This window comes from Lytechinus pictus, chromosome 1 (genome assembly GCF_037042905.1).
Source record: "Lytechinus pictus isolate F3 Inbred chromosome 1, Lp3.0, whole genome shotgun sequence".
NCBI classification, from domain to species: domain Eukaryota; kingdom Metazoa; phylum Echinodermata; class Echinoidea; order Temnopleuroida; family Toxopneustidae; genus Lytechinus; species Lytechinus pictus.
In genome coordinates this window covers 7,834,402-7,978,580 of record NC_087245.1, presented here as the reverse complement: position 1 = coordinate 7,978,580, position 144,179 = coordinate 7,834,402, and the positions used below count along the sequence as shown (strand labels likewise).

General features: G+C 35.6%; 4 protein-coding genes and 1 non-coding gene across 5 annotated transcripts in view; 2 read left to right on the top strand and 3 right to left on the bottom strand.

Moving 5' to 3' along the window:
* LOC129254719 (uncharacterized) overlaps nucleotides 1-8,675 on the top strand; it is a 14,675-nt gene extending 6,000 nt beyond the window's left edge. Inside the window, exons 2-8 of the mRNA XM_054893234.2 lie at nucleotides 79-351; nucleotides 946-1,073; nucleotides 3,581-3,803; nucleotides 4,385-4,457; nucleotides 5,238-5,284; nucleotides 7,550-7,738; nucleotides 8,479-8,675. Of these exons, the coding sequence (XP_054749209.2) occupies nucleotides 79-351; nucleotides 946-1,073; nucleotides 3,581-3,803; nucleotides 4,385-4,457; nucleotides 5,238-5,284; nucleotides 7,550-7,738; nucleotides 8,479-8,675 (1,130 nt within the window). The remainder of the gene's footprint in view (nucleotides 1-78; nucleotides 352-945; nucleotides 1,074-3,580; nucleotides 3,804-4,384; nucleotides 4,458-5,237; nucleotides 5,285-7,549; nucleotides 7,739-8,478) is intronic.
* A 37,070-nt stretch (nucleotides 8,676-45,745) lies between these two features.
* Nucleotides 45,746-57,524, top strand: LOC129256808 (splicing factor 3B subunit 6-like). Its single transcript, XM_054894998.2, has 4 exons — nucleotides 45,746-46,015; nucleotides 50,472-50,590; nucleotides 52,678-52,816; nucleotides 54,626-57,524. Exons 1-4 carry the CDS (start codon nucleotides 45,986-45,988, stop codon nucleotides 54,713-54,715), a joined length of 378 nt encoding a protein of 125 aa, XP_054750973.1. The 5' UTR covers nucleotides 45,746-45,985; the 3' UTR covers nucleotides 54,716-57,524.
* LOC129268057 (U6atac minor spliceosomal RNA) lies at nucleotides 51,804-51,927 on the bottom strand. The gene has a single exon (XR_008585228.1). It is a non-coding gene; the product is annotated as a U6atac minor spliceosomal RNA (small nuclear RNA).
* A 10,357-nt stretch (nucleotides 57,525-67,881) lies between the features above and the next one.
* Nucleotides 67,882-120,155, bottom strand: LOC129256797 (ATP-dependent 6-phosphofructokinase, muscle type-like). Its single transcript, XM_054894966.2, has 22 exons — nucleotides 119,665-120,155; nucleotides 112,580-112,653; nucleotides 110,380-110,457; nucleotides 109,685-109,874; nucleotides 109,170-109,225; nucleotides 104,932-105,041; nucleotides 104,280-104,433; nucleotides 101,456-101,551; nucleotides 100,678-100,770; nucleotides 98,558-98,683; nucleotides 97,972-98,036; nucleotides 97,440-97,530; nucleotides 91,708-91,854; nucleotides 86,872-86,942; nucleotides 83,856-83,943; nucleotides 82,004-82,156; nucleotides 80,149-80,313; nucleotides 79,627-79,688; nucleotides 79,055-79,166; nucleotides 73,141-73,240; nucleotides 72,465-72,570; nucleotides 67,882-71,825 (listed from the first exon to the last, which is right to left on the bottom strand). Exons 1-22 carry the CDS (start codon nucleotides 119,930-119,932, stop codon nucleotides 71,708-71,710), a joined length of 2,523 nt encoding a protein of 840 aa, XP_054750941.2. The 5' UTR covers nucleotides 119,933-120,155; the 3' UTR covers nucleotides 67,882-71,707.
* A 2,025-nt stretch (nucleotides 120,156-122,180) lies between these two features.
* Nucleotides 122,181-134,387, bottom strand: LOC129256787 (tRNA (guanine(10)-N2)-methyltransferase homolog). Its single transcript, XM_054894954.2, has 10 exons — nucleotides 133,709-134,387; nucleotides 133,073-133,321; nucleotides 132,538-132,675; nucleotides 131,723-131,879; nucleotides 130,842-130,961; nucleotides 130,131-130,262; nucleotides 129,249-129,318; nucleotides 127,309-127,440; nucleotides 125,720-125,834; nucleotides 122,181-124,299 (listed from the first exon to the last, which is right to left on the bottom strand). The coding sequence occupies exons 1-10, from the start codon at nucleotides 133,781-133,783 to the stop codon at nucleotides 124,111-124,113; spliced, it is 1,377 nt and encodes a 458-aa protein (XP_054750929.2). The 5' UTR covers nucleotides 133,784-134,387; the 3' UTR covers nucleotides 122,181-124,110.
* Nucleotides 134,388-144,179: the final 9,792 nt, after the last annotated feature.

Genomic DNA, 144,179 nt, shown 5'->3' with positions numbered 1-144,179 from the left:
ACATAACATTTAATTCTTACCAAAGTTCTAATTTTCTATTTTCCTTCTTTTTTACACTAACCTCTTTTTCTGAAAAAGTGACCGAATTGCCGGTCGATGTTATAGATGCAATAGCTGTTTCTACGGGAGGCACATCCTTTCTTTCTTTTAATTACCGCTTGAACGAAGACCTAACTGTCCACAATTTCTCATTCTATGGTGATGGAATAGATGAATCAATATTTGTAAATGGAGAAGGACCGCAATTAGGAGTTTTATCAAATGAAGTCAACAACATCGTGATAAATGCAACAGATGGAGTGCTGTCCAAGACATTTCAGTTTGTACTAACTGTTGAAAGCAATCAAACAGGTAATTCTAGTTTCCCGGATTCACAATCACTATCAATGGAGCAAGGGTGCTATGTTAATTAGGTTAATATTCGTCTATCCTTCCATTTGTACAAGCATATTGAAACAAACACAAAACCAATGATTTACATATTATAATCGGGTTATTTTCATTCAAATGTCATTTTTTGCTGGTTTGATATCACTCTCCATGCCTACCCTTTTGCTATTATTCAAATCAATAATTATGATTTCATACCTGCTGACAGATATCAGACATTATGTTTAGCTAAATGAATTTGTAATTTTACATGAACTGCAAAAGACAATAAATGGTCCATTAGTAATGACATTTTTCATTCCTAGGATTGCATTTCACACACTTTCACCGAGATTGACGTCTTCTTTGTTTTTGACAACATCAATAAGTTCCACTTCTATTTTCTTTTAGAACGTTTTCATATTTTTTCATATATTTTTCGTATTTTTTTAGAACTTTCCATCAAATTATATCTATGTAAGACTTTGTACATGTACTGATCATGCTGATATAATGTGATTTTTTTTGGTCCTTGATACTTTTTTTGCTTTCTATTACTTTTGTTTCTTGAAAAAGTAAGTCGGATCCTCTCTGGAAACGTTACTTTGGCAAGGATTGGTGACAATGTTGCTAGTTTTACAGACGATCTAATGGATAATTCGACCACAATCTATATTGACACCGCAAAGAAGGTTCAAGCACAGGTAAAATAAACAGAGATATAGAAATAACTATGTGAAGACTTTATTGAATGTCGCTCTACACTCGTTAAAATATGCGTTAGTTCTTTTTCTTGATATTTATGTTTCAAGTTTGAATCATAATCAGATGAAATGAATAAGAATAGAATAAAGAACGTGTTGTAAAGTGCCTTAAAAATTATTTACCAAACTACAACAATGGTGTTGTAGAATTCTAGAAGACTAATTCAGGGGTGGATCCATGACTTTTCAAGGAGGGGCACATTTTCCCGAGGAAAATTTTGACAAGCACAAAAATAAAATAGATAAAATTTAGATAAGATTTTAAACAAAAAATTAAATATAATAATATTTCGTCCACGAAATAAATTGACAAGCAAAAAAATTGGTGGTACACTTCTGCTTTAACGGCATTTTAAGATTACAAATGGTAATTGTGCCTCTCAAAAGGGGGAGGGCACTGGCCGACCCTTGCCCCCCCCCCCCCCAACTGGATCCGCCAGTGGACTAATTGTGATTCCATCAAAGTTAAAGTTACTCATCGAAAGGAATGTGTCCAAATACCATAAACAAAGCGGGGACCAGAGCTGGCAATGCTTGATTTGGATTGGATCAGTCCGATGAACAAATACGGTATAGCTGTCGAAAAACTATCGCTAGATGGCTAGAGTTCGGAGTGACGCATGATTCACGACTCTGATTTGATAACCGCGAAAATTAAGTTCAGATATTGCACAATCCCGGTGAAAACTATATAAGGTGCATGGAATCCTTCCGTAGAAATGATAATCCAAAATATTATAAGTAAAATACAGTGCGTATCAAAAAAAACGGGACAGATTTGAAAAGTCTAAAAAATTTTAGTTTCAAATAATAATGTCTATAATTTTGGTGTTAATAGATGCTCTAAGGTCTTATCTTTGAAATGCAATTTAAAAAAATAAATTTTATTCATGCTTGACCGAACACGGGACGTTTTTGTTTGGGGTTCAAAAAGAGGCTTGCGCCAGAATTGCAGAATATGTGTAATACAATGATCAGACTTCTTGCTAATCAGGAGACTCCCTCTTGACCTTTTCATTATCTGTGCCACAATTTTCGAATTATGTTGTCAAATTTCATTTACAAAGTTATTTATTTAATTGAATTATTTTGTTTTTTCATTTAAACTTCTCTTACCTTTTAATTTTCCTTCATAAGTAACTGAGAAAAGAAGATTTTTTTTGTTAACCCAAGCAAGAAGATTTGAATTATTAATTGGGAAAACTTGTGATTATTCAAATCGTTTTATTATGTGAAACAAATTATGTTATGTACCTTTAAAAGACATGAATCTATTTTTCAATGGGTCATTAATTCGTTGACCAAGTTTAATTGCTTGACAGGAAACACAGGAAGGGATTCATGTCTTTCAATGACAATGGTGTATTGAGTCAATTTTGAAGGAGCTAGATATGGCAGATCGGGTAAAATGTATTAAAAAGTTGTGAGCGAGCGAAGTGAGCACGCAAATATTCCCACTTTTTTTAATTACAATATCAAATTTTGTGATAGATTTTGACATAATATTCAGCAAATAATATCATATTTTACTTTCTATCTTTCCTTTTATTTCCTGTCCACTTTTTTTCGTGGTCATGATTTTTTTTAATTGAGGGGGGGGGGGAGCAACCCCCGAGCGCCCGCCCATCTGTGTGGCTTTGTTCAAAAGGCACCATAACCTTTGTAGCACATAATGAAAGGATTTGAATAAAAAATCCATGCTCTCCCATAATTCGGTTGAAAAAAATAATTTTAGCTTGAAGAAGGAATATTCAAAGCTATAACAGAAAGCATATTAAAAAGAAATAACAGAATAATTCAATCAAATAAATAGATCTGAAAATGAATTTTGACCGCATGATTTGAAAATTATGGCAAAGATAATGAAAAGGTTAAGAGGAAGTCTGCTAATTAGCAAGAAGTCCGATCATCATTTACTCATATTCTGCAATTCTGGCGCAAGCCTCTTTTTGAACCCCCAACAAAAACGTCCCGTGTTCGCTCAAGCATGAACAAAACTAATTTTTTTTTAATAGCATTTGAAAGACAAGACCTTAGAGCACCGATTAACACCAAAATATAGACATAATAATTTGAAACTAAAATTTTATAGACTTTTCAAATCTGTCCCGTTTTTTTTGATACGCACTGTATAGGTAAAGTCTAGATAAGTCCCAAAGTATGAATCCCAAGAGAAAATTAATGGATATTAAAGGAAAGTCACTGAACTCATGTAAACACGTATTGACCTGACAGTGTTATAAGAGCAAGTGGGGATTATTGATCATGATGAGAAAACGAAGTTAGCGAGATCGATGACTAAGTTCATATTGATGTTCATTGTTCATCTGAAAAATGGATCGACGCCCCTGCATGTAACAATCATATTATTGGTGATTTACTCTGATATGATTATTCTGATTGACTGCTGTTATTCGAGTTTCTTTCCCTTTTCATGTATTCTCAAGCTCGATATGGTATTTAGAAACACATCAGGTTTCATCGCTTCAAGAGTCACATCATTTAGGCCTGGAAGTGTTATTGCCGTTTTCATACTTATTTACGATTCATCATCGAGTGTAACTGCTGAAGAGGCTACTGACATATTTAGAAATGCAATAACGTCAAATGATGAGGTCAATCCCGGTTCAGGACTCTACCTTTCTTCAAGTTCAAGCTTCTTCATTTCTTGTGAGTCAATTCAAATTTTACATAATTATGCATGGTATATCAAATGATTCATGTTACCTTGGTTACCAAACACAATCTTAATTTGCCTTATGTTCTGGGAAATTGACCCCGTGAGTCAAGTTCAGGTTTATATATATGACACAACTAATGTACCATTGGTCAGTGATGTAACTCGTTAAGGAATGCTTAGACATGTTAGAGAACAATGGGATATTATAACAAGAGTGCTTATCCCCTAATTAAAATAATGTGAACAAATTATTAGAATATATGGAGTTATATCCCTTACTGAAAATTTGTTGCTATTTTGATTGGTCGAGAGCCCTTCACGTGACTAATCATAGTTTCAACAGAAAAATGAAATTCATCGGAGATCAAAATAGTTCGTGAGGTCAGAATAGAATATTTTTTTAATACTATTTTGCGTCAGACTAAAAACCATGCAATCACTCGGGCACAGCGCACGAAATTGCAACGGCGCAGACCCTCGGATAAAAATGTTTCCACTATACTTTCTCAAACCCAGCATAATTGATTGAAAATTTTAAATGAACAGTTAATTTGTCTCAAACTTTATTCAGTTCCCTGTGGACACATCATCTGTGAAAATGATGGAATATGTATAACAAATGATGGATCGGAGCCAATATGCAGGTAAGATGTTATTACTGTTACACTTCTAAATCAAAGTTTATAAATTAACATAGAAAACTCACTACAACTACTATTACCACAACCACATGAATTTAGCTCACGACTATGACTATATTATTACCACAACTACATGAATATTATCTCACGACTATGACTACTATTAGTATTATTACTACTACTACTACTACTACTACTACTACTGTTACTACTACTACTACTGTTACTACTACTACTGTTACTACTACTACTACTACTACTGTTACTACTACTACTACTACTACTGTTACTACTACTACTACTACTACTACTACTACTGTTACTACTACTAATAGTACTACTACTACTAATGTTACTACTACTACTACTACTACTACTACTACTACTACTACCACCACCACCATCACGACTACTGCTACAAATTATATTGCAGGAATCAAATTTAGCAAAAGGCGGGGATCTAGGGTTCATCTTGAATTCATCTTTGTAGGCCTGATATAAAGGAATACCTTTATCATCGAGCTTTGATGTAGGTTTCCAGCGAAACTTTTTATTTGATCATTCTAGAAATAAGTGGCATAATAAAATTTGTTTTTTAATTATATTAATTGGTTTAATGCATCTTCCATTAAGTTGAATATAGCAAATACTTTGTTTTTTATATTCCGATCTAAAAACTGGACATTTTAAGCATGTTTTTTTAGATAAAGAATAAACTATGTATGTCAATAAACAAAGCGAGTTAGTCATATTAATATCAGTTGTATCTTACTATGTACATAGGTGCACGGATGATTGGACGGGGGATCGATGTGAAATACCCAATGCACGTGAGTTTTTGCTTTGCTGTTTCAACTGTTATTGGTTGATAGAATGTTGATATTTTCGAGGAATATGATTTGTCATGTGTACATCCTTTCACTATTGTGTTAACGATGTCACGAAAGTCACTTGCATATGACAATAGGGATGTTTTGTGGAAGATTCGGATTTGTAATAGTTATCGGGTGACAGATAGCACTAATACTAAAAAAAATTATAAAAAATTGATTGAAAACTCATCAGGTCCTTGTGTTTTGAAACAGGACTGGAATTATACCTTATCTACACACACAGAATTGTTTTGTACAAGTAGTATAAAAAATTATACCACTGGTTATCCCGTGCCTCAGCTAATAATTGGTTAAAACTTAACCAACTGCAAGTTGTCTAAAGTTTATACAGCAATTGCTTAAATGTTTTAAGCAATAATAAGATAAAGGTGTAATACAATTGTGTTGCTTAAACTTTTAACTTAAGGAGTTGGTTAAAGGAGTTGCATAAATATTAGGCCATTATTGGTTAATTTGATTATTTTAACCCACACTAATTGCTTAAATTTGTAATATTGTTGTTTAAAGAGGTTGTTACTATTCCCCGAACCTGGGGACTTGATGTCCTGATTGGGCAGTTTAAAGGTGAGTAGTTTACCGTATATTTAAGCGTAGTGTTCACCGTAGTATATATCGGGCTGGAGCTCCCCTGGGTACCGGTACCCCGAAGGCTACTCGGTACGGCAGTTTAACGTCACGTTGGCCTCGCTCGTGGACGCCAGCCCATGCCAGAGCCATGACGCAAATATTATCGTCAAATTTCAGAAAATAAAATCACCAAAATTACAGTATTTTGTTCTTAATACTACGGTGAACACTACGCTCAAATATACGGTAAACTACTCACCTTTAAACTGCCCAATCAAGACATCAAGTCCCCAGGTTCGGAGAAGTTCCTCCACCGGGCACGCTATTTTCTTCTGATCGCCAATTTCCAATCGACGATCGATACAAAAAGTGACGTCAGAAGCCTTTGCGCGCGGCACGAAACAGCACGAAACCGCAATCATGACTCATTTTTATGCAATGTTGAATACTTTCATAATTCTTTGGCGCGAAAATATTGGTCACGTGACTCGTTTTATTCAATGTTGAATAATTTTTAATATATCGTTCGATTTTTTTTTTTATTCAACGCAAATTTATAAAGCAACTCTATGCTTTTAATACAACTTCCGCAATTTGTATACAATTCTATTTTAACTTATGCAATTTTATACCGCGTTTTGTGTGTGTAAGCAGGTGTTAAGGTCCACGTGTTACTTATCCAACTACCATTAGACATATCGGATATCCTCTGTAACATTTCACTATTACCCTATAGTCCTTATCCAAATGAGCAGTAAAAAAAAAGATATTTGAAAAAAGAAAAGCGATGAAATCAAGACTTGAGAAAATGAGTTTCCCTGTTTTAAGGAGGAAAATAAAAATGGTGTCTTTTTTAATATACAGCCAATGTTGGTTTCTTTGAAACATGCTGAGCTATAAACCCGTACACTTTAAAAATATTTGGTAAAATTTTAACCAGCACGATGGTAATTATGTGTCCAACTAATATAGGGTAGTATTTTATCCAATGCGGGAAGCATAATAATTGTCCAGTATAAGGTTAAACAATCAGCAGCAATTACTTAAGAATTTTCATCACACTGGATAAATATAAATGCCCAAAAGAAATGCCCAATGTTGGTTGGACAGATAATGTAATCACCCTCATGGAGCATTTTCACCCAAAATACAGTGTAGTCGAATTTTGACCGTCTGTGTCATACTATGGATCTACATGGGCATAGTTAATACTTTAACATTGAGGCTGTGTTGTTTTAGTTTGGAAGTAGTCTGAAAAAATTATCCGGGCCCCTTTATTATTATTGTTTTAAATAGACCCTGAACGAATAGTTGTAATAATATACTGTTTATGGGTTACAAAAGACTATCATTCAAAATATTATTGGACAACAGCAGATCGCATAACTGTTCCGAAAATTAAGTGAAACTTAAACTTCCTTTAACTTTCTTATTTCACATTCGATTTTGAAGAATTATCGTCAACCTTATATATTTGTTTGATTATCTCTTTCCCTTCAAATCATATTGTCGGGGGTTGGGATGGACTTGTCCGTTTAAGTAAACAAAAATAACATTCTATTTCACAGAGCCGTGATCAATGATATTTAGGTCATTATTTTCATTATTGATTTCTGTTTGCCACATCCCTATCAGAGCCAAACCTTGTTGGGATAATCGTCGGAACAACAACAAGTGCTCTTTTCTTGATCATTGTGACTATCTCCTTGGTTATGATTGCTGTGAGAAATAGAATGATTAGGATGTACCAGAGTAGCCAGGATCTGTCCGACTCGGCACCAACATATTTGACGTCTCACAGAGACTACAGTAATGAATCACGAGGTTGGTTTTAAACTAATCACCACTAACAGTGGAACACGTTTCAAGTATTGATTCATTAAGATTGATTCGGCTTTTTATCTAATGCCGATTTTTTTTTAGTATCATATTGAAAGAAAACTTATCAAATGATAAATTGAAATGAAAATAACATAATTATAGAGGTATATGATAAAGATTAATTAAAATGTACACATATTACATTGATATATAATGATTATGAATTATGATATTTACTGGCATTCAAAGCCACAAAGTAAATACCGTAAGTTAAAGAATCCATAATATGTACATTCTTAACCAACCCTGGGGAACGTACAGTCACAGTGGACAGTATGTTGCCTATCATTTTAAGTGTGTAGAAATTTAAAAACCAATCATTCATGCCTTTCTCAAATCAAGCATCTTATATTAAGATCACCCATTTTAGATTATTAAACTCTTTTAAAAAGTTTACCCGATATTGGGTAAAATGGGAACATGCATGTTGGTTGGGTAAATAATATTATGTAAATTTTACGCAATGTTGCGTAGAAATTTACCCTTAAAACATGCATTTTGCCCAATATGTGGTAAAAGAAATACCCAGCAAAAATGCATGTTCCCTTTTTACCCAATATTATGTAAAATTTTACTCGGTGTTTTTAGAGTGTATGTACTTTACATGTTACTATTGTCATTGTTATTGGGATGTTATCACCTCAAAACAATTATTATTCAAATTATTATTTTATTGTACATAGGAAAACCCATTGTACGTCACAATGAACAAGAAGAAACTAAGATGGACTATTCATATTGGAATTATGCGATGGATAAGGACTTAGTTCTGTTCAATAAATACAAGAGCAGACAGCAAAGGAGACCCAGTCAAAATTTTAGGACAAGGCCGTATTCCACTCGACGTTCGCCGGTAGGTGTGCTTATTTATCAGGAATAAATATATATAAAAGTGTTTATGCTCATATTAAAAAATTCCCCTTTCCTGTCACTGGATATGCTATTTCCGGCCCTCTGATTTTGTTTTGGGGGTGGGGGCTAGCTCGTTACGCCCCTACTCCCTGTAACAAAGCGCATAGGGTATGCCCCCTTTGTTTTACCTACATTTTGAATATCATCTAATTTTTGTTAGTATAGGCCTACTTTATTAAAGTTTATGATGTAAAAATAAATGGAGAAGAAAAAACCTCGATATACCATTGGATTTCTCTCTTTCCCTCAAATTCGCCGTACAACGGTGATCATTGTATTTAATAATAATAATAATAATATAGGGTATTTATATTGCGCACATATCCACCTTGTTAGGTGCTCAAGGCGCTCCTATATTATATCCTATATTATATTTACTATTTGTCTATGACTACTTAATACTATATACTTGTCAATACCTGTTCTGTTGTATACTGTAAGCTTTTTATTTGTATTTATGTATTTTTGTGGCGTAATGGGCCAAAATTTTGAGGGGGCTAGATGTGTCGCATCAGGTTGAATTTATAAGAAGTTGCGAGCAAAGCGAGCGAGCAAAAATTTTGACATTATAATGAAAATCCAATTTTGTGATAGGTATGGGTTATTCTTACAATTGTTTTTCCTTCATAAGTAGTAAAATGAAAATGTGAATACTGTTTCCTTGTTTCAAAGGGGCACTCGTTAACACATAAAACGGGTCCTTTACAGGTGAAAGGGACACAGAGCACGTTTATGAGGGGCACTTTTCTTAGGTAAAACGGGTCATTTATTTCAGAAAATGCACCCATAAGAAGGCAAAGGGGCACTTGCTAACGGCATAAAAACGGATCCTTATGTGAAAGGGTTACTGAACACGTTCGTGAGGGGAACTTTTCTTGTGTAAAAGGGGTAATGATTAAAAACGAGGGCACTTACTAAAAGGTAAGAGGGCACTTGCTCACACATAAAACGGGTCTTTCTCAGGTGAAAGGGCCACTGAACACGTTCGTGAGGGGGCATTTTTTTGTAAATATTGGCACCGATATACAAGAAATTTTACTTGCTAACACATAAAACAGGTCCTTCGCATGTGAAAGGGGCACATAATACGTTCGAGGGGGGTATTTTGGGGTAAAAAATAGCACTTATACGAGAAAGGGCACTTGGCAACATCTAAAACGGGTCCTCCTCATACGAGAAAGGGCACTGTCCTCAGGTGAAAGGGACATAATATACGTTCGTGAGGGGGTATGATGTCCAATCAAAAAATGGTATGGAACCTTCCAGGTAAGATAATTGACATTATACTAGATTTATTCAATGAAATATGGGATAAGATCTTATTGCCATATCAATGGTCAGGAGCTATACAAACTCCAATCTTAAAAAAAGGAAAGAAGGCTTCCAATCCATCATCTTATCGTCCAATTTCCCTTACATCATTATTATGTAAATTGATTGAATTGGTATATGGAGAAAAGTAATATCATCACCCCTATCTTATCTGGATCCAGGAAAGAAAGAAGTACAACAGATCAAATCATATAAGGTTGGAAACGAATATTAACAAGGCAATGATTAATAGAGAATATACAGTCGTTCTTTTCTTAGACCTACAGAAGGCATATGATTTAGAATGGAGACAGGGTATAGTAAGCAAAATATATGAATTGGAATTTGATGGTAGAATTTTGCGTTGGATAAATGCTTTGTTTATCCAAAAGAATATGTCAAGGATCCATGACCACCTATCTGTACAGCAACACGTTGAGATGGGAATAATGCAAGGGTAGATATAATCAAAATTATTGCATGACCGTCAAGTTGGGTATATATGCATTTTTTTTTTGCCGAAAGCTGTAGTGTAGGGTGTCTACTTCATTAATCCGACGGGTGCCACTTGGGCACCCTTGGGCATTTTTTTTAAATTGACGTCATAGGCCACGCCCACTTTTTTACACACCTTTGAAATATGACTTTCATATTTTACGAAATAAACATGTCATGTTTGTTATAAACTTAAAGCTAATGAAAAATCAAATGCAAATATATGGATCACTGGTAATTTAAATCACGCTTATGTCAGTTAAAGGTCATTTAGGGTTATAAAAGGTCAAATTGCATTACAAATGTAAGTAATACATATAAGGTGAAAAATATAATGTTTTAAATACAAATAAGTTAGGCATTATGTGCATTTTTTGCTTAAAGTTAAGTTGAGGGTGTGCAAATTAAGAATCCGATGGGTGCGACCTTGGCATCTTGAGGAATTGTTATTTTTCTGACGTCATACACCACACAATCTTTCTTACATTCCTCTGAATTATACTTTTCTATTGAGCGGAATAAACATATGTTTGATATCAAATTAGTACAAATGTAAAATCAAAATCAAATCTGAATAACAAGGCATTTAGAACGCATTCATGGTAATTAAAGGTCATTTAAGGTCATGAAAGGTCAAATTAGGTCACAAATAAGTATAAAGATAAGTATAATTATTACCGAACGGCAGCAAAAGAAACGCATCCTACAAAAGAATATCAACGTCATGTTGGCAGTACGAAATAATCACAGGGGAAAAAAGGAGGTATGTTTGTCAAAAGGATAAGAAATCAAATAAATGATGATATTGAAAAACAGGTAGACTGTGCTAGAAGAAGACCTTTTGGGCCTAAAAAACACCGAATGTTTCTGCGATTATCAAAGAATATATCAACAAGAAATTAACATCAACGATAGAGTCTAAATTATGCTAATGAAATCATTACTAAGAAATGTTCTCATGTCCTCAGAATCTGTATACAGATGCTTCTATAGGTTACAAGATGGAAGAACGGGTTCAGCTTTTTACATACCGAAGCTACAAGTAAGAAAAAAGTTCATATAATGCAAAATAAATATTATGAAAGCTGAATTGGCAGCGATTGTTTGGCCTTTGAATGGGTAGAGGAATATCTCCCTATAGCAGTAGTAATTTTATCTGACTCAAGTTCTGCATTAGAAGCCATCAAACATTTCCAGGAAAGTAGTATGATAGTTGAAATATATGAAAAAATAATGATAATAAACAGGTTTTGAATAGGAGTGAATTTCGAATGGGTACCAGCACACTGTGGCCTCGCAGGCAATGAGGAAGAAAACTCTTTAACCAAACAAGCGGCTTCAAAAAATAACATAAATTTTTACATCAACAAAGATAAACAAGAATACTTGAGTGAAAGGTCAGACTTCTATAAAAAATAAATGGCAGAGTTCATGGGAAAACACGGAGAAAGGCAGGCACCTTTTTAACATACAACCCGGCAGAGGTGAAATATAAATGTATCATAAAAGCTTTTTGCAGGAAAGATGAACGAATTTTGCATCAATTCCGCCTTGGTAAATGCAAATTAAAATGATTATATGATTAAAACATGATACAGGACTTTGTGATAATTGTCAAACTCATGAAACCATAAAGCATTTCATATTATTATGTCCTTAATATGCAAGACAAAGGAATCGACTTTATCGCAAATTGAAAGTAACGAATCCGAACCTAACTACGTTATTCGTTAAAGAAGAAAAATTTCCAGCCATTTTAGCCTTTATAAAAGGCAGTAGAAACTATGACCAACTGTATGGAATATATAGACATATATATGTGCATGTGATAATACAGGTGTATACCTGTATGAGGCTGGTTACTTTTTTTTTGGTAGTTGTGTGTATTTTCCATATTCTTAAAATGCACCCCTTAACAAGTATTGGCATGTGAAACCCTACCCTTAACATGACTTGGAAACAAAACGATACCCTTGGCAAGTATTCTCTGAATTGAACCCCTTAACAAGTACAGCGATATTTTAGTTTACATATGTCACGGACTTCGGTCATCGGTTTTCCTTTACCTACATCATTGTGTTTAGTACGGCCCCACCTCCCACACCTCGGACTTTAAACACGTATAGTGTTGACTGTTGGGGCAAAAATTACATCCTTTATTAATAAAATAATTTTAGTCTTTTTTTTTACCCTCGCAAATTTGACCCTAAACACGTAGCTTTCCTAGCGAAATTGATACCCTTTTTTCATTATTTTGGTGTTTCTGACACCCTTATTACGTTACGTACGTAACATGCCCTATCTTGAAAAAGATATAATTTTTACGTGTTTTTTTTTGGTCGCGCGTGGTATCCATTCGTCAATGCAAGAACCCCCCCCCTCCGGATTTATATTCAGGCTTATTTATTAGGCTGATTTTGTAGTTGTATGTCGCATGATAGACCTATGTATTATATGTAAACAGGGGAGAAAAAATTAAAACATTTATTTCTTGAGATTGTATTTATGATATTCATGTAAATACCATAATTTTCTTTCTTCTTCTGTTCTTTTTTTTTACTCGGGTTTTTAATAAACGGAAGATAATTATGGAGTAGGCCTGTAATAATGACAGGTGCGCTTAATGCTTTCGAAAGACACAACAATCACGTTCATAATTTATGAAAGGAAAAGACAAGCACGAGTACTAACTGTTAATTGAATAAAATAGTCAAAAGATTTTATCTGCACTACGCCATTCCTAGGTGGATCTATATTTCACACATTAATAGCACAATCGAATGACGAGAGCTGTACAGGGGAGGGTGGAATCCCTCTCACATATCCTTTCGGAAATCATCAGATATCGATGGGATAGCGCCATCACCACCAAACCCAACCAACGACCAACAACTTATAAAGTTATTGGTCTTGTAAATATATAGCTAACATATACTTAAAACTTTAATCGTTAGGACACCCCCCCCCCTTCTTATAAGAAGAAAGACAGCTTCTAGATCTTCGAGCAGTCACTTAAATCCCTAACAGAACAATTTTGTGTCCTTCACCCCCCACCCCCTGAATACCGATCTACATCCATTATTTCCTAATTCGCTAGCTCAACCGGAAATAAATATTTTCCTATTGAGCCTCTTTCTTTGCAAAAGAAACATATATATCATATAATTAATAAACTAGAATTATATTACCTTGAGAGGCACCGTACTTCAGCTGCAGGGACAAGACATTTTCTCTGCTCTCTCTAAGTCAAGACTAAAGAACGGGTATGTTGTATAAAGGATATCAATATTGCTAGTTATTCATTTTTAATTCATATAGATGAAATTAGACAAATATCAAGTTATCTAGCAATGATTACTGGGGTATCAATACTGGAATGATATGCTGTGATCAACTTTAAAACCATATTACAATGATTTGCATAAATTTCAAATACCCAAATTCAATGACACAAACATCTTATTTTTAAGAGATTATTTTATATATCTGTCTTTAGAAGAATCTGATGCCCATCTGCCGTGCCTTTTAAATAGGCGATCTGGTACTCCGATTTGGGCTGCTGCCGTAGCACCGCCCGCCCTCAGGCTATGTAATAATAATAATGATAATATACAGTTCTTGTATAGCGCATATCACAATTATGAATAATGTATCTATGCGCTTCCAAAGGACTTGGATATTATTACCCCAGCTGTAGCTTGGCAGCGGTAATTACTAAGATTACAGCGCACACGCATTTCAAGGAATAAATTCCTGCCAGGTACCCATTCACCTCACCTGGGTTGAGTGCAGCACAATGTGGATAAATTTCTTACCGAAGGAAATTACGCCATGGCTGGGATTCGAACCCACGACCCTCTGTTTCAAAGTCCAGAGACTAATCCACTGGGCCACAACGCTCAAACTGTTTCGAGTTCACCCCGATAGCTTCCAGAACTTCTTTGAAAATCTCCCTGCATCTCGAATAGGACATCTTTCCTTTTCTGAGTTTGTAACAATTCTGAGATTTACAAAAGGTGAGAGGCCTGAACACAAAATCATTTTCATCTCAGGATACAGATTGTGTACTCTCTAAATATCTGCGCATCATATTTACTGGACATGTCGCTTTTCCAGTGGTAGAAACGATTACCTAGGCTCCTTCTCGAAATTGGTCAGTTTTACTTTTCTCAAGGAAAACTTTCATATGAGAGTCAAATAATTCAATGTCACTAAGCTTAATGTTGGAAAGTTCATCGAATCTTTAAAAATCCTGCATATTCTAACTATAAAATAAAACAATTACGAAGATCTTTCATAGATCCCGAGAAAAAACTTATGAACGATACTCAAAAGCATGTCAGGGGTAATAGGTTCTTTCCTATTCACCGGTCTTGCTCGGATCCTCTTGATCCCTTCTAAAATCGATTTCAAGAACTTAGATTCGCAAGGGTTACTTCTGTTCCTTGTATTAAATGAACAATCAAATTACCATTTTAAAGCATAAAAAGCTGTCTCTATTTTGATATATGGTGATCCTCCATTGAACAAAAATATAAAGTACCTTGCAATGTTTTCTTGACATAAGTCTTGACATGATATGCCACTGTTACTACACCATGCATTCCATGCTTCTACTGCACGTTTGTATTTCTTGACCGTGCTCTCTGCCCGGGAAGCTTCTAAAACTCTCGTGAGTGTGTCTTTGAAGTCAATGTCCTGTATAGAATACAAAATGAAAGCAAAGAGGATACATCCTCCTCTGTGAAGATGAATTCTCCATGAAAAACTGTCAGTGCAATCACTAGTAAAATATATATATTCATTTTGCTACTGCCAGTGCAGATGCAAACAGACAACACTTCACAATTAGGGAAAACCAGTGTTTAATTTACACATTCTCCAGTGAGACAGTGTAATTCGTAATTATCTCCAGTGAGATACTGTCGCTCTACTGTCAATCTATCTACCGTCTAAACGTAGACAATAACCCCACTTTTGAATTTATCGGATCCGAAAACTGTATTTCTATTTCGGCCCTGAACGAAAATGTGAGTTGGATCAGAAAACTTGATAATCTGACGGATAATGCTTGAAAAAATGCTATTTCTGGAGAAAAGTAAAGGCCAAAAGGGTGCAGAAGGCCAACTAGGAACCACAAGAGTAGCTACTGTTCTGCTTGCTTTAGTGTGTCTGATAGCTTTTGGTACCAATTTGATTGGGGGAACTAACCAATTATTGTGATGTTCCCAGGACACTGAAAATGCATCTACTTGATTAGTCTTAGGGGATGCAAATTTGGAATTGAAATTCGGAATCTTAGCGTTGTGGTCGTCTGCAAATCTATCAACTGTGTGTGGTCCCCAAAGTTTATCCATAAAAGAGAAAAAGGTTTCTGAAACACCCCAATCATCAAAATCTATTTCTCTGCTCAAGGCATCTGCCTCTTGATTTTGATTTCTCGGTATCCACAGTACCTCCATTACTATATTCATTTGACTACAGTAATCTGCTAACTCAATACTCAGCTGATGGAGATCATTTTTCATACTGCCCTTCTTTATGATCTTCTCTACTCCAGTATTATCGGTGAATATCTTTACTGTTTGGTTTCTTATACTCTTTCCAAATGCATGTACTGCCAGTGCAACACCTTTAAGTTCTCTCCAAGTGGAACTTTTACCTTGCTCTTCTTCTGACCAGATGTGTTGGAATTTGAGTCCGCCACACTCTGCTGACCAAGCTCCACACCCGATGTGGCTGGCGTCTGAGAAGACAAGTATCTGTGGTATAGAATAATGCAAGATATTTTGTACATTTAAATACTTCACATTATCTCTCCAGAAGAACAGTTCTTTTATGATATCATTTCGTGTGGATAGATTAATTTCTTTGTCCCAGTGTTTGCATGAGGCAACAGCAATTGTCAACTGTACGATCTGCCCAGTTACAGGTAGCAAGGAAATGATTTTACCTATAAAAGCCGCTAATTTTCTAGCGGTAGTTTGTGGTAATTCTGTGATCATATCGTGTATGAAATCCAAAATATTAACAATTCTACGGTCTGATGCATGTGAAGTGCCACTTTTGGAATCCCACGTTAAACCAAGCCAATCAATTTTCTGAGTAGGTATCCATACTGACTTCTCTACGTTAGGCACTAAACCCGCATTCAACAAGTCATTTCTGACTGCTGTGGCAATTTTTTCACATTCTTGAAAAGAGGATGCTCTAATCCATCCATCATCTAGAAATACAACTACAAATACATGTTTATTCCTCCAGTGCTTGACAAGAGGTCTGATTGATATGGAGCAGAGGACAATCCAAAAGGAAGTACCTTAAAAGAGAAATATCTAATAATTCCGTTGAAGTTCCAGCTGAAGCATAAATACTTACAATGTTATTCAAATATATCAATATGTGATGATAACCCGACTTAAGGTCAAAGGAAACCATGTAGTCACCCTTTTGAAAGTATTCCAGTGCTATATTCCAATCTTCAAAGCATACCTTTTGTTTCCAAACGTATTGAGTAATATATCTTAAATCTAAGATAAGGCGCTTCTTGCCAGAATTTTGAACAGAAACTGTAAAAGGATTGACGTATTCTGGTACGGAACTCACTTCGGAAATCAAATCTTTATTCAATAGTTCAAGAACAGCTTCAGAAACGAAGTCTGTATGCTCAAGGGCTGATTTGTTATTTTGAAACACTTTTGGAGGGGGTGTCTCAAGAAAGGGTATCTTATAACCAAATTGAATCATTTTCACTACTTCTTCAGTGGCTCCTATTAATTTCCAGAAGTCAACGTTGGCTTTCATTCTTTCTCTAACAATGGGTTCAGCTCTACCTTGTTCGTATTCAAAATAGTTGATTCTGTAATCTTCTATTTCGTACCGATTCATCTCTCCCCTCTCCGATTCCAGATCTCTTTCGACTCTTTCGCTTAATTCAGGTAATGCTGAAAAACAAGAATCCAAGCAAACATACTGATATCCAATGAAAGCAAAGATATTGTGTTAATTGCATGCATGTGTTTGATTCTTATAAGAGTGACAATTTTTAGGATTTCTATAAGACCCGTACAACGTGACAGTATTTCTCAGTAGAATTTGACATCTTAAGGTCTATTCAATAAATCATTTTAAAGTGAAAGATATGTTTTACCATATGATTATCTGTCAGATTCCGACTCGACCCACGACATTCAAACAATTAACTTCACCCCATTGGTACCACGTACTCACACTAATGCTATAGCATTATATCCAGAGGAATGCTTCAAACATGTCTATAATTGTCAAAATTATGCTTACCGAATCCGGTATCTTTAGAGGCCTGTGCCTTCTTTGGTGGGTTTGCTATTCGGGCAATTCCTCCTCCAATGTCCCGACTTGCCGCAACCGAAACATAAGTCGAATGGTCTTGATGTATGAACCTGGTTAAATTGAGGTCGACCTTGTTGCATATAGCTACGAAAAGTAGCATCAGGATTAGGGAAAGTTTCCTGAGGCCGACGTTGGGATTTGTAGGGTGTAGCCTTGGACCTGTTAATCTTAGCCTTCGATTGAAGCTGCTCTGTTTTCAGCAGCTCTGATTTTCTTGTCGTCATCGGAATCACTTGCGAGTTCCTCTGATAAGTACTCATCAACCACCTTCCAACCATCTTCAGACTTGTCTGCAATCCTATTGAGCTTGTTGCGCTTGAGGATATCATCTTCTACTTTCTGAAGCTCTAAAATCGCGGAAGCAGTATCTCCCTTCTTGAATGCCTTCGTCGCGGTTTGGACACGCTCAAGTTGGGAATTGTTAAATTCAAATTGAAGCTTATTACCTTTGAATTTGACATTCACTTTTACTGATTCAATCACTTTAGAGGTAGCTTCTTTTTTAAAGCTATGGCTTGATCAACGTAATCCTTAAATCCACCCACAGCCTCTTTTATAATGGCCGATATATTATCGGCGCTGATGATTTGAAACTGTTGCCCTTGTCATGCTTGTGGGTTAGGATTTACCGAATTGTTAGTTCCTGGGACTGAGTCCACATTAGGCGATAAGTTATTATCAGGCTTTCTGACAGAGGATGGTAATGATCCCAAAACAAATTTGTCGGAGGATTCCGCCATAATATGGCTCTTACCTATTGTACAATTACAGCTATACAAGCTAGAAAAGGTTACAATAAAACATAGGTCCAACGAGGAGGATTTAGAAGCGTGACTTGTCCGCTGCGTGCTGAAAACGGTCAATGATTCAAACGACTCTTACATGACTGCACACAGTTTAACATTCCCGCCTCTCCCACTGATTTGCATACTTGGAATGCAAAGCACGTAACCAACAATAGGAAACATCATGACAGTTATGACAAAAAAAAAACAATTCAAAAAGTGTACAGGGAGGAATCCAACATTGACCAAGTTGTAAGAAAGAAATTGAAACACCTCGTATACTTGTGATCTTTGCTATGTTATTATCGTGGTCGTCGTCAGCAGCACCGGCAGCAGCAGCAACATGCCTATAAGGCTGGGTTCACATAGACGTATACTATTCGGGTATACGGTGCACGTTTTCGAGGGCACGCGAATAGCTTGAATCGAACAATAGGATTTCCTAATACCGGGTCACATGAGAGGGCACTATACGAAAATGCCGTATAGCTGCGTATAGCTGCGTGTAGTATAGTATAGTGGGAATCGTACTTGTTCGATTTTCGTGCAGCGTATACAGACGTGGCAGGTGGTGTTCTGAATTTCCCTATAATATTTACTGTGTGCGTTGGTTAAATGAGGTAAGTTCAAATGAAATGATTTCTTGGTACTCATTTTATTGGAATTTCTTAGAACATGCCGTCATATTCAAGTTATCAAGCACTTCAGAGTTTATCTCAAGCACATGCTGTATGATTTATGTGGGCTCTGCATTTTTCGTTCTGTCTTTTTTTACCTTGAAATGACTGAAGATACAAGGTCAAAAAGGTCCGCAGCGAAGGCTACTTGAGCTATGTTGTTGTGTATCGCTGAGTCATGTTTAATTAATTACTTAATTATTCTTAAAATAAGTCGATAATAATTTGGAAATAGATTTCATTCAAGAAAATATTGTTTATAAAATGATGTATTTATTATTTCACTTTTGCTATGATTTCACAGAGCTGGGATGGGGGAGTAGAATCAAGCTCCCCCCCCCCCTAAAAATGACGTCATCAAAGCAAAAATAGGAATGATTGATAAAATCAATTAGGCTGATACAGGTTTGAAATCTTAAAATATAAATTTGGAAACATAACTACAATATTTCCAAAGTTAAAAAACACCTTCTCATCAGGGTGATCTATCAGGTTTTGAAATGTTGTGTGGAACTCCCCCAACACAGGTCGCATTTGGAAGTGTTGTCGTACCCATACCGTTCTTCTTTTCTTTATATGTACCTCCTCGGCCAGTAGGAGAAGAGCCAAATCTTCTTCGTCTGAAGTACTAGTATCCATTTTGAATATTAAAGTAGGACACGCGTGCTACCTTTATGTGACCCGCCATGCCCGTATAGCGTATAGCGAATAGCGAATAGAGAATACCGTATACCGTATACTTCTATGTGAACCCAGCCTTGAACCCAGCCTAAGGCTGGGTTCACATAGAAGTATACGGTATACGGTATTCTCTATTCGCTATTCATTATTCGCTATATGCTATACAGGCATGGCGGGTCACATAAAGGTAGCACGCGTGTCCTACTTTAATATTCAAAATGGATACTTCAGACGAAGAAGATTTGGCTCTTCTCCTACTGGCCGAGGCTGAGGAGGTACATATGAAGTTAATTTCTGAAAAAAAAAAAAAAGAAATCATATTTTTTCTACATAACTTACTAAGATTCGAAAATAAGCTTGTTTTGGACTAACTTCAAGCAGAGAAGTCACCTCTGCAAATTATTAAACTTCTATTTAATACAAATTTTAATGATTTTTTTTAATGGGGTTAGTTCAGCCAGTCCGTCGAGATGGGCTTATTTGAGCCATATGATTTTACACACTAAAAACTAAAATTTTATTTTTGGGGGAGGGGGGGGGGGGGTTGAGGAATGTTATTGGAAATACTGTAATTATGTTTCCAAATTTATATTTTAAGATTTCAAACCTGTATCAGCCTAATTGATTTTATCAATCATTCCTATTTTTGCTTTGATGACGTCATTTTTAGGGGGGAGCTTGATTCTTCTCCCCCATCCCAGCTCTGTGAAATCATAGCAAAAGTGAAATAATAAATGCATCATTTTATAAACAATATTTTCTTGATTTAAATCTATTTCCACATTATTATCGACTTATTATAAGAATAATTAAGTAATTAATTAAACATGACTCAGCGATACACAACAACATAGCTCAAGTAGCCTTCGCTGCGGACCTTTTTGACCTTGTATCTTCAGTCATTTCAAGGTAAAAAAAGACAGAACGAAAAATGCAGAGCCCACATAAATCATACAGCATGTGCATGAGATAAACTCTGAAGTGCTGGATAACTTAAAAATGACGGCATGTGCTAAGAAATTCCAATAAAATGAGTACCAAAAAATCATTTCATTTGAACTTACCTCATTTAACCAACGCACACAGTATATATTATAGGGAAATTCAGAACACCACCTGCCACGTCTGTATACGCTGCACGAAAATCGAACAAGTACGATTCCCACTATACTATACTATACGCAGCTATACGCAGCTATACGGCATTTTCGTATAGTGCCCTCTCATGTGACCCGGTATTAGGAAATCCTATTGTTCGATTCAAGCTATTCGCGTGCCCTCGAAAACGTGCACCGTATACCCGAATAGTATACTTCTATGTGAACCCAGCCTAAGGGATCAAGTGCTCCCTCATATGCAATTGCTCTAAGAAATTTGCCACAAATTCAACATGTCATTACTGTTTTATTCTCTATTCCATTTTCATGAAGTCGCCTAACTTAAATGTATTTCATTGAATGATCAATATTTCATTCGAATGCCTTAATATTCCCTTTGTTACTGCAGAACCACGAGCCAATGCAGAATGGAAGTCGACCGACTAAGAATGGAATACCGCTTCGAGATACATATTATGTCGGACATCTCTAGTCCACCTGGGCTCCACCAATCTTGAACTGAAATGGTAAACAAGAAATTTAAAGCATATAAATTTTATTGTCAACCGTGTCAACGAGTTGTATGACATCTTTCTATTAACCCTATATATATATATAGAGAGAGAGAGAGAGAGAGAGAGAGGGAGAGAGAGAGGGTTTCATGAACCTGATATGACTGGTTCAGTGTTACATTGCCCACCAAAATGAACAGGAGGTGGGTTCGATCCCCTGTCGAGTCATACCCAAGACTGTCAAAAAATGAGACATTCTGCCTCCTATCAGGTGCTCGACGCATTGGAGTAAAAAAATTGTATTGTCAAGCCGGCTGTCATCACATGCAATCGTTGCTTAGTTGGCAACAAATAAAACAAAAAAGGAAAATTAGTCATTAAGACATACAAATAAGGTATACTGTGTCTTCGAATCCTGTTGAGATTAAATACTGAAATAGTGATAACGATATATTTTGTTCAGCAAGTTATAATCAGAGCAATGATGCTAATATGTTGTTTGTTTTGTTTTGTATTATATTATTGATTTGTATACTTCACATGAATTTGAAATCAATCTTTGTAATGTAAAAATAAAATTGTAGTGATGGTAATATATTGTTTCCTTGCATTTTCTATCATGGATTTCCAATTGTAATTTTGTTACATAAAATAGTTATTGCAATGTTGTTTATTTATATATAACTGATGATATCATTTTTATATTATTAAAAAAAAAACCTGTTGTATCAGGACCATGATGTAAAACAAATTCAATTAAATAATGAATAAAATAATACATGTATGAGGTAATTTTTATTTATCGTATATATTCATTGAAAATGTTGAACAGGGTACTCGTTGTACAAAATAGTTGCCCTTCATTTTCGTCCTCCAGAAAAAGAAACAAAATAAAATCACCATGATAATCAAATTAAAGCACATTTACTACTCATATTATGTGAAGTCAAATTAAAGATAAGGAATAAGATATGATAAAAAAAACATTAGGTATGAATAGCACCATGTACATTTTAAATTGAATATAACAATAGTTCGCTGTTATTAAATTGCAATGGATAAAGGCTGAATAGATACGAGGAGGACATTTGAAAATCAAGTATTGACGAAAGGGAGCAAGTCATTCTATGTATGATCGATATAATGGTTTCAAACCCTTCCAATAGCTGCTAGAAATTTTTTTTTTTAATTATCTTCTTCTGCATCATTTAAGTAAATTACATATAGGGGAAGGCGGGGTAAATTGTGACACTTTTTGCATTTTGCATGCTAGAATTGATATGACTAATAATATTGTAGTATTAAGTACCTTGCCTTTAAATTTGATTCTTGGGAAATATTTTTCACGTATATATAACTTTCTACCCCCACACTGAAAGTCACAGTGACCTTTGAAAAAAACGATGTCAAATGGCTCAACTTGCCCCCATCTATGGGGTAAGTTGTGCCACCTTCTGGGGTAAGTTGAGCCACAAAAACTATGTACAAAATGTATGCAGAAAGAACCAGCATGTCAATTTTTATTTAAAGTCTTTTCACTTGCTAATTCTCTATAAATACTAACATCCTCTAAAAGTAAAAGAACTGTCATGTGAATTTCTCCTTTCTGCCTGCATATCAATGGCTTTTTAAGGTTTGTTTTTTGTTTTTTATACATTACCATAAGAATTACCATGGCTCAACTTGCCCCATGTTGGCTGGCACAAATTACCCCAGTCCGAACTTAATGCGGTATTTTCACATCCACACATTTCTTATGCATCCATCATGTAAAAGACTATGACAAGAATGAGAATCCATACCTGGACTATCAATATTGTTCTTATTTCTTTATTATATTTAAAGACGTGTGCGGGTAAAAAGCACTGATCTATTTCACACCCTTTTTTACTTTTTTGGATGAAATTCATATTTTTCCCTCTAAAAAATTAATTTTTGTTTCAAAGTTGAAAACAATGTGGTGGGATTAAGGGTTATGTAATGGGTCATCCATGCATGACACCACCACAATGTCTGACTCATTCATTATTGGCCTGGGGGTGGTGGCTCAACTTGCCCCTATGCTCAACTTACCCCGCCTTTCCCTACGTATGAACTGATATATGTACTGAGGGTAGGTACAGGCTATAACAGTTTATTATTACCTTCCTTGTTGTTAATGTTGATGTTTCTGTTAGTTTTATAATCATGATTATCATTATTATTATTATTTGTTGTTGTTGTTACTGTTGTTGCTTATCTTTGTTCTAACTGTTATTGTTCATACTGTATTGGTTTTATTTTAGCGCCTGCACTTATATACTTATATATATCTGTACAGTTTTCATTCTGTCTCAGACGTAGAGATGTTTGAATTATCAAACTATATATATAAGAGTTGTCTTTATTTCCACGCACAAGATTATGGTATACAACCATGAATACGGGAATCATACCATCTTAAATTTATTACTGTAAAGTAATGTATAAAACAGCATGAAAATTTATTGTAAAGCAATTTGATAAGATAATGTTATACCTATGTATGTTAAAGACCCAACGAATCACAACATATATGTTTGTATTCCTAGGCTATCGGAAAATAGTATTTATTCTTTGGTGTACATATTTTCAAATGGGTGGAAAATTGACTAGAATGCGATGAGTCTAGTATAATCCTTATATTGTTATATGTTTTCTTTACTGTTCTACAACAACACGTGCATTTTGGCAATCTTTAACTTAGCTGCTGCCATGCCCCCGCCCCCCCCAAAAAAAAAAATCGACTATCATTCAATTGCTCTAGGGCCATGGGTTTGAGAGGTTATACAATAATTAATGACTTATATAAGATGTTGCTCTAGGGCCGTGGGTCTGAGAGGTTATACAATAATTAATGACTTATATAAGTTGTATTACTGTCACGCTCTTCTTGAAATCTAAATTTTCACCATGCCAAAGCCGTCACTGAATCCGAATACATGGAATACGCATATGGGTTCTGAGTATATACACAGTCATGATTAATTGTAATCATTTAAGTGTAATTATGCAGTATACCTTTAGTTTAGCTTTTGACGAAATTATACATCAGTGTTAATCAATTTTTGTTGACGTCTATATCATTGATAATACTTATACTAATAATGGTGACGACTGAGAAAATTAGTGATAATTCGGAATGGAGTTGCTACTGATGATACCAGAATATACACTCTAAAAATATTGGGTAAAAGTGCCCCATGTGGGTAATTATGTGTCCAACCAACATTGGTCATTTCTTTTGGGCATTTTTATCTATCCAGTGTGATGAAAATTTTGCCCATTCTAAAGCAATTGCTGCTTATGTTTATCTTGTTTAACCTTACTGGACAATATGCTTCCCGCATTAGGTAAAATACTGCCCCAAATTGGTTAGACACATAATTGCCCTCATGGTGGTAGAAAATTTACCCAATATATTTTTACAGTGTACGATATTAATGGTAATTGCAGTAGTTTAATATCAGTATAAGTAATAGTAATTAATAGTTACGAAAATTATGATGCTGATCATTTTATAATAGAAGGAACAATGATTGTAAATAACAAATGAAATAGTAATTTTTTAATTTATAGGTCATATATTTAACGCTTTATGAATTATTTTAATTTTCTTTCTATTCCTTTTCCTTTGTAATCTTTATTCCATTAATTTCGGGTGGCAGGAAGGGGTATGGAGACCCCAATTATTGAGAAGTTTACATTTCTTATACCCAGGTAGCTTGGCCGGTAAAGGGAGAATAGATAGACTGGAATTTCAATTTTAATACGACTATTCGGAACATTGATTGTTAAGATTTTATAAGCTGGAATGTTCATATCAAATTCTATTACAACTTAATTGAAATTGGATCGTATAACCTTAGGCTGAATTCACATAGAAGTATACGGTATTCGCTCTTCACTATACGCTATGGCGGGTCACATAAGATAGCACACATGTCCTATACTTTTATGTACTTTTGGCGCCGTCAAAATGGATACCTCAGACGGACAAGATTTGGCTCTTCTCCTCTCATTGAAGATAGGGAAAATAATTTATTTAACAGAATGCTATCATTAATTGTTTATGTGAAATCGTTTCTGTATTTTTTTTTTGGGGGGGGGTTATGCAAATGGACTTAAATGTATGACAAAACACTTTTTTCTACCTAAAGTTAATTTCCTGTTAAAAAAAAGAAGAAAATGAATTACCACATTTTTCTGCATAATTTATTGATATTCGAAAATAATTTGTTTCGGAAAAACTTCAAGCAGAGAAATTCTATCTGCAAAAACTGAACTTCTGTTTAATACAACTATTAATGACTTATTAATGTGGTTAGTTGATTGAGATTATTTGAGTAGTATGATTTTATACACAGAAGCATTATTATTATTGTTGTTTTTTTGGGGGGTGGGGGTGATTGGAAATACTGTAGTTCTGTTTTCAAATATTTTTAAAATTTCGAGCATGAATCAGCCTAATTGATATTATCAACTATTCCTATTTTTGCTTTGATGTATTTTTTTATGGTGGGGGTAGCCTAATTCTACTCCCCCATCCAAGCTCTGTGAACTCATATCAAAAGTGAATAATAAAGAAATTGTTTTAATAATATTAGTTTATTGATTTATCTTTTTATTGATTTTTCCTCATTATTTCGAACTTATAAGAGTAATCAAGTTATTAGATATGGCTCAACTATACACAACAACATTGCTGAACTAAATCGCGCGGTTGGTTAACCATTTTGATCTTGTGTCTTCAAACATTTCACGGTCAAAAAGAAAGAAAAATGAGGAGCCCACATAAAAGTGTATGAGATATTGTTGTTGTTGTTTTTTTTTAGTTAAAAAAATGCAGGGCATTTAACATTGTAATCGCGAAGTGCTGGATAACTTGAATATTAAGGCAAATGCTATGAAATTGCAATAAAATGAGAAACAAGAAATTATTTTATTTGTAATTTGCTTTATTTCAGCACAGCACACCATCTGCAACATCAGAATTGGATGGTATACGCTGCACGAAAATCGAACAAGTTCGATTCCCACTATTCTATAAATATACTGAGCTACACGGCATTTCCGAATAGTATCCTCTAATGTGAACAGCTTTTCGGTAATCCTATCTATAGTTCGATTCAAGCTATTCGCGTGACCTTCGAAAACGTCCATCGTATACCGAATAGTATACTTTTATGTGAACTCAGCATTATGTGCTTATAATGGTAGGCTAAATAATTTCTGCTTTGTGGCTATTTCATCAAAAATATTTTATACTATGCTCAAAACATACGGTCTGAACTAATATAGTCAGCTATTTTCTGATTGCATGGTATCATTTCAAAGTATCTATTATGTAGTATGAAATTGCTTATGTGTATTATAAAATTTCATAGATATATGGTTTTTTTTAACATTTCTTATTGTAATTATGAATATTATTAAAGTGCTTATTTTTTATACAGACCACAATGAAATTTGTCTGATTGTTTCTATTTTAAAGGTCGGGTCGATCTATCCAGAAAAGAAATTGAATTAGAGGGATACTTTGGGCTGAAAACAATAGCTGGCATAAATCCGGTCCGAGCAGTAAGGGGATGATAGCATTATATTGACCTGGAAATTCAAAATTTTGGGGACACCCCCACACCAAGGAGCTATGTATAGAGGTATATACCGTCTATATAATACTACCATCTTTCAGTAAAAGGCATATAATGATTTTTTTTTCGATGGCTATATTGTAATGGATTTGTTGAGATAAAGTAATGAATTACAGTTTATCAATATACGAGCGAGCGAAGCGACCGAGCGAATTTTCAGTCCTTCGAAGACAGAATGGTGTCCAAAACCTCTTTCCAGTGGTAAGTATTTATCACATCACTGGTAATGTATACGTAGGTATATACTTAAAATGTTTACATTATACTACCATCTTTCCGTTAAAGGCCTATCAAGATTTTTTCAGTGGTTATCATGGTAATGGATCTGTTGGGATTATAGATAATATGAATTATTGAATTACTGTAAATATCAAGATTTCATTGGTAGATAATTAATGGAGAAATGCAGCGAAGAGGTTGCTTTGCTTCATTAGTTGAATATGATATGCATAATTACAGAGGATGATAAGGGTAAATTATTGTTTATAAGGGGGTTGGAAATCACTAAAACGCTATAACGTAAGCTCGCACAGATCTCACTGAAATCACCAACTGTTCGTCAGGGGCGTCGATCCATTTTTCAGATTGGGGGGGGGGGAATCATAAATCAACGTTCCAAAGGCGCTCGATCACACAAAACAAACAAACTCGCCCACACACAAAAAAACACACACATAGGCATATGTATGTACATATATATATGACTCATGAGAAAGAGACACATATCTCACCAACAAATGGATGCGAGCGCGAAGCGCGAGCTCAAATTTTTTAGTATACTGACCTGAAAAACAGGAAAAAGGTACCGCCTGTTTGTACATATCTCACTACACAGATGATGCGAGTGCCGTGAGCGAGCTGAAATTTCTTTATATTCTGACCTGAGAGCTTGATATTCTAAGCATTTTTGGTACCAATGATTAAGATGGGTATCTAAAAGAACAATAGATGCGAGCGCAAAGCGCGAGCTGAAAATTTTGATATTTAGATCTGACAAAAAATGACAGTTTAATGAACGTTTTTAATTAAGAACAAGATATTTGTTGGATATAATATATCCAACAAAAGATTATTGCAAATCGGAGCGGGAGTTCTTTTGAAGTTCAGAACTGAAAACGGGACATTCTATTCACCTATTTAATCATGATAAGTATGGGTTTTTGCTACAGAAATGATGCGAGCGCGAGCTGAAAATTTTTATATTCCCATATATCTGAATAGCGAACATTTTGAGTACGATTTTAAATAAAGAACGAGTTGTGTATCTCAATCTCACTTGCTGATTTCTGTGTAACATTACAATCTTATTTTATTTTTGCACATGCGGAATTATTGGGGGGGCAAAGCGATATGTTTGCCCCCCCCCCCCAATATTTTCATGGGTGGGGCTACCATGGATGGACTGAGCACGGATTGTAGAGTCACGACCGCCGACAGGTCTCTTGAGCCTACTTGGCCAATTCAAATTTCGCGCCGATGACCATAACTTAATTGACAGCTGGAATTCCCCAGTCCGCCATCAATCACTGTCACTCCGCGATCAGGCTGCACCGGCGAGAGACATTCATTTTCGCAATAAAACAGTTTCGTCGCCCATGGACCTCACTAGTTAGTCCATGCTTCTACACACGTTCTACAAAGGGAAGACCGGACACGGACCGGACACTTCGGCGATTAATTGAAACGCTCAATTTCGTACATTAGTCCAGTCATTTCAAATTTTTTACTTGGAACAAATTGCAACAGAATTCATTCCAATGCAGAACATTTCTTTGGGGTCCATAGAAGACCATACAAAAAGTCCCCCAAAATCCGAATAGGGGAAAGTGTCCCAGTGTTCTCATTTGCATAAACATAATGGTTATAGTGTTGGTCATGTCGCTCATTTAGATTACGTAGCAGACGAGGCTAGTGTTATGTGGTAGTGTGACCATAATTCGCGCGTTACCTAATTTTGCGCACGGGCGAATACCTCAATATCTAATTAATATTATGAAAAACTGATATCACCAACATAAAGAGCGACTTAAAACTACCCAGTGAAGTAATTTTCTTGCAGGTGAGGTCTCTATTAATGAAAAGATTGGCAAAACATCGGCAAATTTTGCTACCATTTGCGTCCGCTCCGAAAGAATCCGACCTTCTCGACGACAAGCATCAAGAATTCGCCAGTTTGCAAGCGGAGGTCTCCGAGTCTCCGATTAAGTATTAGTAAAATGTGATACCAACCGAACTTATGGCATTTTGACCTCCATCTGATACAATTATCTTAACTTTGTCTGCTTGATTTCTTTTCTAAAGCCTTGCAAAACGATCGTGCGCACTTTTTTATGACACTTTTTCAGCCGAGCGCGCACTAGTAAATTCCAAGGCTTTAGGGAGTTTAACATAAAAGTGATTGTTGATAAATGCATAAATACCATCTAAGGCCGTTGCTATGGCAACAAAATAACTTCTAATTTGCAAAAAAAAATATGGTGAAAACGATAATGTTAGAAAATACAACAAAATTAACCTAATCTACAGTCATGTTTAACCCACTTATTTAATTTTAAAAACAAATTACAGAAAGTGTTCTGTGCAGGAGTTTATTAGAAAAATATTGATGTTGCCTTGGTAAAGCTAGAATTTAATAATAAAATTTTGCAAATGTCCTGTTGCCATGGTAACGGCTAATTATCCCTCAGAATGTACAGATTTTGATAAAAACATCAGTAGAATCAGATATTTCTTTCATTTCCCCTATATTTTAGGATGCAAAACAAAGTTATGTTTGTTGCTAAATGTATATAAATACCAAGGCCAACCAAATAACATGGTAAACAAGATATCCGTAAGGTCCCGCCCCCCCCCCCCCCACTCTGGGGTCGGAAGGACCGCATGCGTGTTCCCAAAATGTCCGGTAAAGGGGTACTTTTTCGCGGGACAGGTCCGGCCCGCGAATTGTAAAAAAGGGGGGTGTATTTGTAATTTCACCCGGAGATTTCTTTAAAAAGGGGGTGTTTTTTATATCTCTCTTTGGACTCCTGAGAAATTTTAAAAGGGGGTTATAAAATATCTTGAATAACATATAAAATTGATCAAATCCCGGCCGGGCCGGGATTTGATCAATTAATTCCTGAAATTCTAGTTTTGAAAGCTCATTCAGGATGATTTCATTTTGAAAAGTAAAGTACGGACCTTTTGTTGGAATGAGAGCTCACCTGAGAAAGGGGGTATAGCAGTGTTCCGGATTTAGGGGGGTCTCCAAGGCAGAAAAAGCCCGCGAAAAGCCCTCGAAAGGGGGGTTCAGAAATTTTAGCAGACCTTCGACAGGGGGTACTTTCAAAGGGAGGGAACGAGCATATAGGCGTACCCTAAATAACACTGAGTGGGGGGGGGGCGGGCGTAAGGTTTGACACGGTCGTTTCATTTGAAAACAAATTGTAGAAAGTGTTCTTCATGAATTCATTAAAATGATAAATATTGATGTTGTCTTGGTAAAGGCGCTATTATTTAATGATAAATAACAATGTTGCAAATGACCCGTTGAAATGCTGGCAAAGGCATATTTCCCCCCCAGAATAGTGCAAATTTTGATAAAAATATGTAAAATATGATGTTTCGTTTATTTGCTTTGGAGGGTTCTGAACATGAATAGGCATATATTTGTTGCTATACTTGTATTGCCATGGCAACCATATAAGACCCATTTGGCCCCCATCCTGTTCTTAATATGTATTAATGATATATCTAAATGTATTACTGAAGGTGCTTGCAGCATATTTGCTGATGAGGTAGTAGTAGTATTTGCCTCTGACAGTAAATTGGAAGATGTAACAAAAAAATTACAGAATGATTTAAACGCCTTTAATGACTGGTATAACCGAAATCGATTACGCATTAACACAAGTGAAACCAAAACAGATCATCCGAATATGATTTCCTATAAGTATTAATATTGATAGTAATTCTTTAAATTGAGGCCTATCCTGTTGATGATTTCATATCGATGTATAAAACCTCTTTCTTTTTCCTTCACTTCTTTATCCTACTATTTGTTCTTTTTTCTTTCTGATGTTTCACTTATTATTTGGATTTTAGTTTTGCTGTATACAATTATTCCTAATTATCTGTAATATTTCCTTTTAATGTGTGTACTTCTCTCTTTGAAGGACAAGTCCACCCCAACCATTAGTTCATTTAAATAAAAAGAGAAAAATCCAACAAGGATAACACTGAAAATTTCATCAAAATCAGATGTAAAATAAGAAAGTTATGACATTTTAAAGGTTCGCTTAATTTCACAAAACATTTATTATACACATCCTGGTCGGTATGCAAATGAGGAGACTGATGACGTCATCCATTGACTATTTCTTTTGTATTTCATTACTTGTATATGAAATATTCTAATTTTCTCCTCATTGTCAAGTGAAACAAAGCTTAATTCCTCTCTGAACATGTGGAATTAGCATTGTTTTAATACTATATCATAGGCGGATCCAGGGGGGCCCGCCCCCCCCCCCCTATTGGCGGAGCAAAAAAAAAAGAAAAAGAAGGGAAAAGAGAGGAGAAAAAAAGAAGAAGAAACATAAGAGGAGGAAGACGAGTGAATAAAATAAGATGGGGGAAGACTTGGAAAATAATTTAAAAAATTGCCTTTTAGGTGATTTACATATCTTGCTCAATATGGAGCTTAAAATATCAAATTTTGAAGTCAAAATACAAAACGTATTTCAGCTCGGAAATTGAACTTTCATTATTTTGTTTGCTTTACAAATTTATTTTTAAAAAGTGCTCTGTAAAAATTTATGTTTTATAGTCTGAATATTAACATTTTCTGCTTACGCTGCGCGCTCGCAAAATTTGATTTGTCAGGTACCTATTATTTTCATGTATTCCATTAAGTTATCAAATTATCCCTATTCAGGTCAGATTGTCAAAACGTATCAGCTAGCCCTGCACGCTCGCATTTTGATTGGTGAGTTATGTATATTTCAATATTAATTCTAAAACAAACTACTTAAAATCCCCATTGATGACAGTTTATCAAAAATTACGGCTCGCGATTACCGCTCGCATTGATTGTTGAAAGATATTATCTCATGCATCTTATTTATAATTACAAAAGTGTTTTTAAATAATGTCCAGTTTTCAGGCCATAATATTAACAGATTTCGCGCTCTCATGCTTAGGAAGAGAAATAGGAAGATTGTCATCATTTTCGTATGATGACATAATGTCCTCATAAAATGTCCCGGTCCTATATCAAATCTCAAAGTAATGATAATGAAACATATCAGCTCTTTTTAAACTGTGATCCATATCCACCTCACAATTTTCCCACAAAGTGCTTGAAATACAGAGCTTAAATTGTCCCTTTTTCAGATCAGAATATCACATATTTTTAGCTCGCGCTTTGCGCTCGCTTTATTGGTTTTCTTGATAAGAAAGGTATTTAGAATACCCAAATTCTAGTTCGAAATCTGAAACACGCGTTTAGATTGTTCTCTATCTAAATCATTATCCAGTTTCAGATCACATTATCAAAAATTGTCTGCTCGCGCTGTGCGCTCGCATTATTAATGTAGGAAACTGTTCAATTACTCGTCCTTTTCATGATTTACAAAACATGAATAGAGTGTCCGGAATTTTTCCGCTCACGCTTCGCGCTCGCATCAATTGTTTAGTTTTATACTTATCCTTTTCACGATTACAAAAAGTGCTTAGAATTTCCATTCTTAATGTAAAAATGTTTTTAAAAAATTCAGCTCGCGCTTCGCGCTCGCATTATTTGATAGTTAATATATGTAACGTCTTAATGGCTAACAAGCAGCCGTAAACAGATCCTTTTTTGATTAGATCAAAACGTATATTAAAAAGAAATTAAAAAAATTCTGCTCCCTCTTTGCGCTCGCATTATTAATATAGGAAAATTTACTCATCCTTTTCATGATTTACAAAACATGAATAGTGTCCCATATGTAGGTTTAAATCTCGAATTTTTCAGCTCGCACTTCGCGCTTGCATCAATTATTTAGTTATATATTTATCGTTTTCCATTCTTCAGGTAAAAATGTCAAAATTTTCAGCTCGCGCTTCGCGCTCGCATTATTTGATAGTTAAAATATGTAACGTCTTCATGGCTAACAAGTAGCTATTAACAGATCCTTTTTTTATCAGATCAAAATGTAAGAATAAAGAAAAAAAATCTGCTCGCGCTCGCATTATTAATATTGGAGGATTTCAAATTACTCATCTTTTTCATGATTTACAAAGTATGAATAGAGTGTCCCATTTTTAGGTTTAAATCTCAAAATTTTCAGCTCGCGCTTCGCGCTCGCATCAATTATTTAGTTATATACTTCTCGCATTATTAATATTGGAAGATTTCCAATTACTCATCCTTTTCATGATTTACAAAATATGAATAGAGTGTCCCATTTTAGGTTTAATTCTCGAATTTTTCAGATCGCACTTTGCGCTCGCATTATTTGATAGTTGAAACATGTAACGTCTTCATGGCTAACAAGCTGCTGTTAACAGATCATTTTTTTCATCAGATCAAAACGCATATTAAAAATTTCTGCTCGCGCTCGCAGCAATTATTTAGTTGGATACACATGTCGTTTAGGATCATAAACATTGCCCAAAATGTTTAGATTTTAAGACAAAATACAAAAATAAGCAAAAAGCTCGCACTTTTTAATTAGGACTACCCCTTTAAAGAAACAAACAAAATTATCTTCGAGCGGCCTATCGGGGAAAATGTGGCTGAAAAAAAATTCCGGGCCCCCCTATTGGCGAAGGCTGGATCCGCCCCTGCTATATGGTTCAGTCAAGTTGATCATTAATGTCAAAATCTGTAAAATGAAATATTATATAATTCAAACAACAAAAATCAAAAGAAATAGTGAGTGATGGACATCATCGACTGTCTGATTTGCATGTCACTGAGATGTGCATATAACTGTTTTGTGAAAAATAAGCGAAACTTTAAAATGTCATAACTTTCTTAGTTTACATCCGATTTTGATGATATGTTTAGCGTTTTACTAGTTAGATTTTCGCTATTTATTCAAATCATCTTTTTTTTGGGGGGGTGGACTTGACCTTTTAAAAGTGCAGGACCATTATTGCGAAACTGCCTGCGAGCTGATTAATGTTTACCCTGTTGAAAGATGTTTTATTGAATAAATAAATTTGCTAGAATAGCCCTTGGTGGGCTTTCCCCCCGTTTTGTATGCCGTGTTCAGGCAGTGGAGGATGATTTACCAAGGTTAGGGGATGGACACAGAGCACCGGTTTAAATATGTTAAGTCAATTAAGCCAAACCAAATTAAAACACCAAAACATGGCCCCCACCTTTAATACATCTATTCACCCAGTAATGACTTTTAAAAATACACATATTGCTATTGTATTATTTTTATGAAAGAGCCCGCCAGGCTTTTGGTATGTTGGGGGAAACTTGAAATCTCTTTATCCATTATACATTGCATCTACATATATTTTATCATTATACATTCTTTGTTAAAACCTCACTGTACACCTGCCTCATCTTACATTGTCCTCCATATATATTTGTATTATTTCCTCGCTTTACATAAGCCTATTTTCATTTATTTTCATTATAACATTTGTTTTCTTAAAGGTCAAGTCCACCCAAACAGAAAGTTGATTTGAATAAAAAGAGAAAAATTCAACTAGCATAACACTGAAAGTTTCATCAAAATCGGATGTAAAATATGAATTTATGACATTTTAAAGTTTCACTTAATTTCACAAATAACTGTTATATTCACATCCGTGTCGGTATGCAAATGAGGAGACTAATGACATCACTCACTATTTCTTTTGTATTTCATTATAAACAGTATGAAATATGAAATATTCCAATTTTCTCCATGTCCCAGAACATACATTTAGCATTGTTTAATACTATATGGTTCAATCAAGTTGGTCCTTAATTGTCAAATCTGTTAAAAATGAAATATTGTATAATTCAAACAATAAAAAACAAAAGAAATAGTGAGTGCGGGACATCATCGAATGTCTCATTTGCATGTCACTTTTACATATCACTGTTTTGTGAAAAACAAGCGAAACTTTATAATGTCATAACTTTCTTTTTTTACATCCGATTTTGATGAAATTTTCAATGTTATGCTTGTTGGATTTTTCTCTTTTTATTCAAATCAACATTTTGCTTGGGTGGACTTGACCTTTAAGAAAACAAACGTTATAATGAAAATAAATGAAAATAGGCTTATGTAAAGGGAGGTGAGGCAAGTGTACAAGGTTTTTTCAAAATGAAATTGTTTAGTGTAGAAATAGTGTACAAATGCATTTAAATGACAAAGAGGCTAATCATAATGTAAGGGGAGGTGAGGCAATTCAGGTTTTCCCAAATGAAAATATGCAAATGTTAAGAGTAGGACCAGGAGGTGATTGTAGGTTTTTCCAAGGAATATATATATTTCAGAAATAATTGTTATTATACCTCTTCATATGATGCCTTAAAGGGATGCTCCGGGCAGAAAATATTTATATCTAAATAAATAGAGTACAATTCACTAAGCAAAATGCTGAAAATTTCATCAAAATTGGATGACAAATAAAGAAGTTATTGAATTTTAAAGATCCGCAATATTTTGTGGAATTAGTTATATGCACATCATCATGAATATTCATTAGGTGGGCTGATGACGTCACATCTCCACTTTCCCTTTTTCTTATGTTATTACATGAATTCATAATTGTTCATGTGTGTCCTTTATAATGAAATAAGTTGCAGTTCTTTGTAGAAATAATTTGAATAAACCTAATTTCAAAATACAAAAGAACAAGTGGGGATACAACATCATCAATTTGCTCATTGAATATTCATGAAGACATGCCTATTACATTGGAATGATACAAATCATGAAAATGCCATAACTTTATTATTCCTTATCCGATTTTGATCAAATATTTAGTGTTTTGTCAGATTTTTCTGTATCTGTTTATATCATATTTTAAGTCCAGAGTATCCCTTTAAACATTCCAAGACCATTTTCATGTAATCGTCCCAATGACCCGCCTTACCCAGTTGTTTGTTATTTCTTTTGCAGTTATTATTTTGTGTATTATTATGTCAGATATTAATTTCCATGTTTTATTCCTATTCATTTATAATTATTTCACGATTATTACGGAACGTAATAAAGAAGTCTGTGTATTTTTTGTGTGTATTTTTTAAGTGGTAAATTTATTTCCATGTTTTATTCCTATTCATTTATGATTAATGATTATTAAGGAACGTAATAAAGAAATCTGTGTTATAACATACAAAATGTAAAAGGAGTCTATAGAATATAAAAAGGTGCGGGAGATCTGGAGTGAACAATTCTAAAAAAAAGTAGTTATAGGTGTGATATCTCTGAATGCAAAGGATCTATCTAGTCTCAAATCATATGGATTAATTGGGAGCCAATTTTTTTTTGGAGTGAACTTAAAATCTTGAGTGCTTTGAACCTCCTGCTTGCATGGATGAATTTTGAACCTTTCCACTCCCAAAATATATAAAATCCCCTCCCAAAAGATGCAAATCTCATTAAAAAAAATTATGCAAAACAATTGTTATAAAGTTTTTTTCTTGGTCATGTTTCACCCGACTCAGCAGGAAATCTGTGGTCCCAGAAAAAATAATACTATTTTTTTCTTAGTCATGTTTCACAGAGCAAAATGCTGAAAATTTCATTAAAATCGGATAACAAATAACGAAGTTTATCAATATTTTATGAAACTTATATGCACATCATCATGAATATTCATTAGGTGGGCTGATGATGTCACATCCCCACTTTCCCTTTACTTATGTTATTACATGAAATCATAAATGTTTCATTTTTTCATACATATGTAAATGATGTGTCTCCATTATGATTCAATAAGTTGCGGCAATATATAACTAATGCACTTAATCAGTTGTCGATCCAGTTGTTATAGTTCTTGGTAGAAAAAAATTGAATAAACCTAATTTCATATAATAAGATGCAAAAGATTAAGTGGGGACATGACATCATCGGTCCACCTAATCATAAAGACATGCATAGAACTGTTTCACCGGAATAATGCAAATCTAATAACTTTGTTATTTGTTATCAGATTTTGATCAAACTTTCAGCATAGTTGCAATGTGAATTTTACTCTTTTCATTGCTATATAAATATTTACAGCCTGGACCATCCCTTTAAACCTCACCGTACACTTGCCTCATCTCATCTTACATTGTCCTCCATATATATTTGTATTATTTCCTCTTTTGAAAAAAAACCTCACTGATACACTTGCCTCATCTCATCTTACATTGTCCTCTACATATATTTGTATCATTATACATTCTTTGTTAAAACCTCACTGTACACTTGCCTCTTCTCATCTTACATTGTCCTCCATATATATTTGTATTATTTCCTCTTGCGTAAAACCTCATTGTACACTTGCCTCATCTCATCTTACATTGTCCTCTACATATATTTTATCATTATACATTCTTTGTTAAAACCTCACTGTACACTTGCCTCATCTCATCTTACATTGTCCTCCATATATATTTGCATTATTTCCTCTTTTACATTTGCCTCATCTCATCTTACATTGTCCTCTACATATATTTTATCATTATACATTCTTTGTTAAAACCTCACTGTGCACTTGCCTCATCTCATCTTACATTGTCCTCCATATATATTTGTATTATTTCCTCTTGCGTAAAACCTCATTGTACACTTGCCTCATCTCATCTTCCTCTTTTACATTTGCCTCATCTCATCTTACATTGTCCTCTACATATATTTTATCATTATACATTCTTTGTTAAAACCTCACTGTACACTTGCCTCATCTCATCTTACATTGTCCTCCTATAACATATATATTTGTATTATTTCCTCTTTTGTAAAACCTCATTGTACACTTTTATTTTCTACAGTACCGTATAATACTAATCATTATCCGTTAAAATAACCCCCTACTTTGTTTTATACACACACACCATTTGTAAACTCTTTGGTTATGCACACTCGGTATTGGACACCACACAGTACGCACACGACCACGAACTCATGAATATTCATCGGCGAACCGTCCCGTTGGCGCGCGTCCCGTTGAGAGTGACGTAGGAGCTGGACATTTCATCGCCCCTCGTTAAGCGTAGTCTACAACTGTAGACCCACATCTGCAGTGTGTGTATCACAGCTGATTCAAGGAGTCTGCATAGCAGACTATAGGTCTACTAGAGCCTGCAGATCTGGGTCTACAACTTGTTTGACCAATGTACACGAAACGTGTACACAAGGCGGAGCTTGCTGAAACCCTCCGTTGCCAGTAGATACCATGATTGACAGCAGATTTGTGGAAGTAGGGGCAAGAGAGGGATTAGGATCCAGCTGTTCTGACCATTTCTTATCTTGTGGAATTTAAACAAATAGGGTATACTCCTCTTTCACTTTTGGGGCTTGCTACATACACATAGGATCCATATACATGCATAGATACATATATGAATGTACTTGAGTAGTCAGGAGATGGAATGGTTTGGATGATAGGTCCATGATGATACCAAGTCTGTAATAGCTCATGGTTATAAATAGCATAGGGCATATTTTGAAACATTTTTTGTTACAGCAAGGAACGTGTATGGAACTAATACAGTATATGAATGTGTAGAAGATGCCCTGATCACCCCCCCCCCCCCGGGTCTTTTATAAGTGACATGGAATATACCTTTTCTTTTTCTTTCTTTCTCTTCCTTTCTTTCCTTTTTTCTTTTTTCCTCTTTTCATTCTTCTTGATTTTTTTTTCTTTTCCTCTTTCTTCTCTTTTGTTTTCTTTCTTTTTTCTCTCTTCTTTTTCTCTTTATATCTTCCTTTCTTTCCTTTCCTTTCTTCCTTTTTCTTTCTTTCATTCATTCATTTTTCCTTCCTTTTTTTTCATTTTTATCTCTTTCTCTCTCTCTCTTTCTTTCTTTCATTCTTTCCCTTCCTCCTCCTTTCTTATTTTTTCTAATTTTATTTTCATCTATTTCATTTGCTCTCTCATTCTTCTTCCTTTCCTCCAATGTCCTGTTTTTTTTTAATGTTATTTATCATCCTACGTGTATCTTTATCATTTCTACAATATAATGGAACTGATTGATTAAAGGACAAGTCCACCCCAACAAAACTTGATTTGAATAAAAAGAGAAAAATTCAACAAGCATAACACTGAAAATTTCATCAAAATCGGATGTAAAATAAGAAAGTTATGACATTTAAAAGTTTCGCTTCATTTCACAAAACAGTTTGATATGCACATCTCGGTCGGTATGCAAATGAGGGAACTGATGACATCACTCACTCACTATTTCTTTTGTATTTTATTATATGAAATGTGAAATATTTTTATTTTCTTGTCATTGTCATGGTGAAATGAAGTTTCATTCCTCCCTGAACACGTTTAACATTTTATGCTTCAGGCAAAGAGGTCCTAATCATCAAATTCGTAAAAATTGAAATATTGTGTAATTCAAACAATAAAAAACAAAAGAAATATTGAGTGAGTGACATCATCGACTCTCTCATTTGGATGTAACTGGCTCGTTCATATAACTATTTTGTTAAAAATAAGCGAAACTTGGAAATGTCATAACTTTCTTATTTTACATCCGATTTTGATGAAATTTTCAGCATTGTGCTTGTCTGATCTTTCTCTATTGATTCAAATCAACATTTTTCTGAGGTAGACTTGACCTTTAATGAACCAAACTGTTTTCTAAAGTACAAAATAAGAAATTATATGAAATTTTAGCGTGCAACATTAACCCTATATATGTACTACTCACATAAGATATGACTTGTTCTCCTTTCTTATACCCTCTTTATTTCTTCCCCTTCCTTTCCTTATTGTTATCTTTTCTTTCTCTTTCTCTTTGTCTCTTTTCTTCTTTTCCGTTCCTTCTTCTTACATCTTAATAAATTAAGTTTTGTTTGCCCTGCCATTAGCATTTAGTTTCACATTTTCTTTATAATTCTATTATTTCGACTTCAATGTTTCCTTCTTCATTAAGCCTATTGTGAATGTTTTGATGTTTTGTTTTATGGCTAATATCAAATAAAGATAAATTATATATATTTCATTTACAGATGAGATTCAGACATCCCCATTGCACATGAAATACAGGGGCCGCGGAAGCGGGGGGGGGGGGGGTGACCCCACTTTCAAAGCCGTGTACATAATCGTAAAAATGACCATATGATTGTGATTTTTTGCGTCATCAGCCCCCCCCCCCCCTACTTTGAAAACCATTTCCACGGCCCCTGAAATATACACTGTTCATCATCACACCGGACACCTCGGGCCCACCCTGGATCCGCCTATGAAATGCATTTTTTTTTAGAAGAAGTAGCATACACTACAGCAGTGGCGTACCTAGGATTTTCCACAGGAGGGGAAAATTTGCCCGCCAAAAAATTTGACAAGCAAAAAAAAAAAGAAAGAAAAGGTCCTCAATCGAAAATAAAGGTTTTCGTACCAGAAAAAATATTGACATGCAAAAAAAAAGAAAAAGGCCTTCAAGTTTGTCAGGGGGGGGGGGGGCAATAAAGGTCTTTCAAGCTCGTCAGGGTCAGGGGGGCAGGGATATGTCTTTTGTATGGGTTGTGGCTCGTCAGGGGGGGGCAGATTGCCCCCCCCCCCCCGTAGGTACGCTAGTGCACTACAGCCAATATAACTGGTAAGCTCATATTTAACAGACAAAAAAAAAAAATTACCTACTTTCCACAATTCAAATCCAACAAATTAATATTTTGAAACAAAATAATTATCCTTCAAAGCAATGGGGCATAGTACATGTAAGCAGTTTGCACTAATGAGTAAAGCATCAAGGCATATAGCTCCCGGGCATACCAATATGCAACTTTCACATCTTTGGCATCGACATTGCATGTGTTGACAAAGCTAATTGTTTTCATATTCAGTTAATTCAGCAGGATTGGCTGATTTAAATCACGTTGATTTTAATCGCGATTTAAATCGCGATTTAAATCACTGTGATCATTTTTTTCAAATCATTGATTTAAAGGTCATATCCACCCCAGAAAAAAAGAGTTTAATTGAATAAACATAGAGAAAAATCAAACAAGAATAACGCTGGAAACTACATCAAAATCGGATGTAAAATAGTTTATGATAACATTTTAAAGTTTCGCTTATTTTTCACAAAACAGATGGGTGTTTTATAAAGCTGTTCGTAAGTTAAGAGCGACTTTAAGAACGATTTGAGATCCTTTCTTGTGGTAAATTGTATATACATTGGCGATGGTTTATCGCGTAAGAAGTGTTCACCAGTCGTTCTTTAAGTCGCTCTTAACTTGTGAACAGCTTTATGAAACGGCCCCCAGTTATAATGACAATTCAGTGATATGAAAATTAGAGAGTCGATGATGTCACTCACTCACTATTGCTTTTGCATTTTTACTGTTTGAATTATACAACATTTCAATTTTTACGAATTTAACAAATAGGACCCTCTTGTTTGAACTACAAAATGTTAAAACAATGTAATCCCACATGGTCAGGGAGGAATGATTTTTTTTCATAAAAATATTTCATATTTCACATAATAAAATACAAAAAAAAAATGAGTGATGTCATCGCCCTAATTTGCATACCGACAAGGATTTGCATATAACCACGGTTTTGTGAAATTAAGCAAACATTTTAAACGTCATTACTTTCTTCTTTTAGATCGGATTTTGATGAAATTTTCAGCGTTATGCTTGTCTGATTTTCTCTTACTATTCAAAGCAGCTTTTTGTTGGGGTGCATGACTTTTCCTTTAAATCACTTCCATTGAAACATGTACAAATTATTTGGGATTTTTTATTGTTTGTGGCAGTTTTACTTTTTGAATTAAAAAGAGAAAGATTTTACCAACTTTATATCATGAGAACAGGAATAAATCCTTCATATCTACTCAGAACAATTGAAATCAAATCAATGATATCAAGTCAATCTTGCAAAACCAAAGATGAACATGTAGCCTACATTATATGCGACCCCTACTCAACTTGTATGTATGAGTAGACTTTGTTAATAGTAAAACAAATTTCTTGTTTCTTTATGTCAAAATTCAAAAGTGTTTTAGAGGGCAGTTTTCAAGAAAGTAAAGGAACTCTGAACTTATTAGGCTGAATCTCAACATGATAGATTTTTGCCAGGATGGGTTATAACCATGGATCCTATACTAGAAAAAGCCTGTTCAGACATTCTGAGTAGGATTGTGCTTCATTCAGCCAGTTCACTGAAAAAGGTTCAGTAATTAAGTACATATGTACATTTATTTTAAAATATGTATGAATGTTCTTGGCAAAGGGCACTAACATGACTAAATCATAACAACTATACATTTTAGTGCCCTTTGCCAAAATGATTTATGTTTGTACATTTTTAAGTGAATATTTTGAATTGAGTACAATAAAAGTAAAAATCGGCAACGTCCCTGCTTACCCAATACACCGATATTTTAACATTTCTATTCCTTTACATGTTCCTGTATTCAAATAAATAGGCCGACACAGTATATAAGGGAACCCGTTTTCTTATTTTAGCAAAACTGCTGCTAAAATACTAGTTTTCCAGTTTATTGTAAACGAAATCATTTAAATCAACTTGCAAGTTTGTCAAAACTTTGCAAGCCAATGCTTTGAAACAGTCAAATAGTTCCAACTATGGCTCAAAGAAGAACTTAAAGGAATTGTCCAGGCTGGAGAAATTATGATACATGTATCAATAAATAAAGTAAAATTCACAGAGTAAAATACTGAAATTTGATCAAAATCGGATAACAAATAACAAAGTTATTGAATTTTAAAGATTTCTTTTCGATTATTCCGGTAAAACATTTCTAGGCATGTCTTCATGAATATCCGTTAGTTGGGCTTATGATGGCATATCTCCACTTGTTCTTTTGATTATGATTATGTGAAATTAGGTTTATTAAAAAGGAATTTACCAAGAACTAAAAACAATTGAATTGGCAACTAATTAAGTACATTAGTTATTTATTGCCGCAACTTATTTCATCATAATGGAGACACATTATTTACACATGTATAAAAAAAATGAAACAATTATGATTTCATGTTATAAGAAAAAGGAAAGAGGGGATGTGACATCATCAACCCACCAAATGAACATTCATGACGATGTAAATATAACTCTTTTCACAAAATATTGATAAACTTTAAAATACAATAACTTTGTTATTTGTCATCCAATTTTGGTGAAATTTTCATAATTTTACTCTATTTATTTAGATCTGAATATTTTCAGCCCGGTCCATTCCTTTAAGGTTGATACAAACAAAAATAAATGCAGTCGGTCAAAGCTTTGAAAGCCAATGCTTTGAAACAGTCGTTCCAACTGTGGCTCAAAGAACAACTTGGGGTTGAAACAAACAAAAGATAAATGCAGTTTTCTTTAACGTGTATGATCTTCAATCCTTGACCTGAAAATAAAATTTAAAAAATATATCTCTTTGGAGAACTTGAATCTCTGAGTCATGGAATTCTTCCAAATAAACTGATCCTCATTAAATACCAAGAGCTTTGAAAATGAGCACCAACTTTGCATGTTTGCAGCATTAGTTGTACCAAGACAGTTCCTTTGAACCAATAAGTAGAAGCTCTCTACATGTACTTTAGACACAGCAGAAAATGTCAGCTTCTTTATGGCTTTAATATTTTCTATAAATTATATTTTGACTGGATTTGATTATGAAATAGTTAAGAATAATTTTGGTGGTGAAATGCATAATTTTAAAATTGATGTCAGTGTGAAGGGTTATATTTTGGGTGTTTGCACTTTGTCAAAAAAAAATTGTTAGAAAAAATCAGATTGAAATTTAAAAAAATCTGATTTAAATCAAATAGATCCGATTTAGGTTTATATAAAAAAATTGCCAACATTTTCATTCAGCATACTTTTGAGTTTGAAAGTACCTGATTATCACATACATTATGGCTGGCATAAAAACACTTTTAATACAAAGGTGAACGAATGTTGCTGGGCATGACAACTTACACAAGGCTAATTAGGGCTAATTAATATCAAACTGAGCTAACATAACAGTAAAACAGGTTGAATACAGTAGCATGGAGAAGTGACTACAAATACAAGGTCCAATCAAGAAACTATGGTTAGAAGTTAATTCCAAACAGGAACAAAATAAAACATAGCTATCCTGTTTGATTAAAAGTATGATAGTTTACAAACTTACAATCGTGAAATTTAAGATTTTCATTTTGTAAACTATCATATTTAATATTTCAGTTCTGAATTTTATGAGAATGGTGTTTTTGAGTTTGATATTTTGGGTTTTAAGTACCATATGATAAATGTTTTAAGGAATACTGGTTTAATTTACAAACTTAAGCTTAGTTTGCTTCATAAAAATCTGATAACTTTATACCATTCCATGATTTTCTCTTATTTAAAATATTGCAATACCAATGTAACCTCATATGAATTGGACTCAATATTCAAAAGAAATGTTTAAGAATAATTACCTATTCTAATAGCACCATCCGCACCTTTATTTAATAAGCGAGAACTCACAATATTTATCTATAAGTTCAAGAAGAGGTAGTTGTTACCCATGTAGTTTTCAGATATTTTTCAATGCAATAATCAAGTTCATAACCATAATACCCGTTCTTCCAATAAATTTCATTTATGGTCTATTAGGTCTATAGTCACGAAGCTGAGTTATGTAGGTCCCAAACAATGGAATGAGATTCCCCAAATAATAACTAATTCACAATTTATATATTCTTTTAGAAAACAGTATTCAAATTTTCTAGTAAATTATTATTAATTCTCACACATGATATCAATGCATACTTGTAACGTATCTACCCCCCTCAACTCGTGTTTTTTTCTCCTTTTTATATTCACTATTAACTATAATGATATGATATTCTGTTTTGTATTAATGTTGTTTTGTTTTTACTATGTTTTGGCGAGCCTCACATGTTTCTTATTACCTTCATGGGAAGCCACGCAATTTATTTTTATTATCTAATCACATTATTTGATGTTTCCTTGTATTTTTATCCTATTTGCGAAATAAAGATTGAATTGAATTGAATATATATATAGAGCTATGATAAAACCATCCACTATTTTGGGCCATGGAGCAAGGTTTTGGCCATACATGCAGCTGCTCAGTGGAATGTCATATGTAAACACTGTCTGATGGCCTGAGCGAGGGTATTACATAATAACCCTGCTCATGGCTCTGTGGTTGAAGTAGGGGATTATCTATACTCCTCAGTGGTCATAAAATTTGGTTTACAGACAGATGAAGTTATCCAATGAAAGCTCTCTGAAATTTTGGGTGGGTGGGACTTATTTTGACCGTGGGAACAAGATTTCCAAAGAAGAAGCAGACTCTGAAATGGCTCGCTTCGCTCGCCCTTTCAAGCTGGTTTGCTTCGCAAACCAGCTGCAGATCCCACTTCACGAGCCATTCAGAGTCTGCATAGCAGACTACGTTAAGCGTACTTTGTCGTCAAAAGTCCCTACCTTTCATATTAATATTGCGTGCGTGCGCTGCAGCTGCATGCTCGATCTAGCTTCCGTACTGTATCTTTGCTATCATCAACGTCAACATGGCGATGCAAGCAGCCCGCCGTCAAAATGTGAGGAATAATTTTAATATCAGTTTTAAGTAATTTGTTTGAATTAAGATGGTCAATAGATAGGGTCTAATTCTGGAATATTAGAGAATGAGTTACGTTTGAGAAAGTGAACGTAATTACTGAGGAGAATCGAATGACGGTTTCAGACACGCTAGTTAGAATTGTGTGAGGCTAAGTAAGGTACTTATGTACCGCCTACCGGTACGGTACACTACCGTAGGCCGTATACCCAGTTGTTGTGTGTCCGGACAGGTTGTGTGTCCGGACGATCAATTTTAGAAAGTCATTTGGAAAAATTTTCAGTGAAGTTCCATCAATTTTTATTACAAAATGTTAGGAAATATAATAGAGAACAAAATAGAAGATGATTACGACTATCGAATTCATATTTTTAGTGCAATCCAAAGACAAAAAAGAAGGCCTCAAAAATATAAACTGTCCGGACACCCAACCCCCCATCCTACTCCGTAGTTAGTCATGTCTGAATAATGCGATATTTCTTGCACGCAACGTCAGTACCGGATTTCACGTCTCCGTGTGACAAGTTAGGCCTACCTCAAAGCGATAAGAACCGCAATCATAATGTATCATGGGATCGAAAAGGGGGCAAGTTAGCTAGCTCTGCACATACGCACGCGCACTGCGGTCTCTGCCCCCTTTTTTAATCCTATCATCATGCTTTGTGGTGCAGCTTCTGCACTGCTGATATTTGCCAACAACAACATGGGTCATGCCCAGTTCGCAATAAATAGGTATGGCAAGTCGGCGCAGTCTCCCTTGACTGCGCACACGCGTTTCTGCGCGATTCTAGTTAAAGAAGATACGGAACGAGCACGAACTTTACACATGCAATACATAGACAGGTATTCATGAAAATATCCGACTCAAAATGGTGGAAAAATAATGAATTTAGGGCATTTCATGTGACGGCCTCAAAATACAGCCTTTCTCATCAAAATCCCCAAATCGTGTGCAAAGTGAATGAGTGCGCAGACATGGGGTACCATTTTTTTCAATCTGAAAATGACTGCCCGAGCCGAGGTTTTTAAGAAAATCCTATATTTTCTTATATTTTCTTTCATTTTTTAATGAGAAATTTGGTGCACTTATGATAATATAAGGAACTTTATTAACTGAAAGATTTTGTGAAATAAGAAGAAATTCATGTTAAATCTTAACTCAAATTGTTAGGTTCGCAGACTTGGGACCCACCATTATACTCCCTAGGCCTAGTCTTGAGGACGCAATGATGATGACTTTAAAAATAATGAAATATACTTCTTCATCATTGACGTCTTGACACTTCCGGTCGCAGAAGAGAAGGACCAAAACAAAGATGGATTTCCCTCGGAAATCCATCTTTTGAAACAAAAATCACTTGAATTCTATGAATTTCATTAATTTTTACACCTTCCTTTTTTTTTAGCGTCGACCCTTGAACAGCTTATGTATGACGTACTTCCGGGTAGCGATGCCGTTCTGATGAATAATCTATAGATAAAAAAAATTATTTCGCAAATGTTAAAATATAATACTAATAATTATTTATAATCACGTAATAAATTTTAGTATTTGTGAAATAATCATTTTTGTCTCACCTGCATAGCAGAGTGAGACTATAGGCGCCGCTTTTCCGACGGCGGCGGCGACGGCGACGGCGGCGGCGGCGGCGACGGCGGCGGCGACGGCGGCGGCGGCGTCAACACCAAATCTTAACCTGAGGTTAAGTTTTTGAAATGACAGCATAACTTAGAAAGTATATGGACCTAGTTCATGAAACTTGGCCATAATGTTAATCAAGTATTACTGAACATCCTGCCTGAGTTTCATGTCACATGACCAAGGTCAAAGGTCATTTAGGGTCAATGAACTTAGACCATGTTGGGGGAATCAACATCAAAATCTTAACCTAAGGTTAAGTTTTTGAAATGTCATCATAACTTAGAAAATATATGGACCTAGTTCATGAAACTTATACATAAGGTTAATCAAGTATCACTGAACATCCTGCATGAGTTTCACGTCACATGACCAAGGTCAAAGGTCATTTAGGGTCAATGAACTTTGGCCGAATTGGGGGTATCTGTTGAATTACCATCATAACTTTGAAAGTTTATGGATCTGATTCATGAAACTTGGACATAATAGTAATCAAGTATTACTGAACATCCTGTGCAAGTTTCAGGTCACATGATCAAGGTCAAAGGTCATTCAGGGTCAATGAACTTTGGCCAAATTGGGGTATTTGTTGAATTACAGCCATAAATTTTAAAGTTTGTTGGTCTAGTTCATAAAACTTGGACATAATAGTAATCAAGTATCACTGAACATCCTGTGCGAGTTTCAGGTCACATGATCAAGGTCAAAGGTCATGTAAGGTCAAAGAACTTTGGCCACGTTGGGGGTATTTGTTGAATTGCCATCATATCTCTATAAACTGAAAACCAACCAGACACCAGTGTACCTATCAGATCTTCTGGAGTTGAAGAGATCGTGTAGACCCGGTCTTCGTTCAGGGAATGTTCACCAGCTCCAACAAGTTAGAGTGAAAAGGTCCTGGGGTGACAGATCTTTTTCCGTTGCTGGTCCCCGTTTGTGGAATTCAATCCCATCGGACATTAAGTCGTGCCAGTCAAGAGAGCTATTCCACAGCAAATTGAAGACTTACCTCATGAGGGAAGCATTTCCTTAACTGTTGTGTGATAAGGCCATTTTTTATTTTTTGACTACCAACTTAACTGATTGTGTATTTTTTCTTCTCAGTTTGTTCATTTTTATGTATTTATTGATTTCTGTTTTATATAAGTAGTTAATTGTGCGCCTTGAGTGTCATCGACAGATATGTGCGCTATACAAATCTTTAATTATTATTATTATTATTATTATTATTATTAAGTGTATTGGTCTAGTTCATAAAACGTGGAAATAAGAGTAACCAAGTATCACTGAACATCTTGTGCGAGTTATAGTAGTTTTCAAAATCAGCACTGCGGCTATATTGAATCGCGTGATGCAGGTGAGACGGCCAGAGGCATTCCACTTGTTATCTATAAATTGTTCGTCAAAACGGCATTGCTAGCGTCATACATAACTAAGCGGTTCAAGGGTCAACGCTATTGTACTTACGTTGTTTACATGTGGATCAAGGGGTCTACTCGGCATCAGTTGGGTAAGAAACCTTAATTTTTTCACATTTTTATATCATAATTTTAAAAACCTTCCTACGCATTAGGAGTAGGAAGGTGTAAAAATCAATGAAATTCATAAAATTCAAGTGATTTTTGTTTCAAAAGATGGATTTCTGAGGGAAATCCATCTTTGTTTTGGTCCTTCTCTTCTGCGACTACGGGAAGAGTGTCAAGACGTCAATGATGAAGAAGTATATTTCATTATTTTAAAAGTCATCATCGCGTCCTCAAGACTAGGTACTCCCTAGTCTTGAGGACTCCATGCCGTTTTGAAGAACAATTTATAGATAAAAATTATAATTCACAAATACTAAAATTTAATCCGTGATTATAAATAATTAGTATATACTACCTAGCTACAATAAACATCATTAATGACTGAGACTGAGTATGACGATGTGTATAAAGTTAGGCTTCACTCCACTTCACTACTAAGGCTATGCTACACCTACCCGAACATCAAGCCTTAAAACTCGCTTTGCTAGTCTGAGTGACAAAGGTGTCACTTGTGGGGGAAAATATACCCATGGCAATGAAATGACCTTACAACAGTAAAGGCGCGGGTCAGCAAATTGGGATCGTCCAGTTTACAGGGACTGTCTCAGACTCAGTTTTCAAAGATTCATCCACACAAGAAATCTAGGAAAGTTCATATACATGTCAAGTGCCAACATCAATTGAGTCAGTGTAAACATATCAGGTTTCAAAGCAAAATTATTGGAAGAAGAGGCAAGTCATGAAAAATAGATGGTGAACTGGGATGAATTGAGGTCACTGAATCTACATGTATTTTAGCACTCTCAATCCCCGACCCTGTAATTGCCATCCATGTCCCGCAGGGGTAAGTGAAGAAAAACTGTCCCCATTAACAAGGACAATCTCAATTTATTAAGACATATTTGTCTTGGTTTATGAGGATATCCTTGTTTTCTGGGACAATCCCAATTTTGGACCGGTGCCTCTACTGTATAATTCATTTATAACAAATCATCTTACATTTCACAATGTATCACTTCTTTTCCATGCTTCTATCAGTCTCAAAATTGGTGATTTAGAGCCAGTATCGGTTTCCTCACACGTATCAATTCACTGCTGATTCCAAAACATCGCTAACACAAATTGTGGATGCACGGAAATCGCTGCTCAATTCATGAATATTCATAAGTAGGACTATAGATCAAGAGCTGATGCAAATGCAAAAAATTCTCAATTCCATGATTATCTATCATAGATGAAAATGTTGTTGTTTTTTTCATTTCATTTTGAAGGTTCGCCTCCCTCCAGAGGTGAACAGAATTCTGTATGTTAGAAACCTGCCTTACAAGATCACTGCAGAGGAAATGTACGACATCTTTGGAAAGTATGGAGCCATCAGACAGATCAGAGTGTAAGTGATTAATCTCTCAATAAAAGCCAAATCCACCCCACCAACAAAAATCAGGACACTGAAAAATGTCATCAAATCAGATGCAATAAAAGAAACTTCATGGAATTTTTAGTTTGCTTTTTATCAGAGTATGCAAAGTGAGGGAGCTGATGATGCCACACATTATTTCTTTGTATGTATTTTATTATATGAAATATTTTTAAAATGCAAAGTTTTACAGATTTTTGTATCAGAGGATCTTTAACAAATTACAATGAATGATTATAATAATTATTTACTTTTTCTGTAATGAATCAAACCAAGTAGTAGTACATTATCAGAGGAAAAATTGAATATTATACAAATAGCGAATAGGCATGAGTGCGATGGTGCGAGATTTCGCATGAGGTGAAAGAAAGATGCTCTATTCAACGAGGTGTTAGCGGAGTTGAATAGAGCGTCTCTTTCTTTCACCAAATGCGAAATATTGCACAATTGCATAAATAAGAATATTTGCTATTTGTGTTGTACAATGCCTCGGAATCTAGCGAAAATATGAAACAACAAGAGTTTTTCCCTGCAGTAATCTATCAAAAGTGAGCAAAAATTTTGAAAGCAAAAAGTAAAATCCCACCAGCGCACATGACCTTGGGCAGCATTGCGCATTTAGCCATTTCATCTACAATGTACTTTAACCACTTGGTCTGATTGACATCCAGCCCAAAAACCATTTAATGTGGGGCTGTACCCATTTTGTCTTGTCTACTAGATTCTAGCACTACTTTAGGTATTAGATTTGAATATTTTTAGGGCAAGGTCACTTTTCAAAAGGGCACATATTTTTAGGGCAAGGTCACTTTTCAAAAGGGCACATTTTTTATAACACCATTAATGGGGTGAAATAAAATAGGACAAAAACACCCTAATACATGTTGCTTTGGAATCAAGCCCTGATAAGCAAACTTTTTTGTATCATCTGGGGGCCCGTTGCAGAAAGAGATGTTTAAACGCAAGCCAAAAAATCAATCGCATGTCCTAAATGCACGCTGTTGATTGGTTGAAAATCAAGTTGCGTGTGTTTTGCGATTGATTGCAACTCTTTCTGCAACGGGCACCAGGATGATGAGAAATGTATGCATAATACATGTTTTGCCCAGCCCAGAAAAGTCTTTGCAGATATAATTTCTCTTTTGGAATAACGTGGTTGGATGCCACAAAGTATTAAGTGGCAGTGACAAAAACGTGGTTAGATGCCACAAAGTAAGTGGCAATGCCTTAACCATTTATGTGTTGTCACCCGAAGGTGAATTCCGTCCTTATCAAGGGGAGTGCTAACCTTCTCTCCTTTCATACAACACATCAAGTGAATAGTTTTGTCACCCTTATATAGTGTGTATAGGATAAGATATTTTGGGTGCGGTTAGTATTTACTAATGCTTCTCAAAATATTTGTTCTTTTGCCATATAACTGGCAATATTCTGGTGCAAGTTGTAAAATACATTTTTCTAAATAAAGTGGTGAAATTTCTGAATTGAAAGCATGCTTCCTTCAAAAGTTAGAACAAAAAATGTATTAAAAGTGGGATATATGCAAATGATATGTAAATGAATCACCTGTGGTAATTTGCATACATGTTGTTTTAATGCACAACTCACAAAGGGGCCATGGTATTCATTTGACATTATCTTCAAGTATCACCATCATCCATATATGTCTTTTAGATATTCAAAAGGGCAGTATAGTTCACTCAGATGTGAAATATGCAAATGATATGCAAATGAGGAAGGTTTGTTCATTTGCATACTGGTGTGCATGTTGTGTATGAGCTCCTGGAATGATGAAATATGACAAAGTACTGACATTTCAACTTGGATGTTATGTACATGCTTAATTCCTGATAGACATGAACTACCTTGTGATATGCAAATTAACCTGAGGTCAAAGGTCATGGGTCAGTGCACTTTAACAAAGGATATATACTTCCGGTTGATTCTAAGGTTTGTCTGATCATTTGGTTTTATCAGTCTTTTACCCAAAGTTACAAAGTTCTTTGTTATGTTATTTATCATGACAAGCCTCATTATATTTGTTTGTTTTTTTAAACCAGAGGTGTTAATCCAGACACAAAGGGCACAGCATATGTGGTATATGAAGACATCTTTGATGCCAAGAATGCCTGTGATCATCTCTCAGGTTTCAATGTGTGTGGCAGGTATTTGGTTGTTCTCTACTACCAGTCAAATAGGGTAAGTTTTAACTAGATCTATGGTGGAGTATGTAGGGTTTTTTTCTTTTTAATATATAATTCAGCATACACGTTGAATAAAATATGAATATGATGCATGTTATCTTGAGATTATATATAAATGAAAAGTGTAAATAGAATTTTGCCTTCAGCCTTCGTAGGTATATGTAGTTGCCTGAGTATTTTTTTTTCAGGTTTTCCATCCCGTTTTCATTCATGTGATAACTACAGAACCATTTGATGGATCAACTTAACTAGGTCTATGTATGCATTTTGGAGTGACAATGATCTTTCAAGTTTGGGTGGTAATTAGGTTAAAGGACATAGAGGTCATATACATTGCATTATTTTTTTTAGCTCATCCGGCCCAGAGGGCCAGATGAGCCTATGCCATGGCGTGGCATTCGTCATCCGAATCACAGAAAATGCCTCTTCTTCTTTATTAGTTGACCGATTTGATTTTTCTTCATCCATCTGGTAGAGGAAGAGCTACATGAGGGTCACCAAACTTCCACACAGAATTTTGACTAGACATTTTTTTATCCTAACTTATATGTGAAATTTATATTATGCATATTTTTCAAAATTTTGATTAATCACAATAAATGCTTTATAAATCTTTTTCATTTGTTGTTCAATTTTGTTTGCTTTACATGATAGCTCTAGGTGGCGATACAAAGCTTCTACACAGAATTTTGAAACTCATTAAATATGCTAATATGTGCATATTTTTAAAACTCACCAAAAATGCTTCTTATTTATTTGTTGACCGATTTTGATTTTCTTTTTGTTCCATCCGAGAGCTACATGAGGTTCACCAAGGTTATTGAAAATTCTGACTAGAAAATTATTTATGCTAATGTATACAAAATTTATTCATAAATCACAAAATTGCTTCTTCTCTGTCATTTCTTCATCAATTTCAATTCTGTTTCCTCAATTTATGTCACCAATATAATTCACTACAGTGTCAACTGAGCTGAATTAGAAATTGTGTTATATTTCATTGCAAGATGCTGGATGAGTGCCACATCAGTGATGTGCTAGTTTCTTTTCTTAATAAGTTAAGAATGGTTTGAGGGTTCAACTACTAACTTGGCTTGTTTATGCATATGGGACTGAAAATTATCTGATCAGCTTTTTGGGTCATGAGGTCAAATGTCACAGAGCCTGAAAGAAGTCTTGTATATCTTGTTCTTGGGATAAATTAAGAACATTTTTTCAACATGCATAAATAAATTGGATTATGGGAGTGCCAATGATCTGATCAGATTTTGGATTTATAACATCAAAGGTTACAAGCTAAAAGGTGACAGGTCTTAATCATTATTCATAGTATTGATTATTTGAAATTTAATTGATTATGCATGTAGTTCTTGTTTAAGATCTAAATATGTGTGTTTCTTTATTTCGGATGTCCTATACATTTCTCTATCTCATTTTTTTTTCATTTACAATAGTTTTGAAAGAAAACTCTAAAGAAAAAGTCATGAAGTGTCTACATTTTTTTGTTTGGATAAAGTGTGCTTCATGGTTATGAAAATATCAAAGACTAGATGTATCAGTCCTCCAGCCTTTTTAGGATTACATATTGCCCTTTAAGTTTGGATCACTATCTTCATTGAATCTTCTGAATTCATTAACATTTTATTATGAGGCACTTGGAAAAGGAACAATATATCCAGCTTATTTTCCTTTTGTTCTAGTACTGTGAATACTTCTGTGTTTATTGCAGTGTGTTTGATGCACATGCGAATGATGGGTCTTATTGCCTTGTATTGTATTTTTCTTTAAACCTCTCCTTTCACAGGCCTTCAAGAAAATGGATGAAGCAAAGAAGCAAGCAGAACTAGACAAGATGAAAGCAAAATATGGACTCAGTACACCAGAGATCAAATAACACCCCTCAACTAAACTCATTCAATAACTTGCCATCTAACAATTAAATATATGTGCACTACGAACAGGCGACAACCGGTGGCATTTATCAAAGACTCTTATCAGATGGACCAAATAGAAATCATGGAGAGGCTTTGTGAATTGGATGTGTCTTTGTGAATTGGATGTGTCTTATAGTGCTAGTTGGATTGTTGAAGATGAGCCGTATGTTGTACGAAGAGAAGACAATGACTTTGGAAGTGAAAATGGTGCACATTAATGCTAATGCAGGCTGGAAATGCATACATCTTATGGTCAGCATGTGTACTTTGGGGATATTGAACACAGTATTACATTCATGAAATTTATATCTTGACCCTCTTTCCGCCCGCATCCCCATAAATCAATGACATATCATCAAGAGAACATGCAAACATACAATCAGTTAAAAGATTGTGATGGATGTTAACAAACTGGTCTTTATTTTCCAGTCAAAGCATTGTGATGAAGACTATCCATCTATGTTATTGTCCTTTGTCACAGAAACCATGTAAGGATGTAAACCTACAGAAAATTTAAGAAAAAATGGTTGAGACCATGAATTGGTAGGTTTTTCTAAGAATGACTCATGGCCATGAATGAGTCCACTATTGCAAACATTTCCACAAATATTATAGGTTGTACCTGAAAGTAGTCTAGAAATCAACATGTGGATTTACTCATCTAATTTGTGTCTAATCATCTAAATAAAATTCATTTTGGCTAAAGAATGAACTAATATGTGGGGGTATGTACAGTTAAGTACATGCTGAAAGTCACTTTGATCATCTCAGGCACCTTGAGACGCCTCAAACTGTGGTCAACTGTGACTAGATTTTAAACGAATTTGGATAAGATGCTTTGTTATATTTACATGGTTAATTCTTTCAAATGTAAGTCCCTTAATTGCTGTATGAATAGAAATATTTGTATTGTAGCCATTCCTATATTTGTATTTGGATGACCATTCTGGAACTCAAGAGAGAGAGGCAGATTACAATTTGAAATTCCATACCCAGTCCTATTGATTTTTTTAAAATAAAAATCTAGTTGAACTCAATTTCACAATATGAAGTAGGCTGTATGTAAATTCCAGTCATAATTTTAAAGGCCCAAATGTAAATTACCCAATGATAACTATTGTTTTAATCTGCATGTTATCTATACACTTTAAAGTCACTTTGTTTTTATGTGATGCCTTCATAGCCAAATGATTTGTTAACCCTCAACGATTTTTGCAATGCAAAATCTTTTTACCGTGCTGCTCCCTGACTTTTTATTTTCAAGTCATGCGCATCTTTTGAGATCAATTTTGCGACCACCCGAGTACTCGGTTCCGTAATTACACAACATTTTGTAAACTGTGTTACTGTATGCCAGACCGAAAATTGCTCAAAAACATGATTTTGTGTACAAAGTCAAATGTAAATTGTGTTTTCAACCAAAAATCAGAATTGTGTGATTATCTTTAGTTTTGCTGGCCTAATTGAATTTATTTTATGCTGTTTATTATCTCAATAGAGCCACCGACAAAGTTCATTATAAACAATGAAAAACAAGGGGTCAAAAAACAAAGAAATACATGAGAAATTACAAAAAACAATATAATACATAAGAAATTGATCTGACATTGCAATCTTTTTCACGTACATTTGCTAAGAACACCACTATGAGTTTCTGTACCAAAAATAGATAATTTGGAGCTTTATTCAGGGAGTTCAAGGAAGAAGTATGATTTTGCATACTAATTACGCATAAATAAGCATAATCACTAAATAGCAATTTTCATGAAATAAATTACTATACGATTTTGTAGATTATGTCCCAGACAACCTGCGTGTGAATTTTCGGTGTGATCGATGGCAGAGATCTCAAGGGGAGGCACTGCCCCCCCCCCCCCCCTGCCATATGATGTCCCAAAATACCTCGGCCTGGATAGGGTTAAACTTCATCCCATGACAATTTGAGAGGGTTCAAGTACTATTAAACTTTTTAAAGAATGCAGATGAGTTCAGAGTCTACTGTCACGTCATGGGGCTATCACATTTTTTTTTTGAAGGGCAAAATTCAAGTGTTGTTGTGGGGTGCATACACAGTGCTTTATCTGTACAGAGATGCTGCTCTTTTATGCTATTTCCGAATCATTCATTTATGGAATGTATATAGTTATAGTAACTACCAGTTCTTATCAACCACTTATAAAGAAATGATTTTGGAAGTAAGAATGGGGATTAAAATTAATAGACCTTAGGGACATGTCAGAAGCCAATTATTTATGCATAAGTTACACACAACTTGACTCTGAGTGGTTACCGTTTCTTGTGCTATGATTTGTGACTTAAAGATAATATGCTTAACCCCCCAATTTTGTTTCTCCATAATTGGAGTGCATTCCCTAAAACCCTACTAAATTTTGAAATCAGTAATTCATTTACATAAAGATGCTTCTACAAAAATTGTATTTCAAGTTTCTACTGGAGCTGATGAATCATAACAAGAGATTCTGATTTAGTAGCCAAGAAAGGGTCACCCTTGTGAGTGTAACTTGTAACAGCTTTATGAAATACTAACCTTGGACTTGGCCTCAATGAGAGGACGTTTATTTTTTGCATTCTCTATGTAATCTCTTATTTTTAGAAAAATAAATTCAGGTACATAATCCCCATCCTCCTCTCCCTAAATGAATATACTGCAGAGGTATTTATTCTGAAATTTATTTGTTCTCTGTTTAATCATGACCATGTTGACAGACAAAGATGTAAATATTTGTGAATAAATGTTTTAATATGAAACATTCATGATCTTTGAAGGTTTGCATTATGAAGATAATGTAGAAGCGATTGATGTTTAGTCATGACAAAAATTTATGGTTTGGAATAATTGAAATATAGTAAGGGACAAGGCAGGAGAGAGAGAGAGAGATGGTTATTTCATCATTTTGATTTTTTTCACAGTATTATTTCAAACTTAAAGGCATTGCATACCATGACCTGTTGAAAATGCATATTGGAATTGCATATTATTATGAGGTTCATTTTTACCCAACTTTGATATGTAAGAGGACCCGAGGCAGATATTTTGAAAAAGTCTTACTTTCACCTTCACATACAGTATTGACAAATTTCATGGGCATGATATGTTTGAAGTGTGTAGATTGCACCATGGACCAGCAAGTCAAAGGAGGGTATACACCAGTCTGATTCTGAATGCTGAAATTTAAAATTGTATGAATGATACAAGTAGAGAATTCTCAGAATATTGGTCAAGGGTTCTGTTACATATATTTGTCATTACCGTAACCACATGGAGACCTTGGATTCAATCGCAAAATTTGGTAGTTGTTATTCAACAGGTCCTTGAGGTAGGATGGGTTAAAGACGACAATGAAACAAGCAGACAGGTGTCTGTCACATCTGGGGAGCGTTTTATGAAAGGACTTGTCGAACATTTTATCTGACAGTTGCCATAGTAACAGTGCTTCTCAGTCAATAAGAAAGAGTCTAGGTAAATTGTAGACAGTGTCACATTTGACTTGTCAGATGATAAATGTTGATGAAATGCTCCCCAGAATGACAGTCTCAAGCTGATTGGATAGATCATAAAAGTACTCCATTATGAAATTATTAGACAAATGATCAAAAATGTACTTTTCTTTGGTGCTTGGTTTATTCAGGTTGAAAATCAACAATTTTAGTGGCAGGATAAACTTGTATCAGTTTGCAGACATCAACCCATGCAAGTCACATTCAGTCTCTAAGAAAAATTACTTGTGCTGTTGTCACTTTGATGACCATTTGACAAAAAAATAACAGTGTGAAAGCTATACACTGCAAATGCTTTTTCCTATTGTTTTCTGACTGCTGATGTCACATATATATACAAGCATTACATGCAATATATCGCCCTATACCGATCGCAATAAAGCACTCACAAAGTACAGTGTGTGTAAGGAACCATTTAAACTATCCAGTATTAACTCATTCAGAATAATACAGCACTTTTTAATACCTAACATTTCACAATGATGATTATTTTCTAAAAAGACTGCATTTTTTTGTATATATTCAAAGCTGAATGATGCAATACTCTATTCCCAAATCCATAAAACTTGGTCATTGCAGAAATCCATGTTCAAATATAAAAAGAAACTGAAATTTACCGAGTTCCACTTATGCAGGACCATGCATACATTTGACATATAATGCAATACAGGATGAAGCTTGAACTATACACTTTTACATATTTCAATTCAACTTTTGGCACATGATATACAACACAATATTCAAGAAATGACAATTCTCAACCCCATTCACATAATATTTTTACTCTACTAAGAAAACAAATAGGAATTACATGCACAAGGTACGTTTGGAACAATTATAACGTGCCCAATTCCTGAGAGAATTTATACTGTCTCAAAGGTAACAAATGTGGGTAATTATTTTAATGACTGAGCAAAATGTTTATTATATGGTCTATAAAATAGTAATGTGTATCATTTTAGTTGATAAACTTTATCTCAAAATCATAACCAGTCAATAAAACTAGTCATCTGTAGTAGTGATTGAAAATTTCTCATGTTGGCTAAAAATATATCTGGTCACCTGAAATTTTTTGGCAAATTATTGGATTATAATACATATCACCATTTCATGTCAACTATGCATGTGGTCAATGTATTCTCTCTTGAAATGTGTTGGTACAATAACTTACAGATGTAAAACTCGGTAAATAATGGCATAAAGTGTAACAATAGAATGCAGATTATCATTTGAATGAAGAGGGTTATCAAACGGAATTACTAATCCTGTAATTCTAGCATTGATGGAAAAGATTAACTTTGGTTAATCTTTGGTTATCGTTGATTGCATAAACACACACCATATAATCACAATTAAGGTTCTGATAAATCTAGCCTTTCAAATTCATAATATACTAGCAAAACATTACAAAATGAAAATCAACATATATTTTTTTTTTTTGAGGGGGGGGGGAATATTACATAAAATGAAATTCCACATATGAGGTATTTAATGGTAAACACAATGAACATGTGGTCAATCAATAAATTGGGCATACATTTATCACAATATAATGAGTACAAACATTGTGTACATAATACATGTATGCTAGATAATATTAGAATAGTAATATTTCATCATAAACAAGATCATTGGGAAGCTGGATAAACAGGAGTTACAAATGCAAACATAACATGAATGGAAGGTATGAAAAAATGTATGAAAATATAGATGGAAGGAAAGAATTCTCCTTTACAGAAACTCTAAATGTTTTGTGAAGGTTTTTAATAATGGGAACAATATTGAAGTATCATCAAATATTCCTATCTTGCATAAGTGTATTGAACATCAATTTAAAATAAATCTTACACAAGTGTAGCGAACATTAATTAAAAAAACATCTATTTGATTCTTTGTGATAATTCAAATTTGACTTTTCAGGATATTTAGCGCCCTTGGGAGGGAATCAACATGTGATTATATTTTCCTTTTTTGAGGTTTCGAACATCATTTTACAAAATTTATTATTGCATAATATTAATAAAGGTACGAACAAAGATATTCATTTTCAGCCCATTCCATGCTTGAAAATAGTAATAAAACAAAAAGTTCTTCTCATTCAGATCATTCTTGACCAAATTTTGTTTGTAGAATCACTGATGACATCCACTAAAACACCTTATTACCATAGAGGTTCAGAACATACAAAGTCATATAATGTTGTATTAAACTAGAATTGGGGATAAACCAAAACTCAGGAGAGGCATTCTCAACAGAAGATTAGTCTTCACATAAACATGTAACTATAAATTTGTGCAGTAAAAAATAATACATGGTAGGCTGTTTAAGTAGCTTGCTGTATTTTTTGGGTGTTTTTTTTCTACTAAACTGAACACCGCTCTGATATTACACAATTTATTACGTTTAAAATAAGTGAAATTATAAATATTTAATACAATTATGGACATTTGTTTTGATGAACTGAAAAAAAAAACCATATTGTCTAAATATACAAAATTCAATCTGACATATTGCTGTACACCTTTAAAAAAATGCAAAGAAAGACAAAACTGGACACAAAATAGGAAAATGAAAAGGATAAACAAGAACATACATATAGTAGAAGCTATGACATGAAAGTGTATGTGAAAGTGAAAATCTGACTTGAATTTATGATATCAAAAGAAATATAACTAGATTTTAATTTGTCATACAGACGAATTAGGTGGTCTGTCCTTATTCTCGCCATCATGATCACTATCACCATGTTCATGCAGATCAATATCATGACAACTGAATGTTCACTATGGATAGAATACTTGTGAAAGATGCTAGATAAAGCACTGTGAAAAAGGTCTCTTTGATGTATGACAATACATGTGATATGAAAAAAAAGTAATTATAATTTGTTTTATCTTGCCATATTTTAACTTTTATACGTTTTAATTGTCATAAAGGATCATGTACGAGGTGGTAAAAAGAAAAAAAAAAGAAAAAAAATCATCGTGTTCACCCCAAGACTCGAACCAGGGACCCCAAAGACGCAAGTCAAGTGCGTTATCCATTCATCCACGATATTCCCCATAGAGATTACACGTTCCCATAGAGATTACACGTAAGCAAATTTGAGAATTACAAATCCAATTTTGCAAGCGAAAAACGGGCATGATCCCGGCATCTGATCAAAAAATGGAGAGAACATTTGTGAAAGCTTAGAATCTCAGCTACAACATACTAAAAGCTCGGAGAAATCTGACATGAAAAAGTGGAGATATGGCTCACGAAATAGAGGAATGTAGAATCTATTTTTGAGAAAAAGTCATGTCCCATAGAGATTACACGCAAAATGACATGCCTTTATTATTTGCAATTTTTCAGGATGATCCGGTCATTAAAATGAAAAATAAAGGCAATAACTCAGAAAGAGTAAGACCTAAGCTACACCATACTAATCCAAAATTGGGCAAAAATTGACCAATATTCACGGAGTTAGAGCCAAATTTGCATAATTATTATAACGTCATAACAAGCAAAATGGATATTTTGACTTCTGACGCCATTTTGATGACGTCTTAATATAATTGAGGGTCAAATGAGACATGAAATTATATCTCTAATTCATACTCTATCAAAATATGAAAAAAAAATGGGGGGTCCCCATTCGTTCTGAAGAGCTACAGCGGATTTTCTATAGGCATGTTTTTGCCCATATATGGCCTATAGTGAGAGCTCGCGCGCACACGTGCTGCAAACTTAAACGGGTGTTAATTTCGTTATTAATGGTCGTAGGTTGACCAAGGTATCAAATTGCTCAGAATTATATTATCAATGCAATGATATTAAAAACAAGTGGAATGCCTCTGGCCGTCTCACCTGCATCACGCGATTCAATATAGCAGCAGTGCTGATTTTGAAAACTTGGTTACTCTTATTTCCACGTTTTATGAACTAGACCAATACACTTATAGAGATATGATGGCAATTCAACAAATACCCCCAACGTGGCCAAAGTTCTTTGACCTTACATGACCTTTGACCTTGATCATGTGACCTGAAACTCGCACAGGATGTTCAGTGATACTTGATTACTATTATGTCCAAGTTTTATGAACTAGACCAACACACTTTCAAATTTATGGCTGTAATTCAACAAATACCCCAATTTGGCCAAAGTTCATTGACCCTAAATGACCTTTGACCTTGATCATGTGACCTGAAACTTGCACAGGATGTTCAGTAATACTTGATTACTATTATGTCCAAGTTTCATGAATCAGATCCATAAACTTTCAAAGTTATGATGGTAATTCAACAGATACCCCCAATTCGGCCAAAGTTCATTGACCCTAAATGACCTTTGACCTTGGTCATGTGACGTGAAACTCATGCAGGATGTTCAGTGATACTTGATTAACCTTATGTATAAGTTTCATGAACTAGGTCCATATATTTTCTAAGTTATGATGACATTTCAAAAACTTAACCTTAGGTTAAGATTTTGATGTTGATTCCCCCAACATGGTCTAAGTTCATTGACCCTAAATGACCTTTGACCTTGGTCATGTGACATGAAACTCAGGCAGGATGTTCAGTAATACTTGATTAACCTTATGGCCAAGTTTCATGAACTAGGTCCATATACTTTCTAAGTTATGCTGTCATTTCAAAAACTTAACCTCAGGTTAAGATTTGGTGTTGACGCCGCCGCCGCCGTCGGAAAAGCGGCGCCTATAGTCTCATAGTCCAGGATAGAAGAGGCATAACCTTGTTTTTTTATATATACAATATTTTTTGATGGTTTCTTGTCAATTCGAGGGTGCTGATTACGAATCTGAATGATGCCACTCGTGTAACCTTGAGCATTTTCCGCAAATTGGCAAAATCCAATATGGCCGCCAAAATATGCAAATTACCCATGAAAATTATAAAATTGTCCGCACATTGGCTATGAAATGCATGAAATAGTGTGGCAGGAGTGAAATACTCTCAGTAAAAATAATTTTTGACAAAATATTTATTTTGCTGATATTCAAAATGGCCGCCATGGGCCCTTGTATACTCTATTATGTACAATATGAATAGGGAAAACTAATTTTCACAAAAATGAGCACTAAACTGCAAAAAAATCGCGATGTATGAACGAAGTAATACATGCAATTCATCATTACTAATGAGATATATCATTTATTATGTCATATATGGGAACATTGCTGTATTTTGATATCTAAAATAGCCGCCACTGGCCCAAACAGTATTGCGTACAATGGCAATGGGGGCCAAAAAATTCACACAAGAGTGATCACTAAAATGCTTATTATGAAGATTAAACGAGTGGAATACTGACTAAAAACATAGTTGTTAACGAAATATATTATTATTATGCCATGTTTGTGATGAATGTTGTATTTTGATATTCAAAATGGCTGCCAAAGGCCCTAAAAGTATTATGCACAATGAGAAAGAGGAGAAAAGAAATCACAAGAGTGAGCACTAAAATGCATATATATGTGATAGATTAATTGGATACTGTCTAAATACGTATTTTCTAACGAAATATATCATTTAGGTTTCAAGTTTGTGTTAAATACTGTATTTTGACTTTCAAAATGGCCGCCATAGACATTAACTGTATTATGTACATTGCAAAGTGGGAAACCAATATTCACAGGAGTGAGCACCATAAATGCATGTAATAGTGATCTATGAGTAAAATATTGTCTGAAAGCATAATTTCTATTAAGATATATCATTTATTCTGCCAGTTAGGTGATACATACTGTTATTTTAAAGTCAAAATGGCCGCTACAGGCCCTTACGGTATTACGCACAATTTGAATGGGAACAAATTATTTCAACCGAATTTGGCTTTGCTTGGCCAAATGGTGATGTATGAGTGAAATATTGTCTGAAAACATGATTTATAACAAAATATATCATATCTTATGTAATTTAGGTGATAAATACTGTATTTCAACATTCAAAATGGCTGCCATATGCCCTTTTTGTGAACATTATTTGTCTCCACTCAAATTGTATATTATACGATAAGTGCCTATGGTGGCCATTTTCAATTTAAAAATGCAGCATTTATCATCTTAATTACACAATATTATGATATATCTCGTTAGAAACCATGGCTTTAACCCTTACATCACAATTATATGAAATATTTAGAATCAAGCAAAGCCAAATTCTGTCAAAATTGTATGTCCCATGTTACGATGTACACAATACTTTAAGGACCTATGGCAGCCATTTTGGATTTCAAAGTATACAGCATTTATTACCTCCACGACCAATATGTGATGTATTTAGTTAGAAATAATGTTTAAGACAATATTTTTACTCGTACATCACAGTTATATGCATTTTATGATTCTCACTCTTGTGAAAATTAGTTTCCCTGTTCGTATGTTACATAATTTAGTTAGGGCTTGTAGAGGTTATTTTGAATGTCAAAATACAGTATTTATCCCCTATATGGCAGAAGAAATGCTATAATTTATTTTTTAAAATGTGTTTTCAAATAACGTTTTACTCATACAACAGGATTATGGATGTCCTAGTCAAGCAAATCCAAATTCTTACATAATTATATGTTCCCATCCACATTGTGGATAATACTGTTAGGGCCTATAGGGGCCATTTTGAATTTCATAATACAGCATTTATCTCATGCATGACAAAAGAAATGGTATGTCTTGCTATAAAACATGTTGTCAGACAATATTTTACTCGTAGATCACAATTACATGCATTTTATGTTTCTTACTCGTGTGAAAATTAGTTTCTCCATTCGCATTGTACATAATAAATATAGGGGCTATGGCGGCCATTTTAAATTTCAAAATACAGCATTTATCACATAAATGGCATATTAACAATTATGTTTTTAGTCAGTGTTCCACTCGTTTATCTTTAAAGGAGAATGAAACCCTTGAAACCAGCTGAATCCATATCAAAGAGAAAAATCAAAGAAACATATTGTTGAAAGTTTGAGGAAGATTGAATGAATAATAAGAAAGTTATGAGCATTTGAATATTGAGATCACTAATGCCATGTAGATCCTCCCATTGGCAATGCGACCAAGATCTGTGATGTCACAGACGTACAACTCCCTCATTACTTTAGTAGTTATTTCACTTATATTCTCACTTTTATAGAGTATTTCACAAGGTGAGGTGTTCTCTTTATGAGAGGACAAGTACAGAGGTTTCACAACATTATATCATTGATGAATCGTTTGTCATATGATTAGAATGAGCAAAAAGAGATGTTTTGGGGTATATTTTCAGTGTCCAAAAGGGGAGAGTTGTTCATCTGTGACATCATAGATCTTGGTCGCATTGCCGATGGGAGGAGCTCCATAGCATTAGTGATCTCGACATTCAAATGCTCATAACTCTTCTATTGCTAGTCCTATTTTGCTCAAACTTTTGTTGATCTTATTCTTTGATTTTTCTGCTTCCACAAAAGCTAACTTGCTCCAAGAGTTTCATTCTCCTTTAAAGGAGAATGAAACCCTTGAAACCAGCTGAATCCATATCAAAGAGAAAAATCAAAGAAACATATTGTTGAAAGTTTGAGGAAGATTGAATGAATAATAAGAAAGTTATGAGCATTTGAATATTGAGATCACTATGCCATGTAGATCCTCCCATTGGCAATGCGACCAAGATCTGTGATGTCACACACGTACAACTCCCTCATTGCTTTAGTACTTATTTCACTTATATTCTCACTTATATAGAATCTATCACAAGGTGAGGTGTTCTCTTTATGAGAGGACAAGTACAGAGGTTTCACAACATTATATCATTGACGAATCGTTTGTCATATGATTAGAATGAGCAAAAAGAGATGTTTTGGGGTATATTTTCAGTGTCCAAAAGGGGAGAGTTGTTCATCTGTGATATCATAGATCTTGGTTGCGTTGCCAATGGGAGGATCTCCATAGCATTAGTGATCTCTACATTAAAATGCTCATAACTCTTCTATTGCTAGTCCTATTTTACTCAAACTTTTGTTGATCTTATTCTTTGATTTTTCTGCTTTCACAAAAGCTAACTTGCTCCAAGAGTTTCATTCTCCTTTAATAATATGCATTTTAGTGCTCACTGTTGTCATTTTTTGGCCCCAGCCATTGCCATTGTACATAATACTCTTTGGGCCAGTGGCGGCTATTTTAGACATCAAAATATAGCAATGTTCCCATATATGACATAATAAATTATATATCTCGTTAGTAATGATGATTTGCATATATTACTTCGTTCATACATCGTGATTTTTTGCTGTTTAGTGCTCATTTTTGTGAAAATTAGTTTTCCCTATTCATATTGTACATAATAATGTATACAATGGCCTATGGCGGCCATTTTGAATATGAGGAAAATAAATATTTTGTCAAAAATTATTTTTTAAGATTGTATTTCACTCCTGCCACACAATGTCATGCATTTCATAGCCAATGTGCGAACAATTTTATGATTTTCTTGGGTAATTTGCATTTTTGGCGGCCATATTGGATTTTGCCAATTTGCAGAAAATGCTCAAGGTTACAAGAGTGGCATCATCCAGATTCGTAATCAGCACCCTCGAATTGACAAGAAACCATCAAAAAATATTGTATATATAAAAAAACAAGGTTTGGTCAATTTTCTATGGGGCCTATCCTGGACTATCACTCTGCTATGCAGGTGAGACAAAAACGGTGTTTCTGCGTTGCGTTAAGGCGTTACACACGCGCAAATTTTTGAAATGCTTAGAATGACCTGAAACGTACCTAAAAAAATTGATAGGCCATTTTGAGGATTTTTTTAGCTTTGACGTGCGCGTCATGACTTTTACATGTACATGACCTTTGATGACATTGACAGACGACCTTTGACCTAAAGTTTATTTGATGTAAATATGGTTGATTATTGAGGATCTGTTATGTTGATATGATCAAATTAAGAATTTTACAAAATGGCGCGTAGATGACGTCATCATGATCAGATAACCTTGAAAAGCTTAGTATGCCGTCTCTATGATAGACTATATATGACAGAAAAATCAGCCAAATTGATTCAGCCAATTCGGAGAAAAGTTGGCGACAAACATAGGGGTTAAGAATAAATAAATGAATAATAAAGAAAATTCTGACGAAATTAAGAGGTGATCTGTCATAGACAGACCACCTAACAAGTCAAACTACAATGCAGTAAATGCGTTTTACATTTTCTTACAACCTGTGCATCTCACATTAAGAGTTGTAATAATTTCTAGTATATCCGAAGACAGCAATTTCAGGGCATGCAGAGGCAAACTTAATTGAAATTGTGATCGCTGCATAGAAGGAACCACTTTGCTTGAAGTCTTTCCAAACACTACTCTAGCATAATTAAAGGGACTCATCTATCGCAGCAACAGTTCTTTACTGCACAGGATTTACTTCACGATGATAAATATTTAACATAATGTATTATACCATTCAGATATTTTTCATGATCTGGTACTAGGTGGGGAAAGTGTACGAGGGTTTAATTTCATATGTATTAAGTTTTCACTAGTATAAATAGATATAGAATTAAATTTTAGATTTCAAGAGGACTAGCACAACAGACAAAATTCTATTATTTTTTTCATAGCTATTTCTAGCCTATAATGTGCACATATCATATATGTACATCTCTACACAAATTTCAAGCACAATATAGCTACTAATTCACACACCATTGAGATGTCTGATGATATAAACACAATGCCAACAAATATATTGAAATCACATTACTGTGCATCATTTGGGAAAGAACATGATTTTGACTAAACCTGACAATCTCAAAGACTACACCACTGCAGTACTATTTTCAACAAATATTGAAACAATCCTTTTTAAAAAATCTGCCATATTTGGTACAAATTTATGCATTCTGAATAGACCTATGAAGCATCACATGCACACAAACACGATATAATAAATAAAACCTTTATAACCATCATATGATTTTCTTTTATATCTTCTATTACATAAAAATAAGGTATCTTCATTCTACAGTCTATAAAATCACATCAAAGTTTCAATCTATTACCATTCAACATTATATAAAATAATATTTAGAACTCCTCTAACTCCCAATCAAATGAAGTGCTATTTATTTATTAGAGGCATGCTGCAAAGCATAACTGCAGGCATACACGAAACTGGTACATAACAAAACAAACTTGGTGTAGAAATACAATCATGCCTTTACAGGAAAATTATCCCTGTATAAAAATGAGGTACTCTTGAATTTTCATTGCATACAATAAAGTAATTCATAAAAAAAAGAAATTCAAGAAAAGACCTTTCTTCACTCTCAGATATGGATATGGATATAAATGGACATAATAGATTGTTACAGCTGTTTACAAGCTGCATGACTACAAAAATATTAGTCAACCAACTACAACGATACATGGAAAAGCAACACTAATATTCTGTATGCTGTTCCAATATTTGTCAATTCATATACTGCTTCTCCCATCATATCTACACTGAATCTACATAAATGGCTTAGGATGATATTTCAGTCACAGTATGAACTCAGATTAGACAGAAATAAATAGTCACAATTGATTTATAAGATTGATTACACTGCAGCAATGCACCTCATAAATTAAAGTCTTAATATCAGTACATCATTTCAAAAGCTCTTAGTACTTTAATAAAAAAATGCAGGTAATAACATAATATATTCTGATAAAATGTCAATTTTAGATGATATAAACATCAAAATACTGACATCTTTCTGCTATAACGGTGGTAGTTTCTTTTCATTAATATCAGCTAATCTATGTATTTTCTGGTTTCTATTATCCTTACTTTTCTATGTATTCATAACTAATTGGCTGTAAACTTGTAAAATGGTTAATATCATTGCATTGGATAATAAATAAATTCATTCATTCATGTGAATAATCTGTATTACGGGGCCTACACATGAATATACTTAATAGTATAGTTTTATTCTTATAGTTCTACAGAAATATAAGTTAACACTTATCACTGTGCTAATCTGCTAATTACTCTGTATTTCACAACTGAACAGTACTTGCCTCTGTGTGAAAAAAGTTGCTATTAGGCATTATGTATCGCAAAGCAGTTTTCATATACACTGTTTCATTATACAACCGGAAGTCATAAAACCAGTTCAATACTGATAGTGGCTTAACATGAATGTTAGGAGTACTTTATATGTACATAAGTCTCATTCCAACAACTGTTTGTTAGCTACAGCACAGAGGCAGATCAAGACCTATTGAAATTCAACTACCTATTAACTATCACTTTTTCATAATTGATCTATTTTGTAACTTACATATGGTATGGAGAACAACGTGCATTAAAATACAACTATATAATATATAGTATAGCTTACTATTAATGGAAGCTACGAATTCTCCAAATATTCATCTAATCAGCATGCTAACAAAAAAACAAGTGGAACGCCTCTGGCAATCTTGCCTGCATTACGCAATTCGATATAGCAGCAAAGCTGCCTTTGAAAACAGCTAATGAATAATTATTCACAGAAGATAACACTGATATGATAATAAAATATTATGTCCTTTGAACCAAAATGACCTTTGATCATGTGACCTAAGACATGCACAAAACAATCATTCATACTTGATTACCCTTATGTCAATGTTTCATGAGCTAGATCCATAAACTTTCTAAGTTATGATGCTAATTCAAAACATACTCCCAACACGGCCAGAGTTCATTGACCTTTAAATGACCTTTGATCTTGGCCATGTTCCTGAAATGGGCACAGGGTATTCAGGGATACATTGCTGCTCTTATGTCCAAGTTTCTTCAACTAGATCCATAAACTTCTAAAGTTATGATGACAGTTCCACAATTACCCCCGATATTACCAAAGTTTGTTGACCCTAAATGACCTTTGACCTTGGTCATGTGACCTGAAACTCGCACAGGATGTTCAAGGGTACTTGATTGCTCTTTTGTCCAAGTTTCATAAATTAGATTCATAAGATTTCGAAGTTATGATGACAATTCCTCAAATAACCCCAACATGGACAAAGTTTGTCGACCCTAAGTGACCTTTGACCTTGGTCATGTGACCTGAAACTCGCACATGATATTCAGGGATACATGGTTGCTCTTATGTCCAAGCTTCATGACCAAGATCCATAAACTTTTAAAGTTATGACAATTCCCAAAATAACCCCAACATAGCCAAAGTTCGTTGACCCTAAGTGACCTTTGACCTTAATCATGTGACCTGAAACTCACGCAGAATCTTCAGTGATACACTATTACCCTTATGTCTGAGTTTTATGAACTAGGTCCATATAATTTTGAAGTTATGCCAACATTTCAAAAACTTAACCTTGGTTAAGATTTTGATATTGATTCCCCCAACATGGTCTAAGTTCATTGACCCTAAATGACCTTTGACCTTGGTCATGTGACCTGAAACTCAGTAAGGATGTTCAGTAATACTTGATTACACTTAGGTCCAAGTTTCATGAACTAGGTCCATAGACTTTCTAAGTTATGATGACATTTCAAAAACTTAACCTTGGTTAAGATTTCAATGTTGACGACGCCGCCGTCAGAAAAGCGGCGCCTATAGTCTCGCTCTGCTATGCAGGCGAGACAAAAAATGATGCCAATCTGAGAACTTATCTGAAAATGAACCAAAGTTTGGGTCCCTTCCTAAATCTGGGTACTTAATAATGATGCTTGCGGATTTTTCTTATAAATATCATATTTATATATTTTCATCTTAGTAACTTCTGTAACAACTAATTACAAACCTATGTTTAAGAGGAAGGAGCTTTCTTGAAAATAATCATCAGGTACATGAATGGCAGTTCATACAATGCGAAAAATAGCACACACACACAAACCCATGGGACATGAAATATATATCAATTGTAATATTTCATACAAAGTTTGCCATATAGACTATTGCAAACAATTGTATACTCTGTATGCTTTTGTGTTAAAGGGCCCAAAAATCGTCTTTCATGGAATTATGCAGTTTGCAGACCAGCCAGCCAGTATGATCTTGTTGTATTTACTGTATACTTGTTTTCTATGAACTTAAAACACTAGGATGTATAGGCACCACTATTTCCTCATAAGGTGACTCAACCCCTCCCAAATTCCACATGCATGTGCTTTCTCTTATTTTCCCCCAGTAAATACAATGGTAAGCTAATAAGAATACATGTTTTGAAATTCAAGGGATTGGCAGGTCTTCAAACATGAAGAAATCAAACACACAGAGTATGCCACTTATCTATCTCCATTATGATTCTAAGGTTTAATTGATGATTCGCAGGAAGAAATTTCAAGAATATGTTGATTATCAAGATAGCACAACAGTGGCTTGGCATGGAACACATTGAACAAGTAATGTGGTGAGTTGGAGCTTATCTGACATAGCAGATGATTCTAGTCTACTGGTTTTTCCACACCCTCTGTCTCAGATTCATAGATCTCTACATGCTTGGCAAGAATCCTCAGAAGAGGGCGCAATTTCATCCACCATTGATTTTTGGGGATCCGATGCCTGTGAACAAGATGATATTGATGATAATCATTAGAATTCTATTATTTTATGATATGCTTGGTTTGTTGACCTGAAATAACTCTTAACCTTAGTTTTGTGACCTCAAGTTCATATCCAATAATTTATACTAAAACCCGATAACCCCTATGTCTAAATGCTATAAAATAAGATCATATACTTTCAAAATTATGATAGCAGCTTAAAAAATGAAAAATTATATCAAGATTCTGATCGCCCAAACCAGTAAAGTGGCACCAACCTGTATGTCTCGTTTTGGCGTGCATGGTGACAAGGCATTTGATTCGGCAACAATTGCTCCAGGCTTTATTTTGTCTAAGGTGTAGGGTTAGGATTGCAATAGGGTTTTATGTTAGGCTTAGAGTTACATGTAGGATTAGGAAAGAGTATAGAGTTAAATCCAGGGTTGAAGTTAGTAATAGAGTACAGAATTTTTAGCAGAACAATTGTTGCCAAAGCAGATGTCATGGAACCCTCACTTCTGCCACAAGGGAAAGATAAAAAAGACACAAACATCAGTTTTAGTTTGGCAACACAGTTTTGGAACTAATCCTCTCTATTTCATTTAATATTTTATTAGACAGTAAGAAAGACCATTTCAGAGTGTAAGCTCATACTTACTCAAAATCTGTGTATTTCTCCAATTCCTTGACTGGTGTGAACCCAACCACTCGCTGTGAGATGCCTAATAGACATACTGTACTATCACAATCTGTGAACACCTTGCCTATACACATTAATGAGCAAAAGAAAAACAAGGATTAAGATGAATGAGAATGAGATGAAGAAAGAGATAGAGAAAGTGATAACAAAAAATTGAATTAAAAAGAGAAAAAAAAAAATCAATAGAAAGAGAAGAGAGAGAGAAATATAATTTAAAAGAGAAATAGAAAGGTGATAGAAAAGAAATACAAATTAGACGAGTGGGACACATTGACATGAGAAGTACAGATTCCACATTTTTAGTTGTAATATTTCCATGTAATGAGGCCAAAACAATGTATCTATTATTTTGAACAAACATGAAAATCTCTTCTTGCTATATGTATGTTAGAATTCATTTTGATTTAATTTTATAAATAATATACCTAATAAGCGCTTTACAGACGTCAATCTGATGGTTTTAGCGCTACATAAAAGTGAAATATTATTACTATAAATGCCCTTGAAACAGCAATGATTTCATTGCATTCAACTAGTTATTATTATGTTCCACATAAACTCTGCAAGTACAAGAAAGCCACTTTATCAGAAACTAGATATATAAAAAAGAAGGAAAAGTTCCTAATTTTCTTACCATCTTTGGAGCATTCCTTGATCTTTTCTTGAAGGAAGTTTGATGCTTTAACACCAAGCTTTGTACTCATATTACGATCAAACACTGTTGGACTACCACCCTGATGGTTAAACAGACAAATAAAAAAATTTTGCTTTTAACAAAACCAGACAAATCTTGGAGAAACGTTGGTAAAAAGCCTGAGTAAAAAAATGAACAGGGGTAAATTCATAGAGGTTTCAACCCATGAATAAAATAACAAACACCTGTATTCTGTAGAAAAGGGGTTCTCAAACTTTTTCTTTGAAGGGCCAGATGAGACTCGAAATAAACCTGAAAGGGCCAGGGTGAAGTGGATATACCTAGAAAAAATGTGCACGAAGACCCTTGCGGCCAGGGTCCTAGATGCTCTTCGGTGCAATCTGGCCCTTATTTTGGGAGAATTTCATCCAACAAATTCTTAACAGTTTCGTATGTAACACAGGCAAAATTAGAAAAGATTTCAAAATACAGCGAGAGTCAATAGTAATGACAACAAAATGGTAGTACTTTGTTAAAAGGAATTCGGTAGCTGAAATTGAAGAGACAGATGTTTTGTAGTAGGCCTATCAATATTTTTTGTGGTCAAAGTAGATTGGCCATCACATTGGCCTTGTGCTCAATTGCGGCAAAATTAATGCATACTTGTCTGTCCATTCTTCATGGAAAACACGATTTTCAGCATCTACCTTTCTTTTCTTTGCAGAATTTGATGCCATCTTGACCTGGCTAACAATTAATGATGACCAATGTACCCCTGAGAAAATCCGCAGAACTGAAGTGGCAATTAAGTTTATGTTTTAACCGAATTTCTCGCGTGTTAGAATGTGTGCGCATGTGTTATTAACGTTTGATGTCAAATTACTTTTTCAATGTAGCGCCGCGCTGGTCATATAATAAGAAAGTAGAACAGACAGAAAAAACTCCACTAAACTTTGCTTGAAAGTCAAATTTATTTGACTGCCATTACTTTTATTACGGTTTCCTGGATACACAATGTAATCATATTGAGCTATATGTTTCATATTTGTGACCTAAAAGTGATTTTAAAAACACAGCAGAGTCTTGCGGGCCGGATAGAGAAGCTCCGCGGGCCGGATCCGGCCCGCGGGCTGTAGTTTGAGAACCCCTGCTGTAGAATATGAATCAGAAAGGGAGTTCACAACTGAAGAGGTATGTTTCATGAAGGAATAGTGATTTTCATCCGAGCCAATCAGATGAAAGGATATCAGACAATAGCTTATAACAACTTGTCAGTGGAAATCACAATTCTTTTTTTATAGGATATACTCTCCAGGTCCTGAAGTAGCACTGATGTTCTTTGGCAAGACACTACTCAATACTTACTGTTCACCTAGATGGATACCCAGTACTGACAGAAGGGTATCAGCTTGCTACAGCTTGAGAAAATGATCTAATTGATACAACTTGTCCTACTCCCCCATACAATGACACCAACTCTGAGGGTATCTCATTCATTTAATGTTATCTTTTGAATGTAGACAACAAAGTTCTTATACCACTCATATCCTGCAGTGTTTCTGATCATGTACTTTAGCAAGAAACTAAACTTGACACTCTCTACCCAGGTGAAGTTACTGAGCAGCTAGAAGATAATTCATTCATTTTGCTACAGCTGGAGTAATATCATTGCACTACCTGCTTTTATGCAATTATACTTACTCATTATTTATTCCCATATCTATTTCCAAACAACCAAATCAAGCAACAGCTTTACGCAATTAGTAGGAGAAACAACAAAGGATTAATCATTAGATCTATACTACAAGCATACTTATACAAAACATATTTCATAATCTGATATATGCAATCATGAAAATAATAAATAATAATAATGCAAAAGTGTTTGTATTCTCATGAGCAAACCTGTTTTAAATTACATTAGACTTACCACAGCCACCTAAATTTGTAATACACAACCAGTATTGAAAATAAATATTTTACCCCTTTTGTATTGAATTCATCCTCTAATGGGCACGGTTATGATTTTATTTATTACAAACCCCCCTCCTAAAGGCCCGGTCACATATAGCCCGACGCACGACCCGCGCATTGAAAATTGGAAAATAGGGCCAGTGCGTCGTTGTGCGCTCAACTCCTGTCAGAAATTGTGTCAAGTCTCGCGCACTTGCATCGAATACATAACATATTGCTAACGCGCTGCGCGTATACTGGGCGCATTTTGACTGTGCACGGAGCGCATATGCAAAACCTCCCAACGAATGCATCCCGTATTGCGAGCGTGTTGAACGAAAGGCTAGCGCATGCACTGCGAGTTCAACGCGCAGCCCGCGACCGAAAAATTCGAGTCACGTGACTGTGGCTGCAAAACTAAAAAGAACCTCAGGTCAGATGGCATCTTCGACCTCGGGCCAGATGACACCCAGTGATTTGAATACTCCTACTATGTCTGGTGCCGGTGAGAATCAGTCTTGATCAAGATTGGGAGGGATGCTATAGAAAGATGCACAAGGACTGTTGTACAATTATGAAGTTGGATATTTAATATTTATGTGAAACACAGCATTTCGTTTTTGCCTATTTCTCACATAGACAATGTAGTTGTATAAAGATTGAAAACAAGTTTTAAAAAAGTAGTGATAAATGATTGCTTTTACACAAAACGTTTTGTATTATTCCATTTCATTGTTGAAAAGCGATTGTTGATAGAGAAAAGGTTAGTTATTGGATTGTTTTAACGTAATCATAATGTGTTTTGCATTCATCCGTTTGTCAAGTTAAAAAATAAAATTGTTACAAGTATTACGAATAGAACATTGGTTATTTCATATGTTTAATTGAAATAATACGCTTTGTGTCTGCCCATTTCTCACGTGGACAGTGTAGATTGAAAACAAGTGGTAATAAAGGTCTTGGTAAATGATTGTTATCAACCTCTTGTTCAACAATGTGCTTTGTATTCGATTTTAATATTACAAATAATTATGTCAAAAGAAAAAGCGTTGGTTATTGAACATAGTAAAATGTTTATTTCACCTTAAATCGATCGATTTCGTCCTTCTGGAGACTTTTAGTTGGTAAATAGTCAGTGCCATTAGGTTATGCTGATGTTGGAGAACTGTAATTTTATATTTCAATTGAGTGTCAGGATCATCCATCTTCCGAGGTGATTCTTTCGAGGGCTGGAGAAAAAGTGATGAGGAGTTGGTGCCGGATCCACTTATATGCCCTATGACTACACGCTAGGCACACGCCGGGTATAGGTTAGGAACACGCAAGATAAACGTTGTGTGCGTTAGAGAGACGTTCAGCACTCGTTCAGCACTCGTTTAGCTCGTTCATATTCGTTGCATGTTCGTTGGAAAGCACGTTATGTGTGCGCCAGTCGTTCGTTCGAAATCAGCCGCCAAACTTGCGACGGATACTCAACGTAGGCTCAGCGTACGTCTAGCGTTGGTCTAGCGCGCTTTGCGAATGTTTGGCGACTTCATGGCGTATAGAGTCATGCGTCGAGCTCTGTGCATATTTTTGAGCATGCTCAAAAAATCACGACGCACAGGCGAACAGCGTCGAATACATAACGTTGGTAAAACGCGCTCGTCGAACGCTTAACGAACAATGGCGCAGATCTAGCGAGTAACAACGCATTGACCAAAACTGCCAAATTTCAACACGTGGGCCATGCGCCCCTCGTGCGTCGCCTACATGTATATGTGACCGGGCCTTAAGCTTCAATGACATAAACAGTTCTTATCACATATAACTATTATTTTGTCACACACAGCAATCTTAATTGTACTCTGCAAATTCTTTGAATGATTTGATAATTCTGGTTCTCTGTTCATGGGTAGTTATTGACTCAAATGACATGATCCATATATAAAACAGAGGAATCATGTACTTAAGTTCCATCCAAGCAAATGTTTACTTGAAATGGAAAGCAATATGATTTTTGATTGACTTTTGTGTTTTTGCTCTGAGATTGACCCTGAATGAATACAATAAGATCTAGCCTGCAAAAGGATTGGTATATATATATAAAGCAGCTCCAAAGACAAACATCATTATCATGCTCCTACTCTTACAATGTCTCAGAGGATTTCTTTTAAAAACTTCTTTGACAGCAATCATATTTTTTTTCTCAGCTTTATCAATAACTTGTGAAGGGCAACACTTCATTGTTTACCAAGTCAAAATAAAATGTTTCTTAGATATGTTTCAAAATTTGAAAAACACAGATCAAAACGAACACAGACATACAAGCAGAATCAAACAGATAACGAAATGCGACGATTTATAACCTTTCAAACAAATTTCAAAAAAAATAAAATAAAAAAATAAACACAAACACATATAGCACAAATGAATCATCTTGCAAAATGCACACCCATTATAATCAGATTTGAAAAGAATGCACTATAGAAATAATGCATTTTACAAAGAGTATTATATTGAAGATAATTTTTTTATTGCTGGAGTGACAATGAAGAAATAATCATTTGAAGCAGAAGACATGCCTGTCATTCATTAACTGCAGACTATTACAGATAAGTCAAAAAGATTTGGTAGTAAAAAAACCCATTTCGGCAGTGCTGTGCATGATGTAAATAATAGTTATATGTAACAAGGATTGTTTATATGTTAATTAGAATATCAAAATACTGAAACAAGTAAATCACCAGAATTAGTCAAAACAAATTTAATTTGGGATAGAATTCATAAATACGCTGAAATCCAACATACAAAAAGAATGGTTTAAATACTACATCTATTCTTTGGTACATATGCTGGCAAGCAAACATTGCTTCTTACAATTATTACTCTGTGTTATATTATTACACACAGATGTAAGAATGAAACATGTTAAGATTAATTGAAAACAGGTAAAGAAAAGAATGGGATTAAAAATAATAAACAAAAGGTGATACGCTTTTTGGAAAATGAAATATCCTTCACCCTATTATGATTTGATAACCGATGGGTTTCACTCGACAAATTGGAAAGCATGAATGCTTTTTAGTTACCAACCAGAGGACTAAAGGCTTTAGGTACTCTCTGAGGGACCTGGTAATGAAAATCAATGCCTTACCAAAGGGCACTAATGTAGTGATAAAAAGACAAAAGTTGTCTAAGCTTGACTAAAAAAAGACATTGTCTTATAAAATTATCTCTCAGAGAAGTACACATGGCTAAACTTATAGAACTTTAACAAAGAAATGTGTGCAATAATGGTTATTCTGCTTCTTGAAATATTTAATGAGGCTTTTTAAAAGGCCTAATATTAAGAACAAACAAGCAGCAATAATTTATTAGTGGGCATTAGCTAATAGAATGCCTAATCAAGGTGACCATGCTAAAGCCATGGTAATAGTATGCAGCCCTTAGAAACATTATATTAAATGCGATATAATTATTGCATAATATCATTATTAATGTCAAAGCCAATATGCCATCACAAGTTCATGATTTTTATTGAATAATATCAGCATGACTGGTCCCCTTGGAGACATTAACAAGCCATTACAACCCAAATTGTAATGCTCTCATTGTCATTACAGATATTCTATTCCTGGAGAACAGATTTTTTCTTCTTGGAAAATGAAAAAAAAATCTGATTTTCCTAGATGTAAAATATTGACAAGATATGTTAATTCTTTATTCAGTCATAACTGACAAGTTGGAGCGGAATGGAACCCCGCTATGAACAGAGACATAAGACAAGATAATGTTATGATCCATTCTCAAGCTTTGTCATACTGCATCAGCAAATACAATGAAGCTTGCAGACTCGCAAGTAAAAGCTTACCAAAACAGGAAAAAAATTAATGATTGTGAAAAAGACAGTTTTCTTAATTTTCATATATTCAGTAATCTTTCCACCGAGACTATTTTTCAATGAGTGTATGTTGTATACCTGTTGCATGTGACCGAGTACATTCATCCTTGTAGTAAAGAGATGCTTGCCTTCCTCAGAGTATAAACGCTGGAGGAACTCGGTGGTGAAATTACTGCTTGCATTCTCATTCCTGGTATATAATGAACATGGGGCAACGTAGAACAACATTAACACAATACTATTCTCTCATGATCAGTATTATACTGCAATCTACGATGACATCTGAAGAATTCACCAGTTGGAGCTAAAAGTACTCCCTACGGTACAAAATAATTCTCTATGAAAAGAACAAATTCTGATGGAAATGACATGAATCTTATTCAGGACTTTTATGGTGTCCAGTGATGGAACTTGAAATATCAGATAAATAGAGAATCATAGTGTGACTTCAATTTCCTTTCCGTGCATTTCATTGTTTATAATACCATATTTTGGTAGAACATGATGAAAAACCTTAATTCATATCATAACATACTCAAATCATGATCATTTCAGAGTTTTACAAATTTTAATATAAACTAGAAAAAAGAAACAAATATTCAATGGTGATTTTCCCTTTAATACTGTACATGGAGTTTAATATACACTACCTGAGAATAAGTCCTCTCTGAACACCATCAGCTATCTTGGCTGCCAAGTGAGTTACATCAAGCTGAAAGTCATTCAATCATAAACATATTACACAATGAATTAGGAAAACCTATTCAAAATCAACAAATAAGAGATCTATTTTTAGAAGAAGGAATGTCAACATTATTGTGATGCTATTTGTGACTTCAGAAAAGGGTTCTATACCATATACTATATTCAATGGATTGGACTAGATTCTGATGGTTACAAGGTTGTTTTTTTTTTTTTAGAATAACTGTAATCAAATCTTTTAAACATGCAGATATATTGACAACAAATTTGAGGGTTTGCAATCCATATGAGTTTTATGAACCTATTCAATAGATGCATTTTACATTTAATTAGACTATATATTTCAGTCTGGAGAGAAAAACTTTAGAAGAAATCATTGATAGAGCATTATATTCACTAACCAATAAGTGGACATCATAACATTTAAACTTATATACTGTGTCTGGACTGTAATAGTAAGAAGTACATACCTCCAGATCCTTTATAGAGAAAGGTTCTTCATATATGTAAGCTGCATCAGCTCCTCCTGCTAAGCCGCTCATGGTTGCTAGGTAACCACAGTAACCACCCATGGTCTCTACGATGAAGACACGCCTCTTTGAGCCACTGGCAGATTGCTTGATACGATCGCAAATCTGGGAAGGATAGAGAAGGTACAATAAAATAGACAAGATGAGCATGCGTGCTACTTTTTATTTTTTTCCTTATTTGTTTATGATCTTTATTACGACTTTTTAAATAAACAGTTTGGATTACGGTATTTTATCTAACCTATATTATAATTTTCTACTAATCTGTAATACAGATAATAACCTGAATATATGGATTATGGGTTTCTTCTAAATAACTTTAATCACGGTAACAGATTATTGTGATCTGTATACACAGATTAGTAGAAAAATTCTTATCTGATAAACTAGTTATAATCTGTATTAATATAAAGATTAACTGATGCAGGCAGGGATCACTGCATACATAATTGAAGGGTTCCAAACGTTATGCCTAAATTCCACAGTTATAATTGTACAAGTTGTGGCAGGTACTAGGTGCAAGTACTTTCCCAAAAGGTTGACACAAGAATGCAATCTGGGGATCAGTCTCCTTTCAGAGTTTAGCCATGAGAAAATAATTCTTAAACCAATGTACATTGATGATTGCAAGGGTTCTTCAAGTTCAAGACCTTTAGATTGAGCCGACACTGGAAAGCTTATTAAGTGGAATGGAACCATGTAATATTTAATGCGCATCCGTTGGTCCTGTAAAGGACCCTCCAAACATAATGTTTCAACAAGTGCGTTCTTCTCATCTTCAGGAAGATGACAATGCAGGGGTGTGAGTGGCACTGCATTTGACATAAAAGAAATTTCTGGAGAAGTAGTATTTTCCCAAGAATTCTCTCAACCAATGAGTAAATGGTATCAACGTACCTGAAGAAGTACTTGCGGTCACTAAACCAAGGCATGATGAGAAGGGTTTTGTAAAGAATTGGACTAACGCAGATATATGTATCAGTATTACATTATGTTCAATGGATGGTGTCAAGAGGGGGCCATTTGGTTACAGTTGTGGTTCATATATAGATTAGTAGATAAACCAGATATACCCCTAGAGATTATTATTATCTCATAATCTGCATAGATAACAATCTGTATACACAGATAAAAAAAAACCAATAATCTGTATATACAGTTTACATGAAATACTGTTTTTTTTTTCTTTGTTGAACTAATGGTCTTTTGAAATTTTCAAAGTTTGCAATCCTTATTTGCATGCTTACTTTGGATATGCACATAACAGTATACAAATAATGCACGTAAGCGCGTGCATGCAGGGCCAAATAATGAACGATGTGCGAGAAGAGCCAATGGACATACCGCACCGAGGTCCGCAGGACCGTGTGCGGTATATCCATTCGGCGAGTCGAGCACAGAGTTCATTATTTAGGTCCTCTATGCGCAAGAATGTGTGCATTGTTTGTTTTATACACCCCCCTCCTCCCCCATGTTACTGAGTTGCCCCGAATGCTGTATTTGATCTAAATTCTAGATAATTCCAGACCTCGCACTATCCTGCACTCTGACGTCAGAGTGCAGGATAGTACTTTTGGTATGACGTCAGAGTGCAGGATAGTGCATTTTGGATGCAATAGTGCGATTCGCTGAATATCATGTGATCCGATTTCAACCAATCAGATTACAGAACATTCTTGGGAGTTGTATAAAAAATAAATATACCACCATCAACAAATCATTTTCCTCAAGCATAAACAAAATCAGAAAGCACCATCACTACTGAGGAAGAAATAAGGAAGTGATACAAACTTACATCAGCGATGGCATTGAGGGCAGTATCACATCCAAGACTGAAGTCCGTCCCTGGTACGTTGTTACTGACCGTTGCTGGTATCACAACCACAGGGATGCATAGCTCTGGATATTCCTTCCGAGCAGCTAATAACTGGATAGCACTGTTGTAAGCCTATGAATCAGAATCATAAGGATTTACAAAGAGGGTATGGGTGACTTGTGGAAACTTGAAAAAATTATTCTTTAAGTTCTAAAGCCTGGCGTACACTATGGGATTCGTTACAATCAGAATTTCAAAAAAATTGTAATAACATTTGATATGGACATTTAAACCCATAAAACCTTAGCGATCAGAGTTCAGAATAGTGGTGGTACTACTGAAATTGAAATTCAGTCTAGTTCGGGCCTCCCTATAGGAATAAAAGTAAATTCAAGACCAAATCGTAATGACGTCATCATCGGTTGCGACTTGAAGCCGATTTGGACTTAACCCAGACCACAGGGCTTGCCACAAAGCAAAATTATAATTTTATTATTCCTAACATTATGCCAATCTTAGAATTAAATATTCTTACTTCTTGGAACTTTCATATTTACTGCAAAATGCGATTTATAAAAAGATTGTGTCGCATCGGGTCGCATAGTGTGCGCTGGGCTTAACACTGATGGCAGATAATTACATTCAGATAGGAGCAATTCTTTATATTTCTGAACCTCTATATAAAAGATCTGTCACAGTTTTTCTACTTCATATGAAAGGTTGAATGCTCTCAAATTATGACGGCTTGAGCAGGTCATGAATTGAAGAAAGAATGGAGATGAATGGAAGTCAGTCGTACAAATGGTTATTTTATAGAATTACCAGTTGATAGAACAAGGGCTTCAAAATAAACATTATCATTATCAAGATGTCTTATGATTGAAATATGAAATTCATAAAATTGTTCTGTGGTACCCTTATATTATATTGTAGTTAAATGAGAAAAAAAATATCCTTCTGGACATTTCTTAATATTTCTCCATCTATTAAGATGTACATTTTACAGGGCATTATCTTTACATTATGGGACATGCTTTTATAGCATTTAAAGTCATGCAGCTCACATTTTATAAAGTTATCAAATCGCTTTGGTACATTGTCTATTTTGAAAAGAATATATTTATACAACAATACAGTGCACAAGTACAATTATCTTTTAGCATATTCATTTCATATTCTGACCAATGTCATCAGATTTTTAAATCTTGGACGCATATCATGTACCGTTTTTGACATACTACCATTGAACACTGTATGATACATTCGTCTGTTTTGAAAGAAATACATATATACAACAATCAGGGTTCCCAGCTATTCAAGGAAACAAAATTCCCTGATTTTTCCCTGTGAAGTTTAAAAATTCCCTGATAATTATTTAAACCCGTTCAAAGTTTCACATATTTTCTAAGTTGTTGCAGTGAATTACATGTACATGTACTTTCAGCATAAAAACAATAATGTAAAACTAATTAGTACTATTAGACAGGCACCATAACCAGTCATTCAATGGATGTTGTTTTGATATGCAACAAAATATAACTGACTACCGTGCTTTCGACTATTGGGCCGATCGAAATTCCCTGATTTTTCCCTCATTTGAGGTATTTTTTATCAAAATCCCAGATTTGTCCCTGACTGAAAAAAAGTAAAATAATTTTCCCTGATTTCCCTGAACAATACAACGCACTTTGTCTAATACAGTTATAATCTGGCACAAGTCATTTGTATTCTGATCAATGTTATGAAATGTTCAATTAGACAATCATGGAAGCATATCATGTAACTTGTTGGACATACTACCATTCACAATAAAGCTACATGTACATCTTACCTCAAAGCCACCAACCAACAGAAGAGCATTAATATTATACTTCTTGATCTTCTCTGCAACAACAGCCATGTTCTTCTTTGGAGTTGTCCTAATATTGTTGATTAAGAACAAAGATTTGGATTTTAATCACAAAATAACAAATAAATAGCTGTAGGCAAAGTATTCTTAAACATCAAAGAATAGGAATTTTGAAAGTATTACAGTTAGAGTAGCATTAAATACAAAACAATTAATGAACAGAGGAGAACATTTTTGAACTAATGAGATTGCAATGAGACCCATTTTGACCAAAATTAAGAAACTCGGCATCGATGCATTGTTCAGCTAGTCATAACATTTTTCTGTCTTGAACTATCAAAATTTGTACCTGACATTGATTTCTTTTCAATCTGGAATTTGTGAGTTTCATAATACATGTACATTCGCCACTAATGTTCATTTTCATGAGAGGCTTCAGGGTCAATCAATTATTTTTTAAAGATACAATATAACACATGCCATGAGTAAGAATTAAGAAATTGAAAAAATATTGAATTCAAGGATAAATCCCAAGCATTGAATAACAATAACTTGCAGTTAGACCCCACGGAAAACAGGGAATATTTTTGCAGCAAAGAAAGGCTCTTAACAAAATTCTGTACAGTCCTGTGTAAATACCTACTGCACAAAAGAGTTCTGTGGAGCAGTCTTTGAAAAATGTGGAGCAAATATTGATGCAATATCATGAAAATTATTCTCTGAAAACTGTAGTGAGGTATCTAATCACTTTGAAAGAGAAACATTGTGATTAATGCATTTTATTGAGTACAATGTAGTCAAGCAAACTCATATGAGTGACATCACAATAAGTGTGATTTGGAGGCATGTATCATGAAATGCCCAAACTGCCTACCTGTATTCAGGCAATGTTCATTGTAATGTCTGTTACTTCCTAGTATAGAACCCGCTCGTTGAACCCAATCACTGACCTCAATTGATTATACTTCAGTGAGTTTGTTTTCAATGTGGAATAATGTTCATTGTATTGTCTTATATACATGTTAGTTCCTAGTATAGAACCCGCTCGTCGAACCCAATCACTGACCTCAATTGATTATACTTCAGTGAGTTTGTTTTCAATGTGGAATAATGTTCATTGTATTGTCTTATATACATGTTAGTTCCTAGTATAGAACCTCCTTGTCGAACCCAATCACTGACCTCAATTGATTATACTTCAGTGAGTTTGTTTTCAATGTGGAATAATGTTCATTGTATTGTCTTATATACATGTTAGTTCCTAGTATAGAACCTCCTTGTCGAACCCAATCACCGACCTCAATTGATTATACTTCAGTGAGTTTGTTTTCAATGTGGAATAATGTTCATTGTATTGTCTTATACATGTTAGTTCCTAGTATAGAACCTCCTTGTCGAACCCAATCACTGACCTCAATTGATTATACTTCAGTGAGTTTGTTTTCAATGTGGAATAATGTTCATTGTATTGTCTTATATACATGTTAGTTCCTAGTATAGAACCCGCTCGTCGAACCCAATCACTGACCTCAATTGATTATACTTCAGTGAGTTTGTTTTCAATGTGGAATAATGTTCATTGTATTGTCTTATATACATGTTAGTTCCTAGTATAGAACCTCCTTGTCGAACCCAATCACCGACCTCAATTGATTATACTTCAGTGAGTTTGTTTTCAATGTGGAATAATGTTCATTGTATTGTCTTATACATGTTAGTTCCTAGTATAGAACCTCCTTGTCGAACCCAATCACTGACCTCAATTGATTATACTTCAGTGAGTTTGTTTTCAATGTGGAATAATGTTCATTGTATTGTCTTATATACATGTTAGTTCCTAGTATAGAACCCGCTCGTCGAACCCAATCACTGACCTCAATTGATTATACTTCAGTGAGTTTGTTTTCAATGTGGAATAATGTTCATTGTATTGTCTTATATACATGTTAGTTCCTAGTATAGAACCTCCTTGTCGAACCCAATCACTGACCTCAATTGATTATACTTCAGTGAGTTTGTTTTCAATGTGGAATAATGTTCATTGTATTGTCTTATATACATGTTAGTTCCTAGTATAGAACCTCCTTGTCGAACCCAATCACCGACCTCAATTGATTATACTTCAGTGAGTTTGTTTTCAATGTGGAATAATGTTCATTGTATTGTCTTATACATGTTAGTTCCTAGTATAGAACCTCCTTGTCGAACCCAATCACTGACCTCAATTGATTATACTTCAGTGAGTTTGTTTTCAATGTGGAATAATGTTCATTGTATTGTCTTATATACATGTTAGTTCCTAGTATAGAACCCGCTCGTCGAACCCAATCACTGACCTCAATTGATTATACTTCAGTGAGTTTGTTTTCAATGTGGAATAATGTTCATTGTATTGTCTTATATACATGTTAGTTCCTAGTATAGAACCTCCTTGTCGAACCCAATCACCGACCTCAATTGATTATACTTCAGTGAGTTTGTTTTCAATGTGGAATAATGTTCATTGTATTGTCTTATATACATGTTAGTTCCTAGTATAGAACCTCCTTGTCAAACCCAATCACTGACCTCAATTGATTATACTTCAGTGAGTTTGTTTTCAATGTGGAATAATGTTCATTGTATTGTCTTATATACATGTTAGTTCCTAGGATAGAACCTCCTTGTCAAACCCAATCACTGACCTCAATTGATTATACTTCAGTGAGTTTGTTTTCAATGTGGAATAATGTTCATTGTATTGTCTTATATACATGTTAGTTCCTAGTATAGAACCTCCTTGTCGAACCCAATCACTGACCTCAATTGATTATACTTCAATGAGTTTGTTTTCAATGTGGAATAATGTTCATTGTATTGTCTTATATACATGTTAGTTCCTAGTATAGAACCTCCTTGTCAAACCCAATCACTGACCTCAATTGATTATACTTCAGTGAGTTTGTTTTCAATGTGGAATGACCCATTGGTACAATGTTCATTGTAATGCCTTACATACCTATTAGTTCCTAGTATAGAACCTCCTTGTCGAACCCAATCACTAACATCCATCCAACCTGATAACTGAACCTGTATAAAGAGATCATAACATGTAAATCATATATAACCTCCTCGATCAGAAAGACGTCTCTTACAAAGATATTCAACAGGTGTCCCACCATTGGCAGCGAAACAATGTTAGCTATTCCATTTTACTTTTTTTTTTTACAAGGATATTCATTGCTCTACTTATTGTATGTAGTTCTTTATGTTACCATTATTCTGGACCGTATCAACTGATTAAGGTTCATGATAAGTCAATGCTAGGCGAATTCAGATGAGTTTAAGGTTTTACCATTTGCCTATGTACTTTAATTAGGCCTGGCATTGCTATAATCATGAGTTGTGAAATTATAAAGTCCACATAGCCCCTTTTCTACCCTTTCTGCCATAACCATGAGACAAAATATTAAGTTCATTGCTTGTTCATATTCATATTATATCAATACCATGTGTCCCAGAATAAGAAGGAAACAAGGGTTCTCAGTTATTTTCTACAACATAGTTGAATGATTTATGATCTTTCATTCACGTTTTTCTTCTTTATATACGACAGTCGACAAGAAAAGTTTATGCAAAAATGTACTAAATTTTTCGTAACTTTATGACATTGCACTAAAAAATATGTCAAAGTACAGCCTCACATGCATTACAATCTACATGTGAGTTTCTGTGCAAAACGTTTCTGACAAGCCTCCGTATTTATTGTTTGTACATCTAACATGCCACGAATGAGCAATTTGTTTAGTATTAGGTCTCAAATCAAAACATATTTGATGATTAGGATATATCTTTTTGAAAATGGATTAATTTTTTTATTGGACACACTGTATAATGAGAAAACTGGACATACATGACTTAAGTAATAAACTGACATAGGTTTGACTACTTCTACAGTTTTTTTTTATACTTTAATTGAATGATAGAACAGGTAATGGGTTCTTTCAAACTGAATTATTACATAGTGAATATACTTTTGCAATGTGGGGTATCCAATCATGCAGGAATGATAGTGTCTTTTTTAATATCTTTAATAAACAAGTTTTACTGTTAATAATAGTATTGGGATCACATTACACATGCAATGTATTATCAGCTTGGGTAATCTGGACCAATGCAGCGATGTGGAGCAATTTGGAATATAAGTGCAACTTCAAGTCCAACTTAATCCTTTGTGAAGCAGCCCAATAGTATGTACATATATCCATTACAAATCAAAACCTGTAAGACTTTATAAAATAGATGAGGCTGTTGATTTGATCTTTTGCTTTCTGAAATGTCTCCTATATATTGGAAAGACTTGCACTCTGACATTATGTCTCAAAATTGATTGAAATAAATGAAAATAAAAAAAGAATAAGCGAAATAAATATTTAAAAAAGCAGAAATTAAAAAAAGCAATCGGCCAACAATCTCCAGGAAATAGTCAATAAATACATATAATGGAAATCAATGTTAAAAAGTATGGATTTTTTTTAAACTACAGCATGAACTATATGAGGTAATTCAATATAAAATGGTAAATGCCTTAAATGATCAGGTGATAAAACAATCGAAATAAAACTTATTTCCATTCCCCCATGACTCTTCAAGTAAAACACAAAGTGGAATAACGCATTGTGAAACATGTGGGATTGCATTCTTTTAAAGACAGTGATTTTCCAAACTAAACTCAAACTCAACACCAAAACAAACCAAGATTCTAATAAAGCACAGCACTAAAACCTAGACATAAAATCACAAAAGGAAGACAATTCCACCAAAGTAAAATCAACCAAGTTTTGTTTGGCTATTAAAACATGATTGTGCAACAGATATTTACTTACATTCATGTAAAGTCTAAATATCTACAATTAACATAGCATTGTGTTGTGTGTTCCGCATAGCCATAAAAAATATGTACATGTATTATATTTTGCATGTACTCAACATCAAAGAATGATAGAGAAGACAAAAAAAACATTGAATATCCCTAATTTAAGTGTCAGTTTTTTCACTGGTTTGAAAAGGCTGAAAAGCCTGATAAGGGAAGTTGTTAGGGCCTGAAATCAGACAAACCCTGTAGACATCTCTGAAGATTTTAATTCAGGATATATCAATGAAATTCCCCTTGATGACTGTTTGACTCCCCCCCCCCTCAATGTCCTTATTCATCCATGGCACTAAGGTTTGAATAGAGTGAATATGAATACCTTGAATCATTTACTTTCATGTTACTCACAGAATTATACAGTGCGTCCCACAAAAAAAAACGAGATCTATCAATGATTTATCATAACTTAATCACAAATACATCAGACAAATGACCTACCATTGCAAAGCTTAGAATCTCCTCTTTCATCCGAAATTACTTAGATTATTTCTCATTCACGCATGAGTGAGCAAAAGCAATTTGAAGAGGGGATACCAAAAAATCACTTGGCGGGTTGTATCTGGATTTAAAAAAGAAAACCATACATGTATTTTTAAAAAGTTCAATATCTGCTCTTTAATTCGATACCTCAATTATAGAAAATGGTCAAGAAATAACGAAGTTCTGGATATTTCAAATTAGGCTTGAATTTCAATAATTTCATGAAATGAAGTGGTTTAACAAGGCTAGCGTTCAGACTCACTCGATGCTCCATTTTGTTGACGATCAGCCATGCATTAAGTCTTTTGTTAACCGTGCAATAGCTTCTGTGGGAAACCGGTGAAAACACGTTTATTTAATCAAATTATGGAAATACAAGCATTGTTTCGAGGGAACAGAACTTTTTTACTTCTTGACCATTTTCTGTGATTAAGGTATCAAATAAAAGAGCAGATCTTGAACTTTTTAGGCATGTGATTTTCTTTTTTAAATTCAGATACCCTCCGCCAAATAAGTTTTTGGTATCCTTTCTTCAAATTGTTTTTGCTCACTCATGCGTGAATGAGGAATAATCTAAGTAATTTCAGATGAAAGCGGAGATTCTAAGCTTTACATTGGTAGGTCATTTGTCTATTGTATTTATGATTAAGTTATGATAAATCATCGCTAAATCTCGGTTTTGTTTTTGTGGGACACACTGTATTTTCACAACAAATAGGAAATCATTTGGAGATGATGTATAGCTGATGCCCTAATTAACTTGATTTGCTTTCTGAAGTCTCAACAGTACGACTGCATTTTGTCTACATCTTCAATTCATTTTGCTTTTAAAAAAATCTGAGAAATTCGCAGATGGCACTCAGGTAACTTAGCTCATTTTATATCTAGACAAGAAGTTTGTGCAAATCAAAGGCCAGGAGTGAATTACAATACATGCAAGCCATACAGAGGGTATAGGGAAAATCAAAACATATTATTGATAATATCTCACCTCTCCCTGATGTTAAATATATATGTACACAGTGCAGAAAAGAAGATTCAATCATTTTCAAAAGTTATTAGTTAATAATCATATTCAAAACAAAATATAACAAGGAAATAACAGTTCAAAGTAATGGCTGATCATAATCACATCTTGTGTCTTGAAAAGACAATTGCCTGATTTCATTTCAAAACACAATTTCTGAATGTTTCATTTCTGCTCATTTTTACCAAAGACCCAACACAAAGCCTACATGGAGTGTTCGATCGTAGGGCTGGTTTTCACACATTATTACATTGATCATTGTGTGCAACAAAGCATACAAATCAACTGTAAGATCACTTATCAAACTTTGTGTTAAAGGCCTCTGGTAATTTAAGATTTATCCATGCTTCAAAGCAAATAATATTCAGGCAAAGTAAGTAGTAGAAACATAGAAGTTTTATATGATATGTACTTTACACAATAAATTGATGCAATAAAACCTGTGTCAATGAAACAGTGTTAAAGAGTAATAACTGACAACAAAATAAAACTGAACAATATCAATAACATTATTGAACACAAAACACAATTATTACAGGAACATATGTTAGCTACATAATTTCATTAGAACTTGAACAATAAGACTCTTCGTCGACATGGACTGGATATAAAGCTCTTCTTGTCTTGAGAAATCAAATTTTTAAAGGGAAACTGAACAACAGTTTCCTGGCATTAACTAACCACACATAATACTCAACTCTCACATTTTTCATTCAAATTATTATGATTAATTGTTCTCAAACTTGAACTGATTTGTTTCTTTGATTTTTCTGTTTTCACACAAGCTAACTTGTTCCAAGGGTTTCATCCTCAGTTAAAAAACTTTTGTTAATTAAAAAAAAAATCTTTTCAAACAACTCAAATACATTACAGACAGGACAACAAAATTTGTTTATATTGAAGAGTATTAAAGCAAATAAATCAGTAATGTTCTTTAAATTCCTTTGTCTATTATGCTGAAAAACATAAAGGTCAAAAAGGAGAAATCCATTCAATCAGTCGGTGATCCCAACAGAACATTAAAAAAAAGAAACTATCACAAAAATGAAAGGATATTGATATTTTAGTGGTCCAAACATGTGTTAACGATTTAACACATTAAGATACTACAGTCAGAGAAGTACAAACGGTGCTATAATGGCAAAGCCGTCATAAAAAATTGCCAAAAAAAAAATGCCAAAATCATAATTTCATAAATTCTAATTAGTAGAAGAAAAGAAAAAAAAACACCCTAGTTTGATTTATACAAGAATTGGCATTCCTTAGTATCTAAAACATACATGTTACTATAATAATTATTCTTGCTTAAATAGTACCTATAACTGATTAATGATAAATCATTAGCTGACACTACATTATTTTAATATTCTATATGAATAGCTTTAATATTTACAAATTTCTTATGACATACATACCTGATCAGCAATAAGACCTTCGAATCCATCATTGATACGATAAACCCTGTATCCATGAAAGAGAGAGGTTCTGATAAACGCCCTCACAGCTGCATTCATGCCAGCTGCTGGTGCTCCAACATTCATAACAGCCATATTGTAGTTACTCTGTGTCAAGAGAAAAGGTGATTGGTTTTTCTTAAAGAATTCATTTGACTCTCGCAGGGTTATTCTTAGTATACCTACCGAGGTCTTAAGCTTAAAATATTCCATTATGATATATGTCAAAAACATATCAATTATGAAGTATTACACTAATCTATGTATTAAAATCAAAGCTCAAGAAAATTCTTCAGTAATTGGAATTTGTACCTCATTACACGTACCAAACCCCTTAAAACCTTTGTGTTTAGTTGTAATGAGAAGTAATGTTGTAACTGATTTTTATTCCAATTCCCGATCCGATCCGATTTTCCCCTTTTTTCTACTTTTTCCGAACTCCGATTTTTGACGAGTGGGAAAAAAATCAGATCGGAAAAACCAAAGCATAACAAGACAAAAAACATGTGGCGACATGTTTCCCGTCAAAATGCGCTAATGATTTGTTTTGATCTCGGACAAAAGCGGTGGAAGGAAAAGAAGATAAAGGAGAAGAAAATTATGTTTTGTTTTGATCTCCGACATAATCGGAGAAAGAAGATGATGAATTGTTTTGATCTCCGACATAATCGGAGGAAAAAAAAGATGATGATGATGATGATTGGTGATAATTTGTTTTAATCTCCGACAAAAACAGAGGAAGAAGAACAAGGCAAACGCCAAGCGTTGTCTCGCCTGCATATTGCAGTCATGAAGAGACTGCATGTCAAAACTACATGTATGCTATATGACTTAGATGGACCTCTGTTACGAGTTTGGCGATCCCACCTCGAAGCTATAGAAAGTTATTGTGTGTACAACACAGCAGTGCCAGTCATGGAAAGTTCATTGACCTTTGACCTTAATCAAATTCAACTCACATTCGAACTTGACCTGCACCTTCAAGAGATGGACCTCTTGTTTGAATTTGGCAATCCTACCTCGAAGATATAAAAAGTTATTATGTGTACAACAAAGCACAGTGCCAGTCATGGAAAGTTCATTGACCTTTGACCTTAATCAAATTCGGCTCACATTTGAACTTGGCCTGCACCTTCAAGAGATGGACCTCTGTTATGAATTTGGCGATCTCACCTCGATAGTTCATTGACCTTTGACCTTATTCAAATTCGACTCATATTCGAACTTGACCTGTACCTTCTAGAGATGGACGTCTGTTATGAATTTGGCGATCTCACCTCGAAGCTATAGAAAGTTATTGTGTGTACAACACAGCACAGTGCCAGTCATGGAAAGTTCATTGACCTTTGACCTTTGACCTTATTCAAATTCGACTCATATTCAAACTTGACCTGTGCCTTCATGAGATGGACCTCTGGTATGAATTTGGTGATCCCACCTCGAAGATATAGAAAGTTATTATGTGTACAACACAGCACAGTGCCAGTCATGGAAAGTTCATTGACCTTTGACCTTATTCAAATTCGACTCATACTCGAACTTGACCTGTGCCTTCAGGAGATGGACCTCTAGTGTGAATTTGGTGATCCCACCTCGAAGATATAGAAAGTTATTATGTGTACAACACAGCACAGTGCCAGTCATGGAAAGTTCATTGACCTTTGACCTTTGACCTTATTCCAATTTGACTCATATTCGAACTTGACCTGTGCCTTCAGGAGATGGACCTCTGTTATGAATTTGGTGATCCCACCTCGAAGCTATAGAAAGTTATTGGGTGTACAAAGTTATTATGTGTACAACACAGCACAGTGCCAGTCATGGAAAGTTCATTGACCTTTGACCTTATTCAAATTCGACTCATACTCGAACTTGACCTGTGCCTTCAGTAGATGGACCTCTGGTATGAATTTGGTGATCCCACCTCGAAGATATAGAAAGTTATTATGTGTACAACACAGCACAGTGCCAGTCATGGAAAGTTCATTGACCTTTGACCTTATTCCAATTTGACTCATATTCGAACTTGACCTGTGCCTTCAGGAGATGGACCTCTGTTATGAATTTGGTGATCCCACATCGAAGCTATAGAAAGTTATTGGGTGTACAAAGTTATTATGTGTACAACACAGTACAGTGCCAGTCATGGAAAGTTCATTGACCTTTGACCTTATTCCAATTTGACTCATATTCAAACTTGACCTGTGCCTTCAGGAGATGGACCTCTGGTATGAATTTGGTGATCCCACCTCGAAGCTATAGAAAGTTATTGGGTGTACAACACAATTGTTGACGACAACGACGCCGACGCCGGAAATAGTGATACATGTACCTATGTCTCGCTACGCAGGCGAGACAAAAACAACAAGATGATGATATGTTTTGATCTTAAGCGGAGGCAAATACAATTTAGTTGAACACGCTGACATGCGCGGTAATGTTTACAACTATGCGTCTTCTAAGAGTTTGGGATTACCTCCGCCATCATCACGATGTTGTAGAGAAGTTGAATAGCATCGTAAACAACTTTGGATAATAGTGCGTCTATTTCGGTAGGTGACGTAGGTCATGCGTCCTCTAAGAGTTTAAGATTGCCTCCACCATCACCACGATGTTGTAGAGAAGGTGAATATCATCAGAAACAACTTCAGCTTGTAGTGCGTCTATTTCTGTAGGTCATGCGTCCTCTAAGAGTTAACGATTACCTCCGCCATCACTACGATGTTATAGAGAAGGTGAATATCATCGTAATCATCTTTGGATAATAGTGCGTCTATTTCGGTGGGTCATGTGTCCTCTAAGAGTTTACGATTACCTCCGCCATCACGATATTGTAGAGAATGTGAATATCATCGTAATCAACTTTGGATAATAGTGCGTCTATTTCGGTAGGTCATGCGTCCTCTAAGAGTTTACGATTACCTCCGCCATCACTTCGATGTTGTAGAGAAGGTGAATATCATCGTAATCAACTTTGGATAATAGTGCGTCTATTTCGGTAAGTCATGTGTCCTCCACGAGTTTACGATTGCCTCCGCCATCATCACGATGTTGTAGAGAAGAAGACTATCGTTGATCGGCGGTAGTGTCGCGCGCTGCATCATCATTACCGTAAGTAACGGTGTATTAACCGCACCTTTTTCTCGGCGGGACAGAATCAAAAGTCGGGGGTGCGGTTTATACACGGTGACAGGTCTGAGCCAAGCCAATCTCAGCCCGATACCACTACCAGTTTTCAACTCACGTCGGGCGGCCGAGCGTAGCCGCTTGGGGCAATCCCGTTTAGGGGTATGAGCCGCGGGTATAAAAGGGAAGCAACTATGACTACCGGTATCTGCCGTAAATGTCCCTCAAAGTTATATCACGGTAACAAACGCACCTACCTTCATGAAACTGACTTTTTTTAATGGTGTGACTCTGTCTTTGTTGTCATTTTTTAGTCATCGCGGCAAAGTTCAGACGCCAATCGATCGCACAGCGCGGTGCAGCTAGCCGAATAAGACATGCATGTGTAATGTATATGGCAACGTCAACGTAAGCTGGCGCTTTACCTTTCCGTGGAAGTTATTTTGTTTGACAAATTATTGGTATTATTTGACAATTAATTTCTTTCATTTGCCTTTCCTTCATTTCTCTCTATCATCCATCATCTCAAAATCAATCTTCAATCCCCATCTTCACTCCTTCCGACTTTTTATTTTTAATTATTATTCACTTTATTCCCGCCCAGAGCTCCCATTGAAAATACGGTATACCGGTACTAGCATTTTTTTTTCCTATTTTGCTGTCTGTAAGATACCGCCACACACGTACTGAGATCTACCGGTAGTGGTTCAAAGCAGACAAGAAAAACACCTGAACAAAATCGCAAATTTCTCGTATCTTGAACCTTTCCGTATTCCCTTGTCTAAAATTCATGTCAAGACATTGAATGCTAGACAGAATTCTGAAAGCAAAAGTGGGGCTGTGATGCAGGAAATATGATATGAACGATCTTCTCGTATGGGTGAGCCCCCATGCTGATGCTGGTATCGGTACTTGCAATGAACACCGGTACCATATGTGTGTGTGTGAGGTGAGTGTGGAAGTGGCCAATATAATGTCGGCAACTTGCAGATAAGTGACAAAGCGCTGATTTCCCATCATTTTTTACCAGTAATTCTTCGATATTTTTTGGTTCTTGACTCTTTCTTAAATACGCATATTAGAGATAGAAAGTAAGTTTGATAAAAAAAAAATTTTGATGATTTTTTTTTTTTTTTTTTTTTCCATCCGAAAATGGGGGGTGCGGTTAATACACCGTTACTTACGGTATCTTCTTTTCCTTCCTCCAATTATGTCGGAGATCAAAACAAAATCATCATCTTCTTCCTCCGCTTTTGTCGGAGATCAAAACAAATTCTGTCATCAGTGTAGCTTGCAGCATTTGTCCACGTGCCGGCCACCCACAAATTTTAATGTATTTTTTTGTTTTTGAATATCTGCCGATCCGATATCCGAACCGATTTCGATTTTAGGAGCAAAACTTCCGAACCGAACTCCGATCCTGTAATTGCTCTAACTTACAACATTAATGAGAAGGGTAATAATGAAATATATAATCTTGTTTGAAATTAATTGAGTTTTGGACAATAACATCATGAGATAAATACTGGGGTGGTATTTTGAAAATTGTCTTAATTTTTCTTGTAACTCAGCAAGATAACAGCTCGCTAACATTTTCTTAAATCGGTATTCTGAAAATTGTCTTATCTCTGTAAGGACGTCCCCTATTTTATCTCTGACACGCCTAATATTTTATCATCAACCAATCATTAAACTCTTTATATGTTTCGGTCAACCAATAGAAGTGTCCCTTCTAAAAAATAATTAAGCGCATTGCTGACTTGAGGCGTAATTTCCTTTGCACCACCAACGCTTATGCTTATGCTTATACCGTGCTAAAATACATGTGGCTTTTCTCAGAGTCATATTTTCTCTGAAAATATTCATCATCTTGAATGCCAATTTTCAATTGCTAAAAAGTCTACCAATCCGTCGTTATTACGTCTTTGGAATGCCTCCTTATGCCAAACATGATGTTCTTGCAGGATGCAGCAAGATCATTACTATTGTTGACCGAGTAAAATATCACATTCAACATTAAGTTACAATAGCCTCCTTCCTCTTGTAAATTTTCTTGTATTTTGCAAGGAAGTTAACAGAATGCAAAGATCAGAGAATTTTCAGAATACCTTTTATATCGATATGTTATCTTGCGCACAGAGATATATGCGCCGTTTTTAACTTTACGCATCATTGTAACTCTGTTTTTATAAGCACTTAGTGAAAGTTACAAGAAAATTTACAAGAAAATATACAAGAGTTTTCAGAATACGGATTGTATTGTAACTAAAAAGATACAAGAATATTTATCTTAAGACAATTTTCAGAATATGGCCCCTGGGCTCTGATTCATAAAAAAAGAAAGGTTGTTGAGACACAAGAGCAGTGTACCAAATTAATCACAGTATTTACTTTGGCCCAACAAAGAGATTTGGATTTCATTAAAGGTAAGTTTTGAAAATATCAATGGTTACAATAAGGTGACATTTGTGATAGGATAAAAAATTCAACAGAGAAGCAAATTAACCCTAGAACAAAAGCTGGTGTATGGGTAAAATGTGATTGTTACAACCAGGAGAATAACTTACAGCGCAATGTCTACCATCCAAGCTGCACACTTCTTCCTTTGGCTTCACTCTGGACAGAGTCAGGTATATACTAAGGTTGCTCAGGAAACTCCTTTAGTATTCAAGAAAAATACAAGTGGAAATTTTCAAGTTCAAGGCAAATAGTTTTAATTTTATTATTTATTTGCAATTCATTTAGAAAATCTAAGATGTGCAGATATTTTTCACTTCTACCTTTGTGTGAAAGCAGTTGTAATTCATAAAGGTATTCTTGCAACTTACAAGGACTATTATCAGAGGCAAATCATAATTCGACTCAATATTTAGCTGCATGCAGTAGTATAAGCAACGTTCATAAACCTGTGAACATACATATATATATTTTTTTTTTCAGTTTTATATTTTTATTTGACACACGATTTCATGCATTCTCTGAATCAACTTTTCCTCAACCCACTAGGTCGAATTACATCATGCTACCCAGTTCACTTCTCTGATCTCTACAAAAAAAAAAACACTACCAATTATATGTTGTATTATCTACTAGTCTTACCTTCCTCTGAGTGAGCAGGCTTTCTTGAAATCTTTCCCTTTCAGTGCTTCACCAACTGCTTGGGTCTGTTAGGAAGGAAACGAAGGAAAGCAATCTGAACCTGTCTTACACAAGACTTTATTTATCCATCCAACCCAATTCAAATACGAAAGCCAGCGATCACGACATGTAAAATGCATATGTCTGTTCTAAGTGTTTTCTAAAGAATTGTAAATATTGGTGTCATGACAGATCAGTGTGCTATTCATTATTTCCAAACATAAGGTGGGGCCAAGGTAAATAATGCAAACAAATCAGGTACTAGGGAGAATTTGATGGTTTGATGTTACATGTGTAGTGCGTAAACTATGAAGTATTGACAGGGACAGGAAAGATGAAAAGATTATAATTTCCAGTGAGATGAAAGGAACTGATTAGATTACAGACTGGAGCAAAATGGGTAAAAAAGATGAGAATAAGGTTGTGCAAGAGAGAAAGAGAAAAAAAAGACAAGCAGAAAGTAAAGAGAGCAAGATGGTAATAAACAACAGCATAGAGAAAGATAAAGATGGAGGGTGAGAGTCAGAGAAGAGAGTAATAGACTTACCTTCCTGACACAGTCCATGAGAGGAACCCGTATAGCCTTATTACCATCCAGAGATACGACATAGGCTGGCATATCAGGTTTGGTGTCTACGAGGGATAGAACTGCTTCAGCACCCATCCTACATCCCTGTCATAGCAACAAAACAACAACTACGCAGTCAGCATAATAGGTGATAAGTACTAACCACTGAATAAGGGAAAAGTATAAGAGTTGTATTCCATTGACTTTGAAAGTTTATGGAGAGACATTATGTACACTAAGTCATCATCATCATCACCAACACCATCACCATAATCAACATAACAATTATAATCACCATCATCATCATCTTCCTCGTCGTCATCATCACCACCACGATCACCACCATTTAATCATCATCATAACTACCACTATCACCACCATTATTATCATCATCACCATAATCCCCATCTTCTTCATCATCATCATCATTATCATAATCATCATAATCGTAATAATCATCATCATCATCGACATCATCATCGTCATCATCATCATCATCATAATCATCATCATTGGCCTCATCGTCATCATTATCAGTATCATCGTCGACATCATCATCACCACCACCACCACCACCATAATCATCATCATTACTACAACTACCATCACCACCATTATTATTATCATCACCATCATCCCCAATTTCATCATCATCTTCATCATCATCTTTATTAGGCCTGGGAGTAAACATCGATTGATCGAATGGTTCAATGGCTTGCTGCCGATTGCTAATCGATTAGCAAAATTTACACTAATCGAATGTTCGGCAGACCCTGATTAGACACTTGGGATAACTCGAATACTCAAGTAATAGTAACAAAATGACATCAATTGATTTTAATTACTTGATACAGGTTTAAAAATGATGTTACCAATGTAATTTGTAAAATGAACAATGATTGTATCACTTTCACTATTAAACACCAACCTGAAAGAGGTTCGAAAATTTTCATCCCACCCGGGCCTCGCATGCCCTCAATACAAAAAGTGACAATGTATGTTGTATGCATAGGTGAATATAACTATAGTTGCATGTATGTGCTTAAAACAGAAAGTACACACACACACACACACACACACAACTACATGTAGCTGACTTGAGCCGATATGTGATTGGACATTCGATGGCCAATGAAACTTTTGGGAGACAGAGAAGAAGCCACGTAAGGTCGCGACTTCAGAAACAAATTGACCCCTCCCTATCTCTTTGTGTGGGTGTGTGTGAGAGAGAAAGATAGCGGTGGAAGCAAGAATTCTTTTCATGTTTCAAAACAATGCAATCTCTTTTTGGCCACGGCCCCTCCCCCACTCTTACACAATCAAAACAACATTCCAACACATGCCATCACCTAATTATAGATGTCGTTAGTCTCCCAAAATAGACCCAGTTATAGGTTCAAATGATAAAAAATTGTAATTTTGAGAGGTACTTCAAATTAAAAATATTTTGGGAAATATTTTTAACATCGTGGGCAGTGCCACAGGTGGGGGTTGGGGCATGGTGTGGGCAATTGATGAAATTTTTCAATAAGTAAAAGGTACCACATGCGTGTCTGTCTCAAAGAATACTTCATGAATGAGTTGATAACAGAGACGTAACTTGGACCCAAGACTGTAGGCTGATTCATTCATATGCAGGGGTGTTGCACTTGGAGGGATGCATAATACAAGCATTAATTTAGGAAAGATTTTTCATTGGAACAATAAAGTGAAAGTTTTAATCTCATTTCATATAGTTTCTTTTGAAATAGAACTCAAAGAGAATGGGCTTACTTTCATTTATAAGGAACATATAATACTCCACCCTAGATGTTATTGAAACCCTTTTTGGGAGGTCTTCATAATTAGGTCAACTATTGGCTTAGAAGACGATCTTCCCAACGAACAATCAAATGATTTGATTGTTTTTTTTCAGGAAATAATCGAATGGTAAAATTGACATTCGTCCCAGGCCTAATCTTCATCATCATCATCATATCTGCCATTACCATCATTATCATTATCATCCTAATCACTATCATCTTCATCATGATCATTACCATCACCACCACCACAACCACCATTCTCATCATCATCATCATCACCATCTTCCTACTTACCAGAATCCTATCAAAGGCAGATGGGTTACCACCTCGCTGGACATGACCTAGAACAGTCACTCTGGTATCAAAACCTAGACGTTTCACAGTTAACTAATGAAAAGAGAGATAAAATTAATAATCATTTAGTTGAAATCCCTTCTTTTATTGTCTTAGATCAAACTTATTCATGCTTATCCTGTACCATGTATAATTCATCTCTGGACTATTTGTTTTATCATACTTGTAAATTTCATTTTCATTGTATATCTTTACACATCAATTTTATCATACTTCAAATTGAGAAACTGTGTGGTTGATAAATCTTCAACATGAAATATAAGTGTGTTAATATCAAATTTCTTTTTTTACTGTTCTCAACCAATCAAATGTGTTCTCAACCAATCAAATGTGATGATATCAGTAGCTTATAACCATGAAGTTATTGTAACACATTATCAATCACAAGTTTCATCAGGTGACATTCATATTTGATTTCAATTTTATCAATTGAGCCCACTCTGGTTCAATTTGCCTTTTTCCAAATAGTAAAAAAATGTATTTGAAAATAAAAACATTTCAAATGTGATTAAAAAAAGAATTTAGAATACACGATATTCTACATGTGGAAAATACATGAACAATATATCATCTAATGCTCTAGCCACAATTCTGATGAAGCAATTAAAAAAAAATGCTTCCATTCTAATAATTCAATTGTAATTCACTCACACGTACTATTACTTCTACCACAAAAGAGTACCTAGCTCATGAATAAAGACTAACAAGAGTAGCTTACATCCTTGATGATATTGGCTGTGATAGGATCTCCATCTTGGGTAAGAGCACCTTCAGCTACGATGATAATGTTTAGACGTTTACCGAACTTTCTAGTCTGCATAAGTAAATGAGTAACAAAAATACATCACCTGGGGGCCGTTTCAAAAAGCTGTTCGTAAGAAAAGAGTGACTTTAAGAACGACTGATGATCCTTTCTTGTGGTAAATGATGTCATTGGTGATTACTTAGTGCGTAAGAAATGTTCACCAGTCGTTCTTAAAGTCACTCTTCACTTACGAACAGCTTTATGAAACACCCACCAGGGTCCAGTAACACAAGGTTTAATCATATGCTTGATTTTCACGTTTGATTGTACATTGTAGTCAATGGAATCAATCGTAGAAAATTGTTCTACGATCATTGCTTATCTTTGTGTTACGGGCCCCAGAACTATGTCAACTATGTTAACAATATACTTGTACAATCTTGTGTTAGGAGTAATGCATGCCGTTTCTTTTTCAGCTTTCTACATACATGTAGATGGAAAAAAAAAGAATTAGAAAATTCTATATTTTATTGTTTGAAATGGAAATCTAATAGAAACATTCCGAAAATTAATTTTGCCCAATTGATCGTAAGCCCAGAAGCCAACAGATCAATGAGGCTCTCCCTTAAATGTTGAACGCCAAACAGGGTAGCAGCAACTCCCATCTTTTTACGTCTTTTGGTCTGATGCGGCCAGAGTATAAACTCCAGTCCTCTCGGCTGCGAGACGGATGCTCTACCAACTGAGCCAACATAAATACAAGAAGTTGGTAACATATAACAAAAACATAAAGACTCAGGTTTCAGGACACTCTTCTTTTTTGTTTTGTTTTTTAAGTATAATTAGGAAAAAATATATAGCCTCAAAATATGCTGTTCAATCCTGAACATGGTATATTGACATATTATTAAAGGGGAATCCAGCCTTGGCCATAAAATGTTGTGTTGGGAAGGAGAAAAATAAATGAAAAAGAATGGTGAAAGTTTGAAAGAAATCGGACAAGCAATAAGAAAGTTATAGCTGCTTTAAAATTGAGATCACTAATAGGATGTAGATTTCAAATTGGCAACTGGGTAAGTAAATGATGACAAGGGGCAAGGACAACTTTCCCATAGACCATGTACTTTATTATCAGGGATTTGTGGTTTTCTCCTAAGTACCCATTCCCCTGGGGTAGTAATCTAAACAAGTGGAATGCCTCTGGCCGTCTCACCTGCATCACGCGATTCAATATAGCAGCAGTGCTGATTTTGAAAACTACTATAACTCGCACAAGATGTTCAGTGATACTTGGTTACTCGTATTTCCACGTTTTATGAATTAGACCAATACACTTATAGAGATATGATGGCAATTCAACAAATACCCCCAACGTGGCCAAAGTTCTTTGACCTTACATGACCTTTGACCTTGTTCATGTGACCTGAAACTCGCACAGGATGTTCAGTGATACTTGATTACTCTTATTTCCAAGTTTTATGAACTAGACCAACACACTTTCAAATTTATGGCTGTAATTCAACAAATACCCCAATTTGGCCAAAGTTCATTGACCCTAAATGACCTTTGACCTTGATCATGTGACCTGAAACTTGCACAGGATGTTCAGTAATACTTGATTACTATTATGTCCAAGTTTCATGAATCAGATCCATAAACTTTCAAAGTTATGATGGTAATTCAACAGATACCCCCAATTCGGCCAAAGTTCATTGACCCTAAATGACCTTTGACCTTGGTCATGTGTCGTGAAACTCATGCAGGATGTTCAGTGATACTTGATTAACCTTATGTATAAGTTTCATGAACTAGGTCCATATATTTTCTAATTTATGATGACATTTCAAAAACTTAACCTTAGGTTAAGATTTTGATGGTGATTCCCCCAACATGGACTAAGTTCATTGACCCTAAATGACCTTTGACCTTGGTCATGTGACATGAAACTCAGGCAGGATGTTCAGTAATACTTGATTAACCTTATGGCCAAGTTTCATGAACTAGGTCCATATACTTTCTAAGTTATGCTGTCATTTCAAAAACTTAACCTCAGGTTAAGATTTGGTGTTGACGCCGCCGCCGCCGTCGCCGTCGGAAAAGCGGCGCCTATAGTCTCACTCTGCTATGCAGGTGAGACAATATAAACCAGGTTGTATATTGTTTAATGTCCTCATGAAAGAAAAATATAATTTGAAATAAAACTTTTGAGAAAAATGACATTTTAGCCATAATATGTATTTGAGTACATTGAAGAGTAGTCCTTGCCTTACATCACTATGACATCCCATATGCGGCCAATTTGAAGTCTCCATGAGTATAGTGATTACCAATATTTACAACTTTTAAAAATTCATAACTTTCTTGTTGTTTGTCCAATATTGTTCAAACTTTACCCTATCAACTTGTCTGATTTTTCTTTTTCTTATAAAAACAAGTTTTTATTTGGGTTGGATTCCCCTTTAATCAAATTCATAAAAGAGGAATAAATACAAATGGTACAATTTACTGCTCAAATCCCCAAACCCCAAAATGAAATACAGGAACATGGAACTCTAGGCAACCACAGCACTATTATATTTTATAAAGCAGGGGGTTTTTCACACAGGATTAAGTCTGACTAAAAACTGCACCAATATTCCATGTTGCGTGTGGTACACAAGGGATCACTGCAATGGACGCACGTTACCATCGATCAATGAGATAATGCATTATAAATCATACGCGTGTTGCCACCTAACCATGACTTAAGTCTTTGTGAAACACCTCCTCATCATTTAATCTGCTATATATCACCAACCTGTGTAAGTTTGTTACAGATCTTATCTTCCCATTCTGCATCTGGTGGCATCTCAGGAATGAAGATCCAATCAGCAGCTGATGCTAAGCCTGCAACCAAGGCTAGGTAACCACAGTGACGACCCATAACCTCCAGTACAAAACAACGCTGATGGCTGAGTGATCAAATAAAAACAAAGAAATCAAACAATGAAAATAAATACATCATTATAATTTTAAAATTCATAAATAGCAATAGAAATGCAATTAAAGTTAAACAGAGAGGACTCATTTCAAGATTAGTATTTACACATTTAAATCTTTTGTTGTTCTGTTTCTAGTGTACCTATTCTGCTTTGAAAAGAGAAAGACAAAGAGAATGAGCTGTAACTATTTTCACATTTTTCAATGAGAATCATGATATTATTATGTAATGACTGTGTTATAACAAGTTAATGGGCTATAGTGGTTAAAGTCAGTATCATGAATTGATTAAAATCTGACCTGAGTATATCTTCATTTTAATCAAATTTGCATACACAGGCAAACAACACAAAATACATACTCCCACATAAGTATTCTGCAATATTTTGTTTAAATCAGGTAGAAGTACCAAGGGAATGTTCAAATAGAGGGTACATAATGAAAATGTTGAGCCAGATAGATATATATACCTTGATGCTGTAGTACTGATAGCATCTACTGCCTCTAGAATACGATGCAATGCAGTGTCTGTACCTATGGTCATGTCAGTACCACAGAAATCATTGTCAATAGAACCAACCTATTAAAACAAAGAGACAGATATACACACAAGTGAATAGAGAGAGAGAGGAAGAGAAAGAAAGAGAAGGAGATAGACATGACAGACAGAGAAAAAGAAAGGGAGATGAATGGAGAACAAAATTATCATTGATCTTGGAAAATGAAACAAGGAATGCACACAGGGTAAAAGAAACAACTGTAGCTTTTACATTTCCATGACCTGGATTGAAATACAAGCCATGACGAAAAACTTCCATTTGAGAACACTATACCCCAGTTTCCCTTCTCATCAATTCTCTTCTCCAAGTACGACAAACCCTTACTGCCCCAAGCAAGCAATTTAAGTATCAAAACACCTGTTTCTTAAAGTCGGTCCGAAGATAACACAACAGCCCGGCATATACAGTCACAGCAGGGGGCCGCACACGATGGGATGCATGCGCAGCGCTGAGCTCGGTTTCTGCAAAACATGCCGTCATTTTTATTCGCTTACTTTCCTTATTTCAAGGTCGATTTTCTTCGTTCGAAATTGAAAATGGACTAACATTGGATTACTGAATACAATATGCCTTTGAAAACGTGATTAAATATCGAATACAATAATTTCATTCCGAAGGTCCTACTACAGGCAGAGAAGTCTTACGTAATAGCACAGCTGTTGTTTATCTTTTGGTCCTTTGCTCAACGCTCATATACTGGCCTGTGGAGGTGAAATTGAGACAGCGGGGATTACCCCTGGATTACCTGGCCAAGCCCGGTTGATAAGGGCTTGAAAATGATATTTGGGAGATCCAAATGAAAAATGGGGTATAACACCGCAGTTTGCAATCTGAACTGCGGTCTTTCTCCAAACGGGGGGTTGACGTAATGGGAACGCCTCTGGCAGTCTCGCCTGCATTACTCAATTAGATATAGCAGCAGTGCTTCCTTTGAAAACAGCCAATGAATAATAATTCACAGAAGAAAACACTAATATGATAATAAAATATTATATCCATTGACCCCCAAATGATCTTTGACCATGATCATGTGACCTAAGACATGTGCAAAACAATCATTCATACTTGATTACCCTTATGTTGATGTTTCATGAGCTAGATCCATAAACTTCTTAAGTTGTGATGCCAATTCAATACATACTCCCAACACGGCAAGAGTTAATTGACCTTTGATCTTGGCCATGTTCCCGAAAAGCACACAGGGTATTCAGGGATACATTACTGCTATTATGTCAAGTTTCATGAACTAGATCCATAGACTTTTAAAGTTATGATGACAATTCCACAAATACCCCCAACATTACCAAAGTTTGTTGACCCTAAATGACCTTTGACCTTGATCATGTGACCTGAAACTAGCACAGGATGTTCAAGGATACTTGATTGCTCTTATATCTAAGTTTCATGAACTAGATCCATAAAATTTCAAAGTTATGATGACAATTCTTTGAATTCCCCCAATATGGCCAAAGTTCGTTGACCCTAAGTGACCTTTGACCTCGGTCATGTGACCTGAAACTTGCACATGATATTCAGGGATACATGGTTGCTCTTATGAATAAGTTTCATGAACTGGGTCCATAAAATTTCAAATTTATGATGACAATTCCTCAAATTACCCCAACATGGCCAAAGTTTGTTGACCCTAAATGACCTTTGACCTTAATCATGTGACCTGACTCAGGTGACTCAGGCAGGATCTTCAGCGATATACTATTAACCTTTCAGCGATACACTATTACCCTTATGTCTAAGTTTTATGAACTAGGTCCACATACCTTCGAAGTTATGACAACATTTCAAAAACTTAACCTTGGTTAAGATTTCGATATTGATTCTCCCAACATGGTCTAAGTTCATTAACCCTAAATGACCTTTGACCTTGGTCATGTGACCTGAAACTCATTCAGGATGTTCAGTAATACTTTATTACCCTTATGTCCAAGTTTTATGAACTAGGTCCATATACTTTCTAAGTTATGATGACATTTCAAAAACTGAACCTTGGTTAAGATTTCAATGTTGACGCCACCGCCGTCGCCGCTGCCGTCGGAAAAGCGGCGCCTATAGTCTCGCTCTGCTATGCAGGCGAGACAATATATTGCATCATGTCAAAAATGTCATCATTTCTATTAAAGACCTTTGAAAATTGCATAAGGGTGCAACCTCCAATACAATAAATAGGAGAGGTGGATTAACAACAAAACAGAAACTATCCATTCAATCGACCGGAAGGTGACAGCAAAACATCTTACAAGATGTGTGAAGAAAAAATATTAATTGGTAAGTACGAGAAAGAAATAGAAAATCAGACATCACATCTTGAGTCTGTTTCATAGAGAGTTACAACCATTGTAAATTTGCCATTATGGCAACTAATTGTAAGAGGGCTTAGAGGCCAATGACTATCAAGGTTTCCATGGAACTGATGCTTAAAACTAATTTTTGTGTTTCCATCATCCGACCGACTATAAAATGTGAAACAAGTGGAACGCCTCTGGCAGTCTCGCCTGCATTACGCAATTCAATATAGCAGCAGGTCTGCCTTTGAAAACAGCCAATGAATAATTATTCACATAAGAAAACACTAATATGATAATAAAATATGTCCATTCACCCAAAATGATCTTTGACCATGATCATGTGACCTAAGACATGTGCAAAACAATGTTTCATGAGCTACATGCAGATCCATAATTTTTTAAAGTTATGATGCCAATTTAACACATACTCCCAACAATGCCAGAGGTCATTAACCTTTCAATGACCTTTGATCTTGGCCATGTTCCTGAAATGCGCACAGGGTATTCAGGGATACATTGCTGCTTTTATGTCAAAGTTTCATGAACTAGATCCATGAACTTTTAAAGTTATGACAATTCCACAAATACCCCCAGCATTACCAAAGTTTGTTGACCCTAAATGACCTTTGAACTTGGTCATGTGACCTGAAACTCGCACATTATATTCAGGGATACATAGCTGCTCTTATGTCTAAGTTTCATGAACTAGATCCATAAAATTTCAAAGTTATGATGACAATTCCTCAAATACCCGCAACATGCCTAAAGTTCGTTGACCCTAAGTGATCTTTGACCACGGTCATGTGACCTGAAACTCGCACGTGATATTCAGGGATACATGGTTGCTCTAATGTCCAAGTTTCAAGAACTAGATCCATAAACTTTTTAAGTTATGATGACAATTCCTAAAAAAAAAACCAACATGGTCAAAGTTTGTTGACCCTAAGTGACCTTTGACTCCGGTCATGTGACCTGAAACTCGCACATTATATTAAGGGATACATGGTTGCTCTTTTGTCCAAGTTTCCTGAACAAGATCCAAAAAAATTTTGAAGTTATGATGACAATTCCTCAAAAGACCCAACATGGCCAAAGTTTGTTGACCCTAAGTGACCTTTGACCTTAATCATGTGACCTGAAACTCAGGCAGGATCTTCAGTGATACACTATTACCCTTATGTCTAAGTTTTATGAACTTTCAAAGTTATGACAACATTTCAAAAACTTAACCTTGGTTAAGATTTCGATATTGATTCCCCCAACATGGTCTAAGTTCATTGACCCTAAATGACCTTTGACCTTGGTCATGTGACCTGAAACTCAGGCAGGATGTTCAGTAATACTTGATTACCCTTATGTCCAATTTTTATGAACTAGGTCCATATACTATCTAAGTTATGATGACATTTCAAAAACTTAACCTTGGTTAAGATTTCAATGTTGACGACGACGCCGTCGGAAAAGCAACGTCTATAGTATCGCTCTGCTATGCAGGCTATTTTTTCCACACCCAAAATATGCAAATGCAATGTTTTTGTAGAAGAATGTAAGATTTGGGTGAAAAATTTGCTCAAAGTGTATTCATTAGCCTAAAAAAATACTTTAATATGCATTTTCACATGTTTGATAGCATAAATAAACAATACCCGACATGAGTTTCTTTGTGCAGCGAAGCAGCACAGGTATTAAAATAAAAGAACAAAAGAAAAGAAAACCGACCGACCAAACTTTATTTTGGGCTTACGAGGGATAAATAACAATTTTTTAAGGCCTTGCAATAATGTAAAATTTATAATAGATGTAAGTCTTCATAGTACTGGTCTCAGATTATGATGGTTTACTCACCATTCCTACAATATTGAGGTATTCACATACTTTAGCCTCTTCAGCAGTAATCTTGCCTTCAGTGTGGAAAAAAAAAGGAAAAGAGAAAAGAATTGAATGAAGTGCAATTTTCTGCCTATTCAGAACATGTTACAATACATATTTGTAGCTCTAATTTCAAATACATTCCTATATTTTGATTGTCAGCTACCATTTATCATGGATAGGTTAATCTGAAAGCTGCCATCTTTGGGTTTTCAACCTCAACAATAACATTGAAGTTCTCTGAATATTCATATTCTTATCCTGTTAATAGACCCATTTCCTAAGCTATTCAATTTCATTGACGTTGGTTTTTGGGGGTCCTCATAGAAAGAGCTTTACATGGAACAATACAAGTACTAAAAAGTCTAACAAGCTTTCACATTGTTACACAAAATTTTTGAAACTTCACAAACATAAGTAAACAGGTCTGATCTTGCAAATAAAAAAGTTATTCTTATAAATTTAACCAAGGAATGACGAGAAAATGATACCTTCTTTTGAAAGTTCTGCCACAAAATTTCCCCATTCTTGTCTGAAGATGTTAGCACCAGTCAAGCTTCCATCTCCTCCAATCACCACTAGATTATTGATACCTTTCTTGATGAGGTTCATAGCAGCTCTCTTTCTTCCCTCTCTCTCACGGAAATCCTTGCAGCGAGCGCTTCCAATCACGGTACCACCCTGAAACAGTCAGGATAACAGGGACGATGAACACACAAGCTTTTGAAAACTTGAATTACACCATAAAAATATTTTGTCAACGCAGTTACATGTAGACCAGGCAATTAACTTTATTCTAGATTTCTGTGAAAGCCTTAACAGCTTAAATCACATTGTTTAAACCGATCTGTTATAATCACAGTGTACCCATAGAAGTATTAAAAGAACCTGAATGTCATTGTTGCATGAAAATGTTTTTCTTTTAAAAAGGCTTGATTTACAAAATGTAGAAGCTGCTGTTCAGACAAACTGAAAAAGGAGAGAAAGTTAGGAGGGGGAGGGGTGAGTTTCCATTACCTTCCTTTAAAGGGCATACCACTTTGCTATGACCCAGGAATCTAAATAAAATCTTTAAAATATTTATCATATGCTCACACTGAAAAGCTAGCATGAAGATATAGAAGCAACGCTATGATATAAGAAGCGTCTGTTTATTATTGATTGAATATGATGTTGATTATCTTACCAGCTGGATGATGTTAGAAACATCAGACCATGAAAGCTCCTTGATGTGATCACCTCCATCACACATCCCTTGGTAACCCTGGATAATAGGAAAAAGAAAGATACAGAAGAATAAAGAGATGAATGGGTATGGAGGTGGGGTAGGTGGAGGGAGGGGAGGGATAGATGGGGGAGAGGGAAAAAGAAGGGCACAGAAAAAATGCACCCCCCCTCCATCTTCGGCCAAACTTTGTACACTATTATCCTCTCTGAGATAAGAAGTTTCCCAGGCTGTCATATCCTTATACCTTGGTCACATTTGCTCTACGGCGGCCGTATGGCGAGTCGAAAACAGCCGTTGTAACATTTTTTGTACCAACTACATATAGATGGTTTGAATTAGAATTAATACAAGTGGAACGCCTCTGGCAGTCTCGCCTGCATTACGCAATTTAATATAGCAGCAGTGCTAACTTTGAAAACTACTATAAATAATCATTCACAAAAACATCATTCATATAATGACATAATACCACGTTCATTGACCATAAATGACATTTGAACGGAGACTTAAGACTGTCAACTACACCCATGTCCACATTTCATTCACTCTATCCATAAACTTTCAAAGTTATGATGGCACTTCAACAATTACCCTAACATGGCCTAAGTTTATTGACCTTAACTGACCTTTGACTTGGTTTTGTGACCTGAAACTCACAGGGGATGTTCAGTGATGCTTGATTACTCTTATATCCCAAGTTTTATGAACTAGATCCATAAACTTTCACAGTTAGGATGGTAATTCAACAAATACCCCCAACACGGCCAAAGTTCATTGACCTTTAATGACCTTTGACCATGGTCATGTGACCTGAAACTCATACAGGATGTTCAGTGATACTTGATTACTCTTATGTCCAAGTTTTGAACTAGATCCATAAACTTTCAGAGTTAGGATGGTAATTTAACATATACCCCCAACACGGCCAAAGTTCATTGACCTTTAATGACCTTTGACCATGGTCATGTGACCTGAAACTCATACAGGATGTTCAGTGATACTTGATTACTCTTATGTCCAAGTTTTATGAACTAGATCCATAAACTTTCAGAGTTAGGATGGTAATTTAACATATACCCCCAACACGGCCAAAGTTCATTGACCTTAAATGACCATTGACCATGGTCATGTGACCTGAAACTCGCACAGGATATTCAGTGGTACTTGATTAACCTAATGTCCAAGTTTCATGAACTAAATCCATAAATTTTCAAAGTTATGATGGTAATTCAACAAATACCCCCAACTTGGCCAAAGTTCATTGACCCTAAATGACCTTTGACCTTGGTCATGTGACCTGAAACTCAGGCAGGATGTTAACTAATACTTGATTAACCTTATGTCCAAGTTTCATGGACTAGATCCATAAATTTTCAAAGTTATGATAGTAATTCAACAAATACCCCCAACTTGACCAAAGTTCATTGACCCTAAATGACCTTTGACCTTGGTCACGTGACCTGAAACTCGAGCAGGATGTTCACTAATACTTGATTAACCTTATGCCCAAGTTTCATGAACTAGGTCCATATACTTTCTAAGTTATGATGTCATTTCAAAAACTTAACCTTCGGTTAAGATTTTGAAAATAATTTTCCCAACATGGTCTAAGTTCATTGACCCTAAATGACCTTTGACCTTGGTCATGTGACCTGAAACTCGAGCAGGATGTTCAGTAATACTTGATTAACCTTATGTCCAAGTTTCATGAACTAGGTCCATATACTTTCTAAGTTATGATGTCATTTCAAAAACTTAACCTTAGGTTAAGATTTGATGTTGACGCCGCCGCCGTCGGAAAAGCGGCGCATATAGTCTCGCTCTGCTATGCAGGCGAGACAAAAACGGCTGTTTTCGACTCCCCGTACGGCCGCCGTAGAGCAAATGTGACCAAGGTATTACTTTGAAGGAAAGACCTTTTTCAAGTGTATTCAGTGTTATGTTGGCTACAATAATGAGAACAATTTCTTGTTGCTTTTTCATATCAAAAACATTATGCCAAACAAAATTTAATAAATTTTCTTTGGCCCCCAACTATTGTTAAATCCTAGACCCATCTGTCTCTATTTTATTTTCAGCCAAGCATCAATACCCCTAACCAAAGAAAGAAAATATTTTAATTTCTGAGGATGTTGTCTAATCCAAACTACAAACTCACCTCATGTATTGCATAAACTTTGAAGCCTACATAGATTCCCATTCGTACAACTGATCTCACAGCTGCATTCATACCTAATAAAATAAAGACAGTAATTAGCCTACACAATGAGAAATTAGTCTAAATGTACTTCAATATGAAACCATATAAAAAGACAATGTTCATTCCATAATGAGTGAAATCGATACTACATTGATGATCAAAATGACAAACAAAGTATTCAAAAAAGGTTCAGATACACAAAAAGGGTCTGTGAAATTAAGACTAGCTCTTCCCAGCCGAGAATTGACACCATTCCCATTAAAAAGGTCAGTGGATGACTGGAACACAAGGACAGCTTCCATAGTCACATTACACTGTAGATGAATGATAATTAAATGAAGCCAGTGACAGATCAAGTAGACATACACTTAACTCTTTTTTTTTTACACCGAAAAATACAAACTTGACTTGACTTCTTCTTCCCACTGCATGATTACCAGCTGTGTATGAATTGGCCTGATCAAATAATAATAAATAATAACATTACGATCGCTAGAGGGTATTCATTTGTCTCGCAATCTACTATGGTCAAAAAGGAAATTCGTGATCACTCTCGCAAAAAGTGTTCACTAGCTGTCTAGGAAATTTGTGATCACTCTCGCAAAAAGTGTTCACTAGCTTACAAGTTCACGAGCTTTCGAGTGCCGCTGCAACTCTTTATCAAGTGACGAAAATTATCTGATAACGTAGTCTATTTATACCAGTCCCCAGGACCGTATGCACGAACGTGGGAACAATAGGTGGGCACTGATCTGTTGTGTGATTGGACGGGCGTTTCACCAATCAGTGCATCGGTGTACGGTGCGGCCGGTGATCCGTATATGCAAATAAGCCTGCTCAGGTATATGCAAATACGCCGTGTGTCGGCAATATGCAAATAAGACAAAAATTGCGGGCTCCCTAGTTTCCCGTGGGTGGGGGTTGACTAGCTGAGCGGTCCCTCGATCGGGGCCGGGAACGATCGGGTCGGCGTGCACTGCCAGGTAAGGGGGTATTGTGCTGTCGGATGGTTCGCATCCAGAAATCGGGGATGTCGATCCCGCTGTCTCTGTTGAAGTTGTTAGGACAAAGACGTTATGCTTACCAAGACGTTATGCTTACCAAGACGTTATGCTTACCAAGACGTTATGCTTACCAAAGACGTTACGCTTACCAAGGGTAGCCACCTCATTTAGGAATTGGCCTAGTACATGTAGTTTGTTACCATTTTCTAAACATTACCTACCAAAGGTGGCAATTCAGTAAACTATTCTACTATTACAAGCAAATTCAATACAAAGACTAACACACAGACTACATATATCAGTACTACATGTAAATCGCAAAGTTACATGTATATGTAGGGACTTGGCCTACCCACTTGTTCACTGCAACCACCCTGCCTGTGGGGAATCTACACGTAGATCTATGCAGTATACAACACAAAAAAAAAAGTGGAGCGCCTCTGGCAGTCTCACCTGCATCATGCGATTCAATATAGCAGCAGTGCTGACTTTGAAAACTACTATAACATAATTATTCACAAAAAACATGATTCACATAATGATAAAATAGCATCTATGTTCATTGACAATAAATGACATTTGACCTTGATCATGCAACCTAAGACTTGTCAGTGATACTTGATTACCCCTATATCCATATTTTATAAACTATATCTATAAACTTTGAAAGTTATGACAACAATCTAGTAAAATACCTCCAAATGGCCAAAGTTCATTGACCTTAAACGACCTTTGACTATGTTCATGGGCAGGTCCAAGCTATTTGACTTGTGACGTACGGGACATTTAGAGACTTTAAAGTTGTGTAACATAAAAAATAAATGCACAACAGAGAATCTTTTATGGATTTTGGAAGTTGTGCCCTCTTTATTCAGTAAAAAAATGAGTGATCTACAATTCCATTAACGATGTAATATTTTAATTAATATGCGCTGTGACGTATGGGACCAGACAAAAGCTGATTTTTTGGAAAAAACGTTTGTCATTAAACAGAGAATCTTTTATGGATTTTGGAAGTTGTGCCCTCTTTATTCAGTAAAAAAATGAGTGATCTACAATTCCATTAACAATGTAATATTTTAATTAATATGCGCTGTGACGTATGGGACCAGACAAAAGCTGATTTTTTGGAAAAAACGTTTGTCATTAAAACTCTGTGAATTGGAATATGCTGGAAATCTCTCATTGTGTTTTCATCTTGTATCTTATCAAGTTTCATTAGCCATGAGTGAAATGATAGAACTCATTGTTGTTATGTAATAGCTCAAAATATAAACATCCGCGCTGTGACGTACGGGACATTTGTCCATGTTTAAAACGAATGGGGAAAATGAAATTTCATCAAAATTTATAATTAACTTGATGTAAACCAAAGTTTTACATGGATTAATGAAATTATCATGATTGATATATATTTCTTTAATAGCATACACTAAAACAAAACACAGCAAACACTTTACGACCTTATAAATATTATGAAAGATGTCTTGCAAATAATTCCATGTGACCTGAAACTTGCACAGGATGTTCAGAGATACTTGATTACTTTCATGTCCAAGTTTTATGAATCAGATCCATAAACTTTCAAAGTTATGATGGTAATTCAACAAATACCCCAAACATGGCCAAAGTTCATTGACCTCTGACCTTGGTCATGTGACCTGAAACTTGCACAGGATGTTCAGAGATACTTGATTACTTTCATGTCCAAGTTTTATGAATCATATCCAGAAACTTTCAAAGTTATGATGGTAATTCAACAAATACCCCCAACATGGCCAAAGTTCATTAACCTCTGACCTTGGTCATGTGACCTGAAACATGCACAGGATGATCAGTGAAACTTGATTACTTTCATGTCCACGTTTTATGAATCAGATCCATAAACTTTCAAAGTTATGATGGTAATGCAACAAATACCCCCAACATGACCTTTGTCATGTGACCTGAAACTCGCACAAGATGTTCAGTGATACGTGATTACTCTTACATGTATGTCCAAGTTTTATGAATCAGACCCATAAACTTTCAAAGTTATGATGGTAATTCAACAAATACCCCCAACTTGGCCAAAGTTCATTGACCTGAAATGACCTTTGACCTTGGTCATGTGACCTGAAACTCGCACAGGATGCTAAGTGATACTTGACTACTTTTTTTAAAGTTATATGAATCAGATCCATAAAATTTCAAAGTTATTATAGTAATTCAACAAATACCCCCAACTTGGTCATAGTTCGTTGACCCTAAATTACCTTTTATCTTGGTCATGTGACTTGAAACTCGTGCAGGATGTTCAGTAATACTTGATTACCCTTATGGTCAAGTTTCATGAACTACAAGTAGGTTCATGTACTTTCTGTTTCTGTTTGTGGTACCGTAACTCCTGTAGGAACTCGGCAGGACAGCATTTTGCTGGTAAACGCCAAGCGGGTACATATAACCAATTACCTATGAAACATTTTACGTCTAGGTTAATCAGTTATATTGGCTGACGTTATAGATGACAGATATCACTCTCGGGCCTTTTAATCAGAGTGGAGACAATGGCAGAGTTGGGATTCGAACTCACAACCTTGCGATTATGAGTCCAATGCTCTAACCACTGGACCACACGACGACGAAATTTCAAAAACTTAACCTTAGGTTAAGATTTTGATGTTGATTCCCCCAACATGGTCTAAGTTCATTGATCCTAATTCCTAAATGACCTTTGACTTTGGTCATGTGACATGAACTAGGTCCATATACTTTCTAAGTTATGCTGTCATTTCAAAAACTTAACCTTCGGTTAAGATTTGATGTTGACGCCGCCGCTGTCGGAAAAGCGGCGCCTATCTCACTCTGCTATGCAGGTGAGACAAAAATCATTGAAATACCCCTCTTGTAACCAAAATACTCATTTCCATACAGTTGCAATTAATTTTCACTTACCCGTGGATCATTTTAGTATTCACCAGAGTGCTAAAAAATTTGAGTTTTTGGCATATTTTTGTGTAGGCCAGTATTGGTGAAAAGAAAATCATAATTTTTCAATCTCTTTTATGAATTGCTGAAGAAAAAATATTTAAGAGTTCAATTTACTTAAGAGCCAAGTTATATGATGAATAGTTGTAATGGAAACTGACAGAGTAAAATTAAAAGTAAAAAAAAAAGTAACTGAGTATTACACAATGTAAGACAGGAAGTCTTGCTAAAGCAGAGCTTGTGCAATTAAGGCTCCCTTTGAAATTAAAACAAACTACTGGATCATAAATGATAAGACATTTTACAAAGGGTCAGTCAACGACAAAGTATTCAAAGATATTTAGATCTAATCTGGATCAACATGGTCACAAAGTGCAATAAGACAAAAGGCATAAAAGGCAAAAACCACCAGAATATGGTTTATGTAGAGAGAGGAAATCATGGAACAACAGAACTGAAACTTTGAGAATTAGAGATATAGGAACAAACAGATTTTTGTCTAAAACAAAAAAGGGAGACTTAGGACAGAATAAAGGAGAACAATAACACTAAACAGCATTAAAGGGACACTCCAGTCTGAAGATATTTATATCTAAATAAATAGAGTAAAATTCAGAGCAAAATGCTGAAAATATCATAAAAATTAGATAACAACTAACAAAGTGATTGAATTTCAAAGATTTGCATTATTGCGGTAAAACAGTTCTAGGCATGTCTTCATGAATATAGGTGGGCTGATGTCACATCCCCACTTTCTTTTTTTCTAATGTTATTTCATGAAATCATTGTTTCATTTTTTCATAATTATGTATAAATGATGTGTCTCCATTGGGTTGAAATAATTTGCAGCAAGAAATAACAAATGCACTTACATGTGATCAGTTGTCAATCCAATTGTTTTAGTTCTTGGTAAAAAATATTTTGAATAAACCTAATTTCAAATAATAAAATACAAAAGAGCAAGTGGGGATATGATTTGATCAGCCAATCTAATGAATATTCATGCAGACATGCCTAGAGCTGTTACATCAGAATAATGCAAATCTTTGACTTTGAAATTCAATAACTTTGTTATTTGTTATTCGATTTTGATCATATTTTCAGCATTTTACTCTATTTATTGCGATATAAATATCTTCAGCCCGGAGCATCCCTTTAAAGATGAATAGACATGTCTTGGACTTGGAGGAGCGAGGAGCATGAGAGGAGAAAGGCAAGGAAAAGAATTTCGAGATCATTACTTTTAGGATTTATTTCGAAATTCAACCTCAATCAAGCATGGTGCCCATCATGCCTAGCCAGGAGGCCCCTAGAGAGTAAAAATCATTCACTGACGTGTACTTACTCTCCACGGAGCCAGCGATTGCATCCCATACCTGTGCATGTACTGTGAAAAAAACTGAAATTTTCGCCCCCGAGATTTCTACTTTCCTTCTAAAAGATCTAGCCCTAAATCACATAAATGGGAAACAACTTCATTTCCAACGTTTCTACAATATTGATTTCATTTTTAAACAAGAATTCATATAAAAAAACGAGAAAAATATTATAAAAAGATGGGGGAAACTTGTCAGGATGTTTACATCGCCATCTTGTTCTCTTTGTTTTTCACCAAGCTACAAGTCGCATATATATCGATATGTGTCTTAAGTTGTAGCTTGGCAAGTTTTCATATTTTTCTCCTTTTTTGTGAATTCTTGTTTAAAAATGAAATCAATATTATAGAAATGTAGGAAATGAAGATGTACATGTATCCCATTTACATGATTTAGGGCTAGATCTTTTAGAAAGAAAGTAGAAATCTCAGGGGGCGAAAACTTCATTTTTTTCACAGTAGAGTCTACTAGCACAGGTATGGGATGCAATCCCTGGATCCGTGAAGAGCAAGCACACATTTAATAGTGAAAGATTTTTACTCTCTAGGAGCCTCCTGGCTAATCTACGTTGCAAATCCCACCCCCATCCCCCTGTACTTAATATGCTATGCCATGCCCATGCTGGGCTGCCATTGTTTAGTTTACTTTATTATTAGGCCCGGGGCCCACTTCCATTGATGAGTGGATACCGTGTGCAACCATGGGGTCTCGAAAAGCACCCTAAACAAGTATTTTCCATATTCACCCCTTAACAAGTATTGGTGTATGAAACCCTACCCTTAACAAGTATTGGAACAAAACGATACCCTTGGCAAGTATTCCCTGAATTGAACCCCTAAACAAGAAAGCGATGTCACGGACGTCGGTTTTACCTTATACCTACATCATTGGGTTTAGAGTACGGCCCACCTCCCTAACCTCGCGCAAATCGGACTCTAAACACACGCTGTTGGGGCAAGAAGTACATCCTTTATAAAACGTGGCTTCGCAAATATGACCCTAAACACGTAGCTTTCCTAGCGAAATAGATACCTGTTTTTCATTATTTGAAGGTTTTTGACACCCTTATCAGTAGAGGCGCACGGCCAATATGGGAGACTCTCTCCAATAGGGGAGACAATCTCCCACATTGGAGACTTGCTTTGCAAAAGGACAAATGAAACAACACCAACAAAAGCATGATTTTTTCCACCCAAAATTTTGTCTCACTGAGGTCAGAAGCCCATTTGTTTTGTGTGTGATTGACAACAAAAATCCTTATCAAAACAAAAGTAGATAGTGAATTTTTAAAGTAGACGGTGAAAAGGGGTAATTTTTCATGAGGAATCTGCGTATCACATTTTTATTTGCCGCCAAGGTAATCCTTTTGCAGCAAATGTAAACAAAGGAAATTGGTCTCCAAAAGTTCAAACTGGAGACTGTCTCTGAAATTGGATACCGGTACCCAAATTCTTTACAAAAGTCTCTGATATTGGAGATAATCTCCCACATTGGAGACAGTCTCCAATATTGGCCGTGAGCCTCTAATGCTTATCATGTTACGTACGTAACGTGCCCTATCTTGAAAAATACATCCTTTTTACATGTTTTTTGGTCGCTCATACTCATAGTCCACTCGTCAATGTAAGTGGCACTCCCCCCCCCCCCCCCCCCCCCCGCGGTTTTCAGGCCAGTCTACTTTCTTTTTTATATTTACCTTGTGAATCACCTCCACTTGTGAATACTGCAATACATTTTCCTTCTCCCACCATATTAAAGCCCTCTCCTCTTGATGCAAACTGGCCTACCGTATCTACCGTATCATATGACAATGTTTGGCGTCTTTGCAAGTGTAAAGGGCTTGGTTGTGCAAGCATTTGTCTGCTGGGCGATGTCAATTCGCCGACTTCATCCACCGGGCTAGAGTCGGGGAGAGGGTCTTGCCGTGCCCGCTTCGTCGGCGAGCTTGGAATTGGATCAGTCATGTTCTCTTCGATTACACTTACTTGCTGGAAAGAATAAAGGTCTTGAGGTACAAGCAACAGCTTATACACGATCTAAAACGGTTGGTTTACTGTATATAGTATTAGTATAATTCGGCTGTATTTTGACTGAAATGGCTTTCCTACCAGTAACAGATACCAGCTGAAGGTGAAGGCCGATACGATAAACATATGCGCAGAATACGACTATTGAGAGGAGCATTGCGCATGGTCGTTTATGCACGTACACATTCAATCGCATGCAAAGAATGGCAGTGGAGGAGTTTCTCCATGCTGATGAGAGATGACTTTGTTTCATTTATCCCCCTCCCCCCCGTTTCTGATTTTGTTCAAACCTTAAAATCAATAACTTTTCTTACTATATTTTTTGTTCACAATATATTGTTTATCTTTACTGTTCCTCAATTCATTCATTTCCTTCTGGATTCATATTGGGACAATTCCCAATCTTCCTTTTCACTCAATTCAATTCTATTTCCTTTTATTGTCCACATGCATGGATATTGGTTCTCCTATTGAGTAGGCCTACAGTCTACTTTGTTGAGTACTCATATAGTTGTACTTGTACCTCAGGTTCTACAAATTTTATTCCTTGATGTTGTTTTCAATACTTCCATTTATTGCCCCTCCCCCTCTTTTGTATCAATCCCACCACTTCAAATAGGCCTACATTATGAAAAAAAAAATTGGGCAGAGGGGGTCCACTGCCAATACATGGTGAACATACTCGTACAAAAAAAGTAAAAATTAGGCTTGGGTGTTTTTCTTTGCTAGACAATGAACATATATACAATGAAAATTGTATCAAATTTGCCCAAAGTCCAAATAAAGGGTATACTTTTCAATTTACCCCATATCAAGAAATTAAAAATTAGAGGCATAATCAAAGATGGGAAAAAATAACAAAGCACTTGTTTAGGGTACACTGAGATCGAAGGATGATAAATTTTTTAACATCCAATTTCAAAGTACATGTAGGAAAATGGTAATGACAGCAACCCCCCCCCCCCCTGTGGTAAAAACCACAATGCTTTTGTGTTTTTGTATACAACATATTGCATGATTGAAACAGATGAAGATTCATCCTTTCTCTCTTCCCCTCTCCCTCAACCCCCTCTGGCCCTCCCTCTCTCTCTATTCTTCTTGTTCTCCTGCTCTCTTCCTCTCTCCCATTCTGTCTCAATCTTCTTCCCTCCCCCATTCCCCCTCTCTCTCTCTCTCTCAATCCAGTCCTTAAACGTCAATTAATCTTGATCACAGCAATACTTTCATTCTTCAACAAGAGTGTCGCTAAGGCAAGCACATAATACGCCCGCCAGTAAAGCGGAAAATGGAGTTATTGGTCAAGCAACAAAAGTGGAAGGTGGCGACTTCACCTTTGACCTTCTGACCTCAAAATCTATAGAATTGCTGATATCTATGAAAGTTAAGTATCATACACACCAAATTATATGAGCCTAGATTAGTTAAACTGAAGTTATCGCGTTTACAAGTACTGCAGAAGGGTAAGGTGATAACATGTCACTGTGACCTTGACCTCTGACCTGAAAATCAAAAGGCTTCCTTGGATCTATGCTAGTATAATACAAACAAAATTATATGAGCCTAGATTAAGTTAAACTGAAGTTATCGCGTTTACAAGGACTGCAGATCGAAGGGTAAGATGAACACATGCCAGTGTGACCTTGAACTCTGACCTTTTGACCTCAAATCAATAGGCTTCCTGGGATCCATGCTAGTATCATACACACCAAATTATATGAGCTTAGGTTAGGTTAAACTGAAGTTATTGCGTTTACAAGGACTGCAGAAGGGTAAGGTGATAACATGTCACTGTGACCTTGGCCTTTGACCTTTTGACCTCGAAATCAATAGGCTTCCTGGGATCTATGCTAGTATCATACACACCAAATTATATGAGCCTAGATTAAGTTAAACTGAAGTTATCGCGTTTACAAGGACTGCAGAAGGGTAAGATGAACACATGTCATTGTGACCTTGACCTTTGATTTGTTGACCTCAAAATCAATAAGCTTCCTGGGATTTATGCTAGTATCATACACACCAAATTATATGAGCCTAGGTTAAGTAAAACTGAAGTTATCGCGTTTACAAGGAAAAATTAACGGACGGACACCAAGCGTGATACCATAATACGTCCCGTCGAGACGTGCGTACAAAAATTCGTTAGTTTTACATCTCAATATCAAGAATAAAATTACTGAAAAGCTTGTTCTTTACACAACAATCATACTCTATATTTGTTCAAATTACAATTACATGATATTTAAAAACAGCCTGTGTTGCTAAGCAATTGCATCAGAATTAGTCTCATTAGATACACCATATACTATCTAGAATAAAGGTGTACTACACTGGGTACTATTGAATTCAATTTAAAAAAAAATTAAACTAAAATAAGTGGCTATAGACATTATCTTTTTTTTATAAAAGAGTGAGAGTTTTTACTTCCATTCATACTGATTATCTATTTATTAATGTTTTATTTCTCTAATTAGAGGTGATCCACATTCTTCAACAATGCTATCTAAAATAGAGATCCATGATGACAATCAATTACTACAGCTATTGTTATAATCCATACTTATTTCATTTTCAAACTATTCAAAATTGGCTGAAAATATTAAACAGTAATTAAGCACCTTGTCAATGAATTATGAAGACCATGTGATGACAAAAAATAGTTCAGTATTTTTTTAATTACCTCAATTTTCACATGTCCTACTAAATTCTTTGCATTACACTTCTTGGGCATCTCTCGTATAAACATGACCTCTGTCCATAATGTAAGAAAAGGGACATGTTTGGGCAGGGGCCCCTTCAGTGGAAATATTATTACAATATTACAAGTTTTATCATTTTAGAAGAAATGCAGACATTTCAATTCTGTAATTAAATTTCTAAAATGGACCCATGCGTATTCATCATTACTGCCTGAATGAATGGCCTACTCTCAAAACACCAGGGATATGATTCTTTGTGTCCATTACTGTCGCATTAAGATTGCACTCAACAATCATAAGTACATGTACCATACATGCGAACCGTGGTTTGTATATATTGACCCATATTGTGACCTAGGGCACTGGCGGATCCAGGGGGGGGGGGGGCACAGCCGGCCAATGCCCCCCCCCCCCTTTGAGAGGCACAATTAAAATATGTAATGCAAAAAGGCTGTTAAAACAGTGTGCCCCCCCCCCCCCCTTGATAGTGAAGACCTTTTTTTTCTTTTTCTTTGTCAAATTTTTCCTAGGGAAAATGTGCCACCCCTTTTGGAAAATCCTGGATCTGCCCCTGACCTAGGGTTTCATCTAAAATCTGGTCTATGGATAGCCACTTGTGACACAAACAGTAAAAGGTCACATTGAATATCACGTCTTCATAACTGTATGGGAATAGGGAAAGAACATAGTAAACATAAGAAACATAACCAACAAAGTTTGGGAATATTTGGCTTGGAAAACCAATTATAACCCTTGGTCCAACCAAGGGTTATAATTAAGTATTGTTTTGTATCACAATTCAATGGCAAAAAGAAGCTGCTGAAAACTGCTGTATCACAATTCAACAGAAAATGCTCACTAAAAGTTGCTTGAACATATTAGAGATTATGATTCCAGAGATCACTTTATACCAATGACTGGTTGTTAAACTCCATATGCATGATTTGCCACTGACAATTGGCTGTATCAGTAGTGTAACAAGGACCTAAAATGACTTTACCTTGGCCTGCTTCAGGTTCAAGCTAAAAACAACATACTTGCTTCCATGTAGTATGGCATGCTGTTGTGTCATGTATTTTGACTACTAATTGTTTGGGTAGTCCCCATATACGCATTAGTATACACTGTATGCAAGCAAGCAAGAATCCAATGGCCAGGATGACAACATATCTGTAAGGCAATTAGAGATGCTGTTCCAATGTGTTATGCACAATGCATAATATCAATGCCTTTGTAGACCATTCATGGTGGGCAGCATCCAAAGTCTGTTGACTTCCAACATTTCTCCTTGATTGATCCAGGAATTTCAGTTGGATAAAGAAAGAGGCGATAAGCCTTCATTATACCAGTCTGGGTCTTCATTGTCCATTATCTCACCTATGCAGGCTAATATCTTGTTCTTCATGTATCATGGTGTCATCTTGGTGATGATCCACACTCAACCTTTTCTTTTGATACTGTGTCTGCTGCCCTCTCTGGGCTAACACTGTCATCACTCTTCAGTCTCTTGGTATTGTTTTGAATAAAGAACTTGTCTCGTATTGCATTGTGTTCACTGTACTTGTTGTCAGATATTGTAGCCATGGGAGTAGAGGCATCACTGACCTGAGAATAAAATGAATTATAAGTGTCAGTGACAGAGGATTTTGACAAGACATTTGCTACCAGGAACAGAGATATAACCACTTATCACAAAGATGTGGTTTCAAATTGTGGTCCAAATATGCAAATATGTGAAATATACACCAGCCAGTATCCCTCAACATGTAGAATGATAGATCCCCCTTCCTAACAGGCCCCTTCCTGGACAATGGCCTATGGACAATTATGTACCAATAAAAACTATCCTATTCCATCACCTTTATACAAACCATATAAATTTTTTTTAAAGTGTGAATGTGTTGGGATAAACTGTTATAATGCTGATTTATGATTTGAAAATGATTATTTTCAAACTTTTGTTTTCTTCTCTTGCAGAAGTTACATATATCAGCCAAGTTAGATATTTATCTTCTTGTTGTTACATGTGTTTAAGAAAACATTTACACAAAGGAGTCAGCAACGTATCATTTTTACTTGCATGTTGCTGTTTGCAGGAGTCAGATTTTTTTTTTTGGTAAATCACTTATTTCAAAATTTTTATTTAATTTATTTAGTTATTACTGTTTTTATTCATTTATTTATTTATTCTCTCTTCATTCATTCATTCATTGATTTATTTCAATTTATATATATATATATTTTTTTTTTTTTGGGGGGGGGGTTCCTCGGTGGTGTCACTTCCTATTTTAAGGCACAATGCATGATCATTCCCAAAGTAAAAAATATGCCCTTTTTTGCGTGGTTTCAAGTACATTCTCAGCAATTTTGACCCCCCAAAATAAACCAAAAAAAACAAACAGCTGCATTATATCATTTGGTAAAAGAACAATGGGATCAAAGGTCCTTTACCCAGGGAAACCTGTTAGGCTATACATGAAATGTAAACAAACTGGGATCCAACCTGATTTTCGAGCGGAGTTGTCAAATATTTGGGGGCAAAAACATGACAAAAATGTAAAACCAGATTGAATTAAGTGAGAAATTGGTAAGATTTCTAGAATTCCATGTTTTGTGTTGACAAAAAATATACCCTTAAAAAAAAATACCAAGTACATCGTGGACAAAAATAGATCCTTTAAAAAAAAATTGTGTACATTTAAGTTCCTGAATATACTCTCAAAATATACCCTTTTTTCACAAAATAAGGAGTCATGAATACATGGTCAATATGAGTCACACCACGGGGGGGGGGGGGTTCTAATGGACATTTTGTTAACATTTAATAAATTCAATTATATGTAGATGTACATGGCAAATGAAACAAATACAAACAAAATTGACAGTGACTCTTCTTCTTTTGCATCCAAAACCCACAGGTTCAAATGAATGTCAGGTGTTTAGGCAGAACTTGGGACACTGCACAGCCTTCTTATTTGCAGCCATCAGATAAATGAAATTGACACAGACATTTACAAGAACTTACATGATGCATTTTCTCCATTGTGATAAGCCTTCTACTCAGAGTACTGTTGAGCATTTGTTCATCATTCGAAATAATCTCTAGACATGGATGGTGAGGTATCTGATCTTCAGAGTATCTGAAATGAGTCAATGTGGTTTATATTCAGGACAGTTATCCTGTACTGCAGAAGGAGTGGGAATTCGTCTTAAGAATTTGGACTGGTTATCATACATGCATAATTTTTTTCATACACTGCTTTGCTTTGCATGATCATTGAAAGTTCATTAGTGTTAGTAGAAGTTATGTAAAACGTCAACTTTTGATCTCAACACACTACAAAATTTTCTTGAAAAATTACGTCAGTAATGTGGGCCTGAGAGCTATATTGGTGGCCACTATTATTATTGTTGTTGTTAAAATAATTCAATATCATGTTGATGAAGGCTTCAGTGGTTAGCTGAAAATTTTTAAGGAAAAAAATATTGCATGTTGAGTTCATAAGTTTATAATCTTAATAGCTTTGCTTGGTTTAAATATTTACAAAAGGGTAAGATATAACATATCAATAACAGAAAACAGAAAAAAAAGATAACCTCTCTGGCTATATGTGTATTTGCAGGCCTACCAACATTTGAAAATGAAAAAAGGAATCCTTATCATTCCTAATTAAGATATGTTTAGCATTCTTATATTCAAACATTGATAAATTACAATTGTTAAAAACTATATTATTCTTACACCTATACACACATCCATAACCCACCACACAAATACATATATGGGCGGATATATCTTTAATCTTAATAAACAAATGGAAAAAAGGAGTGCTCCGCTTTTTGGTTGATAAACAACTTAAAAACTAGCTAACTCCTGGAAAAAAAAGTAGTTCGCAAGTCTGTATTTAAACCAGAAAAATTGTTTAAAAAATTGTATTCTATGCTTATTTAGATAACAATTGTTTTGTCAATCATCTAGGAAATAACCCTCCTACTATGGAATGCCATTGCTGATGGGTTTTTTTAACTTCTTTCACAACCTTGTAAAAAAAATCCAGAATAGCAACAAAGAAGCTTGGTTAAAAAAAGGTAAATTTGCCCTAAACAACATTAAATTATCTATCCTGAATCAACAAGGTACAAGTGCTGGACAGGGAGCCGCGGTACTTCGAGAGAGGTGTGAAAGAGGCCATCTACATCCGGGTGTTCAGACCTTCTCTTAACAGAGACGGGGGGGCGATACAAGCTTCCGAATGTCTACGACCCGATCATCGACCATTACGTCACTAAGGTCAAATCGGGTCACATCGCTGACGAAGGTTGCAGTTAGCAGCCGAAAATTTAGAGGTAACTCTTCGTTATTTTCTGTTTTTTGTGTTGTGAACCAAAGTTCAACAAAATTGTTATCTTTTACCAACACAGATGAACTTTCATGATCGTATCCTGAATCAAGATAATTTGATATTCAATAAGGATCCAAATTATTTGCATTAATGTCATCATGACGGACCATAATACTGAAAATGGCAAGTAATCTGATATACTGGTTTCTGTTCTGATTAATAGCAAAATGACCACATTGCAGATGACTCTACTGTAATCATTAATACTTACTCAGGTCTGTAAATTGGCAACCAATATACAAGCCTTCCATGCAGCCTGAGATAATGAGCTGAGAAATTAAGAAGATCTGTGAATATGTCTGAGAGAAAGTAGCTTTGTGTTGCTGGTACATGGTAAGAGCATCTGTAAGAAAACAATGAGGAAATATCATACAGTGGATTAGTACTTCAGCACTTACAGTGAGGATGAATAAAACCTGAAGGTCTCCTCATGATCCATTCAACTTTTGTCTTGTATTCAATAAAAAATTAGTAAAGTGGATAAGACACAGTACTTTGAATGGCCTATTACTGCATACAATATGGCATGTGAAATCATGGTACCGTAAGTATTCTCGGCGGAATAGAAGCAAAAGTCCGGGGTGCGGTTTATCCACGGTGATAGGTCTGAGCCAGACTCAGCCGAAAAAAAAACCAAGTCCATTTCCCCCTGTAAAAGGTTATTCCCAGAGAAATCGTTTTTGGTAATTTTATATCTATATATAACATGATATTTGATGTCTGTTATGATGACAAGGCTAGAGAAAGACTCGAGAAGATCATAATTAGCAGCCTGTTGTAACCACTTCCGAACATGTGCCATAGACGTCTGCCAGTTCACAACACATCGAGTGGCCAGGCGTAGCCGCCTAGGGCAATGTCGTTTAGAGGGGTATGAGCCGCGGGTAATGGGAAGCGATTATTACGATCTTAATCAAATATTGTCCATAAAAGTTTGATTAACAAACGCACCTACCTTCATGACACTAATTTCAACTTTACTCTTAAGTCATTGATTTAAAGCAGCGAAGTTCCCTGGCTAAGTTCAAACAGACGCCAAGCATACTTGGTAATATTTTGTCACGGCCGAGTGAGAGTGAGAGCTTGCGTGTATTGTGGTTACAGTGCAGTGCGAATTAAGCTGGCGCTATTCATTTTACCCTCCCCCGAAGTCCCGTTACGAAATTACTGCCCGAGCACGTCGCCAGCTTACTTTTTCTTTCCTGTTCGCTTTTCATAAGATACTACCACACACGAGAGACGGCACGAAGCCGTAAAGAACTACTGAAAAATGCCAATTTCTTTGTTTTTTTAACCTTCCTGTAATCCCGTTTCCAAAATCCATGCTAAGACATCAAATGCTAGACAAATTCTGAAAGTGATAGTGAGGTTGTGATGCGGGAAATGTGAATGTTTCTTCTTCTCCTACGCCGAGAAAGACACGGTAGCATAATTTGATATCGTGATGTACCGTATCGTACTTTGCAATGTACAAAAACGGCAGTGCTGTGTGTACACTGTGTGGTGAGTGTGTAAGTGGCCAATAATGTCCGAACCTTTCTTTCTTGCTATCATTTGTAGATGAATTGATCAAGAACAGCAGATTTCCGTATACCGGTAATCTCTTTTGATACTTTGAAATTTTTAACTTAGTTTTCGTTTCTTGGTACCTCAAATATGCATGTAAATGTGAGAAGGATTTAGAAAGAGAGTGTGATCCACGGGTGCGGTTTATACATGTAGTCCGTTACTTACGGTATCTCACGTAGATAGATCTGCCATGGTTTGAAGGTAGAAATATTTCCCACAAGATTCATGCACTATGAAAGTGAACGAGTATGATATCATAATATAGGGGCAGAAGGCATATTGCCACAGTTATTCAGTTAACTATTTCTGCCCCCTGGCATTCTAGTGGTTAATTTCTATTCCTATTGTTCATTCTTTGATACTTAAATTGTACGTATTATTTATGTAATTTTAATTTTGCTGAATAAATAATAAAAATAATAATATGGTAATGGTAGCCAGTGGCGTGAAATCTTTCTAAAAATGAAGGGACTGAACCAAGGCATGTGGGAGAAATTATGTTAACAGTCATGAGTGACTTTGTTTCTCTCGGTGGTGTAACTCTCCCCCCACTTTCATCTGTACATTAGTGAGGGCACTTACTGATCATCACGTTCACCTTGATCTTTATCTCCTCCTACTTTCCTTGTCTTCTCTCGTATACCATAGGGGGCTGAATAGATACAAAGAAATACAAGTGATAGAAGAGGTCAGTGACCTATCTCAATTTAATTAAGGTTAATATAAATTGTTCTCTTCCCCGACTGATGGGTTATGCGGACTGCTTGAGAAATAATTATGCATCAAAATATGTATTCAATTTCTTGTATGATGTATGCATTAGATGTGCTGAATGAATAAATAATAAATTACTACTTCTTGACAAATACAATTCAATGTGAATATGTTGTAGTAATAATTTGAGAAAATCAAAACCAAGAAAAGTTTTAGCATCTGACAACCTGTCAGACATCAAAAGTTGATAAAACTTTCTCCTGGTGTGTGGTGGTTTTACTTGTTTAGCAAACCCACTTTATAAAGTGTAAATCTGTCAAATACATGTATGAAAGTAAGAAATAGTGGTATCATCAGCATCAAAGCAAGAAGCCAAAATCATTGATTTTTTTAAAACCAGATTTACAGCAGAAAACTCTAACCCTGGTACTCTTGAAACCATTCAATAGAGGGAAAAAACAAATTCAAACTTGAAAGTATGAATGTAATGCCACACCCTTTGTTTTTGCCATTATTTAAACCATTTCAGTTACACTATAAAGCTATTGCACAAATACCAGTATATTTGACATGGTAATATGACATGTACATTTGACTGCAGGCACTCTGCAGAATATGTTTCATTTCTATTACTCAAAACATTTCTCTTACACCTCTTAAACCTAAATGCAAACCTTATGTCTTTATAATATACATCCTTGAGATTTATGTGGACGAGGCTTAATTATGGACTGCTGAAAACTTGCTTACGATCAGTAATGATAGCATCAAACAGAGGCTGCTCCCTCCATATGTTCTTTGAGAAGTCTGATATAAGTACATCTACATAGCGATGGCCAAGGCCATACTGCTCCAAGTTGGCACTTATGTTCTCATCTCTACCTGACATAGTTTAAAAGGTGAAAAAGAAAGAGAGAGAGAAAAAGAGAGAGATAGAAAGGGGGAGAGGCAGATAGAGAAAAAGAAAGAGAAAGAGCAAAGGAGAAAGAAGATGGGATGAATGAGACACATTAAATGATACAGTAAGAGAGAGACAGATATATAGAGAGGGGAGAATGGGCACAAGTATATCAACAGTAGTTTATTATACACTGCTATTTAATCAGACTCAACTAACAAAAAATAAATAAATAAAAGTACAATACCAGTATATCATATGAAATTTTGATTTTCTGATGGGAATAATTGTGCATTACCTCACTTTTTCTTCTTTAGCCATAGATATGATGATTGCACTTTAGGACATTTCATAAAATAATTCTGTAGGTCCTACACCCATTATTCTACCATTCTATCTTCACGTAATAAACTGCTCAAGCCATAATTTGAGACTATTACAACATTTCATGTCAATGAGAAAACAGAGAAAAACTGATTCAGGAAGGTTCCACATGTAGGAAGTTGATCATAAATACTTTTTTTTGCTACCATCTTAATTTTGGTTCCAATAAACGATCTCACCTCTATATTTAGTCTTGGACTGAGCCCTACTAGACTTTCCTCTGCCATGGATGATGTTATAACTAATATCACAACCTGCTACGTAACCACCAAAGTGAGCTGCTGCTACAAGAAGACTACCTGCCAAAAACAAATCAAAGAATCATCAAAAAAAGAAGTTAAAAAAAACCTTCAGGGGCCCGTTACGATCAAACACAATTCACGAAAGTCAAACGTATCTTGATTTTCATCCAATCAAAGAGAATTTTACCCAAAATTTAAGAACCTCTCACTGACCTTGAAATCTCATTGGCAGATTAAGATTTTTTAAGCAGTCATTCTGCATTGCGTAGAAAGAAGCGCTTTTGGTGAGATGTCCTAAATGCATATAATTTGGCAATAGCAATTTGATATTACAATGCTTTTCAGTAAGAATTTCGGGTTAAATTTGGCTTTCTAAAGTGAAAATGCTAAGTAATGAATTGAATGCAATTAAAGTGATCACAGTTTTTAGCCAAGTAAAATAATTAAGAAAAGTTCCGCTATTGGTGAGATGTCCTAAATGCATATAATTTGGCAATAGCAATTTGATATTAAAATGCTTTTCAGTAAGAATTTAGGGTTAAATTTGGCTTTCTAAAGTAAAAATGCTAAGTAATGAATTGAATGCAACTAAAGTGATCACAGTTTTTAGCCAAGAAAAATAATTATCAAAAGCTTCGCTTGATCCCAGTGTTGCGTTGCATACCCAGAATTCTCCACATTCCCCTATATTTGATACAGAGATTACCTGACTTACATTAGTAAAGTACATGCAAAAATACAAGCATGAACAAAAACATAAGCATCAATTCTCCATACTGAAACTTTTCCCTCCTTTCTTTCATACCCTGAAGCCTTACCTGTTCCAACAAACGGATCAAATATAAAATCACCATCATGTACACCAGCTTGATTAGCCATGAGTAATGAGAGTAGAGCATCCATACTGGTGTTACCAATGAAATGACGTGTCTTTACAGAGTAATGATGGGCCAACCGCTTCTGACCATCAGATATCTAAAAGAACAGAGACAAACACAGTCAGAGACGTTGTAAAATGTGATACAAATACCCAACTCTGATGAAAAAAAAACAAGTGTTAGAGGTAAAAAATAAAAATATAAGACATAATATACTCTCACTCTAACTGTACACATTGAAAGTTTTCCCATTTTAAATATGGTGGTGTTGGTGATAAAATATGATGAAACAAATGAACTACAAAGTAGAGAATGTGTTGAAATATTAGTTGCAATGTATCTACCAAATAATTAATATTATAGCAAATAATTTCCAGCTTTGGGGAAGACCTGTCAAAAATACAAAATACAAATACAAAATACAAAATAAGTTGGTATGGAACTACCCCACTGTGTTGATGGACTAATGCTAAGAAGCACAAATAGCTCTGTTGTACGGCACATGTAATCCCAGGTTCCAGGAAAACATGCCGGACATGGCAGTGTGGTATTTCTCACATTCTTATCTATGATTATTCAAAAGAAATACACACAAAAATGATTCTCATGAATATCCTTTAACATTTATATCTCCATTAGTAGAGGTACGGGTCTGGAATAAGTATGATGTATATCTGGATATTTTTGGCCTCTGCCCTATCTGCGATTTATTTGGGTCTGCATTGTGCTGCGATACAACATATCTACAACCTTACCCATCGTCCAACAAAAATGCGATGTGGTTGATCAGGGGCCTGGTTTGGCTGGACACCGTAATCTTCAAAGATATAGAAGACTTGATCAGGGTCTCTCAACTTAACTGGTCCTTTCAAAGGCAGATGCCCTTCCAACCTCTGGTATAAAGAAAATGAACAACTAGTATCAGATTCTAACAGCACACATTAATACCAGGTGCTATATTAAATACAGTTGCTGATGAGTTCATGGACAAACAACCAAAAAGGTCCCTGCCCCCCTCCACAGCTCCAACATCTAGCTTATCAGATAGTTTACCAAAAACAATTTTCTTACTTGCAAAGCACTGATGTTGCACACATATAACTATTTTGTAAAAATGAAAACTGAAAAGTTAAGACTTCTTATTTTGAATCCAATGTTTTAATGCATTTCCAGTGTTAAACTTGTATGATTTATCTTTATTAATTTAAATCAACTTGCTGTTGAGGTGGACATGGGCCTTTAAGGTAGTAGACATAACAAATATCTGTCAATCAATCCACCTATACCTACCTTCATAACATCTAGTTTATCAGTATTAGTGAGTTGCTTTCCAAATGTGTGAACCTTGAAACAGAATGAGATATCTTCCTTGCAGTATTTCTCCATCTCCTCCTGAGAGAAGGCATCTAATCCTGCACAAACCTCGCTATACGTAGAACCCTGGGCCCATACTTCTATTGCTGACTTGGCTAAAACGCTTCGGTTCATCAGCTTCTGCATGCAGTCTGACGATGGGAGACCAATCTCTAGAAAAGGGCTCTAAAATATCAAGGATATACATGTATTTTGTTAACTTTTTTTATCTAGACAGCTAGCCATAAAAATCAATCCAGACCATTTAGAATTCAATATCAGAATTATATGTACACATAGCGATCTGTCAAAAATCGTTGTTAATTCATTGAAAGAAAGTTAATGTAAATGTACTAACTGGAATACAATTATGTAGATTATCATTACTAACATATGAAAGGAATAGCTTGTTATTAGGTTCCCATAAAAGAAACATACATGCATTGGTTACGGTAGTGAATGAGATATGCTTTTAATCAGTTGCAGTTGTGTTTAACAGGGGCTTAGCTGACCTTACAAATTCAAATTAGAAAGGCTATGTTCTAACTTGTATGATTAAATCATATTGCATACCTTGTCTTCATATTTGCGACTTGTCAGATCAGCTTGGATTCCAAGATGATTCACAAGAGACTTGATTTCCTGCATAACAAATTTGTAAAATTAATGAAAATATTTAGGATTATGATTTTATTAAAGTTAGCAATTAATGTGGTAGTGACTTCTGTCAGTCACAATCTATCTAAGGTCTATGTTGAAATGACACACAAATCATGCATTGCCACTGACTTATTTAATCTATTACTAAAGACAGGAGGAATAGTAATATCAATTAAGTTAAGAGTCTAGATGCTTGTCAAAGATTACAGATAAACAATAAAGATAAACATTTACCTAATGCAGCATTAACATGTCAATGTGAGAGATCTATGATTGAATTTATGATAAGTGTTCAGTATAAAAATACAAAATGATCCACTACCATGGTTTTAGATGTCTATATGAACATCAAATTAGTGGGAGTATCTTAGACTTAACCCTAATTCTCCCGGGGGGGGCCATAATGGCCCCCCCCTCAAAAATTTTCGCGATATATCTGCGGCGCAAAAATTTTTGACCTCGCCGCTCTCTGACTTTTTACTTTTAAGTCTCGCGCAAATTTTGAGACCGAATTTGTGACGCCCGGGTACGCGGTTACGACATTACGCAACATTACGTAAGTGCATGTCAGACCCAAAATTGCTCTTAAACGTGATTTCATGTACAAATCCAATGCAAATTGTGTATTTAGCCAAAATTCATAAATGTATCATTATTTCTACTTTTACTGATTAAACTTAATTAATTTTGCCTTGTTTATGATCAGAATTAAGTCTGGAACGATTTCCATCGAAAAACAATACAAAAACAAAGAAATACATAAGAAATAAAAAAACAATAAAATAAATAAGAAATCGGTCTTTGTACCAGAATTTTTTTCATTCACAATTGTTAGGAATGCTATAAAGAATATTTTCACGAAAAAATAGCATTCTAGGAGCTTTATTTAGTGAATCAGAGCAAAAAGTATGATTTCATGAATAAATTAGCATAATTAATTCATATAAAATAAAAATATAAGAATTCAGTGAAATTTACCAATGCAACTGCGTAGATTATGTCATTCTCTACCATCATGCAAATTTTCGTTGTGATTGCGCAATCCGCGGCTGAGATCTTAATCCTATCTAGGCTGGGGGGGGCCTCCGAGGCCCCCCCCCCCTCAACGAGTCGCGCGATATTTTTACCATGCAAATTTTTTTGACCGCGCTGCTCGTTGACTTTTTACTTTCAAGTCTTGCGCAACTTTTGAGACCAATTTTGTGTCACCCGGGTACGCGGTTCCGAAATTACGCAATGTTATGTAAGTGCATGTCAGACCAAAAATTGCTCAAAAACGTGATTTTGTGTACAAAGTCAATGTAAATTGTGTTTTCAACCAAAAATAAAAAATGTATGATTATTTTTAGTTTTGCTGGTCTAAATGTATGTATTTTATGCTGTTTATGATCTTAGAAGAGTCCATAACAAATTTCATTGAAAAACCAATAAAAAACAAAGGGTCCAAAAAACAAAGAAATACATAAGAAATTGCAAAAAACAATATAATACATAAGAAATTGATCTGATATCACAATTTTTTTCATGTAATCTTGCTAAGAACACCTCAAAGAGTTTCTATGCCAAAAATTAGAACATTTGGAGCTTTATTTATGGAGTTAGAGGAAAAAGTATGATTTTGCATACTAATTATGCATAAATTAGCATAACTACTTAATAACAATTCCCATGAAATAAATTACAGTACAGTTTTTAAGATTATATCCCAGACAACCTGCGTGCCAATTTTCGGCGCGATCATGCGGTCAACGGCCGAGATCTCAAGGGGGGGCCTGGGAGGCCCCCCCCCCCCGGCCATATGAACTCCCAAAATACCCCGGCCTAGATAGGGTTAAGGGGGGGCCATAATGCCCCCCCCCCCTCCCCCCGGGAATGACAAGAATTAAAATACCCCGGGAGATTTAGGGACAATGTGGTACTCCAGGATGATAAAAATACAATTTAACAGATAAGAGAAAATAGACCAAAAACCAAAACGGCGCATGCACGGGGATCTCGGCTCAAGAACATGAATATTCATGAGTATTCCTACAGATCGGGATCGTTTCGCTATTTGCATAATGCACATTCATTTATCAGATCTCGATCTGTAGGAATACTCGTGAATATTCATGTTCTTGAGCTGCAATCTCTGTGCATGCACCAAGTGCGTTTGCGATGTTTTGGAATCGGCAGTGAATAATACCACTGAGGAAATAGCAACTGGCTTTAAATCACCAATTTTGAGACTGATAAAAGCAAGGACAAGGAGTGAAACAAGGTGAAATGTAAGATGAGTTGTTATAGATCACGTGTAAGGTCATGTTTTGCATGACTTGTTGTGTTTAACAATATAAAGTGACACACTTTGTCACTCAGTGTGTCCATCCGAATTACGAGCCCTGATGGTTCGGGTAGGTGTAGCGTAGTGTACTGGAGCCTACATGAACCATCACCTGAGGTACACGGAGCCAGGGATTGTGCCTACATCATCATGTGTGCAAAGGATGGGCAAAATTCAAACTTCCACAATTTTAATTTCCACTTTCCCTATAGGTGATCCCACTCAAAAACATATAAATGGGCGTTTACGCAATTCTTTATACTTTGGGATAAGTGTATATTAGCGCAATATTATGTAAAGAATTAATATAGAAGATGCAATTTCACTCAACGCTGTTTACGTCGCCATGTCAATTGAGCTGATTTTAGTTACAAACATACAGACGCATATCGAGGATTACCTCAAGTGATGTTCGTGCAGGCTCCACTCCACTTCACTACCGCTACACTACGCTCCACCTACCCGAACATCAAGCCGGTGAACTCGTTCGGATACTCCGAATGGAAAAGGTGGGGAAAAAAGCATATTTATTGTAAAAATTATACGAAAAAAATTTCACTCCATGTCCATCCTCCGGTTATCCTCAAATTTGTGATTTCGAGCCAGTATCTCATTCCTCACACGTATTATTCATGGCCGATTTCAAAACATCGCATGCGCATGCACGAGAGTCGCAGGTCAATCAGCATGAATATTCATGAATATTCCATCGATAGAGGGATCTATCTGATAAATGAATATGAAAATAACAAAACTTTCGAAATAAAAGCAAATAACAATCATCAATTTGCTGAATGGGACGCAATCCCTGGCTCCATGGAGAGTAAGCATACGTTAGTAATACCTTGGTCACATTTGCTCTACGGTGGCCGTACGGCGAGTCGAAAACAGCCGTTTTATTTATTTTAATTCAAACCAACTTTATGTAGTTTGACAAAAAATGTTAAAACGGCTGTTTACGACTCGCCGTACGGCTGCCGTAGAGCAAATGTGACCAAGGTATAAATGATTTTTACTCTCTAGCCTCCTCCTGGCTACTCCTAACCCGGTGCATTATTTAGTCCTAAACTCCTAAGTAACACTGCCTAACTTAGCCACGTCGCATCTCTGTATCATTATTAACCCAGGGAGCTCCAGGAGTCCACCGTGCATTTAGACTCTAGACACAGGACTGGGGAAGATTGGGGTCTCAATAACTTTTTTTTTAATGTGAAAACAGAAATTATGCACTTACCACGATTATATGGATGAAGGTCTATCGTGTGACAGTATCCTGACATCGAGGCACAGACTGGAACCTTATACATATTTTGTTAAATAGCGCTTTTTACGTCAAGTATAGAATTTATATCACAAAGTATTTTTTAATTGTAGAGATATATAATATATCATACAATATGAATATTTTATTCTATATATATTTTATAATAAAATTTATAATTGTTGCCGTCTTTCAAGGATAGCCGACCGATCAGGTGATGACTACGCGTATCACGTGATCTGAAAATCAGCTTCGTACCGCTTTGATTGCACTCTACGGTGACCGGACCCGACTGCCAAGAAAAGCTGGAAAAAGGACTCAAATGTAAGTTTCCCTTTATTTTATTACATTGAAAGTAGGACTAGGATTACATCATGGGCAATATTTTAATCAATCATAAAAGTACAGACAAGCATACAACTTGTATTTAGTGAGTAATATCATTAAATACTTGGGTGCAGGAAACACTAACGGTTCTAACCAGTTTTCAAGCCATTGTCGCCTATGATGAGTATGAGGTCCATACATGTTGATGTTTGGACCTCATTGGTACTACTAGGAGTGTAGGGCGCATGCGCAAATTTGGCCAAGTCTATGCGCTAGCGCAATATAGCCTCGGTCTCGATCGGCCATTTTGTTTTGAATTTTGAAAGAAGGAGAGGTATTGCGACAGAACTTTTCGTTTTTTTTGAGGTTCCAGTCTGTGCCTCGATGTCAGGATGCTGTCACATGATAGACCTTCATCCATTATAATCGTGGTAGGCCTAAGCTAAGCACCCATGGGTGCATCTCTGCCGCCGTGTACAGGAAAATTGAAGGCACGGCGCATTCAACAATACTAAACATTCCCGCAAATTTAATAAGAGGATTTACAGAATGAAGTCCTCCTACGAAACCTACCAAACGATGTGAAGTCAATTCCTCCTAATATGATGAATATCCCTCAAATAAGCGTTGATTTTTCTTCTCGTTGACAAAATACGGCCCAACCTTCATATCAAAGACACTACAAGGGAAAGACTAGACACAAAAACTATCTTACACGTAAATCGATGCAAAGCGTTACGCGAAGTCGGCAAAGTGTCCAATCTTTTTACTGTAAACACTTTGGTGGAACGTTAATTGACAAACGAACGGTAGCACTTCTGGGGCTTTGTTCAATTTTTTATATTTTTTGTTTAATTTGTCATCGCTTTGAATATTTTCCAAAAAGTATTATCGTCAGCAAAAATAATAAAAAAGTATGTTTTTTAAGTTATTGCATTTATTGGTGTCTCTATTTTATCAAACAATCATTGGAATTGCGCATACAATGAATCAAGAATCTAGTTTTAAAAACACCGACAAGCTGAATCAAGGTTGTGAACTGTATTAGCGCCAACAACGACCTTCCTTTTATTTCCGTGGAAGAAACATGCGAAGCCACTTTCCAGGCCGAGGTAAGCGATTTTGCTCTTTTTTGTGTCCTTTTTAAACAAAAAAATATGTTAAAAATTGAAAATGGAACGCTTTTCACCAGAAAAGGCCCTGGTGAGTAGCGGAATGGGTTTCGGCTAACATCATTCACGTTATGAAGCGATGTTAACGACAACTCTAAAATCCATCGCGTAAACACATTGGTTGTGCGACTCCGATATATACTAACCTCGCAATACGTGTGAGCGTAAGCTAAAAAGTGCATAATTTCTGTTTTCACATAAAAAAAAAAAGTTATTGAGACCCCAATCTATCCCGTGTCTAGAGTCTAGATGCACGATGGACTCCTGGGCTACGGCCCACTTCGCAGGCCGGAGCTCCCTGGGTTATATCACTATTACACTTTCAGTAGCTATATTACCCAAAAATTAAGATAATAATAAATATTGGCAAATGATACATCAAATGAAAGGTCTTTGCATTAGAAATGCAACGGGAAAAAAAATGAAGAAAATTCGGCCATTTGTTAAGGAGTTATGGGTAATTAATGGTCAAATTTTTAAAACGCATTCTGCCGCATATTTGTGATGCCTCAAAATTTTTGAGATAAACATTTCATGTTTGAAAATTGCTCCACGTCATTCCAAGAATATTTTCCCTCAAGTCTTGCGCAACTTTTGAGTCCAAAATTATGGGGCTCGGGTATGTGATTTCAAATTACGCAACATTTAGTAGTACATGTCAGCCCCCAAAATGCTGAAATATGTGATTTAATTTTAAAAAGCGAAAAAATATGTAAGAAAACGTCTTTGATATCAGTTGTTTTTAAAAAAATTGTTAGAAATGCCATGAAGAATACGTACGGCAAAAATTAGCACTCTACAAGTTTTAATTACTGAATTAGAACAGAAAATATGATTTTATGAATAAATTAGCATACAATTATTTCATATAATATGAAGTATATACATGTAAATATATACACTACTCAAAAAAAGTTAAGGACCACTTTTTAAAACGTACTTAAAGATTTTATACAAGGTGTTTTATTTCTGGAAATACCTCAGTACAACTGTCCTAAATGTCCTTAAACACGCTGTAATCAATTTCACGCATGGGTGGTTTCAGTTGTTGCACAATGTCTCTCGCATCACTGCACATCCTGAAAAGTGGGCCCCGAGGGGTATCAGCTACCGACATGAAGTGGTAAAAACGAATGTCTGAGTGTCTTTCAGGCAGTTCAGTAACGAGTGTGACCACCTCCTGCAGCAATAACGGCTTCACAGCGCTGTCTCATGGAGCTGATGAGGCGATTGATGTCTCTGACGTCCAGTGCATCCCATGCAGCCTCCAGAGCCACACCCAGCTGCTGCAGTCCAAGTGGATGGGCTTCGAGCTGCTCGAGACTCCTCCCCATCATGTCCCAGACGTGCTCTATCGGGTTTAAGTCCGGGGACCTCGCTGGCCACTCCATACGCTCAATCCCCTGGCCCTCAAGGAACTCGGTCACCACCCTAGCTCGGTGGGCACGGGCATTGTCATCCATGAAAATGATGTTTTGTCCCACATTTTCTGCAAATGGCACCACTATAGGTTCAAGGACCTCATCCCTGTACCTCACTCCTGTCATTGCTCCCCCTGGGACCACGTAGAGACGAGTACGGTTGGCGTAGGTGATGCCTCCCCACACCATGACGCTGCCTCCCCCATAACGGTCATGTTCTGCAATACAGGGGTCTGCAAATCTCTCTCCTGGTCGCCTCCAGACTCTCGAACGTCCATCATTGTGGTCAAGGGAAAATCTGCTCTCATCTGTGAACAGAACTCTACGCCATTGCTGTCTGGTCCATCTGACATGCTCCCGGGCCCAGTTGAGACGAATTCTTCTGTGAGCAGGGGTGAGTGGGACACACTGAGCTGGCCGTCTGGCATGCATATTGGCTCTGTGAAGTCGGTTACGGATTGTTTGAGTGGAAACAATCACTCCAGTTGCTGCAGCGAAGTCATTGTTGAGGCGGCGTGCACTGTGAAAGCGGTTGCGGAGGCTGAGATTCGTCAAGTAGCGATCATCTCTAGGGGTTGTCGAAACTGGTCGGCCACTGCGGGGTCTCTCGGAGTATAGCCCTGTCTCTCGGTGTCTTTGATTTGCTCTGCTAATGACACTGTGTGACACGCCCATCATTCTGGCTACTCTTCGCTGACTGAGGCCAGCTTCCAGCATCCCTAGGGCTCTGGCTACATCTGTTTCACTTAGGTGGTGTCTTGGCATTGCTGTTGTAGGCAAGTTGTTGATTGTACAGACTAAAGACGGAAAATGCTTTGGAAGACACTTGTCTTATGGCCCACTGCAATGATGCCAGAGACATCATGAAAGAACTGCATGTGTGAAATTGATGTCATTGTGTTTGATGGCATTCTGGACAGCTGTATCTTGGCATTGCTATTGTCAGCAAGTTGTTGATTGTAGAGACTAAAGACAGAAAATGCTTTGGAAGCCACTTTTGTACGGGCACATTGCAATGATGCAAGAGACATGAAAGAACTGCATGTGTGAAATTGATTTCATTGTGTTTGATGGCATCCTGGACAGCTGTATCTTGGCATTGCTGTTGTCAGCAATTTGTTGATTGTAGAGACTAAAGACAGAAAATGCATTTGAATCCACATTTGTACCACTTCACAATGGGCCCACTTTTCAGGATATGCAATAATGCGAGAGACATCATGCAACAACTGAAACCACCCATGTGTGAAATTGTTACAGGGTGTTTGAGGAGATTCAAGACAGCCATATTCGGGTATTTCTAGAAATACAACACCCGGTTTGAAAATTGTATACACACATTAAAAAGTGGTCCTTAACTTTTTTTGAGTAGTGTATATTCAGTGGAGTTTAGCTCTACAATCAAGTAGTTGATGCCATTTTTCTACAATCTTTTAGATTTTTGTTGCCATATCATGATCTTTTGCAGAGAAATGGGGGAGCATATTCATGAGATTATGTTTTTGGCTGCCAACACTAATTTGCATGTGGCACTGTACATGTACCTTGATGACTCCAGCAATGCTGAATGTGGATATGCTGTGTGCATGTGCATGTGTCATGTGATCACGAGAGTGGCTGACTGATGCAAGTACAAATAGGGAGATTCAGGCTTTATGCGTGAGGGGAGAGAGCCGGGGGGGGGGGGGGCGGAGCAAAATATGAAATATAGTTTTGTGTATGTTGTGTGTACCTCATTGTTACTATGTTATGCTTATGCTCTATTATTTTTTTTTCTTATGTTTCTTTGTTTTTTTATGATGATCCTTCAATGTCAGGATTTTATATCAATAAACTTAATTTGAAAAATTTGAATTTGTATGACTGTGTATTACAAGCTGTGTAAGTTTTTTTTGTTCAAATGCTGCAGTAGAGGCGGGTCCAGGATATACCTGCATGAAGGGGGGGAGGAGTAAAAAAAAAAACGGACCCCCCTAAATTTTCTGTTGATAATCCTTTTTTTTCCCCTGGTCAATTTTTTCCCTGGGTCCCCCCTAGATGGCCCCCCCCCCTAAAATTGTTGTTGATAACCCTATTTTTTTTCAGGTGGACCCCCCAAAATATTTTTTTGGCTTGCCACCACCAATAAAAGGGAGAGGGTACACGTGTAAAAGCAGCATTTTACATTAAATTTTTTTTTATAATGGCTCTCAAGGGGGTGGGTAGGATGTGCCCCCCCCCTTTGGATCCTCCACTGGTCATGTACAGGGCATGCATTTAAATTGGGGGTGCCCGGGGGGTGTAACTAACCTCTGGTGTCAAGGGGGCACAGCCAGCCAGTGCCCCCCCCCTTGAGAGGCACAATTAAATTTAAATGCTGTGAAAACTTAAGTGTGCCCCCCCCCCCCTTTGAAAGTGAGGACTTTTTTTTTGCTTGTCAGATTTTTTCGTAGAAGAAATGTACTTCATTTTTGGTTGAAAACATTTTTTTTTTGGGCTTTTTCCTCGGGAAATGTGCCCCCCCACCCTTGGGAAATCCTAGATCCACCCCTGGTGTCAATACTATGTTTGAAAAGAGATATACCCCTTCCATCCCTGATGTAACCCATTTGCTGTCAAAAAATATATACTGTATTTGAAGAGGGGGCTGACATACCCCCTTTGTCTCCTTTGGCTTCACGCCTTCACAATGATTGTACATGACTTGTCATTGTATACATGCAAACACACACACACGCCACGTGTAGATAACGTGTTTTACCGGTGCCGTGACCACTGCACTTATGGGCAACCAAAAGGGTCAAAATTAATAATCTAAAAAATAAACTCTCAGAAATATAACATTCAGAAATGAATACATTGCTTTGGACGACTAGTAAATACGTCAAAAATAAAGAGGCTGCATTTATTGATGAAAGACTGAGATACTACATTTATTTCTGAGTTTCTTAATTTTTGAGATTGTTAATTTTGGCCCTTTTGGCTGCCCATATGCACCAGCTAGCGTCACACAGTCACAGAGCTCGATCGCGATCCGCTCGGTCTATTCATATCAGTTAACCTCATCACTGCACAAGTTCAATGGGACATTTGTTATTCAGTATGGTAGTGGATCGTATTACCGAACACTTTTCATGAATTCAATCATATCAAACACATTATTCTCATAAAATTCACCAACCTTTCACCATAAATACACAATTACCTACAAAATATAAATATGTGAAAATTTTGCCGAAATTGTATTTCCTTTTTACGATATTAGCTTCCAATCGGACCCCTCTTCGCATGTGAAATATTTTGGTCACTTGAAAAAGGTATCGTATTACCGAACGTGTGTTTTCTATGGGAAAAGTTGAGAAAACAACAAAATCACTGATGAGCTATTTTGACCATATTTTATTATTTTTAGAATATTAAGACTTTGAAAATGTGTTTTTTACAATTTTTCATCATCTTTCTATTCAAGTTCTCTTTGGAAGGATTCTGCAAAATTTTGAGCGTATGAAATTATTTCTGATGCGTATGATGCGCGCGTTCGGTAATACAAGGCCGGTCGGTAATACAAGCACTCACTATACTAGAGGTACGAATTGTTATTTATATCAAACAACCATTTCAAAAGGGTCATTATTGATGCCAGTTCATCCTCGCTCAAACTCAAGAAAAATTATCATTCATTAGTCCGACATCGCCTTGCGTTTTAGATTTGCGGGCGATATGCGACACATTTGTGAACTCGGAAAATAACCATCGCCCGAAGAAAAATCCTTCCCCAATTCATACATCGGCATCAAGAAAACATCGCCCGAGAAATAAAAGATAAAGGCCTAACGAAAATTATAAATATTCATGAATTATGCAAACAAAAAATCACTTCCAAAAACACAATTTTACTTAC

What these genes read in the sequence shown, in the direction of transcription:
- LOC129256808 (XM_054894998.2), top strand. Translation starts at nt 45,986, where the DNA reads ATGGCGATGCAAGCAGCCCGCCGTCAAAAT. An exon ending in AAGCAGCCCGCCGTCAAAAT is followed by an intron (nt 46,016 to 50,471) that starts GTGAGGAATAAT and finishes TTCATTTTGAAG; the next exon opens with GTTCGCCTCCCTCCAGAGGT. An exon ending in GCCATCAGACAGATCAGAGT is followed by an intron (nt 50,591 to 52,677) that starts GTAAGTGATTAA and finishes TTTTTAAACCAG; the next exon opens with AGGTGTTAATCCAGACACAA.
- LOC129256797 (XM_054894966.2), bottom strand. Translation starts at nt 119,932, where the DNA reads ATGACTGATCCAATTCCAAGCTCGCCGACGAAGCGGGCACGGCAAGAC. An exon ending in GGCAGAACTTTCAAAAGAAG is followed by an intron (nt 109,226 to 109,684) that starts GTATCATTTTCT and finishes TCCACACTGAAG; the next exon opens with GCAAGATTACTGCTGAAGAG. An exon ending in TCTCTATAAAGGATCTGGAG is followed by an intron (nt 79,689 to 80,148) that starts GTATGTACTTCT and finishes AATGACTTTCAG; the next exon opens with CTTGATGTAACTCACTTGGC.
- LOC129256787 (XM_054894954.2), bottom strand. Translation starts at nt 133,783, where the DNA reads ATGCAGGAAATCAAGTCTCTTGTGAATCATCTTGGAATCCAAGCTGAT. An exon ending in GTCGCAAATATGAAGACAAG is followed by an intron (nt 133,322 to 133,708) that starts GTATGCAATATG and finishes TTGATATTTTAG; the next exon opens with AGCCCTTTTCTAGAGATTGG. An exon ending in CAAGGTGAACGTGATGATCA is followed by an intron (nt 127,441 to 129,248) that starts GTAAGTGCCCTC and finishes GTTTTCTTACAG; the next exon opens with ATGCTCTTACCATGTACCAG.